Below are 134,533 nucleotides of genomic sequence, written 5' to 3' on the forward strand. Positions count from 1 at the left end.
CCAAGCTTTTACTAGAACCTGTCAATCCTTCATTTGATATTGATATCAAAATAAAACCTTTGGATCCTTTAATCCATATCAATATTAAATAAAGTATCGAAAGATTGATTTAAAGTTGGCCTGTCCAATCCCTACTTTTAACTTTTTACTTGCCTCATAATTTATGTTTTCCACCAGGCATGATCGAAGTACCTATCACACGCAAGCCCAACATACAAAAACCTTCCCAGACCGTTAGTTAGTAGAAGTACGGGTTGTGAAGTGGCTCGACACTGAGCATGGATTATGTGACGCCTATAATGTGCTAGGCAAGGCAAAGGACTCAATCCGGTTATCATCTTGTCACTCGAGATCGAACGGTCCTTTATTTTTCATTCTTGTCACACAAAACTTCTGTTTTACAATAATAATAATTAATAATATGTTTTAGGCTTTTTTGGGAATTATTAAAAAATTGATTGTTTAGTATACAAATGAGAGCTAAACCTACGTTTGTATGGAGCGCGTGACGGACACACGGACCAGGAAGCGGGCTCGTATGACACAGGCACGTCCCATCTTCTGGGAAACTAATGGTGTACCGAGATGCTGTTTACTTTGTAATGTAGACATTGCCGCTTACGGACCGGGCTACGGGATAGACGTAGGTTGAACATAGGAGTTAGGGACCTCGCGCAAGCGCCCGCGACTGACTAGTAACCGCAGCGTTTTTTAGGGTTCCGTACCTCAAAATTTCTATTAAGCCTTCATTTTTAAAAAATTCTGGGTTAGTTCTGGTAGTGTATATTTTATTTAGGTATAGTATTGCTGTGTACACCTATTTGGGGTTGTCACTTAGATTAGGATCTTTTGTTTTTATGTTTGGACCATTTTTAGTAACAACCTGTTTTGTATAAATAAATAAATAAAAGGAAAAAGGAACCCTTATAGGATCACTTAGTTGTCTGTCTGTCCGTCTGTCGTGTCTGTCAAGAAAACCTATAGAGTACTAGACTTCCCGTTTACCTAGAACCATGAAATTTGGCATAGGTCTTATAGCACAAGTAAAGGAAAAAATCCGAATACCGTGAATTTGTGGTAACATCAAAAAAAAATTAAAATGTGTTCATGAACAAATTAGTATTTTCAATTTTGAAAGTACCATAACTATACCAAGTGGTGTATCGTATGAAAGGAATTTACCTGTAAATTCTATTTATGTCCTGCAAAATGTCGAAAAAATTCCACTGATCAATCACAATTCACAGTCATAGAATATTAATATATTATATAAACTTTTCACTTGTATAGAATTGTGCAAGAAAGAGAGTCCTATGTTAGCTCGACTCCCTGAGCAAGGTCATCATCATCACCATCATTAACAACCGATAGACGTCCACAGCTGGACATGGCTCTCTTGTGGTGTGGTGGAGCAAGCGGCTCCCTGCGACTCGTTTGAAGTGGTCTTCCGTCTTAGTGGGGGATCTTCCAACGCTGTGATTTCCGGCACGAGGTCTTCATTCTAGCTCCTTGGGACCCCAACATCTATCTCTTTCGCAAACTATGTTGTTGCAACTAACTACAAGTTGCAACCTGCTATCCAAAGACTCCCTGCAACTGTTATACAATAGCAAACAACAAGGTATAGAATTAAAGTTACCTGGCTTCTGATGCCGATGCTTCTTCCCTTTACCAGCCGCCGCTGCCACCAGCAGCGCCAGCACCGCCGCACGCCACCACATTCTACACCATCACACCACTTTTCACCACTATACCTAGCTGATGTTTACGCCCAAAAACTAAGTGTGTGCTAAGTCACTGCATTTTAATACGTCTGCTCTTAGACTATGTTAAACCAACGTAATATTTAAGGGTTCCGTAACTTAATACAAAAAAGGAACCCTTTTAGGATCACTTCGTTATCCGTCTGTTCGTCTGTCTGTCTGTCGAGACTATTTCGCAGGAGTGCGTGATCAAGTTGTTATAATTATGAATTATGTATATCAAGCCTAAGTAGTAACTTCGGAGCTAAAAAAAAAAAATATATAGAACTCTTGGTGCGTGAGTCCAACTCGCACTTGGCTGGGTTTTTTAAAGTTAAAATAATAATTAACTCTGGGTCTTTAGGTACATAGGTATGCTATGTATTATAAAACAAAGCTAAAACTATCTAAGTTTTTAAGATTTTTTTACATAGAAACAACTTTGAATTTAACGAAAAGGTTATGATAGAAAACCTCCGTATTTTATAAACTAACACAGTATGTGCACTAAGATATGATAATAAATAATTATAGAGTTAACAGTCTTATTGGGATACCTGACTAAATTTACACTTGAAAATCGGTAAAATATTTAAAATTTTAACACATGAACTAAGTTAATTCGAAAAATGTCACACAAACGCAAAAGTTTATACAAAAGCTTCGCGAGTTAGAGATCGCAACGAAATATCGAAATAGTTACAGCAAGCAACGCGACTCTCTCTACAGAGAACGGGATGAAACTGACTAAAATAAAAACTTTAAAGCTTGAGATGCAAGCTCTACCGGCAAACGAGCTTTCGTTCCAAAGCTCGAGGCATTGATATTAAATAAAAAATAAATCAATTCTCAAGGAATTCTCACTGAAATAAATTGAAAATTTTCATTAAAACTTTATAAAGTTGTAAGTTCTTGGTAACACAATCATTTAACTTAAATAAAAGAAAGTTTAATTATTATTAAACTCGAGCTCTACTGGTACTATTTGAAACTACTGAAAGCTTCGAGCGTTGGGAGAGAGAGCTTTGCTTACGTGTTTGTACTACGTAGTTCTTGAGCTTTTCGCTAGATGGTGTTGTAATGAAAGTTTAAATCACAGGTTTATATGTACCGTGTACCTAAACGTTGATTGTTTTATTGTAACATCGTTTATTACTGGTACGTTTTCTTTGTATTATCATTTTTGAAAGATCGGAATTACTTCATTTTTTGCAGTACGAATAATAATAATCATCTTATCCTACAGTAAAATAAGTAATTTTCAAAATCTCCTGATTAAAATTACTAGCAATATTTATGACTTACGTTATTATTTGAAATTCTAACTTATTTTCCTTTCACACCTGCCCGATTCATATCGCTTTTTATTTATTTACTTATGATTGCGGAGTTCATAATAGCAATTTTCCGTTAAAAAAAGTACCTCCTAGTGAACGGCTAAAAATAAAATAGTCCAAGAGCTGGTCGAAGAAAGCTCAACAAAATGTTTACAGGGATATTTGGGATGTTAATAACAAGTCAATAACATACGAACAATAAGCCAAAAATGTTTAATGTCATATCGATAAATTTACATTGCGTTTATCGTTAACACCAAAATCTGGACACCCACGGCACGCGGCGTGGCGCGCCTTCGACTAAACGAGTAAAAATTCACCTAAAAAAATCTTCGCTAAAATTAAGTATTACATAAGTAATTATTACATAGAATACGTTCGGATAGACTGCTCAATTTGCGGTTGGCGGTGCGGTGCGGTATTTGATTTATTCTATCTTTTCTGCACTTCATAGGCCCTTTGGCTAATTCAATAGCACAGTCTCTAAACAAGTCTAAATTTAGTGCTATCCTTTTCTGCACGGAGCATTATGAAAGGGATATCAATACATTAAGATGTTCCATTTTAGTTTAATTTAGTTTTCGTTTTTTTTAGATGGTACACAACAAAATTAGCTACAATATCGGGTTGGATTTCAATTAGAGCTCAATAAATTTAATTATTAAAAAATTTCAGAAATTAAAGTCTTCATAAACATCAGTGACAAATGTTCTGAAAATTATGTACACAGTTCAAAATGGTACGGGCAAAGCTGTGCAATCTCGTTTGTTTTTAAAGATTTTGCGACAGTTTGGTGACCACTTGGTTTTAATTTGCCAACCCTTTATCCCAATTATATTAGTAAACCATCCAAAAATAAAAATATAATCAATATAATAGCTTTGTTATATTTATTTTACTAAACAGCATTTAGTACTGCATTAAAAATTATATTTATTAGTTAATTTCTATTAGATATCAAAACGTAAAACAATGCAATGTTTATGGAAGATAGAATATAAGGTCGAGGTCACACCGCACCGCAAAGCGCTCGGCTCGCACCGCAAGGCTCGCGTAACACCGCCGAGCTGCATGATATGTGCGTGCCCTGCAACGCTTATAGCGACTGCTCTGTCGCGTCGCGCTGTCACCGACAACAGTGGTCAAGGATATGTGAAACTGCTGTACCATGACTATATTGAAACTTAAGGGATGATTATACTAAGTTCAGGCTACGTATAGTCTTTTAATTTAAGGCCTGAGGCGTGGTGTAAAGGTAAAATGCGTAATATCCATAAAACATGAAATATTGTTGTTAGAAAGACCAAGGCTCATCGATGATACATCAATGTTAAACGACGTATTGGCTGACTTGGTAGGCATTGGTTGACTTTGGCAATTGTCCGTCCATGTTACGGCCTGCATACTGCACATTACCCATAAATCATCCAAAAACTTGCATTATTAGAAATTACTCTGTAGGTATTTTTCAATGTGAATTTAACGTCATGGTACAGCAGAAGTGAGTGACGCCTGCACGGTTAGGTGTTTATCGGAAATATCGCTTATTAACCGTAATTATTATACTCCTACAATTTTATCTTATTTATTATAAAAAGAGTGATCCAAATATACATTGAACATCAGCTTCACAATGAGATATGTATATCACTATAAAATTTATTGTTAAATTTATTGCGACAACTTAGTCATAAATAATAATACATCTTTATTTTGTTCACTACATAACAGCATATGCATAGCATGGTCCGACTACAGTTCGAAACAAATAGGTACATTCGTCACATGTGATATGATCTACAATATTTGCAGTACAGTGAATGACATGATGATAACTTTAGTTACAAAAGTTTAAATGTAATTCTATTACTTAGAATTATTTTATTAATTTTTATCAAACATTAACAGCAGTGATAAAAAAATTATAAATAAAGTATCCATACATAATATCATATAGATCATTATTAATAATATAATTTTGTTTATGGAGATAGATTTTATTAATATTTTTTGGTACTGTATAATTAGCTACACACGCTACTCGCTATCCAATGAACGTATACAAATAACATTACAAACTGGATACAATTACATCACTAGATGATTATACAATTTCATTGGATAGAACTTCTGTTAAACTATCACTCGCATAAATATACTTAGGTCTACCGAAACGCGTACATTCAAACTTGAGTAAGAAAGATCATGTCCATGTTACAATTCGTAGACGAAGCTACGTGTTACGCGTTCTAAACTTTTGTTACGCGTAACACGCGTCACGCGTACTAACCGTAACATCCACGAGCAAAACACGCAGACGACACCTTACGGGCGCGGCGCGACAGAAACTGCCATCTTAAACCTCGATTATAATAATAAAAACTGACTCTCCTCTCTATACGGTTCGACCACAAGTCAAAATAGTATCTTAGAAATGCAGCTCCACGTAGATTTTAACTTATAAGTTAAACACGATAGTTTAAAAGGAACACTCGCGGCAGAACCGATGACTTACTCTTTAAAGTTAAATGTTTCCGACAGATATGTGAAGGTTCCGTTCTTTAGACTGATCTAATAGCTGCAGAGCAAATGGTAAATTTTCAGGAGGTGCTTCATAAAAGCTTTAAGTTTGTATTGGCAATACTTGAGTATGGAAACAAAAATGTAGCTGGTTGGTTAGGTTGGTAAGCCTTATTATATTCTGCTTAAGAAGAATGGGGAAACCATCCTGTTAACTATTACACTTTAAACGATGCGTACAAATTACAAATACACTTGTTAAGTCCAGGTTATTAATTTTTAATGAATTCCTCAAAGACAAAATTACATGGAAGCAACCATTCACATCCAGCTACCCACAATATATGTGACAAGTCGTTACCTTAATAATATAACTAAACATGGTAACGTTTAGTGTTTTGAAAAGAAGTAATTACTGAATTTCTTGTCGGCTCTTCTCATTTGAATCTGCTGTCTGGATTGGTACCGGTTGGTTCATAAATACCACAGACTGGCCTACAAGATATAAAAATATTATTTCTCAATTTTCAAACTTTAGCTTTATCAAGCACCCCCCTTAAATTTGCCACGAGTTGTCAGCCTATAAATAATATAAGTAAGAGTATTATACATTATACACTCACCATTATCACTACCTATAATATTTCAAACATGCGATTAACAGGCATAGTTTGGGTGATCCCAAAGACCAAACATTATTGTACATTATAGCTCGAGAGACAGTAACGTGGACTGCTTAGTTGCTTAAACAATGCTCACGACCTTAATTTTAATCTTAACATTCTGAATTATTGTTTTATTGAAGTAGATAATATTCTCATTGTAATAGTATGACCGGTTTAAAGTTTTCTAAGTCAAAATTATCTGTCGATTAATATCCAGCTTAAACACTGATATGTAATTCTTTGAGTATCACACCGTCTAACAAATCTTTACCTTCATTCTTCATAACTTCTTTACTTTCAAAGCTTATATTATTGTAAATTCACCACGCATCAATCTACCTAGCAAATTTTGACTTAAAACATCAATAACGCTAAAGGCTGTTTTACGCCAGGAAAATACAAAGTGACGATGAAGCATGCCCGACGACCACATGCTACAATAATAATTTAAAACATAGCAAGAATCGCACTGTAGTATTTTAATTTTACATGACGATATTGTCGCGGCATAACGTATTGTCGCATGCACAAAGGCAGCAAAATTCATATTTCTATTTGTGCCTTGTCACATAGTACCGGTGTAAAACAGCCTTATGTCAACATGATTTCAATGAACATTGGAGTCACAACAACTGTACAAAATGTTCTGAGAGCTTATTCGTTATGTCATTGAAATCGTAACACACTAAAAATATTTGACTTACATCTTATCAGATCTTATAGATAGGTACATTAATATTTTTTCAAAGTTTGACGTCTCAAAATGGACTTCACACATAGTTACGTTTTTAATATCACAAAGAATCAGAACCCTCTAGTTTGATGCCAATGTTCATGATTATACAGCATCAGTCGAAAGGTCGGAGTGTAGTGGTGGAACGGTAGTGGCAGTGAGGTATTTAACTGAGCTCTATAAAGCACACTTTGACTTCACTCGGACTTAAGACAGATTTAAAACGAGACAGATTTATGTTGAAAAATAAATCTGTCCCTTTTTAACTCAGTCATAAACTTGAGCAAAGTCAAAGTAGGTACGCTTTATAGATCTCAGCCTTAGGGCCTGTTTCACAATCTCCAGATAAACTTTATCTACCAAATAAATTTAATGTTTTGACAGTTTTTGTACTGGGAATCTGTCAAAATGTCAAATTTATCCGTTAGATAAAGTTTATCTGGTGATTGTGAAATAGGCCCCTAATCAAGTACCTGGTCATAATACGTTACTGTTATAATTTCATCGACCTACATTATCTCAAAATTGTCGTTCTTATTATTCTTTTTTTTTTATTTGACAACAATCGTTCGAACAGCATTTTTGCGCGGTCAAACATTTTGTTGTTGTATAGAGGACACCTATTCGACATCAATTTGTTTGATCGCGGTTTCGTTCGAACGAAATTCGTATGAATTTGCGATGATCACGTATTCGCGTCCTATTCTTATAATTAAAATACTCGTATTAAGAGCGATGAAATCACACAGCACGTAATATAGTCACCAGCTCTTCGACTATTTGTGTCGTGTGTTAAGGGCCGGACACACTCATATGACGCTATCTCACGTTACGTCACACCCGTCGCCACATGTGTTAAGTCAAACCTAATCGTAGTATTTTGTATGATCTGATAAAAGTTTAAAATATTACACCGAATATCCGACGAACAAGTCCAAGTCAGGTCAAAGTTTAAAGTGTTTGAAGGCTTTTTTCTCACTGCCTATGTAATTAATTAACTGTACACTGAAATTATTACTAAGCCAGAGAGACATTATAAACACCTGAAAACTCCTCACGTAAGGTGTGTTGTTGATAGTGAATACTACGATTTCATTTAACAGCGTCAGCTGACACTGGAATACATAGTCAAGGTAGGGGCTTCTTGGGGACCATTCAGACGACATGATTGTGTCTTGTACAACCATAATGCTATATTAATGCGTTAAGGTTGTGTATGACATCTGGATGGGCCCCTAAAGAGCCTCTATCTTGACACATTAGTCTTCCAGTGCTAGTCGCGTGACGTCACGTAATATGGGAGGTCTGCAGAAAGTGTTGCCGGCTGTGCTGCCGCCTTAGCACAAGATTATACATCTCATGCTAAGAGCAGTGTTAGTGGTAGGTGTAGTTGGGAGCGGTAGGGGGCCGGTACGGCGCCCCCGCCCTGCGGGCCCGACCGGGCCGCCTCAGACGAACCACTCGTCCTTGTGCGGGGCGCCGCTCAGCGCTGCGCCCGCGCCCGCAGGCGGCCCGGGCGCGCCGCCCTGTACCTGCGCACAAGGAAAATTATTTTATATGGCATAAATAATTACGCATAAAAATAACCGAAACGGGAGTCGGGTCCTGCCCTTTTAGAGGTTCGTACATAATTTATGCATAACATAAGTAATTATTATTTTGGGTATAAGAAATATTTCATTTCCGAGCTTAGACATCGCAACAAACCGTGAAAGAAACCCTCAAAAAATGTTCATTTGTTTTGGTCACAGCTTACAAACTACTTTATGAATTGTTGTTTTCAGTATTTAGCCGCCGTCCGCGCCGTTGCTGCTTGCCATTTGTCGCACTGCAACACGACACAACTGACAGCATCTGTCAGTAAGTACGTACCCGCGCGGGCCCGCAGGGTGCGCCCAGTTTCCCGGCAGCCGTGTGGCGGGCGAGGCGGCGGGGTTGCCTTGCTTGCCGCCGCCGCCCGCGCCGTTGCTGCTCGCCATCTGTTGCACTGCAACACGACACAACATTATTGCAGAACATAATATTGTCTCTCACCTAATATGCTGTAGTTTTATAAACTACCTATGTTTATACAAAAGGGACAATAATTTGAATGTTGAAAAGAGCTTTTGACCCAATGGGTCGCGTCCCGAAAGTTTCGAGTTCTAGTGCTTACAGAAACTAGAAAAACGACAGACATCCTGAAAGTACATCGACTTTTGGGGCCAAATCGGATGATGGGAATAAATTGGTTAAAAAATAGGAACCCTTAGCCTTTCCCAAAGCAGCAGGCCTAGACATGAGTGTAACTTTCTTTCAGTCGGTTTTCAATTCGTATGCGCTACGTCCAGCCTAGCTGTTTCAACCTTACTAGTAGCGCACGGTCTAATAACATAACCCTCAGTTTATTTGGACTTCTAGATTATAGAAATGACTTACAATGTAGATGCGTGCGCCTGGTGGGCGCTCTGCTTCTGCAGTAGCAGCACAGCGTCAGCAGCACAACCAGCGCCAGCAGCGCCGCTGCGCCCACGACTATCGCTATCCAGGTGCTGTTGCCGCCGCTGCCTCCGCTCTCTGGAAACAGAACCATGGCATATTTGAAAACCATCATCATCATGATCAACCCACTAGCGAGCCCACTGGTGGGTTGATCGTGATGATGATTGTCAGCCCACTACTGAGTACGAGTCTCCTCTCAGAATGGGAAGGGCTTACACCATAGTCCACCACGCTAGCCCAGTGCGAATAGGTAGACATGCCACGGCTTCGAAAATATTATGGAGAACTTCCACACAACTCAGAAGAATATATCAACGTTTCGTCGATGCATAAGTATAGCTGTATTTTTCAAATCTTCATATTATTTCCTTTTTTTTACAACAGCATTCACTCCAATATTCCTCTATCTTTGCTGTTCTTTATCTGGTCCTTTATTTCTTTGTATCAACAACATGTATACGCTGTTGTTGCCTGGATGAGAAGAAAATGCCGGGAGAAAAGCCAGAGACCACGGTGCTTACACCTGAACTCTTTGCACTATGTTCTGAGAGGAACTCACCAGGGCAGAGGGCGGCGGTGTCCTCGTCAGATCCATCGGCGCAATGGTCCACGCCATCGCACGTCAGGTCCGCACTCACGCAGAACTCACGCTGCTTACATCTGAACTCTTTACATCCATGTTCTGAAATGAAACAAAAAACAGGATTTAAGAAGAAAAATTGCATAAAAACATGAGAAGACAGACGGTAGACCGAACAAAAGTCGTCCATTTACTCCGATAACTAACAAAGTGGTGCAATGTGTAAAAGAACCTACAGCTACACATGAATATAATGTTAGGTACCATCACTTCCCATCAGGTGTGATCGAGGTCAAGCCAGAGCCTACAGAGAATACTTTAAAAAAATGTTATAACTAAAAGTTCTTCTGGCGTGGTTGGTTAAAAACATTAGACTCGAAGTGCAAAAGCCTACAAAAAATTCTCACTGAAGTTTCGATGGTAGAGATTTTCAGCGACATATTTTTGAGCATTTTTTGCAGAGAACTTTTAATTCGCGCCTCTTTCAAAACGTCCGGAATGATCGACGCGCGCTGTTGGATCGTCACAATCGTTTGATGGATCGTTAGTGCGCGTCATTGTTTCGCGAAACGCCATCATGGCCGTCGTTGCGTCATACCACGTCGGCAGTTTTTACTTTAAACTAGCTGATGTACGCGACTACGTCTAGGTGTCTTCAGGTTTTTAAAGAATTCTGAGGGAACTCTTTGATTTTCCGGGACAATAAATGCCTATGTCATTCCCTGTGACAAGCAATCTCGGTACCAACTTTCGTCAAAAGTAGATGAACAGATGGGTCGTAAAAATCTAGCAGACAGATAGACAGGTATACGTACATTCATATTTCAGGATAAAAAAATCGTATTTAACTAAATAGCCTGTAAACAACTATCCTTCTGGTGTAGTTGGGTAAAAAGTAGACTTGCAACGAATAGTATATTCGGCAGTATACCGAATACCGAATATTCGGCGAGGCCCCTGACCGAATAGCCGAATATTCGGCAAAAGTATTCGGCCGGATTTTAGCGCCAAAAACTTGTACAGACGTGTTTGTTTCGCGCTCCTTTGTTTTGTTCTAGCATACTCATCGCTCTGAAGTTGGGATGGTCTACGAGAAAAAAAGAAGTTAACTACTTCCTAAAAATGCAGAAAAGTTAGTCTTTCTGCACCATAACCTTCCCCTTCTAAAGGGGTTTGGGTAACTTTGTATGGAGCAGTGGTGCCTTTTTTTTTTGTTGTGGCCACTGATGGTATTTGTGTTATTTTATAGTGCTACTTTAAACATTGTAATGATAGTAAATAAAGTTGCTCTAAGTGACATCGGGGCTGAGATATTTGAATTTGAAAAATTAAACTTGAAGCATGAAACCAGATGTCAAATGCACTTTCTAACTGAATAATATCTTTAAATATGTAGATATGACAATGCATAGGATGTATAAAGATAAAATGACCTTATTTTGAGCTAAAAAAACCCCCACTTGATGGACAAACGACATCAAACGAGCCACAGGGAGCCACTGGCTTCGGTTGGCGCAAGCCCGTAACGTGTGGAAGTCCCTACAAGAAACTTATATGAAGCAGTGACCTCTATTGGTTGATAATGATGATGATGATGATGAGAGTATGTAGTCCCTATGATCTCCAGGTTATATACCTAAACAAAGTACATTATTCTCAAGGAATGATGGGGCTGAATTCGGGACTTAAAACTTCGAGCATTTGCCCACCGTTCACTGACCGTAGGTAGACGAACCCTGCGCTGTGATTGGCTGAGTTATAAACGCGATGCGCCTCCATTTGTATTTTGGGAGAAGTTCTATGGACAGTCCTAAACCACTACACAAAAGCCTGTTGAAGATTTGGCTAGAGATCCCAGAGCCAAATTGACTCGACGCTACACCGAAGATGTCCCGGACGTCAGCCTATATGAGATTAGTATGGCTCTCAAGCAACTCAAGAACAACAAGGCACCAGGTGATGATGGAATCACAGCAGAACTCCTGAAAACAGATGGAAAACCATTACATAGGTCTTCCAGCGCTTGTATAGTCCTGCCATCCACGAGGGCATAACGCCAGAGGCATGGCACAGATGCGTAGTGGTTCTGTTCTTTAAAAAGGGAGATACTACCTTGTTAAAGAATTAAAGACCCATATCCCTGCTAAGCCATGTCTATAAGTTGTTCTCGAAAGTCATCACGAATCGTCTCGCTCGTAGGTTTCCAGCCTTCCGAACAAGCCGTATTCCGAATAGGCTTCAGTACCATAGATCACACCCACACCGTTACGGGCTAACGGCAGGTTATACAGAATACCGTAAGAGGATATCGAACCATAACTTAGAGGCATCCTGTGTTTTGGCTGGGACCCCACCATGGGAACTGGACGCTATGACTCTGGCTTGTGTGTACCAGAGTAGGGTGGATGCCCGTTGACTGGTGGAACACCCGTGCGACGGAAGTAGATGGGTCGCAGCTATTAGTGCAGATCGAGTTCCTTTTCCATTGGCAGAGGTGGCTCGAGTCACCCACAGCCGGTCACAAGACTATTGAGGCTATCCGTTCTACCCTCGAGGAGTGGATGAAGAGGAAGCACGGACCACTCACGTTTCACCTTGTACAGGTTCTTACGAGGTTTGGGTGCTTTGGGAAATACCTGGGCAAGGTGGTGTGAAGAGAGCCCAGAGAGGATTGTCACCATCGTGGTAGTGCTTCAGACACGGCACAGTATACGCTGTCTAAGTGCCCGGCGTAAGCGGAGCCGCGCCAATCGCTGGTGGAAATTATGGGGCAAGACGTCGTGGCCAAATCCATGGTGGACAGTGAGAGGGCTTGAAAACCGATGGTCTCCTACAGCGCGGAAGTAATGACACAGAAGGAGGCAGTAGAGAGGTTGAGAGTGGAAGCCAAAAACTCTCATCCCATGCACCGCAGGAGAATCGGGCGCAGGCAAGCTGTGCATGACCGTCGCTTGAATAAGATCTCTAGGTAATAGGCACGGAGAGTTTGTTACTCGTGGAAGAGTATGTCCTTGAGTTGGAAGGCAAGCCTTTGTTCCCGGCGAGCCTTAAACTGTGCGTTAGGGATCCCTTTTAGTCCCAGAGAGAGGCCTGCTTTGGCGGGTGCCGTTAGCTAGGTTGCAGTTGAATAAATTCCTTTCCCTTTGCCCAGCAACAACGGACGAGATGGAAAACCGTGGGGTTTTAGTCGATAAGCGTCCGAAATAACCACTCTTACCTCTCCAAGCGCAGTATTATCCATGAGGATTTTCCTATGTAAGAAAAGGTTATACAGAAGACTGAAGATCATAATCGACCACTTTGCTTACCATTTGCGGACTATGAGAAAGCCTTCGATTCAGTGGAAACTAAGGCTGTATTGAGGTTGCCACAGAGATGTCCGATCGGCTACTAATATATCCAAGTGCTGAAGTGTTTGCACGAATAGGCCACCATTATATCAGTTCGTATACCAGATTACGAGGCTTATCCAATTGCAACAGGGAGAAGTAATCTTCCCGAAGCTCTTTTCCGCTTCTTTGGAAGAAGTCTTTAAGCTTCTGGGTTGGAACAGGCTTGACATTGACAAAATGACATTAACGACCTCAGCAGAATTTCTCTGCTGAGGTCGTCTGAATGGTCTAAAAATAAACGGGAGGAGGACGAAAATCATGTCCAATGCTCTTGTCTCGTCCAGTAATTGTTAAGAGCTCTGCAAATTGTAGATAAGTATGTATACCTAAGACGAACAATCGCGCTATGTATATCAAGGCTGGAGAAAGAGTTTGCTAAACATGTTGTGAAGCTGAAGTGGGGGTCCCAACTTCCCAAGATGCGACCTCCGGCGTCGGAAGACCCTCTCTCCCCCCTCAACCCCGCCACTAAGTGTACAGACGACATCAAACAAGTCATAGGGAGCCTCTGGATTCGGGTGGCGCTAAACCGTGGCGCGTGGAAGTCCTAACAAGAGACCAATGTCCAGCAGTGGGCGTTTATCGGTTGATAATGATGATGATGATGATGCATTTTGGTGTGGGCATTGCTTGTGAGTTAAAAAAAAGCATTTTTTACTACTTTTAATGCGAACAATTACAAAAAGACATTGGGTGTAATCAATGGAATTAAACATATTGAAGATGGAATATCTCAGCCCCGATGTGATTTAGCCAAATGTATTATATAACATTTTTTGTTTGTTTTTTGCTGCTCTGTTATAAAATACCAGTTTTATCAGTGGCCGCAATCCTAAAAAAAGGCACCAATTTTACCCAAACCCCTTTAGATTATGAAAATAATTCAAATGGATAGAAAAATTCTTAACTTGTTTAATACAGAAAATGATTAAATTATGTACCTGTTTTATGTACCAATGACTACTTAATAAATGATTATAAAAGAAATGAGAACAGTGGCGGTCTTAGGGGGTGGCGAACGGGGCAATCGCCCGGGGCCTCGCTCTTGCAGGGGCCTCGCGCAACAACCCAAGCAAATTATAAAAAATATACATTTTTTAAACATATTTTTTAATTAAAACTTTTGATTCTGCTCTTTAATTACTTATTAAGATTATTAAATAGCGGTAAATTAAAATAAAGTTAGTTAACTAATTCATCGCTCGGGCAATCCCCGTATTTTATTTCGTTCGTCAGTTCTTGTCACCTTAGAATTATTTTGCTTGTAGTATGAGTTACAAAATTGTTACTGGTAAGGTTTTGGGGGTTCAAACTCCCAGACAAAGAAAGCTTAAAATAGACTAATTCTCGAATTCCTTCAGGCTTAAAATGTTGAATTCGTAAAATGTTGAATTTGCAAAATGTTGAATTTCGGAGTTGCTAAATGTTAAATCCCAAAATGTTGGATTCGCAAAATGTTGAATTTGAATTCCCAAAATTAAATGTTGAATCTTAAAAGTAAGCTTTTAATTCGCATATGCTTATACGTAATTCACAAAAAAAAAACCGGCCAATTGTGAGTCGGACTCGCGCACCGAGGCGAGGGTTCCATACTCGGGTATTTTTTTCTGATATTTTGCACGATAAATCAAATATTTCAACATTCACACAACAAATTCAACATTATAAGAATTCAACATTTTAGAAATTCAACATTTTGGACCTGAAGGCTCGAATTTAACTTTCTCTTATTTAAATATATCGAAAATTTTGCGCTCGCTTCGCTCGCGCTTTTGTATTGTATTAATTGATGCCCGAAACTTCGTTCCCATCGATTCGGGTTTTAAAAAACGTCGTGGAAACTCGGGATAAAGTATCTGTGCGCAACCTATCTCTGAATTATACCAAATTTTAGCTAAGAAGATGGGCCCTGAAAAGGACTTTGGCTTATATTAATATGGTTTTTTTTTGTAAATAATATATCAAAAATTTCGCGCTCGCTTCGCTCGCGCTTTTATTGTATATTATTTGATACCCGGAACTTAATCCACATGGTAAGTTTTTGAAAATCCCCCTAGGAACTCTTTGTCTTTCCGGGATAAAAAACATGAGTAAAGTAGAGTGAGGTGCTTTGAAACATAAAATTTTGTTATGGCTGAGCTCGTTTATATTTCTCTTTTTTATCTGTATTAAACAAAAAAGTTGCGCTCGCTACAAATCTTTCAATTTTATTGAATACTAGTTGACCGGCCCCAGCTTCGCACAGGGAGCCTATCTATTCCATAGACAAAATATGGGTGGTATTATGGAACAGGTAGACTCCCCGTGCGAAGCCGGGGCGGGTCAACTAGTTATGACTAAGAGTCTACTTTCTACTAAGCTATTATACTGATCGCGATCGTTATGCTGTTACCCGTTGAGGAGTTCCAGCCTCTATTTCCGAAACTGTTCAACAGATCTTCACCAACTTTACATGGTACCAACCTGACAGTACTATACCTTTGTAAACAAAAGAATTGTGAAAATCGGTTTAAATTTGACGGAGTTATTGAGTAAAATCGATAAAAAGTTTGATCCTGTATCTCGAAGAATCCTTAATTTTTTTGGAATGAAAACTACCCTATATATTAACCCGGAGCACTTTCAGTGCACCTTTCATTTAAATCCGTTGAGTAGTTTTCGCATGATGCGCGTACAGACAGATAGACAGACAGACAAAAACTCTAAAGAAAATTGTTTTGGGATCTATATCGATAATAATAATTTTCAAAATATATCAAATGTACAGAAATCGTCCAGTTACAGTTTTATTCTAAGTATCCAAGATTACGTTCTAGTATTGAGTGAGCTGGAAATGTGTAAATTAAAGTATTTGAAGTATTGAATAAGGTAAAAGTAAAAAAAACTGTGTGATACTTAAAAATTATTTCTGACTGTTTGTGCGAAACAAAACAAGATTCACGAAATGAGTTCGCGTGATCGTGATGCCGGCAGAAAAATTGAGTCAGGTAGTTCAAAAAGGAAACGAGGTATCAAAAGAAAGCAGGTAAATCTACGTGGATCTTTCGTCTTATCATTCGTTAGATTATTGCGCTTTAATTAAAGATTTTAGTCTTAGGAAAAGCCACTTATATCAATTTTAAAATTTATCATCTCTGTATTTGTTAATTTTGTAATCTTTTAATGTAAAATATTTTAAAACTCTATTTATTTGTATAACTTTAGCATTTCTCCTCAAACATGAAAAATACCTAAACAAACAAACAGACCTACTTTCGCATCACATACTTTTCACGAAGAACAAACTAGGGCCTCGCAAGACCTGCCGCCCGGAGCCTCGCAATGGCTAAGACCGCCTCTGAATGAGAACCTTACCCTTCTAAATTTTGATTACCACAATAATTCAAATACATAGAATCCTCCATTTTTCCAATTCAGAAGATGATTATGTACCTGTGTTATGCACCAATGACTACTTAAATTAATATAACAGAAATGAAAATATGGATATATACGTAATCAATCGATTTTAATTTTTCATTTTACCAATTATTTCTCTACGACAAAATATTATATTATTTAAGTATTCGGTATTCGGCCGAATAATATGTAGATATTCGGTATTCGGCCGAATATAATAAAAGCAGCCGAATAGGCCGAATACCGAATAGTAACCGAATATTCGTTGCAAGTCTAGTAAAAAGTAATAAAAACAAGACTAGGAAGTGTTAAAACCTACGAAAATTCTATTATGAATCTGATTGGTCGACTGAAGTCTGAACACGTCTCCTCTCCTCTTCGCTTGGTTGGATACCAGGCCTAATTCTCACACATTTCTATCACGCGTTCGATTCTGATGACTGATACTTATCTTGTATTTTATATGGATGACCACCAAACAGAACAGCTGTATTGAGGCGGCCATCTATCGAGGTATATTAAAGTACCAAGTACTTAGTTATAATGCCATAGACCTATGAAATTATTTCCAAAAATAGAATCTGAGGCAAACTATAAAACAATTATTTTACTTAGCTACTCTACTATTATTATTAGGTATCAATACCCATTTAAGTGGAAGCAATAACTAAAAACTAATAAAAGAGATAGGAATCCGCCTATAAAACATAAATAAACGTTCAATTATCCTTTCAATATGATTCCTTTATAATGTAACGTTAGATCATAAACCCACTGAGCTGGCACAAAGGGCTGACACTTAAATTCAATTTAATATCCTGAACCCTTTGGACCTGTTGTTGTTTTACGCTGAGACTAAAGAAGAAATATAGATAGACCCCTGGTGAACGTGTTCACTTTGAGACTGACTCTCAAACACAGTTTGACAGTCTCAAAGTGAACACTTTCACCAGATCACATCCTTCCACTATTATCTAAAATACACAGTAACGATTTTTTTGAACACCTCTTTCTTTTGACTACCTCCCTGGCGCAGTGGCAAGCGCTGTGGTCTTATTAGTGGGAGGTCCCAGGTACGGTTCCCGGCAGGGGTTCAGAGTTTTATTATTTTCAAACTGACCTGGTCTGGGGGGAGGCTTCGGCCGTAGCTAGTTACCACCCTACTGGCAAAGCCGTGCCACCAAGTGATTTAGCGTTCCGGTACGATGCCGTGTAGAAACCAAAGGGATATGGTTTTAATGAAATCTTCCATAGCCCTTCCAGGTTAGCCCGCTTCTATCTTAGACTGCATCACCACTTACCACCAGCTGAGATTGCAGTCAGGGGCTAACTTGTATCTAAATAAAATAAAAACAGCATGCATCCAGCCATTTTTTGATGTACCTAGGTATAACGGCTATATAAAACGGTTTCTCTGCGCTGATTTCACATTTGTACGTTTCGAGTTCCGACCTCTCATCTATATTTTTCCATTAGTCTGAGGTGTGCTGGTCCAATTTGCGCGGCTTTTAATAAAAATGTGTTTTGTGTTCGTTCATTTTTAATTAAAAACAGCTTTTTGTGTGCACAGGGGACTTGTTTGTTTCGAAATAATTATTATTATTAATAGACGCTAAAAACGTTACCTTCAGTTAACTTGTGAAATGAGTTTGTTTGTAGGTAATTATTATGATATTAATTTCGTCGTAGTCATCATTACGTCATCAAGTCATCGTGGTGCCATAATCCACCGAGGTGGCCAAGTGCGGATTGGCAGGCTTCAAGCATTACAGGTATCCTCAAGATGTTTTCCTTCACTATTAAAGCAAGTGAATTAACTTCTTACTTCAATCAATTAATCAGCCTGTTTTCTCCCACTGCTGGATATAGGCTTTCCCATGAGCGCGCCACCACACACGATTCTCCACTTTCCTCATCCACCCACTTTCCGCTATCTTCTTGAGGTCGTCAGTCCAGCGGGTTGAAGTCTTCCACTGCCACTTCAGCTGGCTAATTCGTTGAGCTAAGCCGGTCACTCTGGTTTTCCTACGGATTTCCTCGTTACAGGTTTTGTTCCTCAGAGAGATAACTTCTTACTTAAACCAATTAAATCGCATACAGATCCAAAGAGTTAGAGATGTGTGCCCGGAGTCAAACCTTGGACCCCCCTGAACAGGAAGCCGATGACCGTGAACCTTCGCGGTCCGTATGGTCAATTTAGGAACAGTTTAGGAATTTGTAATTTCTAAATTGGCTCAGATTTGGTCTTTTAGCAAGCTTCGACCAAAAAGTAAATGTCCTGCGGCCGTAACTAGTTGGCAACCTAGTGACAAAGCCGTACCGCCAAACGATCTAACGTTCCAGTACGATGCCGCGTAATTTAGGCGTATAAACGGTAACCTACTAGTAGTAGTAATAATGACATACGAGTAATTGGCTTTCCAACACTATTTGCATGACAAAAGGTTATCTTACACACAAATAGTCGTTCTCATCTATACTAATAAATAAAATTGGAGTGTCTGTCTGTAATTTCGAAATAACTACCTCATATTAAGCTCATATGGTTATTTGAACGATACCAACACCGAATCACACGTTTTTAAAATTTTTGTCTGTCTGTCTGTCTGTTTGAAAAGGCTAATCTTCGGAACGGCTGGACCGATTTTGACGGGGTTTTCACAGACAAGTAGAGGATTGATCAGGGAGTAAAATAGGCTACTTTTTAACCGACTTTCAAAAAGGGAGTTGTGTTTTTCTTCCTATGTACACCGAAATCTCCGAGATTTCTGAACCGATTTGCGTAATTTTTTTTTAATCGATAGAGGAACTTTGTGACAACTTTCCCACGGGATTTCAGACCCTAAATCCACGCGGGCGAAGCTGCGGGCATCAGCTAGTCTGCTATAAAATGAGCTAAGGGTGAAAAGTGTTACAAGTTGAGAGCCTGTGGTCCAAGGCGTTGATGTGCTTATAAAGACGAAATGTACCTACATTGCTCCTTATACACATGTAAGCTAAGACATTAACGATGCTCGGGTATAAATCCCGTGTAAATTTGTCTAACTAATATAAAGATAATAAAGACTGTTCGAAAACACATTTTCCATTATTTGTCATATTGTGTGTGCAATAAAGATTTCTAAATAAATAAATGGATGAAATAAAGCTTTTTCTAATAAAAAAAAGTTGAAAAACTATAACCCGACTACGGAAAAAATGAGACAACTTGAACCCGACTTGGTATAATAAGTAAAATAAACTAATAAAAAAAAGTTGAAAAAACTATAACCCGACTACGGAAAAATGAGACAACTTGAACCTGACTTGGTACAAGTAAAATAAACTAAAAAGAAAGAAACAAGATAGGTGCTTAGTGCTATCATCATCTTCATCGTCTTGAGTAAGATTCAATACGAATGCCGTGGTCGTGCGTTGTCGACAGCGTATTTCTTATCCTTGATTGACGGCATTCCCAATGATTTTATTTATCTTCCAAATTAGAATATTTTCTTTTTGCTGTCGACAACGCACGACCACGGCATTTGTATTGAATCTTACTCAAGACGATGAAGATGATGATAGCACTAAGCACCTATCTTGTTTCTTTCTTTTTAGTTTATTTTACTTGTACCAAGTCAGGTTCAAGTTGTCTCATTTTTCCGTAGTCGGGTTATAGTTTTTTCAACTTTTTTTTATTTGAAACTTTTCCGTTGTCTATGATGCGACGACTAATAACCGAGGTCTCGTGAATGGCCAATAGGTGGCGCTGTATGAGAAATAATAATTATAATAAAAAGTGGTTTCTGTCGCTTGGTATTTTTTAATAATAACTATATTTATATTTATGAACTCAGAATTTTCTCCTCTTTCGTTGGACATCTCACTCGACACAATAGCAATTAAATTTTTTTTAAGACCCTCACTTTTTTTGATGTAACATCCGTCTGGCCAATTTTTTTCGTATAAAATATAGCCTATGTCACCCGGGCCTTTACAACGAATCGATTGACACCTCATTCATCAAAATCGGCCCAGTAGTTTAGGCGCTATGGTGGAACACACAAAATCTGGATACAAACATACATACATATTTACATACATACATACATACATACATACATACATACATACATACATACATACATACATACATAGACTGCTAAAATCATAACCCTTCCTTTCGGCTTTGCCGTAGTCGGGTAAAAAGAGATTTTCGCAATACGTTTCCCATTTTTTCACAGTTCCCATTTTCCCCACGTTTCTGTACAAAACTATGTCACGTTGCACTAGCACTTTGAACATATTGCCCACCATTTCTTAGACTTTGGGTTGTGTCCTCGGGCGATTTGTCGAAATAAATAAACATTGGGGATAATTAAGGGGAGAAGAGGGTTGACGGGCCTCCGCGGAGGAATCTCGAGTTCCTCCCGACCTCTCGCTGATACCCGTTCGTGATCAAACGTGAATTAGTTCTTTTGGGAGTGACTTCAAGTCGTTGAGTACCAGTACTCGACTGTATGGAATGGAGTACCATCGATGTAACGAAATCTCGCAATCTACATATTTTAGACTTGCATTTAGACATCTTTATCTTTTCTTTATCTTTATCTTTAAATTTATTAACAGGGCTCTCTCCGTCACTCGCTTCATACAATCGCAGTTCCAATTTCATTTGAATATTAAGCAACCAAAGTCCGTGAAATTTTGCAGACATATTCTAGAAACTAATATCTGTGTCTGTGGTGTTTTAGATTTTTCTAAAAATATGTAGTTTTAAAATTACAGGGGCTCAAAGATTTGTATGTAAATTTTTAAGACCGCGTAACTTTGAAACCGAATATTTTTAACATAAATCTGGAAAACCACAGACATAGATATTAGTTTCTAGAATATGTCGGCAAAATTTCATGGACTTTGGTTGCTTAATATTTAAATGAAATAGGAACTACGTTTGTATGAAGCGAGTGACGGAGAGACCCCTCTTAAAATCAAACATTTATTCAAAAGATGCCAAAGGGCATCTCATCAAAAATTTAATTCATATTAGAATTTCAGGTTATGACCCAGACAACGCGTAATAACCAGAAGCTATAGTAACAATGTCCCGAGACCCAATTACCCGCGCACCTTAATAAACCAACAGCGCCATCTATGTGACGTACCCGGAAACAATTTCTCGCCGACAGGACGCCTCAAGGCCAACACGTCGAATTCAGGCGCGGCCTCAGCCCAGTTTAGAAAAGGGCTGAAATTAATAATCCAGCCCGGCTAGCATGGGCAGTAGATAAAAACAACAAAATGACATCATTAAAGTTATAATAAGGGAAGTAATTTATTTCTAAATAAGTGTATTCATACTTACATACATATAAGTAATATATTATAACTACTAACTAGCTGTATATTACTAGCTGATGTCCATGACATGACATCGTCCGCGTAGATTTAGGTTTATAAAAAAAAAATCAAAAAAATAAAATAAAACCGACTTCAAAAACCACAAACACTAAAAAGTAAAAAATATCGAGCGAGCATATTAAAACAAAATTAGAAATCCAAGAGTGAAGCTCGTCCGACTTCATACCTAGGTATATTACGCATGTAGCTAAACAAAACTTATTTTTTACTTTTTAGTGTTTGTGGTTTTTAAAGTCAGTTTATTTTTCTTTTGAATTTTTTTTTATAAACCTAAATCTACGCGGACAATGTCGTGGACATCAGCTAGTAATATACAGCTAGTTATATATTACTTATATGTAAGTATGAATACATTGGAACCCGTTGGCGTCCCGGTTGTCGGTCACGTACTTAGCGTGACGAAGTTGCAGCTGTACTCTGTATCTAGTATCAGGAGTGGAGGAACTCACTGGGGTCTTTAACGGCAGTGACGACGAGCTTGAACCCGTTGGCGTCGGTGCCCCAGTTGTCGGTCACGTACTTGAGCGTGACGAAGTTGCAGCTGTACTCTGTATCTAGTATCAGGAGTGGAGGAACTCACTGGGGTCTTTAACGGCAGTGATGACGAGCTTGAACCCGTTGGCGTCGGTGCCCCAGTTGTCGGTCACGTACTTGAGCGTGACGAAGTTGCAGCTGTACTCTGTATCTAGTATCAGGAGTGGAGGAACTCACTGGGGTCTTTAACGGCAGTGATGACGAGCTTGAACCCGTTGGCGTCGGTGCCCCAGTTGTCGGTCACGTACTTGAGCGTGACGAAGTTGCAGCTGTACTCTGTATCTAGTATCAGGAGTGGAGGAACTCACTGGGGTCTTTAACGGCAGTGATGACGAGCTTGAACCCGTTGGCGTCGGTGCCCCAGTTGTCGGTCACGTACTTGAGCGTGACGAAGTTGCAGCTGTACTCTGTATCTAGTATCAGGAGTGGAGGAACTCACTGGGGTCTTTAACGGCAGTGATGACGAGCTTGAACCCGTTGGCGTCGGTGCCCCAGTTGTCGGTCACGTACTTGAGCGTGACGAAGTTGCAGCTGTACTCTGTATCTAGTATCAGTAGTGGAGGAACTCACTGGGGTCTTTAACGGCAGTGATGACGAGCTTGAACCCGTTGGCGTCGGTGCCCCAGTTGTCGGTCACGTACTTGAGCGTGACGAAGTTGCAGCTGTACTCTGTATCTAGTATCAGGAGTGGAGGAACTCACTGGGGTCTTTAACGGCAGTGATGACGAGCTTGAACCCGTTGGCGTCGGTGCCCCAGTTGTCGGTCACGTACTTGAGCGTGACGAAGTTGCTGCGCGTGAACAGCGCGCCCACCTGCTGCTTCGTGTTGCGGCAGGACAGGTCCGCCTGGAACAAACAACAATATCCTATGAACAAAGATAACAAAAACAAATGTAAATTAAAAATTTATAACACCCCCGACAAGTGAAGGTTGCAGTAATTAGAAAACAGCTGATAACTTTCAAACGGCTGAACCGATTTTCTTGGATTATAGCTAAGAGCACTCTCGATCAAGAAACTTTTTAATAAAAAAAAACTAAATTAAAATGAGTTCATTAGTTTAGGAGCTACGATGCCACAGACAGATACACAGATACACGGATACACACGTCAAACTTATAACACCCCTCTTTTTGGGTCGGGGGTTAAAAATAAACAGAAAACCGTCTCTATTATGTCTCCTCAAGCTAGATCCTATAAATTCGCCGATGTAGTACAAGTTTCCCCAATACATCTAGATCAAAGAGCCGGCAGGTCTCAGGCGCCGGCAATATTTTCCCCATCGAAGGGGCTTACTGAACGAGGGGCGTCTTATATCGTGTCATATTTCAGGGAGAGCGATCGGGCCAACGTGACGGGCTCTAGGATTGAGACGGAACCTCCGTGTCGCGCCTTTTCTCCCTACACCTTACTTGCTTCCCCCGTGGGTTAGGGTTGGCACCTTGTAATTTCCAGAAAATATTTTGTTTTTATTCGCAATTTGTCTAAAAATATTAAGTTGCTACATTATGGTAAAATATTAGATTTAAATTGATTCAAAAGTTTTGTGAAAAAAGCTTAACACTTAACTATTTTTCCAAATTTTACGCACAAAATGCTCCGCCTTCATAATAAAGCACTTAGAATTTCATTTAAAAATTAATTGTAACTTTTTTTAGTGTGAAAAATTTGTAACATAATTTCGAATCGATTCTACATTAAATCTTTTTTTTACATAAAGAATTTTTGGTATAGTTTAAAATATACGAATTAAACGTAATTGATTCATTTCAGTAAGTGCATAATATTATAATGTCTTTTACTTTATGCATGACTGCATTAAACCAGAACCTTCTCAATATTCGACTAGCTTTTGCACACTACTTGCTTTGCGTCGTTATTTTACGCTTATCTATCAGTGAAAAGAATTTTAGAATACAATCTAACGAATTTTTTTATAATATTATTAGTATCTAACTATCAATACTTAACCGAATGCAGAGGCAGTTTTTATTTTACTTTCCAGTGCGTGAGTAAATAGAGTAAGAGACAAGTAACTAGAGCAAGTTTCTCTAAAGCGCTGGTGACAACCCTAGGCGTGACGCCGTACATTAAAAGCGTTAGGTACTTACTTCGGACTCTTGCACTTTTTTCCACTCTTTTATACCGGAGGAGTTTAATAAAGATTGGTCTCGGTGTTATTAAAATTCCTTTAGAAAGTTCTCTATTTAAAGTTGGGTACCGAGATTTTTGTATTTTGTCATCGATATTTTACATAGGAGTAGCTATAGAACTTACATAAGTGAAGTTCGATCATAAAATTATTCGAGAAACTTCTTTTGACACAATTTGGTACAGACTGCAACGCGTCGCTCAAAACTTTACACTTTCAACTGAATTTATTTTTAGGAAAACTCTATACTTATTAATATTAAAGCCCAGAAAGTGCATAACAAAGAATTCGCTATTTAGGTAATAATATTAATTAATGCGAAAGTATGTCTGTTTGTTGGTTTGTTATTCCTTCTTCTTCTTCTTCTTCTTTCTTAGCCTTTGTTAATCCATTGTTGGACATAGGCCTCCTCACGTGCACGCCATTCCTCTCGGTGTTGTGCGAGCCTCCTCCAAGTTTTTCCCGCCAGCTTGGTAATGTCGTCTGACCAACGGGAGGGCCATTGTTATTCCATTACAGGTCAAAGTAACTTTTTGCATATTTATTAATGAGATATAGGAAATAAAAACGTACAAGATTCAGTCACACAAGGAAAATCTAAAAATGAAAATAAAAGCAACTTTAGCTATATTATAAGCCAACAAAAATTGTCCTTTAGAAATGAGAACAAAACACCAGCACAAATTCAAAACACGGAAAAGAGCCGAAAATTTATTTATCCCGCTAAAAAGAGATGTAGGCGTTTGGAGGCACTTAAGAGCACTGAGGTAGGGTTACCAGATCGAAATAGTACGTATATGACGCTGAACATACACGATCAAGTTTACCATCAAGTTTGCAGAGGACATGAAGCAGTAAGGCGTTAATGTATAGGTACAGAATGTAACCAGAACGCTAGCAAAAACTTAGCGTTATTATTGTACTACCTTAACACAATCCAGCGTCAATAACCATTTGTCATTACTTGTAGATTTAGTGGCTTAGTATTTTCCAAACCTGCATTGTAAAGCGTGCAAAACTCGGGAAAATTCCCTACCTACAACAAGGCATTGACTTCGAATGACCCATTTACGGAACGTTCGTTGACCTCCAGCGTCAGTCAGATGTTTTATTCTTTATTTCCAATATAGTGTGAACTTTTAAAAACTACAGGATTTTTGAGTATAATTGTTTTCGTAGTTATTTTTTATGGTACCTTATCAGTAATTATTATCAATACTATCACTTATGTTCGTTTTTGCTAGCGTTACATCCTGTATATCTCACGTGGTCCAGTCGACTGATAGCCGACACCATCTGATACTGAACTGATGACCGACACCGTCAAGTGAGCATGACATCATGCGCACTGATAGCCATACACACCGTCAAGTTTACTGGACGCTGCTTCAAGTCCATTGCAGACTTGACGGGTAATCTTGTATGGCCTGCGTGAAAATCCTGTTCTCTTATAAGTAAATATTTCGAATGGTTTGCGAGGATTTTATTTGAGAATTCCTGACAGAATTCTTCATTTGTTGGAAAATTCCCTGATGTTTTGTGACGATTTTTAATCTTGACCTTTTGAAAAATTCCAAAGAAATCGAATCCCATTGTAACACGACTGCCCAAAAATGGAGAGTACAAGTAATGTTTCAGGGCTTATGTAAGTACAAGGTGATGCTCGTCGCTTCGCTGGCGTGGATTAAGGTTCTTTGCAATCCCGTGGGCACTTTTGATTTTCCGGGATAAAAAGTAGCCTACGTCCGACTGTCTGTCCCCGGAATGTAAGTAGGTAGCTGTACCAAATTTCATCAAAATTGGTTAAACTGTTGGGCCGCGAAAAACTAGCAGACAGACAGACAGACACACTTTCGCATTAATTATGATTATAATTTATGGAAGTATGATATGTTTGAGAAAGCTGAAATTTTCAACAGAGACAAAGATTAAGGCTGTATTTCACGAGAACGACGCCGCGGTATGTCTCTAGTATTTACAGAGAAATTCCTGTCACGTGGTAACCCTAGCAGTCTAGGGCCAAGACAGAGGGGCTTAAATATCCGAAGCAGTATATTCGTGAGTACAAACTACGAGCCAAAATTTAAGCACATTTAAGTGTGGATTAGGTTGGACTGCACCTACTTGATATTCAGGCCGAGTCCGTTGCAGCAACGCTCCTACATCTTGGCAACTTGTAAGAGACTTCAACGAGATAATAAGTAAGACACTTTGCGTTTGATCCCAGGATGTTCTAGTAATTATTTTGACGTACGGAACCCCAAGAAGCAAATATAAGTGTGTATTCGCTCGGACTGCGGCCGTTTGGTATTCAAATTCAAAATATTTTTATTCAATTAGACTTTTACAAGTTCTTTTTAACCCCCGACCCAAAAATAGGGGTGTTATAAGTTTGACGTGTGTATCTGTGTATCTATGTGTCTGTGTATCTGTGTATCTGTGTATCTGTCTGTGGCATCGTAGCGCCTAAACGAATGAACCGATTTTAATTTAGTTTTTTTTTGTTTGAAAGGTGGCTTGATCGAGAGTGTTCTTAGCTATAATCTAAAAAAATTGGTTCAGCCGTTTAAGAGTTATCAGCTCTTTTCTAGTTTTCTTGTAGAAAAGAAGGTTAGATAATCGTTAGGTTCATAATATTATGTCAATTGACAAATGTCAAGCTGTCAAGATGGACGCTGCCTAAATACATAATTATTTATTTGAAAATGATGTTTTGGAAAACTCTGATACTTTGGATCGTCGGGGGTGTTATAAATTTTTAATTTACACTTGTGAATTGTCAAAAGTATCTACCACTGGTTCGGAATGCCTTTCCTACCGAGAAGAACCAACAAGAAACTCGGCGGTTGCTCTTTTCAAAGATTTGATATACAATATTATGCCATGTATTAAAGTAAGTAATTGGAGCCAATTCGGGCCAAGCCTGCTGTAGACACGTCGCCTTGTAACTTCCAAGAGACTTGACTCGTTCACACTCACTACACTGAACGAAGCATGAACGAAGGCCCTATGAGTATGTACGGAACCCTAAGAACCACATTTAAGTGTGGATTAGCTTGGACTGCAGCCGTTTGATATTCAGGCCAAGTCCGCTGCAGACACATCGCCTTGTAACTTGTAAGGGACTTGTAGACACGCGCTCGCACTCACTCCACTGAACGATGACCCTATGAATATGTACTTAAGTACTCTTCAGTTCGAACATAAGGTTGCCATTCTTACACGCTTCTCCATACAAATGTATTATACGCCTATTGTTCTATTACTAGATATGGCCCACGGCTTCATCCGCGTGGATTTAGGTTTTATAAAAATCCCTTGGGAAGTCTTTACTTTTCCGGGATAAAAAGTAGCCTATGTCCGTCCCCGGGGTGTGCTTAGCTTAAGCTAAGCACTAACTGTTGGGTCGTGAAAAGCTAGCAGACAGACATACAGACAGATACACTTTCGCATTTATAATATTTGCATGGATATGGATTTTTTGTTCTGAACTGAAAACTAGGTGATCGGAAGTTATAGTCCTTTAAAAAAAAACCAAATCACGTCGCTTACGCGCGGTTCTTTAAGGTTTCTGCGATTAACTAAGGAGAAAACAATGAAACTTAGTTTGTAGGGACTAAGGGGATTCCGTATCATCATTGAAATGCAAGTTTTTTTTTAAATTTATAGACTATCGCTTGGCTGCAATCACACCTGCTAGCAAGTGATGATGCAGCCTAAGATGGAACGCGCTTGCCTAGAAGTTGCCTATTCTCTCTTGACTTGAAGGTACCCATATTAAAAGTGAAAGTGAAAACTGATGCCAGAAGAGCGTTCCATATCCTAGTGGTTGTCAGAGTTCCGCATATTGTCCGCAAGTTGCCGCTATATTCTAGCACGCAAACAGTTGCGGACGGGATAGGGTGCAGGTGGAACTTTGCCCTTTGTCTTGCTCTCGGCAATGAATCCCTACATTTCCCTGTGAGAAGGAACTTGAGTGGCTACGTTCATACACGTACCACAGATAATTCCCTTGTGATAATACGTGGTTCATACTAAATCCTAGATTTTCCCCTTTCCCCTCTAAATAAGCGAAAAGCTTGTGCTAGGAGTGGGTATGACAATAGTATAACGAGCGGGGTTTGAACCGCTGGTCTTTCAGATTGCAATCCGCTCGATAACCGTTCAGCCTTTGCAGAGCCGTTGTGCTATTGAAGAGTTCGCAGGGCTTCGAGAAGGGACTTTATATGCTTGAGCACATTGTCCGCAACTTGCCACTATATTTCAACACGCGAGTGCGCATAGTTGCGGACGGTGAAAGGGACGTCGTATCATCCCTGTAGTGCAAGTTGCCAGAGTTGCGCATATTGTCCGCAAGTTGCCGCTATATCCGCACGCATAACTGCGGACGAATAGGGGTGCAGGTGGAACTTTACCCTTTGTCTCGCTCGCGGTAATGAATCCTTTACATAGTTTCCTGTGAGTTGGAAGGATTATTTCACACTACAATCGGTTTCAAATGTGAAGACTATTTATTATTCACTAGCTGATGCCCGCGACTTCGTTCGCGTGGATGTAGGTTTTTTAAAAATCCCGTGGGAACTTTTTGATTTTCCGGGATAAAAGTAGCCTATGTGCTAATCCAAAGTATAATCTATCTCAATTCTAAATTTCAGCCCAATCCGTCCAGTAGTTTTTGCATGAAGGAGTAACAAACATACACACACACACGCACACACACACACACACACACACACACACACACACACACACACATACTTTCGCCTTTATAATATTAGTGTGACTACAATGGATTTCAAATGTGAAGCTATTTATTATTCACTTTATTAGTATGTACCATCACAAGAAGGAAAAAAAAAGAAAACACGGACAGAAGTAGGAACATAAGGCGGCCTAATCGCTTAATTAGTGATTGTTTCTTACATTTTAGGTTTTCTTTAAAGTTATAGAAAAACGTGCGATCTTTTTGCATGTGTGAACACAGCCTTGTTGAATACACTCCCGCTTTATTCTATTTAAGCTTTATTTAAGTTTCTAGTTATATTTACACCCTCATTGTTTCTTTTAGCGCTTGGTTGGTTTAAATTAAGGCTTTGTTGTGCCAGTCCATAATGTGGTCGAGAGAAACCCGCTTCATTCTTTATGGACCGAGCGTTTTAATTATGTCCACTCGGGTTTCGTTATTGCCGTGCGATTACGGAATAAAATTCTTTTACCCAGCTGTTCTGTTACCCCACATAATCCGAAAAGCGATAGAGGTTGGGTTCCCGAGGTGCTAGAAATGGTGACCTCAGTCACCGGGGAGCCCAGCAAAATCAAAATCAAATCATTTATTCAAATTAAATACCTACTTACCCTTTTTATTGTCAAAGTTTGGATTTTTTTTTCACAATTTTTAATGGCCCCACTGTATTAAAATATGAAGTAGTAGAACCTGGTAGAAAACCTACTGAGCTATTACACTGATCGCCACCAATTTACTCTTATCCATTGAGGAGTTCTTTCCCCATTTCCGAAGATATCCATCAGATCCTCACCAAATGGGACTCGGAAGTATGACCTACCAAATAAAAAAAGAATATGAAAATCGGTTCATATTTGGCGGAGTAATCGCATAACAAACATACACAAAAAAACATAGTCGAATAGAAAACCTCCTCCTGTTTTTGAAGTCGGTTAAAAATGCACATCACTCTGAAAAGTTAGAGGTGCTTGCCCGGGAGCAAACCGCGAACCTCTGAGTAGAGGCTGACGTTTTAACCACTATGTTATCATGGCTTATCTATTATTTATTGCACTGAGGAATATTAAAAAACATACTTCACACTAATTCAGTTTCGGTGCATTCACGAATTAGAATATTAAAACATCTGGAGTATTTCATGAAGGCAAAGCAAATGTTAACTTTAATGAATGCATTACTCAGAGTGCGAACAGCGCGGGAACAAAGAGCTAATTAGCATGAGAAGAACAAATAATGAGCCAGCTGTCGCTAAACCTGCTGCAGCGCCGTGCTGTGAAGCATTACGCGAACGGAGGCTTTACTAATTTACTAATGTTTCATTTAGCCTAAGTGTTAAGTTAAAGGAATTCCCAAAATCAACATCATCTTATAATATTGTACCCATAGAAGCAAAACAACATGCAGCATGCGATATGCAACGCCCACCCTCCCACTGCTAAACATGCAGGAAAAGCCAGCAATACGCACCACCACCACGCAGCACCACACAAATCCCATTCGACGCACGTTTCGCCCCGACACCGGAGCATCCTTAGGAGATGTAGACCTTACAATGCCCAATTGCCAATTCTTTGCAAATTCTTTGCAGTCCTGCACGTAAAGTCCTCCACCTACTTTAATATTAAAATTAATATACTCCTGTTACTAGCTGATGCTCGCGACCTCGTCCGCGTAGATTTAGGTTTTTAGAAGTCCCGTGGGAACTATTTCATCTTCCGAAATAAAACAGTAGCCTTTGTTCTTGCTTCCTTGAAGTTCCCAACTGATTTCCTCCAAGGATAATAAAAAAACTTAAACCACACCGATGAAATCACAAACATAAGCGACATAGGTACATAATATAAATTCAAAGAAAACTCAGAGATACAAAACCAGAAACCATAAATTTTCGTGACGATGTTGGCAATTTATCAACGGGCAACAGGCAAAGCAAAAGCAAGATGAACAATTCTGTAAAACCAAGTTACTTAAAAGACAGCTTCAAAATTCTTAGATAGATCCATAAAAATTACAAAACCGTTTCTCGGCAAGTCTACGTGACCAATAAAACTCTCCGAGCCTTATCCAATTTGGAATAACAATTACGAATCTCCATTTCCAACGGTAGCCGCAAGTAGTTGGCGAGCACGGTCGTTGAAACTTATCCAAACTTTTCTTAAAACCAAGTCTAAGGAGTGTTTTAGCTGCCAAATTAGCGTAAGTATAACAATTGTCAAGAAATTGGAGCAGCGCGGGTTCTGCTCAGTTTCAACAAATTGGACGTTGAGACATTTTATGGAAACCATTTTCGCTTTTTAAGAAAGTAGGTATTTACAAGGTACTTTTAGATAGCCTAGCTTAGTGCGTAGCGGTTAAGATGTTGACCTCCATTCGGGGGAACGGTTGGGGTGCGTGCCCAAGATTCGATCCCGGGCACGCACCTGTAAGTTTTCAGAGTTACATGCGGTTTAAGCAATTAAATATCACTTGCTTTAAAGCGGAATTTACATTAGGAAATTAGTTTCACGACATTAACTTAATTATTATCAATTACAAAACTCTAATTTCGTAATGTGAATTCCGATTAGCGGTGAAGGAAAACATTGTAAAAAAACCTGCATGCCTGGGAGTTCTCCATAATGTTTTCAAAGATGTGTGAAGTCTGGCAATCCAAGATTGGCTGGCGTGGTGGCCAAACCCTTCTCATTCTAAGAGGAGACCAATCAGTAATGAACCGGCAATGGGTTGATGATGGTGATGATAGTGTTCGTTTGCCCGCTATTTATATAAAAAAAGATCCAAACTTATGAATAAAAGGAAGCAGAATTAGACAAAGACACCACAAGCATAATAAACATTCATTTAAGCCGACTAATTAATGAGAAAGAAGTAAGAAAAAAGAAAAAATACTTTATCATTGACACATTCATGCAGCGCTCTCGCTCAACCAAACAAATCCTTCAAATTAAGGAATGATGATGAAAAATGCTCCATTTAAGTGAAGCCAGCAATTTATTTTTACGGAGACACACCGCTCCCGCTGTAGCAGAACATAAAGTATTCATACTTTAAACTTTAAACGGTGACAGCGTGTTGAATAGAAAATTAAAGTGTGGAATTTAGTGCACGTATGGGAGACTCTCTTATCTAGTCCCATAGGGCACTTTCGCACAGGAGAGAAATCACCGTGGTTTTAAGAGGGCTCTCTCCGTCACTCGTTTCATACAATCGTAGTTCCAATTTTATTTGAATATTAAGCAACCAAAGGCCATGAAATTTTGCAGACATATTCTAGAAAACTAATATCTATGTCTGTGGTTTTCCAGATTTCTGTTAAAATATTCGGTTTCAAAGTTACGCGGTCTTAAAAATTTTCATACAAATCTTTGAGCCCCTGTAATTTTAAAACTGGACTTTGGTTGCTTAATATTCAAATGAAATTGGAACTATGTTTGTATGAAACGAGTGACGGAGAGAGCCCTGTTAATTCATTTGACGCGGACGTAAAAAAAATTTATGAACTAGTTGTAAACTTATACACAAACTCTTCTTCTTCGTTTAGATAAGTCGTTCTCACAAGTCCAAGTTTATACGACTGCCCAAAAAAGGAGTATAATGTTTTCAGGCTTCATGTACCAATGTATGAATGCGACCTTCTTTATTCCACTGTAACATCTGAATGCCTGAATAGATTCGGATGTACGAGTATGAGGTTTCGTTAGAATTCCTTTATTATCTCAAGTGGCAAGTGACTATATTTGAAATCATAACCCTTCCTTTCGGCTTTGCCGTAGTCGGGTAAAAAATAAGATTTTTGGGCAGTCGTGTGTTCAATTTTCTTAATTACAATATGTATCAACTTGTTATTATTAGAACCTCCTGGCCTTTACAATAGCTTAGGTTTTATTTCGCTAGACTAACTCAATAACTAATAATTATTTTTTATTGAATATTGTTAGTGCTTAGTAAATAACCACGACCGAGAGCTTTTTTTTTTTTTGATATTTCTAGGCTATCTGCAATCAGTCATTTGTCGACTATAATCAGATTATATGAGTGAGTTACGGGTTTGGAGAAGGTCACTCCATCAAGAAACTCTTCTCATAGGGCTATCCCTGGCTTTATTGTCCACAAGACAGTTCTTCTATTGTGGCTCGTTTTAGCCTATTTACTCTGCTGCATGACCGAGAGCTTAATATTATATTCTTCGAAAGTGAGTAGCAAAATTCGGATGAGCTATGCTGTATGCTATGAATGTCAAGCTTTGCGACTTTTCTCTCCTGTGCGAATGTGCCCTCACTACCTTTCATCACAGGATTGAGGCCTGACCGCGTTTTTGAACTAAATTGTGTGTATTTAGGATAAGGAAAAATAAACAAATGGGAGACTTAAAAGAAACCCACTTAGAATTGCATCGACATTTTCCACAATAGGTAGGATTTCCCTTTGTTCGTGTCTCGCTGACCTGAACTTGGGGTATTTGAATTTAAAATTTGCGGGGGTTGTCTTCGCAGTTTCGTGTTAATTATTAAGCAGGTGCGGAGACATCTGACGACCGGTGTTGAGGATACCTCATTACCATACTACCCGTAAATAGTATATTTTCTTCAACTGCCCGATGCATATACTTAAGAGCTCTTTACGGTTCGTTTATCTTTTTGGAAACCTTCGTATTTTTCATACTTTGTAACATGAAAAACATTATCGTAATTTTCTTTACGATTATTATTATCTATCATCATTGCCATCATCCATCATCATTGCCGTCATCTATAGTCCACCTACTACTGAACTCGGGTCTCCTCTCAAAATGAGAAAGGGTTTCCAGTCAGATTAACTCTGAAACTCACGCCCTAAGTGCGGATTGGCAGACTTCACACTTGAGAACATTATGTAGAACTTTCAGACATGCAGATTTCTTCACAATGTTAGTGGCATTTAATTTTATACTTTACCAACTCCAAAGACGGAGATGGGAGCTATCTAGAAGCTGTCACAACTTTCTGATGGAAACATCATTCTGATGTAAATAAAAGTTAAAGTAAACTGAATTTAATGCCAAAATAATATTAAGTAAGTAGGTTTTTAATAGATATCCCAATTATTATTAATCACGTCAAAAGTTTCCCAGTAATCTTCTTAAAATTTCGTGGTTCAATTCTAAAAAGTGGTCCTTTGGACGAATTAGGCAAAATATTATTCAAACTTTATCATCTTATAAGATTAGAGCATCTGATTAAAACACAATTATTTATTCCGGTTACTTTTATTTTCTTTATGAAAACATTTTGAAGAGCCGAATCGATCTGTCATTTAGAGGGTCTCATTAGCATAGACGAAGCATACCGTCTTCGGCATCTTTAATAAATTAGCGACGAGATCGGAAGTGAGACGCCTGAAAGGTAGACGGGGAGGTATAGTGATGTGCCTAATCAGCTATTTAAAAAAATCGAGTCAGTAATCGAGTCGGAGGACTCGGATAGATACTCGAATACTTGTATTAGTATTCGAAAATTTAATAGAACTCGAATCTGTTTGAATAAATGTAAATAATAAAACAGCGATTATTATCGTAATCAGTTAAGGACTGATTGTTCACGTGATACCTAATCTGAGAATTCAAATTTACAAATTTCATACAAATTGACAAATGCCTCCTCAGTACCATAGCATAGTGGCATATACAGTTCACGTTTTAAATAACTGAAAAATCAAAAACTAGAGTTGTTTTTATCATATTTCTATCTTACAATTTATGTTTAAAAAAGTAACTTCATAATAAAAAATAGACTTTAGACTATGGATAGCCATTAGACTTGTTAATAAGGTGCATTTGAGCACATGACTTAGGATTCGTATACCATGAAAACTGGAACCCATATTCGAATATTATGTATCCGAATCCTATGATCTGAATACTCAAGTATGTGAGTACTTATAGGTACTAATTAGTATTCGAATCGATACTCAAGTCAGCCTGACTCGGCACATCTCTAGAGGTGTATGAATAGAATAATCGGTACGGGCGTACCTAATTGCTGCTCGCGACGTCTTGGAATTTCTCCAAATTGGAAATGATATCGATAAAACTCTCGTTACGCGATATATTAAAAGGTAGAATGATATAAAAGGTATTTTAATAGCCGCCGCTAATCCTTTTGGATATTTGAATTGGGATTTCGATTTAAATTTTTGCATCGTCAGCTGCTTTCTTGATTGGTTTATGGAATTAGATGTATAATTTAATCTACCATTTTTTGATTTTGCTTATGTGTTGAAAAGTCCTGGGAATTCTATAAACGACAGTAAAATAAAAAAACATGCTCTCTTACATGATCTTTTTGGGTAATGAGTAATTTTACCTAAAGTTTTGCTTCTATGTTGTGTTAAAAGTTCTAAGCGTAAAGAGTCAACAAACGGAATATTTATATTATGAGACCATGAAAGTTCAGCAAAGACGCTTTACCTAGGTAAAATTCAAATAATCATCGCCATCATCAGCCTGTGGCTGCCCACATTTGGACTTTTCGACTCCAACAGTCATTACCCTTGCGACAAGCCTATCCAGTGTCATGTCAGCTTGGTAATTTCTCAGACGTAATTACAAATCTAACAATTCTGACCATGAATAGGAGTAGGTACAATAGTACCTACTTTGATTAAATCAATTTTGTTTGGGACTGAGTTTAATGGTTTGGACTGTAAAGGTTATATTGGTGCTTTTGTTGATCTCCTCATTTCGGATCTCCTAATAGGATCTTTCAAAAAAGGTTTGTATTCACCTTTGGCGGTGCGGTGGCGTGCGCGCCATCGTACACGTAGAGATGATCGTTGCAGTCCAGCTGCAGCAGGTCGAAGTGCAGCATGAACCGCTGCAGGATGCTGTGCGTCTGGAACGTGACCGTGCAGTCCAGGTTGCGCTCATTGCGCGACCACAGCACGCCGCCGTCCAACTTGCGGTACTGACGCTGCAGGAAATGGTCCTTGCATAGCGAGTCCATATAATCTGTTGACAAACAAACAGACTAGATAAAAAAATATATATATGTCTTTCAAAATCTTTATCCTCAATATTTTATTGATAATCTTTATTTTTAACCCCCGACCCAAAAAGAGGGGTGTTATAAGTTTGACGTGTGTATCTGTGTATCTGTGTGTCTGTGTATCTATGTATCTGTGTATCTGTGTATCTGTGTATCTGTCTGTGGCATCGTAGCGCCTAAACGAATGAACCGATTTTAATTTAGTTTTTTTTTGTTTGAAAGGTGGCTTGATCGAGAGTGTTCTTAGCTATAATCTAAAAAAATTGGTTCAGCCGTTTAAGAGTTATCAGCTCTTTTCTAGTTTTCTTGTAGAAAAGAAGGTTAGATAACCGTTAGGTTCATAATATTACCTATGTCAATAGACAAATGTCAAGCTGTCAAGATGGACGTTGGCTAAATACATAATTATTTATTTGAAAATGATGTTTTGGAAAACTCAAATACTTGGGATCGTCGGAGGTGTTATAAATTTTTAATTTACACTTGTTAATCTTTTATTTACAACCTTTATTCTCAATCTTGAATCTCAATCTTTTACTGAGACTTTTTCTCGATCTTTTATCGAGAATCCATATTCTCAATTTTATACTAGTCGCTGGGTCTAAAAACTTGAGATTTTCCATATAGGTTTTCACTGTATCGATACCCCTTTCGATTTCCAGATCTACCCAGGGAAGGCGGAGCGATCAGGTTCAGCAGAGAGTATTGAATTTGATGCCATTGATAATAATACATCACATTTTAATATTATTATCGAAATCTTTGTAAATTTTAAAACATTCGAATTGAAAACATTCGAATTCAAAAGACTTTTAAACCAATTTAAATGAAGTATCTTATTTGTATATCGTAGTAGTTTATATTGAAATTAGCGTTTCAAGGTTGTTACAGATCAGTTAAACTGTTATCTGCAAAATTCAATTTTATGTGATAAATAATATCTGTACAGTCATTTGAAGTACCTCAATCCAGCTTGTGAAATGGGGAATCAAATAATATTTCGTATCCCGTATCTAAATCTTTCCTAACAAGTTCCCCGCATTGCAAAGATAATATAACTCGATAAGATTATCTTGTATCTGTTTATCTATCTTTAGCATCGGTTATCTTGACTCTTCCATCAGAGCCCAGTTAGCTGTGGTGCCGAATACCTATATCTGTGATTAGAATTACTTTCAGCCTGTGGGCACATATTATTAGCTATGTAAGTTTATCTTTTTTTATAGTGCACAATGTTTTCAAAGTAATCCAAGTAAGGCATGATTTATAAAAATAAATTTTATAACATATATAAATATAATAACATTATTATACTATAATTGTTGATAATAATGATCTAACTAAACTTTGTCGAGCCTCTATCTACGTGAACATCATTGGAATCATAACTATAGAAGGCTCTCCGTCACTGACTCCATACAAACGTAGTTTCATTCTCATTTGAATACTAAGCAAACCAAAGTCAATAAAATTTTGTAGACGCATTTTAGAAACTAACATCTGTGTTTTTAGTTTGCTGTTTTTTGTAAAAATATCTACTTTTAAAGTTAAACAGGTTACAGGTTAGGTTAGGATATTTGTAGATAAATGCTTGAGCCTGTGAACTTAACCACAGACACAAATATTAGCTCCTTAAACGTAGGATCTATAAAATTTCATTAAGTTCGATTGGTTAATATTCAAATGAGAGCCAAGCTACGCACTACGAATAACCCCCTCAAATCAATAAGATTTCTTTTTTTAGATTCCAATAGTTATTTATGTATAAATAAGGAATAACTTTAATTTTATCAATATTTGATTTTTATGACACGATTAATCAATCAGTAAAAAAACCATTATCCTTACGTTAATTAGATCGGGGATTCAATGATAACTTATGATATGATATAAATAAGCTGTTATTATTGATATTGAAATTGATTAATTTGTAAATCTTATCATCGGCTCTATCATTAGATTATATAGGCAAAGCAATTGCCAATAGCGCATTATTTTAAAAGCAATAGAAGATAAGAAAGTTGTTAGAAATGGTATAAACATTGTTGAATCAAATAATTGATTATACATCTATCGTTTGTGAAATCAATGTCTTCTTTGGTCACTGAAAATACATATAGATCATTGTCCTTGATTTACTGTTCATTTATTTACCTTTATCTTTCATTTAATTTTACAGCTGAATATATGATTTTGATTAAAATTTTACAGCTTTACTGCGAATAATTATTTATTTCGACTACACTGTCTTCATGCTTAAATATAATATTTAATAGAGTATGTTTTCTGAACCCTTTTGGCTGGCTATGCTTGTGTGAGTGCACACGTAGTACATTGTTATAGTGTGCGTGGCGCTCAGTTTCAATCGCGATGTGGTTTAAAGTTACGCACACATATGCGTTAACGCTTATCGTGAACTAGTCAAAGTCAAAATCATTTACTCAAAGTAGGTACAATTGTACTCTTTTGATGGTTGAAATTGTTAAATTTGTACGATATAGTGGTGATAATTAATTACGTAACTTAAAAATAAAGCTACGAGGGTTCCAAACGCGCCCAAGTCTGAGAAGAATGGAACATCTTTACTAGTTTTCTCTTATTTTTCAGGGGCGGCAGCAATATTATACCTGTCATAGCAATCTTTGTACTCTTCAGCAGTATATCATCAGCCCCTACAAGAAGGGACCTCGCTTCCATGGTGACCGGAGACACCACAGGTCTTGAAATACCTACTGAGTTCTTAGCAGGAACTGGTGACCGTATAGGTGCTTTGCAGGTTGTAGTGAATATACGGACAGACAGTCATGGCAATATTGAGGTTATTACTAACTAATACGAAACAGCACTAAAACCACTCTCATGGTTTCATTTAATAATTACTAAAGCTTTACTTCAAACTATGCGAGAGACAAAATGGTTTTGTGGATGGCATAATTATTTTGACATGGGTAAAACCATTGATGGAGGAATCTACCTAAAATCAGTGGGTAAAACAAGGCGGGTTGATTGCACCACAACTATTCAACTTGTATATAAATGGAGTATAATATCGATGATTACGGAGTTATTCTGTATACTACAGATAATACGATTATTAATGTGTATTGATAATATGACTCGAATGATATTATTGTAAAATTTATGTAAGCATGTTTAGTAAGTTTTATTTAATAAGAGTTTTAAGTTAAAGCTACTAAGAATTTTCAAATTATTGTATCTACTGATGTTGTTAAAAGTTTTATTGTAAGAATAATAATAAGTAGAGCACGCCATGTTTTGCTATTGGAGTGCTAAAATAAGGAGGTAGTTATCAGGATTGAGAAATACGTAGGTACATGAAGAAAAATATTTGTGCCTAATGAATGTGAAACTTGTGATCAATGCAAAATATGGTTTGTGATTCCCTTTTTTATATCACTGAATCTTCCATTCAAGATTTTCTTGCATGTAAAGATAAATATCTATCTACTGTACTAATAATAATAAAATGACATTATTAAACAAGATATTAAAAAAAATACCGACAAAATACCTACTATTTTTTTGTACCTGATTTTATGCGTCTGGATCTAGGTTCTACATAAAATCTTCCTACATTCAAGTTTCAGCTTACGCTGCTAGTTTTAGAAACCTGATATTTTGCATGTAAGTTCTTTACATCTATTTATAATGTAGATCACCACAAAAAAAGGTAAATTGAGGAATTCAAAACTGATCTTTTAACACCTAGATCACACAAATAAAATCAGGGCAAATCTTGAACCTACTTTATATAAATTACCTGTTTGTTGTTTTAATAATTTATATTATATTCTTTCTTTTTTTAACATTTGCTTGATTTATTAAATAATGTGTTAATGTAATTCTACTACTAGCACTGTTCTGTTCAATCTGTAAATATACCTAATTTTAATATTGATATATTGTGAACTTTTTTTGGGGCTTCTCGTCTATAATATTGTAGGTTAATCTTTTTGCTATCAAAATAAATGAAATAAAATTACACTTAGAGATACTTTGTTTGTCTGCTGAAGTCTGAAACTACACGCTATCTTTCATTAAGAGAACTTTATAAACTATCCGTGGAATCTGTTGGACTATTAGTTTGTAAGGAATGTAAACAGTTAAGCTAAGATTTTGTGCTAAGAAAACTAAATGTGCAAGAATCTTGCCGGTGTCTTCACCTTGCCTTCCAACTAATTCCAAATTCCTACCTAAATACTAACATTAAAGATAATGACGGCGGATGTTCTGCAATATTTGTTTTTTTTCTTTACCACCTTTCTAGATTTTAATTTCGTTTGATTTATGTTCGTAGTTTGTGAAGCTTTATTTAGGTTTTGTTTTTATTGAAAATACTAGAGGAAGCTCGTGACTTCATCCGCGTGGATATAGGTTTTTAAAGATCCCGTGGGAACTGTTTGATTTTCCGGATAAAAAGTTACCTATGTCAATTACAGAGACGCTAGCTACCTCGGTATCAAATTTCATACAGATCAGTTAAGCGGATGGGTTTTTACTTTTTGGGAATCCCGTGGTAACTCTTTGATTTTCCGGGATAAAAAGTAGCCTATATCCGTCCGCGGGATATAAGCTAACCCTGTACCAAATTTCGTCAGAATCAGTTAAACTATTGGGCCGTGAAAATGTAGCAGACAGACAGACAGGCAGACACACTTTCGCATTTATAATATTAGTATGGATGGATTAAGCCACAATTTTTTCTTAATACAATTCATAATTTACTATACATACGAAACGAAGGTATGTATATCTGTTTTTCTATTAGCTTTTCACGGCCCATCCATACAAACAATTTTGATGAAAGGTGTAGAGACAGCTTGCATCAATCGGTTTCCGCGTGATGTTAGGTAGCTAGGTAACGATAAGGCCGCCAAATTGTACTTACTCTGCCTATATTTTGTTTTGCTTTGTATGTGTTTTTTCTGTATTAGTGTGCTGTTCGATAAAAGTATATTCATTCATTCATTCATCTAACCAACCGTCTGAATACCTACAAGCCTTTCCCCAAGATTAATACACGAAGAGAATATGCGCGGCGCAATCCATCGCATCACGTTCCTGCGATATCGGCTTATCGTGTCGCGAACGATATGAAGCGAGCGGTGGGAGGGGACATTCCTCTGAGTGCTGACTGAGAAGTAAAGCTGTTGACAGACACGACGCGTGGCGATAGCGGTAGAACATCCCTTAGAACGCGTGTGTGTACTTTACATCTATGACTTTACCTCGGAGAGCACGTTAAGCCATCAGCCCGGTTCTTAGCACTACTACACTTACTGATAATAACTAAAAACCTAAAAGTTGAATGCTCATTCTTTTAGGCTGAGATCTATAGAGCGTACTTTGACTTTGCTCAGAATTAAGAGGGGTCTCTCCGTCACTCGCTCCATATAAACGTAGTTCCAATTTCATTTAAATATTAAGCAACCAAAGTCCATGAAATTTTGCAGACATATTCTAGAAACTAATATCTATGCCTGTGGATTTCCAGATTTCTGTTAAAATATTCGGTTTCAAAGTTACGCGGTCTTAAAAATTCACATACAAACCTTTGAGCCCCTGTAATTTTAAAACTACATATTTTTAGAAAAATCTAAAACACCAGAGGCACAGATATTAGTTTCTAGAATATGTCTGCAAAATTTCATGGACTTTGGTTGCTTAATATTCAAATGAAATTGAAACTACGATTGTATGGAGTAAGTGACGGAGAGAGCCCTGTTAAGCTTCAGTTAAAACGAGACGGTTTTATGTCAGCAGCATAGCGCTGTTTCGTTTTAAGTAAGCAAAGTCAAAGTGCGCTCTATAGATGTCACACTGACGATACACTTTAGTTCCTCGTCGCTACCGCCACGCGTTTTACCTGACCATGCCTTTAGCCCTGAGAAGTATTTATTGCGGGCACACGCTCTCGACAATTCCACGATATTAACTCTCTTTATATTGAATAGGGATCTGGGCGAGAGTGAAAATACTATAACGTCTTCGGCTAGGTAAGTAGAATACCTTGCTGAACTAAAACTAAAGAACTAAATGGAAAGGTAATACCCAAAGAGTTTATACCTATTGATCATTTTTTATTACATTCTGATTTTCTTTACTAACCAATTACAAAAGTGTGAAAGTGTGTCTGTCTTTGTCTGTCTATATGTCGGCCTATTACTTTTAATCCCGAAAAATCAAAGAATCTGCATGGGATTTGCAAAAATCGAAATTATTCTGACGGAATAGCGGGCATTATATCTAGTTTGTAATACGTAGTGATAAGTTTAAAATACAATAAAATCAAAATATTGCATCTGCCGTACTAAAAATAGTTTTGTTTTAACAGGACTCCGTCTCTCCGTCACTTGTTTCATACAATCGTAGTTCCAAATTCATTTGAATATTAAGCAACCAAAGTCCATGTTTTGCAGACATATTCTAGAAACTGATATCTGTGTCTGTAGTGTTTTAGATTTTTCTAAAAATATGTAGTTTTAAAATTACAGGGGCTCAAAGATTTGTATGTAAATTTTTAATTTGTATGTAAATTATGAAACCGAATATTTTAACAGAAATCTGGAAAACCACAGACATAGATATTAGTTTCTAGAATATGTCTGCAAAATTTCATGGACTTTGGTTGCTTGATATTCAAATGAAATTGGAACTACGTTTGTATGAAGCGAGTGACGGAGAGACCCCTCTTCAAATCAAACATTTATTCAAAAGATGCCAAAGGGCATCTCACCAAAAATTTAATTCACACTACAATTATAGGTTATGGGCCCAGTCCACGTAATAACTAGAAGCTCAGCTATAATAACAATGTCCCGAGAGCCAATGACCCGTGCAACTTAAACCAACAGCGCCATCTATGTGACGTACCCGGAAACAATTTCTTGCCGACAGGATGCCTCAAGGCCAACACGTCGAATTCAGGCGCGGCCTCAGCCCAGTTTTAGAAAAGGGCTGAAATTAATAATCCAGCAAGAACCTTTGGTTGCTTAGTATTCAAATGAAATTGGAACTACGATTGTATGAAAGGAGTGACGGAGAGAGCCCTCTTAAGGTCACGTAATTAATTTATCTTGCGAATCCAACCATTGACAGTCAAGAAGTGTATAATGCTAAGTATATAATGGTATAAATACCTATGAATTTAATGGTGTTATTTTGAATATTTAAATGCTTTGACTTTGAAAGCCTATTATTATTTAGGTTTCTCATATTCTACATACTTTGAAAATTCCGTGTGAAGCAATACGACTTTTCACGCCACTAATGAAACGGTATATTCGCGATAACAAACAATATAATAAGGCGACGAAGAAAATTGAACTGCATCTGGGAATGGCCTCGGGGCCACGCGCCGGGCGGAGGAAGCAATACCGTTACCGTCGAACTATAAATGAAGTAATATAGACGCATAGGATCCCAAGATCGCCAGACCCTATTTAATTACCTACTAATTTTTATTGAGATAAAGCTTGACAGCACTTAACCCGACTACTACCCGCGAACTGACGATAGATAGCGATAGATGTAGTATTGTTTTTCTGTCTCTCGCCGTTTTTAATCCCCGACCCAAAAAGAGGGGTGTTATAAGTTTGACGTGTGTATCTGTGTATCTGTCTGTGGCATCGTAGCTCCTAAAGTAATGAACCGATTTTAATTTACTTTTTTTTTTGTTTGAAAGGTGGCTTGATCGAGAGTGTTCTTAGCTATAATTCAAGAAAATCGGTTCATCCGTTTGAAAGTTATCAGCTCTTTTCTAGTTACTGTAACCTTCACTTGTCAGGGGTGTTATAAATTTTTAATTTACACCTGTTTAACATTGTACTATATTTATATTTATGAACTCAGAATTGTTTCCTCTTTCATTTTATATCCTAATGGCTACTCTATACAATACCAAAAAAAAATTTTTTTTGGAGACCAGATCCCCACTTTTTTGGATGTAACATCCGTCAGGTCAATGTTTTTCGTATAAAATATAGCCTATGTCACCCGGACCTTAATGACAAATCGATTGACACCTCATTCATCAAAACCAGCTCAGTAGTTTAGGCGCTAAGGTGGAACGCCCATAGATACAAACCTACATACATATATGGACTGCTAAAATGATAACCCTTCCTTTTGACTTTGCCGTAGTCGGGTAAAAAGGGGTGGTGTGATGTAGCGTATGCTGGCATCAGCAGTTTCACCGATGTGGCTTTTCTAGAAAGGAACTGGTCCACTTGAAACTTGTACCTTAACTTAGAAACAAATAATTCATTCAATTTTCTTGTGGGATCTCTTTGTTATATTTCAGCAAAATCTTGATAGAGAACACGGTGCTACCATCAAGTAAAATTGGTGATAATACCATCTCGTATACAAATTAACACTGCTCTTTCCGATACATTTCATTTCTCACAAAATAAGTAACGTCTGGTGCCACTAGGATCTTGAACCAATACAGACGCAGTAGCGACTGCGACTATCGAGTGAGCTTCATATTAACTTGGCAGAGACGTCCACGCGGTAGATTAAACGTCATGATTTTATTACGATAGAAAAATCTAATCGAACTTTCTAGATCATTCTGTATTGGTCTAAGCTCCCGCTATACAACGACGTTTACCAATGACCTCTGCTAATACAAATACGGTGGAATTGCGATTGCCGACATATTTTTGAAACAATATGATTTTCACCATTCTGCCCCTGATAACAACCTAGTTACGACAAGACAACATTGAAAAAAATATAGAAAATTCCCAGGCATGCAGGTTTCTTCTGAAAAAACCTGCATATACTTGAAGAATAAAACATCGTGAAGAAATTCTTCCGATGTTTTCCTTCACCATTCAAGCTAGTAATATTTAACTACTTAAAACGCACTTAACTCTGATAAGTTGGAGGTGTGAGTTCGCGATTGGACCCCGAAACCTCCGAATAAACTACTCTTAACCACACTCATAGCCAGTCGTAACTCTTTAGTACTAGGGTTATCACTGCTTACTAGAATTGCACACACTCAAAACACCCCCTTTTCGCTCCCTCTCCCCCCAATTTAGCAACGCTATGTCATCATAATCCCGCATATATGCTGGTATTACGTCAAAGGCCGCAAATCCCTTGCGGAAATGTCGAATTATAATAATTACTGTGCAGCAAATCCGCTTAGCAAACACTGTGAAGCAAATCAGAACTGAGGAGATCGGAAGCAGTAGCAAAGTAACCAACATAGCTCAACGGATTGCGAAACTAAAGTGGCAATGGGCAACGCACATAGTTTGGAAACCCCATAGACATTGGGGTCCCAAGTACTCTCAAGGTACAAAAATGGCGACCTCACACCGGAAAGGGCAGCGTCGGAAGACTCCCCACTAGGCAGACAGGCAACATCAAACGAGTCACAGGAAGCCGTTAGATTCAGGCGGCGCAAGACAGTGGCGTGTGGAAGTCCTAGACCTATAACCATTGTCCAGCAGTGGACGTCCATCGGTTGATAATGATGATGATGAAGCAAATGCGCTTAGCACAGTATCAACGTATTGCTATCAAACTCTGATACCATATATCTTCAAACGATATTTTCCCTTCCCGGTAATTGAACCCGAGATCTTACACGTATAGATAGATTAAGAAAAGCTGGGACGTACACAGCACTCACACAAACAAAATTTCACTGAAATGAACATATTCAAATACGAATAATATTTACTATACATATAAGAATTAGTGTGTCGCACAAAATTACAGTTATTTTTTCTATCCTTAAAAATCCTAACAAAATATCTTTAAATGTAAGCACTTAAAGTACTACTTTTAGTGTGATTAAAAGGAAATGTATCTACAGAGACAACAAGCTCTTTCTCAATTCGAAACAAACCTGAAAGTTTTAAGGAACAACTAATTTCGCTAATATCCGTGATCCGTCACTGAAACAGGAAATGAGAAGAGAGGGACAGTGAAACAGCCAATATTGCCGTCTCGCTCAGCCATTGACAATTTACGGCCATATTGCGATTTTGAAGTGGCCATAAAACAAGCAGGTCGTCAGATTTTAAATTCATTGTAGGTAAGTATTTATTTTTCGACAGTGATTAGGATTTTGATTTTGTTAGTGTATTTTATAAATCTTGGAGTTTCTCTACGTGATCAAAATAGAAATGAGGAGCTCCATAAGAGGACCACACTCTAGAGTAACAGACTTAGCGGGGTGCGAAGCTAAAGTAGCAATGGTCAAGGCACATACATACCTAGTTCAAAAAACTGATAGATGCTGCTTCCACTCCAAGATGCTAGAATGGCAACCTCGCAGTAGAAAGCGCAGAGTTAAAAGACCTTCCATTTAAGTGGACAGTCAACTCAAAAAAAGTAGCTGGGAGTAGCTGGATTTAGGCGGCGTAGGACTCTGTAGGTGAAAGTCTCTATAAGAGCAGTGGAAATCTATCGGTTGATAATGATGATGATGATGATGATAAACTTTGTAAGTAAGAATTTTAGCTAAGATAAATATCTATACAAGGCGCTGTTGGTCCAACTGAAGCACAGTGATATGATGTTTAGCCCTTACTCATCAAAAGCCGCCAGTTACAAGGCCGGGTACTGTTTAGGACATCGTTTGAATGGACTCTACAGATAAAATAAATAAGCTTACGAAAATGAATAGAGCTCGGGACGAGCGACTAAATGGACCCTGTTGGCCGTGATCTGGCCGTTGGCAGTATTAAACTTGATTGGAACATCTATTTTATGAAGAAAAGGAAAATTGTGAGGTAAGATGGATTAATTACTGATTGTGGACTTGAGTGAAAACAATCTGAGATAATTAATATAACTAGTAGTAAACAAGGAGATGATGACCATTTTGAACGGTTTTTTTTTGTAAAAAAAAACAGTCTATAAACCGAATACAAAGATAAAACTCCAGATAGGCAAAGCTCATACAATTATATTTTAATAAAAAGTCAAGACAAATTTGTACACTCTAGTGCTTGACATAGTACGAGTAGCAAAACAATAACTACAACGTGCTGCTATTAGATGGCAGTAACAGGCACTGAGTGCTGAATAAAATACACACTTACTTATCTAAAAATTTTGCCACTAGACAAAGTAGGAGTGAACCGTGACCAAGTGGTCAAAGACCCAGGAGAGATGCAAGTTCGAATCCTGCCGTTTCCGTATTTTTGATATATATTACTAGGAATATTTTCGTGATTCGATTTTCCATACCCAGAATATTGAAATATAACATAGAGCTATAAAAGATGTTTGTTAGTGCTTAATTTTTAGTTTATCGTACAGGTACGGACGCAAGGAACAAAGCATGCAAAAACAGAGAGTCTCTAACGAAAAATAACCTGGTGCCAAAGATGCTAGGTGGAGGTTTTAGACCGTATGACACTGTCGGACATGTCAATATGTTGTTGACATCATGTTGTTGTTCTGAGGATTTCCTTCTACCTAGTGGAACAAAGTTTCTCGTACAGGTAACCCTCATGTGCATAGCTATGCTCCTAGATACAGACATGGTCGTATGGCCCTATATACCAAGTAGATGACGTGCAATAGGTTCTATATTTGTGATATACCTAGGCCTAAATATAAAGCTATGTATCACTTTACGAATGGCAAGGTATATAAAATATTTGATTGATCCGTCTCTTCTTTAACGATCGACACTTAGATTTAACGGAAGGTTGCTTCAATCGTATTCTTTATGGACGATAAAAAGGGCATCTGGCAAATAAATGAATTGAATAACTGGCGTTTGCGTATAAATGAATTGATAAACGCCTCCACTCCACTCCGCTCCACCCATCGCATAATCGGCTGTAAAATTGAGCGGAACGAGATCAATTAGTATCGATATTACTTTTCATTAAACCCCTATCCTAGAAAACGTAACGATATTTTCTGAATAATTTTTGCGAGCAAGAAATTCGGTAGTTGCTCTTTTCAAATGTTCAATTTACAAGAGACTCATATACTGGCGAAATAATGAAGACTTGAAAAAAGCAAAAGTATACCCTAAAACACTTTGTAACATAAAAGTGTACAGTCCATTATTTTAACATTTAAAACCAAAGTAAATTCAATAGCGTATCGCAATACAGGAATACAAAACTGCTAAAGAGCTCGAACATTTAACTCCCCCTCTTTTTATTTCCATTAAAGAACTCGTTCACTCAAATTAAAATGTTATAATGTGAAAGTATATCAAGTGTCTCTCGCAGAATCGCTCATCTCCCTTTTCGTGGCCCGACGGGAGTACTCCGCCCACTTGAGAGTAAATTATACAGTGTGCTTAGTATGAGATTTTACATTTTTTTTGTTCACTATAGGCACACGCTTGACCACAATCACACCTGATGGAAAGTGATGACCGAATATGGGACGTTTCAATTGAATTCAATTAACTTTATTGCGAATTTGGATTAGTACCTATACAGATTTTAACACTATTGTTAGTGTTCTGCCAAATTCTACCTTACGGCATGCAATAATACATTAACACAGTCTTGAATACGATCTTGTCATTCGAGACTCAATAGATGATAACAATAAAGTAAAATAGACTTAAAACTCCTTGATTTAAAGTAAAAAGTTCAGTGTCATCAATTTTAATTCCGCAGCGTTTTCGCTTGGAGCGCTGGCTGTAAATGTGTGGATAAACTTGGGATTTAAAGCAAGGATGTTAAAGGTCATTTTACTTTAACCTGACGTGTTTCAACGCTCAATACTATCAACGTTTGTGAGATGTAAAATCTTATACTAATAGAATAGAATAGAATAGATTTTTATTCAAATAAACTTTTACAAGTGCTTTTGAATCGTCAAATAATTTACCACTGTAATATAATTATGGATGTGGTTAATTCTGTTAATAATAATCTCTAAAGTGACAGGTATATAATGTATTGCTGTCTCTTTCTTAACGCTCCTTACGGAAAAGGATAGAGCTTCATTTACACCTGTCATTTTATTTTAGTTTAGAGGTTATGTACAGCAAAATTAGCCTGAATAACACTTCCAGTTTCTTTAGAGTAAGTTCATAAAAATTGTTTTCAACAATATTACAACGAATTTTATGTAAGTATCACTCTAGAATTTTCCTAAATGTACTAGAAGAAAGTTAATGTAAAGTGCATCTAGCAGCCTCTCATTTCGTGGCCCACAAGCACTCCGCCCACTTAAGGGCAGATTATACAAAATGACGTTACGGCCTTTAAGTTTGCTGTAGACGCCGCGCTACGAATTTCATAGTATTAAATAATAAAGTGCATAATTCTACTAACGTTAAGCTTTCAGCCACTACATATTTAGTACTATCTGCTACCCGCGACTTCGATCGCCTGGATTGAGGTTGTTCACTCCAGCCAGCCAAATATGATGTTCACAATCATCTACGGAACCTTAAAAGAACGAGGCCCGACTCACACTTGACCGGTTTTTTAGTTGATAGGCTAGCGCTTGACTGCAATCTGACTTGCTAGCAAGTGATGATGCAGTCTAAGATGGAGCGCGCTTGTCGGAAGGGCGTTCCATATCCTAGCGGTTCGGATACTCCCATTCACTGATAAGACCATAGACAGCGCTTACCATTGCATCAGGGAGGTCACCTAACCCCTTTTCATTCTGAGAGGAGACCCATGCTCAGTAGTGGGCCGGTGATGGGTTGATCATGATGATGATGATGATGATAACTGTGAAAAAGGGCTTTTATCGTACTAAAAATAAAATTATTGATCAATTTTTACCCGACGTCAGACTTTAGACGGAAGCTCTATTCTCAAAGCTTTGTCAGAACGCTTTGGGCACGACATTACATACTGGTATACTAATATATAAAGTATTTGTAAAATGAGCCTTTGAGCGCCCCATTGAAAATACTGGGATGTATGTTATCCTGAATTTTACCGTAGATACCTGCTCTGTAGTCCAAGAGGTATTTTTACCTTGGATAAAAGAATTTTTGAATGCTTTTAATACGTTTAATCGGTATGGTATTCAAAAGACAGTGATGAATGATGAAGGAATTAAAAAGTTATGCTATTTTTGAAAAATCGTCGCGCGTTTGGAACCCTCGTAGCTTTATTATTAAGTTTACGTAATTAATTATTACCATTACATCATCAACTTTATTTTGTTTGTCTTTGTCATATTTTCTATGGAATTACACATTGATTTTGAAAGTGCCACCCCTACATTACATAACAGACTTCTCTCAGTGGATACTGGATACAGTGTAGAAGATTTTTTATAATGTAATTATGTTTCATATACCTATTATTTAAGTACTTGTATGTATCTATTATATCTGTTAAGTCTGTTGTAATATAAAGTTTACCTGTTATACTATATAAATGTTGTGGACGCTAGTTATTGATATACATATCGGTCATGTAATAGTTTGTAAGTTAGTATATATAAAATGTTAAATATGTATATTGTTAGCGTTCCTTGATAAATAAAATAAAATAAATAAATAAGATGATGTATGGCATGTCAAACTTATAGTGAACATAACCATTATTGTCTAACGTCTCCAACAAACTAGGTATTAAACTTTAGGTGTTCCCTAGAGTCAGGAAATTACACAATCTAACTCTCTACAACTAAACCAGGCTATGATGCGAAATGGGTATGTCGCATAAATTATACTCCGGGAACTGGCAGCAATCAAGGATGTCATCGACTTTACATATTAAAAAAAAAAGAAACAATTTCATCACTTTTTAAAACAAAAAAAAAAACAACAATTTAGTTTATAATTTGTATATTTAACTAGCTTGTGCCCGCGACTTGTCCGTGTGGACTACACAAATTTTAACACCCTATTTTACCCCCTTATAGGGGCTGAATTTTCAAAAATCCTTTCTCATCGGATGTCTAGGTCATAATAGCTACATTCTAGCAAAGAAAACATCGTATGACGAAACCTGTAGAAGCCGGTGCGGTGATGGGTTGAAAATGATGATGATTCCACAAGAAATAGCAAGGAATAACAACAAGAATTCTTGTATATTATAAAAACATAATCTTCTTTCGAAAGGATAAAAAAATAATACCCTGTTAAGGAATTTTTCAGGCCATGGAGAAGCCCGGCCTACAGCAGGTAACAATTGCAGAGGGAAATATGCAGGCATTTTTCAGAAAATATGTCCTCCTTATCTCCACTCTTTAATGGCACTCGCGTAATTTGCTCAGCCGTAATGCTGTTCCGACGCGAGCCTAAATAAAAGCATTAGGCTGCGACCACACGAGCGACCCGGTTCCATTCCGGTTATAATCAAAGTCAAATCATTTATTCAAAATAGGTGATATTTTAATCTTTTTGATGGTCAGAATTGTTAGATTTGTAAGATGATAATATTATAATGGTGATAATTAATTACGTAAGCTTAAAACTAATGCTACCGTTTGGCTCTATACTGCTATATTAACGACCGAAATTGATTATCAAAATCAATATTCATACTAGTCTATAGTCTACAGATAGCTTGCATCCCGAGAATGGACCTAGGTGATTAGGATTTAGGATTAGGATTTGAAAGACCCATCCGTTAAATCAATTTTGGAAAAATTCGATAGAGATAGCTTGCATTCCCAGGAACGAATATGGATTACTTTTATCTCGACAAATCAAAGAGTTTGAATGGGTTTTAAAATTGATCTGAAATTCACGCAGACGAAGCCGTGCAGACATCATCTAGTTACTTAATAAATAATAATCCTGTAATCTGTCGATAAGTTACTTGACAATTGTTTAATTGACAATGTTGTTATTTGTCAAAAAATTTATGTTTTTGACATAACAACGTTGCTTTGCTAAGTTATTCATAGACAATGTCAAATGCTAGTGTCAAGTGAAACCAACTATAACTAAATATCGTTCTTGGGACCTCTTAAAAATGCCCAGTACAGTCCGGTCTCATACATTTTAACCACGGAAACGAAAAACAAGTTCAAACAGATCCGGAATGGAACCGACTTCACGCATTCCAAGCCTTATTGTAATTCAAATATAGGACAATAAGGGTCATAATCGCGTGCGCCTGCCAGCCGTCTCCTTCACTGAAATATGTGGAGAGATACGCGGTCAGCGCGACACGCCCTCGGCACGCCGCGGGAATTACGCCCCTAACGACATATTACCCACGGTGTTGAAGCTTCGTTTGCGTTATGGGGTCCTAAACTAATAGTTGACCTTCTAACTCTTCTGACTTCTGACATAATATACCTTTCCTATTTTCTCTTCCTATCATGAATATTATGTAAGCTGGGTGCCGAAAATGTGATTTTAACTCGCTTGGTTCATCTTACTACAATCATCACCAGCTCACTACAGAGTATGGATCTCCTCTCAGGATAAAAAAAAGGTGTACCGTGTAGGCCACATTCAACCACGCTGGCTAAATGCGGGCTGGTAAACCCAAAAACATTATGGAGAACACTGAAACATGCATCCTCACGATGTTTTCCTTTAACACTAAGCGTAACGAATTTAGTGTCATGAAATTGGTTTCATGAATTTAATTTCACAAGCAATTTCACGTGTAAACGTCTAATTTTGGCGAATTGAAATTAGTTGCGTGACATTAATCTCATCATGCATGAAAGTAATTTCGTAATGTAAATTTAATTTCTTAAAACGCACATATTATAGCTCCGAAAAGTGAAGAAATAAGTAAATAATAATAATTATACTTTAGGCTCCACAGGCGACCACATGCCCCATAAAGCATTTTGAAGTTTTATTTGCAAAGTTCCGACTTCCATCCTAGTTCCATCGGATAAAATGTTGGAACAATCCCGAATGATTTCAAAAATATAAAATTTCCTTCTGGGACGGCCGGCGGTGCCGCGTCGCGGCTCAAATCCGATATTTTAAAATTCACAACACTCTCCGCCGCGGAGAAAATCTGCCACCTTCTGTTCGAACTGTTTCATTTTTGGATTGGATTTCATTTTAAAATATTTGAATTTTGAATACTCATAATAAAACTGTATCTAGACAATTTCTATCCATACTAATATTATAAATGTGAAAGTGTGTCTGTCTGTCTGTCTGTTACCTTTTCACGGCTCAACAGTTTAACCGATTCTGACGAAATTTGGTACAGAGTTAGCTTATATCCCGGGGACGGACATAGGCTACTTTTTATCCCGGAAAATCAAACAGTTCCCACGGGATCTTTAAAAACCTAAATCCATGCGGACGAGTCGCGGGCATCCTCTAGTTAAATATGTTTTTAAAATTATAATCGGAGTAAACATTATCATCGATATAGACTAGAAAACATTTTTTTAGAATTTTTGTGTCTGTACAGAAGAAAAGAATACAGAACGGAATTAAATGAAACTTGGTACAGTGGTAGCTGATACTTTGGGTTAATATATTATAGGGTAGCTTTTATCCCGAAATAAATTAGGGATTCTTCGGGATACGGGACCAAATTTTTTATCGATTGTACTCCATAACTCCATCAAATTAGAACCAATTTTCACAATTTATTTTTGTTTACAAAAGTTGTACTTACTGTCAGGTTGATACCATGTAAGTTTGGTGAAGATTTGATAAACAGTTTCGGAAATAAATGATGGGCCCTAACTAAGCCAACAATCGACTTGATTTTTGGCATAAAGATAGTTAAAAGTAACATGGGCTACTTTTTATCAAATCAAAGAGTCCCCACGGGATTCTAAACCCTTAAATCAACGCATACGAAGTCACGGGTTGCCGCCATTTGATAAGATAGAATTTTATAGTGACATTTTTTTACATTGGCACGATGACACACTCACCGGAATTTACGGTTAAAATATTCCGGACAAAACTTTATGCAAATTAGCGCCGTCCGGAGTATTCCGGGCGGAAATTCCGGCATCAATGTCATCGTACTTAGACGATCACCTGAAACATTACTAACACCCATCTAACACCAGAATTCATAGTCAAAATTAAGGGCTTCTTTAGAGGATATTCAGATGACATTTGTCATACACAACCTTAGCATTGCATAAAGGTTGAATATGAGATATGACGTTTGAATCGTCCTCTAAATAAGCCTCTATTTGAATTCCAGTGTTAGTGTCTTTTTTAAAATTAAATAGCGAAGAAACGAGCAGGTGGGTCACCTGATGTTAAGTGATTACCATCGCCCATGAACATTTGCAGGTACGCGATGCGTTGCCGGCCTTTCAGCAATTTGTTGGTCCGCCCCTTAAATAACCCCATGCAATGCATTCTAAGAATAAGTTATACATTCTAAAATTGCCGGATAATTTGTCTGGTTGTCATCTTTTCATACCCTAACCAAACCGAACTTTAGCCCAAAAACTCTATGTTTCACGGGTAAACAGAAAGTTTTCCGAACACAATTCCAGACTATGTTGCGGGTAACAGAACGCTAAATACAGTTTTAAAAATAAACATTTCAATTGCTACACCATTGAACACGATTTATAAGCCCGCTATATCAAGAGGAATGGAGTTAAAGCGCCGTGTGACAGTTTTGGCGGACACCCCACAACCTGTCTGCGATGCGTTCTTGGAATAGAAACACAATTTCTATTCTACATTTACCACGGATGTAGACTGAATTGCCTTATATCTATTCTCCCCTTTTCTATTGTCGATCTTGGCAAATAACCACAAGTTTTATTACATTAATACCCGAATGCCCGGCTAAGTTAGTTGTGAACTTTCCTCAGACCTGGGCGTACTTGGAACTCTCATAGCTTTTGTTATTAGGTGAAATAAATAGTTTTCCTCACACCTCATCTTCATTGAACTATTGTTATTCAAAAGTGTACCTACCTTATCTTATTTTTTGAAATAAACACTTCAATCCTCATCACAACCATTGGTCACAACCCATCACCGGTTCAGAATCAGAATCAGAAATGTTTATTTCCTAGAATATGGTAAAATATACATTGTTCTTAAATATTAGGTAGAATTGCATGTTCAATACTAAGTACTTCTTCCTTAGGATGAGAATAGTTTAGATTCTAGTCAACAACGCTTGCCATATTGTTCGTAGGTAGGCTTCTCACACACATACACACACAAGTATGCACACGTATGAGAATACTATGGAGAACTTTCAAGGTTACAGATTTGTTCACAATATTTATCAAAATATGATATTGAATTCTTAACAATGAATAATAAAACTCCTAAAAGTCAGAAATGCGTTTCTAGGATCGAACTCCGTCAACCAATTGAATTCATTTAGCATGTGTAGCAAACTGATGAAATTGGAAAACACAAATATGACTTAACTAGATGACGCCCGCGACTTCGTCCACGTGGATTTAGGTTTTTCGAAATCGCGTGGGAACTCTTTGATTTTCCGGGATAAAAAGTAGCCTATGTGCTAATCCTGGATATTATCTATCTCCATTCCAAAAATTTAGCCATATCCGTCCAGTAGTTTTTGCGTGAAAGAGTAACAAACATACACACACACACATACACACAAACTTTCGCCTTTATAATATTAGTGTGATACTGGAGTTAATAAATCTTATTAAGAGGAAAACCATTGCGAATGACATAGACGATTTCACCTTCAAACTAGCAATTTTGACATGTCATGACCCTCTATTGACAATTAATCAAGCAGACATTTCAATCTGCGAAATTTACGCGGACTTTTAGTATTTTGACGTAGGAGGGTAAAAGATCCAGTACATGAACGAATAAGGACTACCCTGACATTGACCTAAAATTAAGGTATATGAGAATCGTTCTATAACTAATTTTTATATTTTGTGTGTCTGTACACAGTAGGTAAACACTCTTAAATTATTTAAATATCAAAAAATCAAATAAAATGCGTGGTATTAATTATTATAAATTATTTTATTTAAGAAAAGGATAAATTGCCAGAAAATGAACTGGGAATTTCAGTGAATGAACGAACTCTATCTAGTGCATAAACTCTCGATTCCTATTAATAAATAAATTCTTAAATATATTTTCGGCTTGGAATTCAAAAAAAATTGACAGATTTTCACAGTTTTTGACTTATTGTATATTTTTTCTACATTTTGCGCGATAAATCAAACACTATTTTACATAATAATAATAAATAAAACCTGTTTTAGAATGTATAATAGAGCCCTTTCATATGATATTATCCCCTTTGGTATAGTTATCTTAGGTTGAAAGTCACCTAAATTTTCTGGAAAACAGTCTAAATGATTACAGAGAAAATGAAACTTAATGCCCATGTTGCACCCAAGTCGCTGGAAGTGCAACATCAGCTGCTGAATGTTTTGAGAGTAGTGAGAACAATATACCGTAACACATGTTATCAGATTTGTTCCTTTGAGCCGAGAAGCCACATGTTCTGATGCTTTTTAGACAATCTAAGATCTCTCATTAAGTGGTCCAAATCATTTTGATTGAATAGTCTAAGTTGAGATGTAAAACATCGTCACTACCTTCTGAAAGTTCTTGAAGTAGATTGGAGGTACTGGGTTGGGGCTGAGGTACAGATTTATCACCAGAAGTCAGAATCGTTCTAATTGTAGACTGCAAGTTCCAATAGAGTCGCTTGGAACAATTTTTTTGCTGTTTCTTCTGGTTATATTCACAATGCAGAAATAATAATCATCATGGTATTTAGATGGTTCGCGCCAAATTATAAGACTATTTTTAGTAAAAGTAGGGTCTATTCTTATTTGCTCATAAACGCACATATAAAAATTTGGAGTCCAGGCCTTGCTGTTAGCTGCTAATGGGTTCTCAAAGTAGCCCGAGTATGCTTGTTTTACAAAGTTAGACACACTTGCACGACATTCTTTAATACATACTCGCCACCAAATGGTACAAAAATGATTGGAATAACTTGCAGATGTTCTTCTTGATGTTCACCTCGATAAATTTTGGAAATTACTTGTGTGACCTTAATAAAGTGTGAACATACAAAGTGTGAGTATAGTGCAAAATATGGGGGTACCTGTATCTCAAAAACTAGAGCTGCTGTGTAAAAAATTAAAGTAGATCTGAAATCAGCGACGTCAAATTAGTAAGAAACAGTTTCAAAACCTAATAAAACAAAAAAGTTGAATTTTGTATGCCAGTGAAATGATTCGGAATCGGAAGCCACTTTATATATCGCGAAATTTGGAAATGTGGTCAAATTTTCGAAATCCATATTTATCAATGAAAAGCGACATAATTTTGTAAGTAGTACCTACTTACTTCAGTTTACTATTTTTGAACAGTTTCGCAGAGGTACAACAATCGGCCTCATTCAATCAGCCGCCATATTTATAGTAACAGGCAAATAAATACAATTAAGTATTGGAACTACAATACCTATGCTCCTAAATGTATCTTAAAAAACAAGTCTCATTCAGCGTTACAAGTGCAGAAGAGGAAGTAGACAGACGGATTAACATCAGTTCGAACAAGTACTGGGCACAAAAGGAAAGAATGAAAGGAGCTTACGCAGTACATCTTAAAAGATCCGTTACAGATACATGCATCCTGCCATGCCTCACCTATGCCAGCCAAACATGGGTCCAGACAAAGAATATAAAAAGAAATAGTGACTTGCTAAAGGGCGATGGCAAGGAGCATAACTTAAGGAAAAAATATTCAAAGTGAGAATTGAAGACATAAGAAAAAAGACAAAGCCTACAGACACCTTGAGACATGCCCTAAAACTGAAATGCAAATGGTCATATTGTATCGATTTTTACAGATGAAAGAAGGACAGGAAAAATCTCCCCTTGGCCAGGTCCAGCAGGTAAAAGAAAAATAGGTAGACCGAAGACGCGTTGGTCTAATGCTATTGTGCAAATCGCGAGAGAAAATTAGCTTGATAGTACCAAAGACAGAGAGAAATGGGGATACCCAAAAGGGATCCTTATCCAAGAAAGAAGAATACCAGAATAAATATTTAAAAAAAATCTAAAGAAAAATTAAACCGACTTCAAAAACCACAAACACTAAAAAGTAAAAATAATTTTAGTGATTGTGGTTTTTGAAGTCGGTTTTATTTTTCTTTTGAAAATTTTTTATTTCACAATTTTTAGTGGCCCCACTGTACTATAATATGCCATACCCAGTTAAAACCCTACTGTTTACTAAGATATTACACTGATCGCGAGCAATTTGCTCTTATCCATTGAGGAGTTCCGTTCTCCATCTCGGAAGATATTCATCAGATCTTCATCGAATTTATATGGGACCACCTGCGAAGTATACCCTATCAAACAAAAAAAAATCCAAATCGGTCCAGGCGTCTTTGAGTAATCGGAGAACATACATTAAAAAAAAAAGTTACCGAGGAATTCAGAACCTCTTCCTTTTTTTGAAGTCGGTTAAAAATATACTAAGATTTACTAACATGGTGTTATACCACAGAGTAGCGAACAGAGGCAAAGCTTCTAAGAAGCGAACAAAATTTATAACTATTTTGGTAGGGTTGGCACAGAAGGATACAATTTAATAAACAATAGGTATTTGTTCAACAAGATGGCAAAGTTTGTTTTTTGTTGTGATTGCTTAGTTTAAATATCGATCGATAGATCTAAATATCGATTTTGAACGAAATCAGTCACTTTACAAAGAATTATAAATGGTGCCAACTTTTTAAATTTTGGTAACAGTTTCCTATTTTGATCCCAGGGAGCTCTAAATATCGATTTTGAACGAAATCGGTCAATTAACAAAGAATTTCAAAATGGCGTCGACTTTTTTAAATTTTGGTAACAGTTTCCTTTTTTGTGATCCCAGGGAGCTTTAAATATCGATTTTGAACGAAATCGGTCAATTAACAAAGAATTTCAAAATGGCGTCGACTTTTTTAAATTTTGGTAACAGTTTCTTATTTTGTGATCCCAGGGAGCTCTAAATATCGATTTTATACGAAATCGGTCAATTAACAAAGAATTTCAAAATGGCGTCGACTTTTTTAAATTTTGGTAACAGTTTCTTATTTTGTGATCCCAGGGAGCTCTAAATATCAATTTTGAACAAAATCGGTCAATTAACAAAGAATTTCAAAATGGCGTCGACTTTTTTAAATTTTGGTAACAGTTTCCTTTTTTGTGATGCCAGGGAGCTCTAAATATCGATTTTGAACGAAATCGGTCAATTAACAAAGAATTTCAAAATGGCGTCGACTTTTTTAAATTTTGGTAACAGTTTCTTATTTTGTGATCCCAGGGAGCTCTAAATATCGATTTTATACGAAATCGGTCAATTAACAAAGAATTTCAAAATGGCGTCGACTTTTTTAAATTTTGGTAACAGTTTCTTATTTTGTGATCCCAGGGAGCTCTAAATATCAATTTTGAACAAAATCGGTCAATTAACAAAGAATTTCAAAATGGCGTCGACTTTTTTAAATTTTGGTAACAGTTTCCTTTTTTGTGATGCCAGGGAGCTCTAAATATCGATTTTGAACGAAATCGGTCAATTAACAAAGAATTTCAAAATGGCGTCGACTTTTTTAAATTTTGGTAACAGTTTCCTTTTTTGTGATCCCAGGGAGCTCTAAATATAGATTTTGAATCAAATCGGTCAATTAACAAAGAATTTCAAAATGGCGTCGACTTTTTTAAATTTTGGTAACAGTTTCCTTTTTTGTGATGCCAGGGAGCTCTAAATATTGATTTTGAACGAAATCGGTCAATTAACAAAGAATTTCAAAATGGCGTCGACTTTTTTAAATTTTGGTAACAGTTTCCTTTTTTGTGATCCCAGGGAGCTTTAAATATCGATTTTGAACGAAATCGGTCAATTAACAAAGAATTTCAAAATGGCGTCGACTTTTTTAAATTTTGGTAACAGTTTCTTATTTTGTGATGCCAGGGAGCTCTAAATATCGATTTTGTACGAAATCGGTCAATTAACAAAGAATTTCAAAATGGCGTCGACTTTTTTAAATTTTGGTAACAGTTTCTTATTTTGTGATCCCAAGGAGCTCTAAATATCGATTTTGAACGAAATTGGTCAATTAACAAAGAATTTCAAAATGGCGTCGACTTTTTTAAATTTTGGTAACAGTTTCTTATTTTGTGATCCCAGGGAGCTCTAAATATCGATTTTGAACGAAATCGGTCAATTAACAAAGAATTTCAAAATGGCGTCGACTTTTTTAAATTTTGATAACAGTTTCCTGTTTTGTGATCCCAGGGAGCTCTAAATATCGATTTTGAACGAAATCGGTGAATTGACAAAGAATTACAAAATGGCGTCAACTTTTTTAAATTTTGGTAACAGTTTCTTATTTTGTGATCCCAGGGAGCTCTAAATATCGATTTTGAACGAAATCGGTCAATTAACAAAGAATTTCAAAATGGCGTCGACTTTTTAAATTTTGGTAACAGTTTCTTATTTTGTGATCCCAGGGAGCTCTAAATATCGATTTTGAACGGAATCGGTCAATTAACAAAGAATTTCAAAATGGCGCCAACTGTTTTAAATTTTGGTAACAATTTCCTGTTTTGTGATCCTAGGGATCCTCAGATATTGATTTTGAACAAAATCTATGACAGTTCAAAAAAATAGATTTTAAACACTATTTAAATTATTATCATTAACATTAAATTAAATGAAAACACGACGCGCGACGTGTACTGCAGCCCCTGAGCTTGAGCACAGGCCGAGCCGGTATAAACCGATTTCTCTCCGTACGCGACGTAGCGCCTGTGCTCACGCACACACGCGCCTCAAGCTTGTAGTAGTGTACCTATCGTAGCGCGCTTGTATGAAGCTTTGACTCTGTTCGCTACTCATGTGGTTATACAACGCAATACCACACTCACAAACACTCGTACAAACATACAGACAAGTATATACTCACACACACTCACACACACACACACACACATGGACGCACACGCACTTTTGAACGGTTTGAACGGAACACGGTTTTGAAATTGAAATTGAAAACAGTGTAAGAATTTGTAAGAAAATATTTAAAAAAGGTATATCAGCCGGTTTTTTATTCCAGCTCTTAATACATGTAAAAACGTCCAATCTGTTCATTTACTCGAGCCTTTACCCTAGTACCTAATTATATCGACCGCCCCATATCAAAACAAAGTAAATGTCATTTTTCCGAAAATCGTTTTATGTCATAAGCCTAACTTTCATAGTATGTCCCGTTGTATTGTAAGGACACCCACATTAAAGTAAAATTAAAAGCTAGTAAGTCGCTTTGACCTCTGTCTTTCTGTCCGTCTGTCCGTCTGTCGTGTCTGTCAAGAAAACCTATAGGGTATTTCCCGTTAACCTAGAATTATGGGCAGGTAGATAGGTCTCAACTCTCATAGCCCAAGTAAAGGAATAAATCTGAAAACAAATTTCGTGATTCTAGATCAACGGGAAGTACTGTATAGGTTTTCTTTACGGACGGACGGACAAACGGACAGACAACAAAGTGATCCTTTAAGAGCTCCGTTTTTCATTTTGAGGTACGGAACCCTAAAAAAGAAAATGATGCAATGTAATGAATAAATGTGTAGGCAAGTCTTCACACTAAAATATTTAAACCCCTTTAATTTAAAAACTGTCATAGCCTAGTGGTTAGAACGTCCGCCTCCTAATCGAAGGTCGGGGGTTCGATCCTGGAATCACGTTCTACTAACTTTTCAGTTATGTGCGTTTTAAGCAATTTAATATCACTTGCTTTAACGGCGAAGGAAAACATCGTGAGGAAACCTGCATACCTGCAAGTTTTCCATGTTCTCAAAGGTGTGTGAAGTATGCCATTCCGCATTGGACCAGCGTTGTAGACTATTCTATTCTTTTGAATTTAAGCCGCTTACTAGGTTTTGATTTGAGAAAGCTGGAATGCCAGATTTGACATTAATTGACAAAATTGAGAGACCTAAGCTTGTATAAGAACACAGAAGTGTCATAATTCGTGTTCACTTTGCCTAACGTCTCTCAGAGAGCAGAGAGAGATTTAAACTGTTTCTTATAATCATTGGCCATATTTCAAATGCGAAAGTGTGTTTGTTGGTTTAATATTTAATCACACTGCAACGGAGCAACCAGTCGACGTGGTTTTTTGCATGGATACATTTAAAGACCTAGAGACTGACATCTCTCTCCGCATCGTATTCTTTATTGCTGAGGGTTGTGACCTCTTACCATTATTCCTACATCTAATGGTAGGTTTTCTTGGGATAATAATGTGGTGGATTCAAAGAGCCTACGGAACTCGACTAGAAAAACGAGATTTTGACTCTTAGGTTTAACGGTTATGAATTATTATCAGTGATATAATTTATTAGCGCTGCCAGGTAAAATGACATTTATCTCAGAAAATCAAAGAGTTTCCACGAGATTTTTTCCAAGGTTGCGCTACTAAGTACATATATTATGAAGAGGAAAGGTTTGTTTATTTGTTATCGATAAACTCTGAAACTACTGAACTACTTGCACTAAAGACATAATCATCAACATCAACCGACAGACGTCCACAGTGAATATAGGTCTTTAATAGGGTCTTCCACATGCTACGGGTTTGCGCCGCCTGAATCTTTGCGCTTGCGCTTAACGACAATCATGCTTTAAAGAAAGTAGTGATGAGGTCCAAGTAGGAGCACGCTTACCTAGAAGATGCCTATTCACTCTTGGCTTTCAGGTATCTAAGGTATATATGGCAGGAAACACGGCCCCCGAAATGGCGTTCCAACCTTTAGGCTCTCCCCATTGCCCGCAGCATGAATCTGAGCTTTCTTATGAGACCCATGGTTATATTATGTACATATAATATCTCATAAGAAAGCTCTAACACACAATCCAGCTAAGTAAGTCCAATTTCGAAAAAAGCTAGCTAGCCGACAAATCTAACTCAGGCAGCCTTCGGGAATCTTCGAGATGTCTCTCGTCCAAAATTCCTCAATGCTTGAAGACCAGTCTTTGAATAGTGCATATTGTCAGTGATGAAATATGGATCCGAAATATAGGTCTTTTTTTTGTACACAGGAAATGCCTGACGCATACCCCTCCGTCATGTGGGGCTTGCACCAAACTTGCACTACTACGAAATCCATTTCGGAACACGGCACCCGGGACGAGGCGCGCTATCTCCTAGAAAACATAGGTATAATACCTATTTAGAACACTTACTATCTGTCATCATAATCTATGACAACCTCCGAGTATTTACCTGGTAAAACCGTAACTTTAGAATCAAATTTAGTATATAAGCAGGCTTCATTTAGAAATGAAAAAATCCCTATTTTATTTTTCAACGATTATAAACACAACTTTCATTCAAAAATAATAAGCTTAAATTCATTTTAAATAATATTTTGCGACGAAATGACGCGCGCAGTCCGCCCGTCATGAGAGTCCAGTGGACACTGAATTCCATAGAGCGCCTGCAAGAAAATAAATAGCACAGGAAGTTTTTTGGTTAGTTTTAAATTATTTAAGAAATGAAAAACATTTAGTATAAAACTAACAATTAAAATTGATTGCTAAACCTAAACATATCATTTTCTGGAGGTTGGCTTCAAAGTGTCAAGATGTTAAAGAAAATTTTTACAGAACAAGTTGCGAACAGCAATGTTTTCAACTTGTTTTTTTTTATTTATTGGGATAATGTATACAAAATTAAAAGAAGTACTTATAATCTTCACAAACTGAAGTTTTTAATTGCATGTATTTAATAGCTGTTAATGCTTTAGAAAAATAAACAATTCACTTCAAAGTACAGCATTTTTGCGATTTGTCAAATAGCCATAGTCTTAAGTAGATACTATTTAATAGTAGAAATCCTGTTCTACCAATGGACAATCTATCACACTTTTATAATAGTAGAGATTTATCAATACTAAGTTGATTACACCTTAATAACACTAATTACAGTTATTAGACCCACTTTACACCTCATAATATCTCCTCGTATATCAAATGAATGATATAACCACCACATGAACTAAGTTTTAAGTCTCTTTTAAGAATACCACCCCTCCGGCCTACGTGGTGCGGGGTGTTAAGGGGGGGTTGCAGTGGGACGTAGGGAAGGGGGGGGGGGAGGTTATCGACCGCTCCATTATACGGCCGGGCCGTTCACCCGCCCGCTACGTCGTAGTAGCGTCGTAACCGAAAACAACGTAACCGCGTAGCTCGTAGCTATAGGCTCTACGTAGCCCAGGCCAATCTTTAATTGAACTTTTTTCTTAGCCACAGTAAGAAAAGGAGGAAAAATAATGAAAAAGAGAGTAACTATTTCTAATGTATCTCGTAACAAGAGATTATATAATAAATGTATGTAAGGTTCATGTATGTATGTGAGATTTTTATTCCCCCATAACTCCTTAATACCTGAACAGATTTGGATGTATGAAATATCATTAGAATCCCTACATTGACTCAAGTGACACTGGCTATAATTTTTTTGAGATAAATTCAATATAGCGGCTGTAGGACGCAATTTTTAAATGTAAACGTTTTTACTTTTTAATGCGTAACAGGGCGTCTCGTTTTAAATTTTTTAAAACGAGAGTTGTTCTGGAATTAATTTTTATAAGTCCAAGCACAAATCCAGCGGCTAAACGGCTCGACATACACCACTAGCTTACGTAAAATTAAATATTATAATGACTAGCTGATGCCCGCGACTTCGTTCATGTGTATATAAGTTTTGATTAATCCCGTGGGAACTCATTTATTTTCTGGGAGAAAAGTAGCCTATGGGGTATAGGGTATAATCTATCTCCTTTCCCAGCCAAATCATTTCGGTCTTTTTTGCTTGAAAGAGTAACAAACATTCATACATCCATACATATACAAACTTTCGCGTTTATATTATTAGTAGGATGTACCTAAGGCGAAGGCCACGAGACCCCATTAAGGTAATTTGAGAAGTTATATCAAACAGTAAGTTCTGTACCATCATACAAGAAATAACACTTTTTTTGTGATGTACCTAACCACAAATTCACGATTTTCGGATTTTCCCTTTCCTTCTACCTACTAAATCTCATGATTCTAGGTCAACGGGAAGTACCTATAGAGTTTGATTCCCTTAACGGGTCTTGACAGACAGACAGGCGCGGGCGACTACAGAAGCTCACGAGGCAAAGGAAGGCAAGAGTTAGAGGTGCGTGCCCAGGATCTAACCCCCGACTCCCCAATAGAGTGCATTTTAACCACAAAGCTATCACTGCGATATTTTTTAATTTCTACACTAGCGCTTGGCTGCAATCAGACGTGCTGGCAAGTGATGATGCAGCCTAAGAAATATAATAGAAATCACATAAATTCGTAATCACTTTTAATACCTGCTTCGTAGCCCCAGATTGGGCGATAATGATTCCACTATACAAAATATGATAAAAATGATATAATATTTGTAAGGCTGCTAATCGCCGCCTTGGAATTATGTAGGAAGGCGCTGAAAGCCGCGGCGAGAGGTCGACCGGCGCTGAAACCTCACCTTTATCCCTGCATAATACACGAGGGTTTATCATCTCGCTGTTATCTTTTAATTTGCTACAATTTACAACCCCTCTGGCGCACTGCTAAATTATTTGATAACCCCTTGGTGCAATGGTGAGCGCTGTGTTCTTGTAAGTGAGGGGTGCCAGCTTCACTTCTCGGCAGGGACAGTTTGAAGATTTATAATTTACCAGCTTATGCCCGCGACTTTGTACGCGTGACTACATAAATTTCGAACCACTAATGTATTGTTAGGGGATGAATTTTCAAAAGTACTTTCTTAGCGGATGTCTACGTCATAATAGCTATCTGCATGCCAAAACTTCAGATCGTTAATTTGTTGAGATATGACCTTGGATACTTGACTTGGATGAGAGCTTTCATCGAAAATGCGGTCTTCAGTCAAAGTCAAAGTCAAATCATTTATTCAAAGTAGGTACAATTGTACTCCTTTTGATGTTCGAAATTGTTAAATTTGCATGATATAATGGTGATAATTAATTACGTAACTTAAAACTAAAGCTACGAGGGTTCCAAACGCGCGTTTATTCTTTTGAAATAGCAAAATAACCACACTGACATTACACTTGCGCGAAGCCGCGGCGGGTCGCTAGTATTTGATAAAGCAGTGGTAACTGCTAGGCACAATTGATACTTTCCAGCGCGCGAAGCATTCTCTCTCACACAATAGCCCGCGAGGACGAACAGAACTCACTGAACATTCATATTGGACGCTTTTTACCCGAGGTTTTATTATCATGGACGATTATTTACTTTTTAAACTGTCTCTAAACATATGACGAAAACGTACAGCTCAAAATAATCTAGAAAAAGGATTTTTTACATTTAACTTATTTAATAAAGCAATCATGGAAGCCACAATTGATACTTTCCAACGCGCGAAGCATTGTCCCTCACACAATAGCCCACGAGGACGAACGGATCTCACTGAACATTCATATTGGACGCTTTTTACCCGAGGTTTTTTATCATGGACGATTATTTACTTTTTAAACTGTCTCTAAACATATGTTATGACGATAAAATACAGCTCAAAATAATCTAGAAAAATTATTTTTTACATTTAACTTATTTAATAAAGCAATGCTAGCCACAATTGATACTTTCCAGCGTGCGAAGCATTGCCCCTCACACAATAGCCCGTGAGGACGAACGGATCTCACTGAACATTTATATTGGACTATTTTTGGACGGTTTTATTATCATGGACGATTATTTACTTTTTTTTAAACTGCCTCTATAATATGTAAGTTACGACGAAAACGTAATAATAATCTAGAAAATATTATTTTGCATGAATTATCTCTCGTTTGCTCTATTCTGTAGTGGGCGTAGTGGAGTAAGTTTTTTAAAAATCCCGTGGAAACTTTTTGAGTCTTCGCGATGCAAGCTACCTCTGTACCAAACATTAAAATTGGTTAAACGGATCCGTGGGAACTCTTTGATTTTCCGAGATTAAAACGTAGCCTATGTCCGTCCCCGGGATATAAGCTAATAAGGCACTGTTAAAACGAGACAGCGTTATACTGCTGGCACAAATTATCTGTCCCGTTTTAACTGAAACTTTAGTCTAAGTAAAGTCAAAGTGCGCTCTATAAATTTCAACCTTGGGTACTCTGTACTAATTTAAAAGGTAGGGTACCATAAGGGTGTAAAATAGGGTTACAGGTGCAGGATCGACCTCTCGATTATAAATGTGACGATTACCCTGTGAGAGGTCACAGGGGTTGCAGGGGTCCCGAGGGGAGCAGGAATTGATTAGCTTTGTTTTTTCGCGACTCACATTAATCACGGAGGTTAATTAATCACCCCTGTCGATAGCACGCTGACCGCGACCCCGATACTGCAAACCCTGGCCTAAGCATTTAGGGTTGACACTTTATAATATTTTTAAATAGAAACAGTAAGTTTTTCTTTCTCTCTACTAAACTTTTACAAGTGCCAAGTTCCAATAAAAAATTATAGTGAAAAACTAAATGCAAAATTCAAACTTCTTGGATTATAGTAATAACATGATGTGAAGATTATATTGCGGTATTTTATGGGGATAGAATTCATTATTAAAGAAAATAAATTTAAAAATTATATTTTTCGAAATTTTTAGTATAATTAATTATTATTAACGTCAGGGTGTAAAACGGTTAAAATGGTTAACAAACTTATAACTAGCAGCAAATGTGGATTTTATGAATTTTAGAAGATCCTCTATTTAATAATTTAAATTTATATAAATAAAAATTTTAAGTAATAATTTATTTTTGACCGAGGCATCATCCCTATTATATATTATATGTATATACCACAGGGTCAGATTGTAAGATAACCCAGGATTCAGCAGTTACTCTATGGATAAATATTGTTTTTTTCTGGACCTTGATTTCCCCAAGGACCCAGAAGATTGTGTGTGACAGCCCTATAAGGGGTGGTTTCGACATTGATGCTCAGCCCTATAAGCTATTAAGAAAGAAATTAGGCAATACCCCTGATCCCGGGTAGCGACGTGATGCGTTTACGCGATCACACTAATAGAGAGAGAGCCAACGAGGGCCAGACCTTCGTTATTTTATAAAAACTGAAAGTCTCTCTGGGTATTGTCCCCAACATAGTGAGGAGCGATCAGCGACTATGAAATTCGGATTAGGTGGATTTGAAAGTTAACAAGTAACAAAGGTATAAAAATTCTTACGTCAAAGTATAACCTCTATTTTTTTTTTCTTAGGAATAGTATTAGAAATCACGTCATGCATTGCCAGACACTTACTGTCATGGCAACCTCTCAGAGATTAATAAATTCTGGCATCACGATACTCAGTGTGTGGCAATGCATGATGTGATTTCTAATAAAATTCCGAAGAAAATATTTAAAAAAAATGAGACTTTATCTAACGTAAGATTTTTACAATTTCATTACTTGTTTTCTCCCAAAGCCACCATGATCCAAACTAATACACTGAGAAACTTACAGCTTTTATAAAATAACGAAGGTCTGGCACGTGCTGGCTCTTAGTCCATAACATCCCCTGCTTATTGCCACAGTTATACCCCGAGCGTACGAACTAACATAATAATACCTACTTACTAAAAGAAAGTAGGTACCTATTGACCTGATTTAAGTGACCCTTACAGAATAGAATTGAAATATTTTTATTCAAATAAACCCTTACAAGTACTTTTAAATCGTCAAATGCATCTACCACAGGTTAAGAACGCCTTTCCTACCGAGAATAACCATCAAGAAACTCAGCTTTCAATGCAATTTCTTTACAATTACATTCTTTACTATTTTGCAATTACTTTTCAAAGAAAAGTAATTGCAGTCCCGCGCATTGCTGAAGCGGGCTGTAGGTCAAATCCACGGTCTTCTATCATTTAAATAATCTTCGTATATTTTTTCCGCATTTACCTATAATATACCCATATTATACTGGACTGGTGATAATGATTTTTACGCACTTGTGTGGGAATCTCAACCTTTTTTTTTTTGAAGGTGCTCGATAAGATAACAATCTTACTGAATAATTACTAAAATATTATGATGATTTTATCTATTTAATAGTGATAACATAATGATAACATTATGTACCTACATGAAGACCTGTAGCGGAAATGTGATAAGTTAATCGAATTTTATTTGTAGTTAGTACCTATGTATATTTTGCGATATCCCCTCGCATCATACCCCGACATGGCAATCACGGTATGAGGCGGGGGGACACCCCGATTGCCATGTCGACCTGTCGCGAAATATAAGAACTAAATTTAAGAGAGCAGTGATAACCTAGTGGTTAAGGCGTCCTCCTATTTTAGGTTCGATCCCAGGAACGTACCTCTAAAGCCGAGTTTACATTACGAATTTAGTGGCATGAAATTAGTTTCATGACATTAATTTCATAGGCAATTCCACGTGTAAACATCTAATTTTTCGCGTATTGAAATTAGTTGCGTGACATTTATCTCAACATGCATGAAGGTAATTTCTTAATGTAAATTCCGCTTAAATAATTCAACTTATGTTTTTAAGTAATTAAATATCACTTGCTTTAACGGTGAAGGAAAAATCGTGGGAAAACTTGCATGCCTCAATGTTCTCCACAAAGATCTTTAAAATGTGTGATGTCTGCCAATCCGCCAACCAGCGTAGTGGATTATGGTCGAACCCTTCTCATTCTAAGAAGAGACCTGTGCTTAGTAGTGAGCCGGGTTACGGGTTAATCATGATGATGACGAAGAGTTTATTCTTTATACTGACCTCAGCTTCGAGTTTAGTTATCCAATTGATGCAATAACTGCAGTTGAAGTAGTTGGATAAATGAACAAGACTTGAAAAATGACACGCTCTGTAGGTGGACTTCCTCAACTCTGACGTAAGCCATACTAGTCCATAATATTGATAAAAGTCTGTATGTCTGTCTGTTAGCTTTTCACAGCCCCGTACGTTAAAACGATATTGAGGTATAGTTGTATATAACTTGCAACCCGGAGATGGACTAGAATGATTAATAACAACCCTGAGTCTGAGTTTGTTGTGGAATGTTCTTAAACCTGGGTGCATTTGGAACCCTCGTAGCTTTAATTTACTTAGGTTATAGGTTTAGGTTATAGATTTCTGTATTAGGTTATAGGTTATAGGTTTCTGTATCATCAATTGACAATCGAAAGGTGTACAATAGAAATATAATTTGAATAAGTGACAACTTTTTGTCCCGGAAAATCAAAGATCGCACAGGATTGTCAAAAACCTATATCCACGCGGACAAAGTCGCGAGCATCAGCTAATCACGAATATGATATCTGCAGGCAAAAAAATTTACTGCTTATAATCTGGAAAGATACAATCGTGCTAAATGATAATACTCTAAGAGCTGAAGCGCGCAATGTGCAAAGCAGTTATACAATGTCAAAGTGATTTATTTAAAATAGCTATCTACCATTGTACACACTTTGATCATCAATTTGAAAGAAAGAAAGAAATTTAGTTTGATTTAGAGCTTATGCAGTACAACAGAATAAGATCGATATTTCAACCCAGTTAGCAGTGCCATCAAATGACGTCAAAAACTTATCTGTTCACAAGATGGAGAAGGTTTCCAACGAGAAGAAAAATAAATATGAAGAAAATAAATATAGTATTATTCACAACTTCGTCCGCGTGGATTTAAGTTTAAAAAACCCGTGGGGACCCTATGATTTTCCAGGATAAAAAATAACCTAACAGACTGATAGACACACATCACTACCTATATTATAAATGCGAAGGTGTGTTTGTTTTGTTGGTTTATTAGCTTGTTCGTCTGTCCTTTAATAACGTCACAAAAGAGCAAAGTATTAGCGTGATTTTTTACCTGGTATAGTTAAAGACCTGGATTACGACATAATATGCTACTTTGACCCCGGAAATCAAAGAGTTCCCACGGGGTTTTTAAAAACCTAAATCCATATGGACACAGTCACATAGTGTATCAGCTATTTTATATTATTAATGTGGATGCTTTGATGTATTGCACGCTATTTAAAACCAACCACCTGTTCTGAGACTATAATCCTAGATAAGCGAGGACCATGTAAATTGCGCACGCGCTCGCGGTAAAAACCGCGAGGGCATTGATTGTGGGGCAGTCGCCGTGGGGTATTCATTGTGGACCATCCTTTGGACCATTTTTTGGACCGTTCTTTGGGCCATCCTTTGTGGAGCACTTATGCCATGCTGCACTCTATGAAAGCGTTTGGCATTACCGCCATCGTGGTGCTTGGACTTGGTCTTATAGCAGGTAATGTTCACTTGAATCTCATACCTTCTTTTAGCGCACTCTAAAGATAGAAAAATAAACGTTAGATACATTAGTTATTATTAATTAGAAAGTTCTACACAATTTCTAAGCTAAACAAAAATGAAAAGTCTAAATACTATTCCTTTCTTAATGTGCCCTGCAGAAAAGGGTATCATTTTTACACCTATCTATCAGTTTAGTTTGGTTTAGAGCGTGTGTAGTGCAACAGAATTAGATACAGTGCCGAAATCAATCCAGCTAGCATTGTCATCAAATGACGTCCTAGTCTAATAGTTCCTGACGTCGGTCAGCTACTATTAAGGGGTCCGGGATTCGATCCCGGGTATAGGGCATAGAATAGCGAGGAATTAATTATTACTAATTTAATACTTATTTTCACTCAGGTGCTATCACCTGGGCAGTGCTCGCAACGAGAGACCGTGGCCCTCCCGCGCCGAGCCCTCCGGATCTGATAGATCTGGACTGGTGGCAGCACTGCGTCCTCTACCAGATCTACCCTCGCTCGTTCAAGGACAGCGACGGGGATGGCATTGGCGATTTGAAAGGTAAATCTTTGGACTATGATCTCTACGCACTAGAGATGCGCATGTGTGTGTGTTTGTGGGAGTGTGTTTGTGTGTGTGTGTGTGTGTTTGTTACTCTTTCACGCAAAAACTAATGTATAGATTTGACTGAAAGGAATGGAGATAGATCATACCCTGGATTAACACAAAGACTACTTTTTATCGCAGAAAATTAATGAGGTCCTACGGGATATTCAAACCTAAATCCATGCGAAGTCGCGGGCATCAGCTAGTAATACAATATCGTATATTTATGTTGATCTGTTTGTATAGCGACAGGAAACCATTACGAAATTCCGGTCACAGTTTACCACTTTTGTACTGAATCGTAAACAGTCTATACAGCAGTTGTAATGCCTACCGGAATATAATAACTGAATCGATTTAACGTTTGTTGTTATTGCGGCTATTGTCATGATTTGGTTGTTAGCCTAAAGCCGTGTTGATGGTAGCTATATCCAAACAACTAAGGTATTTATTGGTTTTTTAAGGGCTCTATGATAAATTAGGGATATAGGTTTTTTAAAAATTCCGTGGGACCTCTTTGAGTAAATTAGTTTGATGAAACTCCATCCATACCCTTCCCAAGTTAGCCCGGTTCTATATTAAACTGCATCATCACTTACCTCCAGGAGGCTAACTTGTATCATAATAAAACGAATTCCGGTAAAATGCCGGTAACGCATTGGCGGTTCCTCTGGTACTGCAAATGTTCATGGGCGGCGGTAATCACTTAACATCAGGTGATCCACCTGCTCGTTTGCTCAATACTTTTGTTTAAAAAAATAACTTGACGAAATAATTTGCCGTTTCAGGTATCACGGAACAGTTGGAGCATTTCGTAGAAGCGGGAGTAGACGCGGTATGGATGAGCCCCATATTTGAGTCGCCCATGGTGGACTTTGGTTACGATATCAGCAACTTCTACGAAATACACTACGAGTATGGCACTATGGAGGACTTTGAGAATCTTCTGGAGAAAGCACATGAACTAGGTATTTTTCCATTATATTTTTTTAAAGAATATTAGCCATGCTAATCATGTCTACTACTCCTCTTTCACCTCCAGTTAGGCGTAAAGCTTGTACCAGGAGTGGGTACGACAATAGTGCAACGGGTGGGGTTTGATTGAACCGCCGACCTTTCGGAATTCAGTCCGCTCCTTAACCGTTGAGCTATCGAGGCTCTATTATTTTATCGTAATCATCTTACTTGCTGATTTTACTTAATACACGTAGGTACTTACTGATTTTTAGATCTCGTGGCAGTCAATAATTCTTGCTATCTCTTTCCAAATAACTCTACAATGAATAAACCTATCCTTCTCACATTTTTTCTTGGTTCCTACCTCTTAATTATATCGTTTTTTAGGTATATTGACATTGATACAGAGATAGACATTGTTGATTATGATAAAGATAATGAAATAATACGTTCACATAAATTCTTTCACTATCTGTACGCAGAATAGGTAAGTTATATAAATGTGATTTGCAAAAACATATCTAGTTTTAGTGGTCTTATTCAGATGAGATTAAAATATTATTTGAACAGCGACTATCACTTAAGATACAACTATCTTTTTTCATTATAGTATTGGAACTACGTCATTATTATCAGAAAACTAATCGCGCCACCTGAATCATCGGATCCCTGCGACTTATTTGATGTCGTCCCCCAAAACGAATCAGCGCTATACTGCTGGCATAAGTCTGTCTCGTTTTAACTGGAATTTAAGTCTAAACAAAGTCTAAGTGCGCTCTATAGATTTCGACCTAAGTTTTCTTATGAAGTGAAGTGACCATAGAGAGGAGAGATTACAGAGGAGGATATGTAGATATCTAGGTATATGGATGGACTTATTTTCTTTTTGATATTCAGGTCTAAAGGTTCTGCTGGACTTCGTGCCGAATCACGCCAGCAACATGTCTGAGTACTTTATCAAGTCCGAAGCCAAGGAGCCGGGCTACGAAGACTTCTTCGTGTGGGCTGACGCTTTGCCGGATCCAGATAACGCCACTAACAGACTTCCACCATCAAACTGGGTAAATGGAATCTCACTAATAGCTTCATGAAATCTATTCTCTATCTGTTCCCTGAAATTGTCGGGTAGATGTATCTTGCCAAAGAATCATCATGATCAACGTATCTCCAGCTCACTACTGAGCACGGGTCTCTTCTCAGTTTGAGGAGTTTGGTCATAATCTACCATCCTGGTCGTCCGCCTCTCCGTCCGTCAGTCTGTATGTCAGCCGGCTGTATCTCATGAACCATAATAGATTTTTTTGAGAATTTCCATAGAATATGTATTTCTATTGCCGCTATAATAACAAATGATATAAAATTCAAAATAGCCATCTTGAAAATTAAAAAAATTAAATTGTTTCTTGTAAGATGGTGCGGAACCTTTGTCCGACTGGTACTTGATCAGTTTTTTTGGTCCAGATCAGTCAGTTCGCTGGTTCTGCCTGGGAGTGGAGTGACAAGCGTCAGCAGTACTACCTTCACCAGTTCGCCATCGAGCAACCCGACTTCAACTTCAGAAATCCAGACGTGCAGAAAGAAATGATTAACATCATGAAATTCTGGCTTGATAAGGGTACACGCACCAAATAATTTGATTTAGGAAAGAAAAAAAACATTTATTCTTTGAAAGTTGTGCCTCACATCACCAGTTGTACCTACCTACACCTGAGGGTTTGCTTAGGTATATTACTAAGACTCCGCTGTTCGTCTATCCGTCTGTCTGACATTGGGCTGTATTTCGTAAACCGTAATAGGTAGAGAGTTGAAATTTGTACAGAATGTCTATTACAACAAATAAAAAAAAAAAACAAAATTACCGACACAAAAATCAAAAAAAAATTAAAAAGTGTTCTTGTACACGATGGTACGGAACCCATATGTGAGTCCGACTCGAATTTGACCGGTTCTTGTATATTTAAAGGTGCGGATGGGTTCAGAGTAGATGCCCTCCCCTATCTGATGGAAGCAGACCCCGCGGACCACGACGGTCGCTACCCCGACGACCCCTTGAGTGGCCGCGCAGAGTTCCAACCCGGTCAACTGGGCTACAACATTCCCCTGTACACGAAGGATCTTCTCGAGCTCTACGATCGCGTACATGAATGGCGAGGCTTCGTGGACAGTTACTTGGAAGCCAACGGTGGAGACACTCGGTACGTCGGTTTTTTAAGAGGCTTCGGTCGTGGCTAGTTATCACCCTACCAGCTAAGCCGTGCTGCCAAGCGATTTAGCGTTACGGTACGATGCCGTGGAGTAACCAAAGGGGTATGGGTTTAATAAATACTGCCATACCCCTTCCAGGTTAGCCCGCTTCCATCTAAGACATGCATCATCACTTACCAACAGGTGAGATTGCAGTCAAGAGCTAACTTGTATCTGAATAATAATAAAAAGTGAGTTTTATCCCCAATATTATTCAAATAAAAGGCCGTTTCCCTTCTGTAATAATGTATGAACAAGTTTGTTATAAAGATAGAACAGGCAATGATGAAACTTTTAATAAGGATCTTATAACTCGGGCGCGCTATATAGGATCTTATTACTCAAGAGGCAAGATACACTTTCAAGTGAGGCTAGGTTTCATGAGTCAAACTTTCCAAGTAGGTAGGTATACGACTTTTATAATCTACTAGCTTAAGCCCGTGACTTCGTCCGCGTGGTCTAAATACACGAATTTCAAACCCCTTAAGGGGTTGAATTTTCAAAAATCCTTGCAGCTGATATCTACGTCATAATAATAGCTATCTGCGTGCCAAACAGCTTGATCCGCCCAGTAGTTTGAGCTGTACGTTGATAGATCAGTCAGTCAGTCAGTCACCTTTTCCTATTATTGAATTAGATAAGTATTTAGGTACTTATAGGTGATATTATAAATGCAAAAGTGTGTGTGTCTATCTATCTGTGTGTCTACTAGATTTTTACGGCCCGTCCGATTAAGTGGTTTCGATGACAGACTACTTTTTGTCCCGGAAAATCAGAGTTCCCGCGTAATTTTTAAAAACCTGTATCCAAGGGGATTGCTTCGCGGGCATCACCATCTAGTCTATAATATTGCACGATGGTACGGAACCCTCCGTGTGCGAGTCCGAACGCACTTGACCGGTATTTTTATTTGTTTATAGTGTGATATTCTCTGAAGGCTACGCGAATATTTCCATGACAATGCTGTACTACGGAAACGAGGATGGAGACATTGGCGCACACTTCCCCTTTAACTTCGACTTCATCAGTGAGCTGTCCAACACGTCCACGGCCAGGGACTTCGGTTACACCATCCTGAAGTGGCTGACTTATATGCCTTATGGAGCTATTCCTAACTGGCAAGTATGTACCTCGACATGGATTGACTGTTGGTATTATACAGTTCATGCTGAGATATAGCCTGCTGACAGACAGACAGACAGAAAGACGGACGGGTGGATGGAAACAGACAGCGAAGGCTTTAATAGAGTCCTGTTAGCACCCTTTGGATATACGGAACACTAACTTTTAGGTTTTAAGCCCTTTTAATGTTATTATTTCGCAGACTGGTAACCACGACAACAACAGGGCGCCGTCGCGTTTCCGCGTGAACATGGTGGACGGCCTCACCAGCCTCAATATGCTGCTGCCGGGGGTCGCTGTCACATACCAGGGCGAAGAAATCGGTAAGACATAATCATTATTATCAACCAATGACGCCCACTCCACTTGTTAAACGCCACGTTCCTCTTGCAAAAATCCTCTATCCACTGTCTTGTCCTACGGGCAGTGCCGGGCCATTGTTTCGACAGACTTCTCAGACTTGGGCGCATTTGGAACCCTCGTAGCTTTATTTTTAAGTTAACATAATTAATCATCACCACTACATCATTGTTTGACAATCAGAAAGTCTCCAATAGTACCCAATTAGAATAAATGACTTTTCATAAGTTAGGTATGCGTCAATGAAACGCAGGTACTTCCTGTATGTCCCTTTACTTACTTCTTTAGATTAGGCCTCTACTCATATAATTAGGTAATGCCACCACAAAACCCTGTTTTCACTCCCAGTAATTAGAATCAGTTTCACTTCCTCTCTCCACTCTGCAACTCTCAGAGTTGCCAACATTTCGGTGTCATTCCCTCAGTGTTTCCATTATACATGTGATCATAAGTCTCTTGTAGAGACTTTCACACGCACAAATTTGAACAGCCTCCATCCAGCGGCACCTTGCGACTCGTTTGATGTTACCTGTCCACCTATTCAGAGGTTTTCCAACAGCTAGTTTACAGTATGGGTATGTACTGATCTTGGACGAATAGTGGTTAATTCGTCCCAGGTACTGATATGGGTAGTGAAGTGATGATTATGCAACCCTGTCAGGTATGAGAGACGGTTTCGTCAGCTGGGAAGACACGAAGGACGTTGAGGCGTTGCGACGCGGAGACAACGAGACCTACTTGCTGTACTCCAGGGACCCTTGCAGGACTCCGTACCACTGGGATAGTTCAACCAACGCCGGGTTTTCCACTGGAAACAAAACGTGGTTGCCTGTCGCTGGGGATTATATGGAGATTAATCTTGCTAAACAGAAGGAGGATGCCCGCAGTCATTTCAAGGTAAATTAATTAATATTGTAATGATTTTGGGCTTAACTCATACCCGCCCGCCCGGGTAGCTTATTACAATTATCGTAAGAATGTCTAATTCAAAAAAATACATGTATACTTTGCTTTTTACTGGTGAAAGAATTTTCTAAATCGGTTCAGAAGTTCCTGAGATTACTGTTTACAAACGAACTACAAATTTTACGCCTTTATAAAATTAAGTATTACATACATATAGATAAAACAGAACACTATGCAGAACTCTCCGGCATGCAAGTTTCTTCACGATGTTTTGTTATATTTAATTGCTTCAAACACGTTCAAATAAAACTTAGATGTGCGGGCCAGGGTTTGAACCCCCGACCTTCTAGATCGAAGGCGGGTACGTCTTCACCACTAGGCTATCATGATGAGGTTATCAATATGAAGGTTAATATAGCTTAAACTCCACAGGTTTATCAAGCACTAGTAAAACTGCGGAAGGAAAAGACTTTATCACATGGCGAGTACTCAGTGAGAGCACTCTCCAACAGAACATTGTACCTCGTGCGGTATCTAAGGACATTCGACACAATAGTGTTGCTGTTCAACGTGTCAGAGATGCCTGACACAATCATACTGAGCAGGGTCCTACATCTAGAACTGCCAGCTACAATTGTAGTCTCCAGTATACACTCTGCAAGGGTTGCAGGGTAAGGTTCTCATATTGATTATTTCTCATAATAATTATTTACTCAGAAAGGCTTTTTTTTTCGAAATCTGCCTGGATTTTTTTTTACCGCTAAATGGCTAGCTTGGAAAAGTCATTCGAATTTCGAACGTGACAAACTGTCTACGGATGATATACCTAACTTTTTTAGGGTTCCGTACCTCAAAAGGGAAGATGGAACCCTTATAAGATCACTTCGTTGTCTGTCTGTCGTGTCTGTCAAGAAAACCTATAGACTACTTCCCGTTGACCTAGAATCATGAAATTTGGCAGGTAGGAAAGGAAAAAATCCAAAAATCGTGAATTTGTGGTAATATCACAGAAAAATTGTAAAATGTGTTCACGGAAAAAAATGACAGGTGGGTCTTATAGCGTAAGTAAAGGTAAAAATCCAAAAACCGTGAATTTGTGGTAATATCACAAAAAAAAAAATTAAGTAAAATGTGTTCACGAAAAAATTATTCTTTAAACCACCCTTAACTTGCAGCGTTCTGTAGATATACACAAAAAACTCCTTTAACTTTAGATTTTCGGCCAATAAAATTGATCATTTTACTTTTCAGTGACCTAATTGAAGGAGAGAACTTGACTCTTGCGCCAGGAGAAGCTATCATACTGAGAGCCAAACCAGTTTCATGACATACTAACTTTTTAATTTAAACTAGTTTTAAAATATTTCAAGTAGTTGTGTGAAGTGTAAATTATTGTACATAGTACTATTGATAATAACATTATTAGTTAGTTAAGTATTTAATTAAAATTATTTTTGTAAAGAAAATTAAGTTTACTAGCATATGAGTTTTGATACATTCGTCAAAATAAAAATTGTAAAAATAATATTCATTAAGTGTTTCGTTATTTTGTCTATTTATAATGGCAAAGTATACACAACTAGGAACCCCACGTCTTAACCAATAGGCTATCACCGCTATTAAAATAAAAAGTACTTACAAAATTATGTGTAGTGAAAAAGTAATTTAACTTGTAGTACGCAACGCAAACATCCAAAATTAAAGTTTTCTTTCTGGTTATTAAACCACAAATGATATTCCTTTTTTAACTTGAAATTTGAATTCCCTGCTTAAAACAGACAATGCAATAAGCATTTCAAGAATAGCACGGTTCCTTTGAGGAAGTAACTACCCGGCATTATAACCTGAATGTTTACTATATTATATCGTTCACATAGTTCAAAATGGCCGGCACAAAGCAAAACTTTACCAAGCAGGACTGAGAACATATTTTGTAAAGTTACTTCGGATCGGATCACGTCAAACTACTTACCCATATAGCTGTGGTCACAGGCCACAGCTTAGCTACCATACAGATCAGAATCTATAGCCGTAGCAACAGAAGCACCACGTATTTGACAAGATCAACTGGTCGATTAAGGAAAAACTGTATCAATCACTATTAAATATGCTCATTTGTTGTGATTGGCTGCATTTATGGTATTCTTGCTGCAACAGTGCATTTCAGCTAATAGTGAAAGTGTTTCGGTCAATGAGAGGTGATTGTTAGGATCATACAAATTATTGTTGTCAAACTACGCCGGTAGGCCTTGCGTAGTTATCTGACAGAAAATGATGTCGTCTTATATGGCAGCGGGCTAACTTTAGGGATAGGTGTGAATTTTTTACTGATCCATACTTACTCCTTATTAATTACTACACGGTAACTCAAAATCGGGTAAATCACTTGGCGGCTTTGCTGGTAGGATGATAACTAACCACGGCCGAAGCCTCCCAGTCCAGACCAGAGGCATTTTAGAAATTACTTATGAATTTCTAATGCCACTGCCGCGAACAAAACCCGGGATCTCCCACTTATGAGACCATAGCGCTCACCGTTAAGGTGACGCATTCTGGTGCTTTCTTCATACAAACGTATGAGGGTGATTACTACATTATTTGATATTATACGGTAAAGATTAAGTATTATATTGATTTTTCTCGTCATTATCTAGGTATATTGATACCAGGGAGGTTATCAATGCTCAACTCCCACTTATAAGCCAAAAAGGTCGTCAAAACATGTGAAGCAGTTCCCGAACTGTAAGATTGCTAAGCTTTGACTTGTTTCAGCGGGAAGTTACCTCAAACGCTAGGTGTATAGTTGCGGCAGACCGCAGGCTTCGCTCCTGCAGCGTTTCGTTTGATTCTACCTACTTCAAAGGATGCCCGCCTTACTCTATTACTTCAACATATTAGACGCAAAGAAATCTAGCCATATCTAAAACAAGTCGTAATAAAAAAAAATTAACCAGAGTGAGGGAATACTAGGTTTGATGCTGAATCAAGGGATGACGATTGTGGCTTGAAACATTGTGGTTCATTAGTTTAGGCGCTACGGTGCCACAGACAGATACACAGATACACACGTCAAACTTATAACATCCCTCTTTTTGGGTCGGGGGTCAAAAATAAGAAAATAAATTATTTGATTTGGTTTGACGATGCAAGCGGTCTTCTATGCATAAGCTACATCATCACTTTATCAGCAAAATATTTTTATATCGGATGAGTAGTTTTGGAGACCTATACATTATACATACTTACAAATTTTATCTCTTTAATAAATAATGGGTATGTATAATTCATATGATATTATTATCAATTAGTATTACGTAGTACATATAACATAACTACCCCCCGTTATCATTTGTAGAAATTATTATATCACCTAAATGGTTGATAAAATAACTTATACAACTGATATTCACTTTTACAATCGGATTTACATCGATCATAATCATTATTAGATAAAACTATCTGAACATAATAAAAACCGGTCAAGTGCGAAAGCACTATAAACTTTTTAATTTTTTTATATGAATGGCGGCCATTTTGAAATTTTTATCATTCGTTGTAACATCAACGGCAAATAAAATATTCTGAAAATTTCTACCAATCTCTTCCTATTACGGTTCATCAGATTGAGCCCGCTGACAGACAGACAGACAAACGAACGGAGGCTTAGTAATAGGCTTAGTGCATGTTGGCACCTTTCGGGTACGGAACCCTAAAAAGCTTTATCTTAATTAAGTACATCAATAAAGTACAAAACTTCTCTTATGTTTCGCGTCATTCAAGATGGTATCGTTCTGGAAAGTGGTAGGAATTACGGTGGGTGCGATCCTGGTGGTAGGGGCGGTGGTGGGGAGTTTAACATGGGGGTTTTTGGCCAACCGGGGCCCACCACCACCGGAGCTGGTGCCTTTGGACTGGTGGGAACATACGGTCATATACCAGATCTATCCTCGATCCTTCAAAGACAGTGATGGTGACGGGATTGGTGATTTGAAAGGTAAGTTAGTCGAAAATACTTCATGCAAATTCAAAAGACAACGTGGCTAATTCCGTTGTTTCAACGCATCGCGGACCCTCCACTGAGCATGGATTTCTTATCTGAGTGAGAAGAGTTTAGACAATAGTCTGCCACGCTGATCCAGTACGGATTGACAAACTTTACACACCTTTGAGAACATTATGGAGAACTATTAGGCATGCAGGCTCCCTAACGATGTTTTCCTTCACCGTTAAGGCAAGTGATATTTAATTGCTTAAAACGCACATAGCTCCGAAAATTTTGACGTGCGTGCCCAGGATCACCTCCAATCTCCTGAATAGGAGGCAACTAGACTAAAACTGTGGGTAATATTACTATCTATTATTACAGGTATAACAACGCAGTTAGATCACCTTGTGGACATCGGCATAGGTGCAATATGGATGTCACCTATCTTTGTGTCACCCATGGTGGACTTCGGATACGATATCAGCGACTTCTACAACATTCACGAAGAATATGGAACCATGGCGGATTTCGAGGAGCTCGTGCACAAAGCACATAACCTTGGTAACTTAAAAACTTTTTCTTGGAACTGGATCATTAGATGTTGTGATAGCAATCACGCTCGAATTAAATAATTTATTTTGCCGTTCGTTTTTAGGGTTCCAAAAGGAAAAACGAAACCCTTATAGGATCACTTTGTTGTCAGTCTGTCTGTCCGTCGTGTCTGTCAAGAAACCTATAGGGTACTTCCCGTTGACCTAGAATCATGAAATTTGGCAGGTAGGTAGCTCTTATAGCACAAGTACAGGAATAAATTTGAAAACCGCGAATTTGTGGTTACATAGTTTATTTTTATGTATAATAGTTTTTGATTTATCGTGCAAAATGTTGGAAAAAACTCGAGTACGGAACCCTCAGTGCGCGAGTCTGACTCGCACTTGGCCGGTTTTTTTAGATTAAAATTCTCGGATGTCCTCTACGCGTTGGACCTGTGTTTTTCACGAAGGTTTTGTGAGGATATTCCATTCGATAAAAATATTTAAATTTTACTTAAAAGTACATGTTTTTTTTTCTGACTGGCGCTTATATTATAACCTAACATTATTTCCCAGGACTTAAAATTCTATTAGATTACGTGCCAAATCACGCGAGCGATCAATCGGAATACTTCAAGCGATCCCTGGCGAGGGAGCCGGGGTATGAAAACTTTTTCGTTTGGGCGGACCCTAAACTCAACCCCAACAACATCTCTGAACGGCTCGTGCCTTCCAACTGGGTAAACCTTACTTACTTTTATGCTAAAAGCCTTTTAATTAAAGAACTTGTATTTTATCTGAATCTAGCTACTAGCTTATGCCCGCGAATTCGTCCGCGTGGACTAAACTTTCAAACCCCTATTTTACCCCTTTAGGGATTGGATTTTCAAAAATCCTTTCTGAATAGATGTCTACACCATAATAGCTATCTGCATGCGCAGCCCGATACGTAGTTTGAGCTGTGTGCTGATAGATCAGTCAGTCAGTCCGCCAGTCAGTTAGCTTTTTGAACCGCCACGGCTTCGCACGGGGAATCCACCTATTCCATAGACAAATAAGTAGGTATGAATGTGTTAAATATTAGAATCTACTTATAAACCTTTATCGTAAAATATTTTGAATGACAATGGAATCCGTATTGAATTGCACTGAGAAGTTTGGATACCAATTTTTTTTTTACCGAAATTTTGATCCCATATCCAAGTACTTAGCCCCAATGTTTTTCGGGTTAAAAACTTTCCTAAGTAAGTATATGTTAACTCGGAATATTATATCTCTAAGTAAGCCAAGTTAAGTTCAAATTCGTTCAGTAGTACATTATTCCAAAATAATTGTTTTGGGGTGTACAAATAATAATGTTTCCTCTGATTAAGATTTTCAGAAATGAATCGTCTAGTTACAGTTCAATCATGGATGTTTTCAGATAAGTGAATTTGGCGGTTCAGTTTGGGAATGGAGTGAAACGCGACAACAGTACTACTTACACCAATTTGCGAAGGAACAGGTCGATTTCAACTTCAGAGACCCAGCTGTCAGGGCAGAGATGCTCAACATAATGGAGTACTGGTTCAACAAAGGAGCAGATGGGTACAGAGTGGATGCTGTGGCGCATCTCTTCGAAGCGGACCCTAACGACCACGGTGGGGTCTATCCAGATGAACCTTTGAGTGGAAACATGTTTTTGAGACCGAATGAAACCGGTTACACCACGCAGGAGTACACGAGGCATTTGATTGAACTGTATGACGTCATTTACGAATGGAGAAATTTTTCTGACAGTTACAAAGAGCAAAACAAAAGTGATACGAAGTAAGTTTCTTTTAATCTTTTATTTACAGGGTTTTTACATACGAAGTTATGATGGCAAACTTTTGGTTACCGAAAACAATGTACATCTAAATATGTAAAAGGAAAATATGACTGACTGACTGATTAACTGATTGATTATTTCATTGAATACAATGAAGTCATATGAATAGACAAGTAAGTCTACCATGGAAATAAAATTCAATTACGAAAACATGTAAAATTTATTTATAACAAAGCTTACAAACAGTCACAACATACTTTCTTTTAGTAGATTTTTTAAACTTGTGTGAAGGCAAATCTCAAATTGCCTGCGGGATTCGATATGAATAATATGGACCTACCTATTGATATCATTAAAACTTTTCACAGAATTCTGTTAGCAGAAGCCTACGCCAATATAACCATGACCATGTTATATTATGGCGACGAAGCAGGCCGGGACGGGGCTCATTTCCCATTCAATTTCGAGCTGATCAATAGCTTGTCTGGCAAATCCAGCGCGCGGGATTTCGTCTACGTTATCAAACGCTGGCTCACCTACATGCCAGCTGGGAGGATTGCGAATTGGGTGGTAAGTATATATTATTTCTTTTTTACATACGAAATTTCTATCTTTGATTAATAGCTTCGTCTGGTGATATAAGAGCTGGTTAATTTTTTGCGCAACGGATCAGCCTGGCTGGCCAACGCGGAAATGCAGCAAGTATTCTTGGCACCATTCCACGCGGGCATGATTTGTATAGTAATTAGATAAGGCTAGCTTTGAGTTTTATTGTAACATAAAAAAAAACCGGCCAAGTGCGAGTTGGACTCGCGCACCGAGTGCGTGGGAAAAACTAGTAATTTATGTTTTTTCTCCAATGAAACGACTATGATATTATTTCCTAATATTATGTTAAATTATATACCTATACCTAAATTTGAATTGCCTGTCTTCTAGTTTGGTAATCACGACCAGATGAGGATGCCGACAAGATTCAGGGTCAATATGGTTGACGGGATGAACTCTCTAAGTATGCTGCTGCCCGGAGTGGCCATCACGTACCAGGGGGAAGAGATCGGCATGAGGGACGGCTACGTCAGCTGGGAGGACACCGTGGATGTTGCTGCTTGCAACCAGGGTACTAATAGTATAATAATGTCGTGCCGACTGATGAATTTCGACCACGGCGAACAATCTCCAAAGAAATCCTGTCGTCGATGGTCGTTGTTGCGTCAGAACGGTTCGCATACCGTATCTAAGCGTCAGTGTGGCGTAATCGACGCGAGGTGCAAACTTAAGGCTGATTCACACCAATGCGTATGCAGCAAGTACACGTGACACGTGCGTAGAGAGGCGCTTGAATCCATAGACGTAACTGCACGCATTACGTCTACGTGAACGTTCACGCCACGCAAGCGGTATGCCATGTTTCATACCGTTCCATACATTACAACGCAATGGTACGCGCTACGTTTACGCTTACGCAACGCTTACGCAGCCTGTGTGAACGAGCTCTTAGCTTGACAGAGTAGTCCGTTTAGCGTCAGGTTTTCGCAGAGGAGTGGACTGATGACTTCTTTGCCATAATGCGGAAGAAGTCATCATAACTGCTGACAAGACTGCCCTCAAGTACCAATCGCATCCTGAACATATTTGCGAATAGAATGGACTCACCAATGCTTGAACACATAGTTCAACTGTTGGTGAGGCCACAATAATTGTAAATTTAAATTTTTAACTACTTCTTGTTATTACTAACATCCCCACAAAGTTAAGAATTAAAACTGTCCACTAACGAATTGAGCCCTAGTCGCTCTAAATAAAATTTTTTTTTATTTATTTTAGAGGATGCCCGCGGCTTCGCCTGCGTGGATTTCGGTTTTTTTAAATCCCGTAGGAACTCTTCAATTTACCGGGATGAAAAGTAGCCTATGTCCTTCCCCGGGAGGTATCCCAAGTCTGTACCAAATTTCATTAAAATCGGTTTAGTGGTTGCGGCGTGAAAACGTAGCAGACAGACAGACAGACAGACAGAAAGACAGATAGACAGATACACTTTCGCATTTATAATATTAAATAAGGATAAATAAGGATTAATCGTTCAGGTAACCCGGACAACTACATGCAGTACTCCAGAGACCCAGCACGAACACCGTTCCATTGGGACAACACCACGAGCGCTGGGTTCTCCACTAACGCCACTACCTGGTTGCCGATAGCGCAGGATTACATGGAAATTAATTTACGAAAGCAACAAGAGACGGAACGGAGTCATTACAAGGTATGACGGAGCATATCCTATTGTAAATATTTTTTGGAGGTATAATATTATAGTAGATAAATCAAGTATTGTAATCTGTAGTTATCTAGGTTTTAGAAAATCTATCAGATTTGGTGTTCTGTAGAACAAAATCATACCTAGTGGTTTTCAGATCTGGCAATTTGGATTTCATCCTTGCATTTTGGATTGTTTTTGTCAGTGTATTTGTAACAAATTGTAATTTTAAAAAAACACGGCTACTAAAAAAGAACAAAAAAGTAAAAAAAAACACATTTGAGTATCTCGCCATACAATCCATGCCTTCAAGTGCATGGATGTATGAAGTAAATAATTCTTTGTACTAGATATTTATTCTTTCATAGCATAGGTACCTGCAAATCTGTTTTGATATATTTTAGAAGATAATGGTGGAACAAATAAACTTACATACAGATCTAGGTATACATGAATCCTGAGTCATGTCTAAATCCGTTCTATATTGTCATCATTATATTATTAATTTCATAGTGAACCTCCTACTAAAATCCCTAAATTATATCATCTGTATAACATACATATATGACGTTTTTCTCTACCTTCTTTGTTTAGTTGTCTCTATTTTTTTTTGGAATTCCAGGTGTACAAATCACTGGTGAACCTACGCAAGGAACCCGCGCTATCCCATGGCAGCTACCACCTCCAAGCCTTGACTGAAAGCACCTTCATTCTGATCCGTCACATCATCACTTACGACACCTACGCGTTACTGTTCAATGTTGGTGACGTAGAGGACACGGTGGACTTGTCCACAATCGCACTCTTGAGGGACCCGTTGACTGTCCATGTTTCTAGTATCCATTCCAGCAGAGTTAATGGGTAAGTTATATTTTTGAACGACTTCAAAAAAAGTCACAAAGTTCAAAAAATTTGGACTGCAACTTGCAGAGACTCATTGGTCCCGTATCAGGGAGGCAACATGAAGACTGGGGGAGCTGCAACAGAAATTGCTGAGATCGGTAAACGGCGCAAGTATGCCTCTAGCATCAAGAGTTACATATTTGTTGTATAGGAGCCGGCATTACTTTGCGAAGGTACATGATATAGAAGGAACCAAAAGCTTAATTTGCTATAATCCGCTGAAACAGACAAATCTGTATGGTGCAACATGCAGCATACAGACTTGCCTGTTGTAAGTTATATTTTTGAAAGACTTTAAAATGCGGTATGTTTTAATTTGAGCTGAATTTTCAGGCGACTATATTGTATCCATCTATTCTGGAAGCGCCTTGATTGTATCCATACTATCCATGCTAATCTAAAAAAAAAAAGAAAAAAAGGTGACTGACTGAGTTTGAGAATAAAGAGTTCTATTTTCAAAAACCTTATACACAACACGAGGCATACATACATCAATCTCCTTTGTAAAAACATTACATACGTGAGGTAACAAATGCAGGAAAACAAACAACACGCACCGCCGCCGCCGCCACGCAACACCATTCAAAGTCTAAACAATAGTTAATGCAGGGTTCCCTTTGCTACTCGGAAGCATAAGAAGCATACTCATAGATTCTATAGGAAATAGAGTCTTTAATGTTATTATCATCCTTCTTCTATTGTATTTTGTTTTATGTAAATCTTGTTTAAAGCAAGCTGGTCTTTCCTACATAGACAAGCTACCTATTGGCTTGGCGGAAGTCTTCAGACAGCACGTTGAACGCCACCACGTAGCGGGTTGGGTCTTCTCCAAGGATTTCTGTGCTTTTCTCTCAGTAACTATTGCAGCAACACACCTTATAAGCTCGGTAAGGGGGGAGGGGGGTATTCCAACGATATTCGAACCCCCCAACGTCTATCGTTTTTTCGAATATTCACCCTGCCTAAATTGCTACTTCATCTTCGCTATCTATTGAACTATGTCGGCTCATCTGGTTCTTCTATGAATCTCCTCATTTCTGATTTTATCACGCAGAGAAACATCAAGCATAATAGCTCTCTTCTTCGCCCGCTGAGTGACTCTAAGGATTCTTATGAGGCCTATAGTTAGCGACCATGTCTTGACTCCATACGTCATCACTGGCAACACACACTGTTCGAAGACCTTGGTCTTCAAGCTTCTAGCGACATCAGGGTATTATTTCTTTTTTTGTTAGTTGGATTTCCCATTTCCATGGGAAAAACAGGGCATTGTTTTAAAATTTGGACCACGTGTCCATCGGATTTTTTCTGAATGCAAATGCGTACCAGCAATTAAATAGTTATCCAACGCAGTTCAGTCGATTGCGAAAACAGCGCTATGCATATTTTCCACCAGCACAGCGCAAAAACATGAAGTTGTATATTCCACATCGGATATTTTTATGGCAATGAGGATTTTTGTAGTCGTTTTGTTCTCGATTGTGTAATCAGCAGATATTATTGGAGTGTAGGGTTATTGGAATGCTTCTGAGTATAATACTTCTAGGATTTGAACAATTTTGATTTTGGGGTGGTGTAATCGATGCAAATTTGAAATTGAAATACAATGCAGACTAAACTGAATGATGTGGTTCTATTTTAAACCACTTTGATATGAGTATTTATTACTAAGATTTACGTCTTCAAAACGCATTGCGATATTTTGCGACGCGGGAACAACCTCAATCTCTCCAAATAGTATAACCTAACTCAATTACAATCCGGGTTCGGATTTCCCACGGGATTTTTAAAAATTCAGACGAAATCGCGGGCATCAGCTAGGCCATCCTAAATATTATAAACGTAATTTAAGGCTAATTATTAAGAAATTCATCAATAGTGAATCGACAATAATAATATCTCGATCTCTCAATAGTTATAACCATAGAAATTCTTCCAAAATCAATGAGTATAACCACACAGTTTCAATTCGCGTAAGATATAGGGATATATTAAACAAAGGGAATTAAAAAACACGGGATTTAAAAACACCTAAATCCACGCAAATGAACTCAGCTTCAAACTCAAATCATTAATTCAAAATAGGTACTATTTTTAACCCCCGACCCAAAAAGAGGGGTGTTATAAGTTTGACGTGTGTATCTGTGTATCGGTGTATCTGTGTATCTGTCTGTGGCACCGTAGCGCTTAAACTAATGAACCGATTTTAATTTAGTTTTTTTGTTTGAAAGGTGGCTTGATCGAGAGTGTTCTTAGCTATAATCCAAGAAATTCGGTTCAGCCGTTTGAAAGTTATCAGCTCTTTTCTAGTTACTGTAACCTTCACTTGTCGGGGGTGTTATAAATTTTAAATTTACACTTGTTAAATATATTGTTCTCCTTTTGATGGTCAGAATTGTTCGATTTGTAATATGATAAATATAGTGGTGATAATTAATTACGTAAACTTTTAAAACTAAAGCTACGAGGGTTCCAAACGCGCCCAGATCTAAGAAGACTAGTTATTACTAGTTGTTCCCCGCAATTTCAGCTAATACCCGGCTGAAATTGCGGGGAACAACTAGTAATAAATAATGGAGCTGAAGCTTCGACGTTTTGGGGATAAAAGCCCGTCATTATCATTGTTATACTTCTTTAAATACAGCTTATAGACCGCAAACTACGTGAGAGGTTTACAATGAATGGTTTTTTCCAGTGACACAGTTTCCCGAGGGGGCGCGACCCTGCGGGCGGGTGAGGCGCTGGTGCTGCGCGCTCCGCCGACGTAGTTTCTAGTTATTGCGTGTAGTTATTACCTACTTGTAGACGTAGTTATTATTGTTTGTGTTACGTCATTATAAGCTGATAATAAAAATACTACTACGACCTGGTTAAGTGTTCCTTTCTTATTTCATTTTCAATACCTTTCTTTACAAATGAAACTTTCTGGCTACCTCCATCTTTTTAGCCACTAAGCTACGATGCTCTGAACCGCTGCAGTATTGATGACTTTTTTCTATTTATTTTTAGGGAGCTATGCCCAAAAAAAAGGGAAAACAGAACCTTCATAGGGTCACTTTGTTGTCTGTCTGTCTGTCCCTCTGTCGTGTGTGTAAAGAAAACCTATAGGGTATTTCCCGTTGACCTAGAATCATAAAATTTGGCAGGTATAGGTAGGTCTTATAGCACAAAATCCGAAAACCGTAAAGTGGTTACATCAAACAAACAAAAATTAAAATGAGTACATGAACAAATAATTAGTAGGTATTTTCAATTTTCAAAGCAAGATAACTATACCAAGTGGGGTATCATATCATGAAAGGGATGTGGGATGGATGACAAAGCTTCTCTTCCCACTCGACGAAGAATTTTCTGAGCAAAATAACTACTACTGACTAACTAATTGTTAGTTAAATACGTTCAAATTAGCTAGGCAACATAATCACAGATCACAACATACGTTTATCCGTACACAATAGGCACTTGTCCGGCAATTTGCTCCGTGACGGAATTACGGTTTCCGCCTGGAAGTGATAGAGATGGCCACCAGACAGCCACGATATATGTAGGGCTTTATGAGACACTGATTAACATGCATATTGCTCAGTGGCTGCGAATTACATAATCATGATCAAACCATTGCCGGTTCACTACTGAGCACGGGTTTAATCTCAGATTGAGAAGGGTCCATAGTCGACCACGCTAGGTCATGCGGATTGGCAGACTTCATTAATACACCTTTGAAAACATTATGGAGAACTCCCAGGCATACATTTTTTATAGTTTTTAAAGTTAGAGGTGCAAATTCTTGACAGATTTACTACTTTTTTGGACTCGAACATAGAACCTCATGATTCGTAGCCAAAATAAGCTATCCACTAGACCAATAAAGCAATGTAGTTCATTTAATACCATCAATATATTTTTTAACATGAACAGATCTCCTCACTAGTCCAAGGTCGTTCTATTGAATGGTGGCCATTAATCCGGTGCAGTATGTGGTTGGTCGCGGTCGTGTTGCTGGTGTTCAACAGTCTGTTGGCGGAACAGCTGCCCTGGTGGAGCAACGCGGTCTACTACAGGATTCTCGTGGACTCCTTCAAGGACTCCGATGGAGATGGCCTGGGCGATGTCCAAGGTACTCATCCTTTAACTTCTCCTCCACTTCTGACGTGGGTGGTCTGCTTGGAATCTGCATTGAACTTGGCTGGCTGGAGTGATCCAGCTGGAAAGTATATCTCAGATACAATGCACGAACCAACACTTATAAAATCACTTGTAAATGTTTCTCTACTTAAATACTTTTATCGGACTAAGTACGGAAAAAATACCTGGGCTGAAAGAGAACAAGAAGTTTCTCTCTAAGTTTTATTGCAACTGTGCATTTAGACTAAGAGATGATGATTGTCTTTGAGATTTGTCTACACAGATCCACAAGGCTCTCTAGTTTTTTTTCTTTTAGGGGGAGTTGTCACTGTCTTTCGGAAAATGAATCAAAGAAATCATCGTATAAAATAATAATTGTAAATAATTCTACCGGGAACCGAATCCAGAACCTCTTTTGCAAAACGTCCTTTGTCGTTTTCAGTAATTCAATCGCCAAAATAAAATTCCAGCGATATTTACGCTATATTGTCATGCAGAGAGCGAAAACCACTTGTAAAAGTGACGCGAATAAAAACAACCCTTCAATCGGGTGTAAACTAGGGGTAAATGTGGAGTAACAGGGGTAAAGTGGGGTAAATTTGACAATCACCCGGCGCCGCATTGTAGGCTTACAGGTTGATGTTGATTTATTGTCCGGGCGTGTTGTAAGTGCGACTCCATTCAATCGCGGTACAAATTACAAATATTGATTTGCTTTATATATGGAAAGCTTATGATACATTTTTTAGGGTTCCATAGTAAAATAAATAGGGACGGTGACTACCTACTAGTCAAATCAGCGATTTTTATCAAACGTCACAACGCTCGTTTAGTAAGGGAGCTTGCTTGAAATTCGCCAATATTGACCAAAATACCTACCAATTGTGCCTCTCCTTGCACGGTGAACTTTACTGACATCGATGCGAGATACGGAACCCTCAAACTAAAATATCTTCATTCATGAACAGGAGCAATCAAACAGCTAAGTTATGTGCGTGCGTTGGGCGCTGATGCAGTCGTACTGTCGCCAATATTCGCCAAGAGTACCGACTGTGCCTCTCCTGGCACGGTGGACTTTACTGACATCGATGCGAGATACGGAACCCTCAAACTAAAATATCTTCATTCATGAACAGGAGCAATCAAACAGCTAAGTTATGTGCGTGCGTTGGGCGCTGATGCAGTCGTACTGTCGCCAATATTCGCCAAGAGTACCGACTGTGCCTCTCCTGGCACGGTGGACTTTACTGACATCGATGCGAGATACGGAACCCTCAGCCAGTTCAATAAGCTGGTGGAGAAAGCTAAGAAGCTGGGTAAGTATTTTTCATTCATTTTAGATAGCTTGTAGATTTTTTATCGTAAAAACTATTGAAAACCAGCTGATGCCCGCGACTTCATCCGCGTGGATTTAGGTTTTTCAAAATCCCGTGGGAACTCTTTGATTTTCCGGGATAAAAAGTAGCGTATGTGATCCAGGGTATAATCTAATTCCATTCTGAATTTCAGCCAAATCTTTTAAGTAGTTTTTGTATGAAAGAGTAACAAACATACACACAAACTTTCACCTTTATAATATTAGTGTGAAGTGTGATTGATGCTGGGGTGAAGTAGGAGTTACGGAAAAAAACTGTTTTCCTGACTCTAGGGGACTTTTGTTTAAAGTTGAAACTTCTTTTCAAAACTCTGTGCTATAGTTACCTACCTATATTGTTATAACTAACAACAATGTACCTAACAATGCACAATGTAATAAATCAATATTCCTACCCAATATTGCGGGCAGCCTAAAGCATATAGCCAAAGTTAGAGCATTATCTAGTCTGATCCCTTTGATCACAATAACTAGTGGAATGGATATTATACCTACTCATTGTTCGAAAAAATAAACAGATGAACGTATAATTGAATGAATATTTTATTAATCAAAGCTTGCCTAAAAGTAATATTTTAGGGTTTCTCAAAGGTTACCTCAAAAAGAAAAAAGTCTGTCTGTCCGTCGACACCCGTCAAAGAAATCAAAACCTAAAGGTTAAAGGGTACCTAATTCGCGGTGTCCTAGAATCCTAAAAGACAGGTAGCAAGGTCTCAAGGGAAAATTCCGAAAACCGGTTTCATCACAAAAAAAGTGTTATTTGTTGTATGATGGTACGGAACCCTTAGTGTAATACTCAGACTCACACTTGACCGGTTTTTTCAAATTCAGAGGAGAAATTCAAATTAGGAGAAAGATTTTGGTCAATATGCCGAAGGCGAAAATTAAAATGTGTTTCAATTTTCAAAGTAAGATACTAAAAAAAAGTAACTATACCAAGTGGGGTATCATATGAAAGGACATTACGTATACATTCTAAAACAAATTTTTATTTATTTTTATGTATGATGGTTTTTGATTTATCGTGCAAAATGTTGGAAAAAATATCCGAGTACGGAACCCTCAGTGCGCGAGTCTGACTCGCACTTGGCCGGTTTTTTGTAGATAACGAGTACATACCATGATTAATTTGGTGTTTTTGCCGATATTTCGACTCAGTTGCATGAGTCGTGGTGACGACAGAACTGCAGGGCTGCGAGGAATGAAGTTAGAGCTGTTATGGGCAGCACCGATCTAGCCTGTTTCGTTATAAAGATTTAGATTAGAGGAGGATTTAGATCAAAGAATATCTTTCTGTCCACAGATCTCAAGCTTCTTATAACGCTGCCTCTACAGACTATCAGTTCAAGTTCCGAGCTGTTCAATTTTAGCGCTGAGCGTAGACCTGGATACGAAGATAAGCTTGTTTGGAGAGATGGGAAGGAGGACAAGCCACCGGCGGTAAGGGATATGACTTCCAGCTAAAACCACATATAAACCGAGGTATTTACGTGGTTTGGACTGGAGTCATTCAGATTTTTTGCCTTAAAATATATATATTGAAGAAATCTTAAGTAAATAACAGGAGAAGATTGATTGACTGACTGACTGATTCGAGTAGTTTGAACACACAGTTCAAACTACTCGAATAACGCGGGCATAAGCTAGGTTTGAATTATAAAAATTGTCCTGTTTTATTCAGCCTTTTTTTATTATTCAGATACAAGCTAGCCCTTGACTGCAATCTCAGCTGGCGGTAAGTGATGATGATGCAGTCTAAGATGGTTAATGATTAGGTGAACCTTTGGTTTCTACACGGCATCGTACCGGAACGCTAAATCGCTTGACTGCACGGCTTTGCCGGTAGGGTGGTAACTAGCCACGGTCGAGCCTCCAGACCAGACCAGAAATTTAGAAATTATAAAATTTTGAGCCTCTGTCGGGAATCGAACCCGGTACCTCCCACTTATAATACCACTGCGCCAGGGAGGTTGTCAAAAATAGTAAGCCAAGCTATAATAATAGTAACTAGTAAAAAAATGAAATATAAATACAAAATAATGATCACCATGATAAATTTTATGTCTGTAATTTGGGATTTACAATTTACGTAAAAGCACCAAGATATAAATAGAACAGAATATAATATTTTTTACAAATTGATTCCAATCATTAATCGATACTCCAATTACTCGCACGAAATGCTTCGAGTCTTCAATGTTTATACGTTTAACTAGAGTTTGGTATGCTTTCCCAAGTTCTGAGTTTCCCTTGAGTTTTCTGCAACTTACAAAACGGGTATCTTCAAAAAATAGAGTCCTATAGCCTACAATCTACATACATCCTTACTTTCTGCCGTAGGAAAATAACTTCTGCAAAAAAGCACAAATTCCAAGCGGTCAAACAGCTAGTAGGTAATTTTTAGGGTTCCGTACCTTAAAAGGAAAAACGGAACCCTTATAGGATCACTTTGTTGTCTGTCTGTCTGTCTGTGCGTCCGTCCGTCCGTCCGTCCGTCGTGTCTGTCACGAAAACCTATAGGGCACTTCCCGTTGACCTAGAATCATGAAATTTGGCAGGTAGGTGGGTCTCATAGCACAAGTAAAGCAAAAAATCCGAAAACCGTGAATTTGTGGTTACATTATTTAAAAAAAAATTTAAATGTGTTTAAATTTTCAAAGTAAGATAACTATACCAAATGGGGTATCATATGAAAGGGCTCTACCTGCACATTCTAAAACAGATTTTTATTTATTTTTGTACATGACGGTTTTTGATTTATCGTGCAAAATGTCGGAAAAACTAACCGAGTAGGCACGGAACCCTCGGTGCGCGAGTCTGACTCGCACTTGACCGGGTTTTTTAAAATCCTATATTACTTTTTCAAGGCTGAAGAAGGAGTAGACCAATGGATTTGGCATGAAGAAAGGGCTGCTTACTTCGGTATTACCACCAACAATGAGGCACTGTTAAACCTATGTTCCGATGCCTTAATCGCCATGTTCTCAGATGTCCAATGCTCTTGGTTGAAGCGAGGGTTGGCAGGAGTGGTCCTGAACCCTGACTTCGTGTTAGACTATAACTGTGGTGTGCAGTTAGTCAAGAAACTGACCACTGCAGCTGTGGGCTGTGCTCGAAATGCTAATATGGATCCGCCGTAAGTTTGTGTTCATATTTTCAAAATTTTAAAGACTGGTATAATTATTATTTGAAAAACGCTCATGTGATCAATTCTATAAACTTACACCTCTAGTCTAGAAATAATATCAGACATAAAAATTGGCGCCTGTAAAATATAGCCAAGCAATACATTACTAAAACATCTACCTATCTTTCTTTTCAGGATAATACTAGTTGAGACCGCGCTGGGACCGGACATCGGTGCTAAATACTACGGGGAAGGAAGTCCAGGAGCCAATAACGTGATAAGTTATGCTCTCGCCGCGACACAGAGGCGAGCGGCGCCGAACTTAGGACTAGACTTGCACGCTTCGATGTTGTACCCACCGCAAGATATGGCCCCTACTTGGACCGTAAGTCCACTGCTAATGTTACTGCTATGAAAATAAGCATTAGACGGCGCGGCGCAGAACTTGGGGCTTGGCTACCATGTTCAGGGAGTCGAGCTAACATAGGGCGCTCTCTTTTGCGCAATTCTATAAAAGTGAAAAGGACGCACTATAACTAGGGTCTTGATTATTCAGTGGGTGTGATTTGTCGAAATAACAGTTATAAGACACTTGCTGTAAATTTTGTCTGTTGTCTACGCTGTGCTGAGCAAACAAGAAAGAAGCAAAACTATATAGCTGAAGATCATAATATTATGGATACATTCTATAAAAATTTCAACGAACGATGATCCTACCTTATATTTTATCGCCTATCCATATCATCTTGTTGTTGCAACAATTTTTGTGCAGAGAATGTCAGGTTTGCAGTGAATGACTCTAGCATTCATGCTTTTAAACATTTCTTTGGCTACTATTCCGATACTGACCTCTAAACCGCAACAGTGTATATCGACAAGCAAAAGGTGTACAGACGCTTGGCGCTAAGACCAGTATACAAAAGATACACAAGAGATTGCCGCCAAGTTTGGCGCTCAACCTGCGAGCTTTAGCACCCCGCCGCAAGATATGACCCCCACTTGGCTCGAGAGTCCACCCTAAATACCGAACATGCTGCTGTCCAAATAAATCTGCCGTAAGCCGTGCAGGGTCTTGCTTTTGGATATTAGTTTTGATATACGGTGCTATTTCACACATGGTTTTGTTTTAGTTCGTCGTATGTGCTTCCTAAACGCTCCAAATTGCTTGACAAGGCGTTGGAAACATAACAAGCACGCTTGTTAGGAAGCTGTCCTTTCTCCCTTTTACTGAAATTGCCACTAAAATTCCTTACTTCTACACTCTGCTACCTGATGCCTGTGATTTTATCCGCCTGCCTTGAGGTTCATAAAAACCCAGTGGGAACTCTTTCATTTTCTGGGATAATAATAACCTATGTTACCTATTTAACTATATCCATGCAAAAAATAACGTCGGTCCATTGCTCCGTTGAAACCGAACTGAAGGACAAACAAATACATTTTCGAATTTAGAATATGAATGTAGATGGATAGTTCTATTGGTTCTATCAAACAAGTGTAAATTAAAAATTTATAACACCCCCGGACAAGTGAAGGTTACAGTAACTGGAAAAAAGCTGATAACTTTCAAACGGTTGAACCGATTTTCTTGGATGATAGCTAAGAACACTCTCGATCAAGCCACCTTTCAAACAAAAAAAACTAAATTAAAACCGGTTCATTCGTTTAGGCGCTACGATGCCACAGACAGATACACAGATACACACGTCAAACTTATAACACCCCTCTTTTTGGGTCGGAGGTTAATAAAAATAATGCCGTTACTAAGCTATCAAAATATATTTTTTTAAATATTTTGTGAACTTCCTCGTATTTATTGACTCTGTATAAAAGACCGCCTCTTCACCACATCATCTTAATTATTATAGAGAAAAACCAATATGTTGCTGATTTCTGTATCAGACCTACTTAGTCGAAAGATGATGATTACAGCATCTTATGGTCTTAACTCTTAGGTTCAGCTATAAGGACGTAGCTAAAGAAACATTAACTGTCAACTCGAATTATAACGTGATCTTGGTAGGACCTAAACCTTGTTTTTTTTCAGACCAGTATAACCAACCAAAGTCGTATAGCAACACGTTATGGCAACGAAATGGTGGACGCAATACTTCTGCTAGCCCTAACCCTGCCCGGGGCTGCTCTGATCCAACAAGGAGACGAGTTAGGGGCAGCAGACACCATCTTGGAATGGGCAGATAGTACCCAATGTTGGCCCACACAACGCCACGCATCAGCCGCTCCGTTTCCTTGGGACGACACTCCTACAGCCAGTTTCACGTCAGGGAAACCTTGGTTACCATTGGCTACGAACTACAGATATGCCAATGCAAAGACGGAGTATGCCAATGATTTGAGCCATGTTGGTGTGATGAGGGTCGCGGCTGCCATGAGGAAGTCTCCAGCTATGGGACCACATGTTGAGGTACCTAATAAAAATATTTTTTCTCCTATTAAACTTTTATAATTACCTACTTTTGAATCGTCAAATTCTGACCACTGATTCGGATTGCTTTTCCTAGCAAGAAGAACCAGCAAGAAACTCGGCGGTTGCTCTTTTTTTAAAGATTTGACATACAATATTACCTATGCCCTTTATAAAAGTACCTAGGTAATTGAAGTCCCGCTGGGGAGTTCCATGCTCTTTTATTATTTACATAATCTTCGATTTTATAATATTTATAATTATATATAATTTTTTCTGGAGCATAATTTTAATAGTTTTCTTATTCGTCGAAATAACAGCATCTATACATATTATTTAGAATAGAGCAAAATCGATTTTATAAACCGCCAAAAACCTAAAATTTTGATCGTGAATTCTTATCGCAAGTCAACCTACAATCGGAATAATATGGATGATAGATTGTATGGGTGATTTATTTATAGTCAACTGTAACAATGGTCGATGGAACCGACATTCAATCTTTTCTAATTCTGACTGATCATATTGTGTATCTACAGTTGCTGCCATAATGCAGCCATAATTTGATTTGTATGCCAATCTAGCATTCAATATTTAGATTCCGTAATCAGCATAATTTGGGTGCAAATATGTACCTACTTACAGTAGGAATAGTAAAGCGCGTAAATACCGCTTATGAGCCATTCATTCTACCTAAACACAATCCAATATCAATAACCATTTGCCTTATAGTTGTAGTTTTAGTGATTCAGTATTTTTCAAACCCGTATTGCATAGCAAGCAAAACTCGGAGTCAACGCCACGCCTACGACACGGCACCTATCTACGCAACGTTCGTTGACCTCTAGCGTTACTCAGATGTTTTATTTGACAATACACTGCAAATTTTTAAAAATAAACAGGATTTTTTAATTATTTTTTTCGCGTTTTTTGTGGTATAATCATCGGTACTATCACCTGTCTTCGTGTTTCCTAGCGTTATAATTACACCCCGTATTTCCTTATTCTAAGTACAAATACAATAATTCCAGATAAATCGTTTTGGCGACGCATTATCAGTTTTGAGGTGGGGTGGAGCGGGAACTTTATTGGTGGTTACAAACTTGGGCCCTGGACAAACTGAAGTTTATCTATCAAGGATCCCAGGGCTACCCCAAGAGATGACAGTAGCTGCCAGTTCTGGAGGATCCAGTCTATCTCCTGAATCCCATGTCAATTTGGACAAACCCCTGAAGTTAGCAGCTGGAGAATCCGCCCTTTTAGCTGGACCTTCTAGACATTGTGGTGGACCGGGTCCGGTGGACAAAATAACTAACAAGCTGTCAGAAGGATGGCAGAAGATTAACAAGTATTTTGGCAACTTGTAGAATGTAAATCTAATTTTTTTCAATAAATAAAATTGAAGACGTGTCTGTATTTTCGAAATATTATACCTCATAATATGATGTCACTTTTCAATCGATAAAGAAACTTTGCGACATTGTTCCAAAAAAATTTGGATTCCGACTCCTCAATCCTGATGATGCAGGGGATCTGACCACCAAATCTGATGGGATTTCGAAACTGTCGGTTATAAATTGATATTGAAGGTATCATGCCAAATAAAGACTTTGTTGTTGATCTCGAGGAGCCAACTCCTCAACCTTGACGCTGTAAGAAATTGCATTCCTAAATCCTGGTGATTCCACGGGATTTTTAAAGGATCCGTTTAAATGTTTTTACGAAAGGTACTGAAATACCTTGCAACCCGAGGACAGGCTATTATTATACTACTTTTGCCCTGGAAAATCAAAAGTTCCCACGGGATTTTTAAGAACCTAAATCCTCGCGGGCGAAGCTAAGAGCATCATGTAGTAGTGGTTAGGAGTATACAGTATATAATACTCGAAATACCTACTATAGAATGAAGATATTGAATTAAGTACAACAGTAGAGAACTTAATACAATTCATGACGTAAATTAAAATATAACCTCTCTGCCTTATAGAGAACATAATTTCACTTAAGTAGGCACCTATGTAAATGATATGGGGTTCATAAGACTCGGATGAAAATAGGTCATACAGAAAATACAAAGGGGATGAAATGCACAATGCGATGTGGGGTGACTTCCGGGCGACGTCGATCGCGGCGTGGTGGCTTCTATTCTGTATGGACCAAGAGCCCACGAGGACCTTCGTTATTTTATAAAAGCTGAAAGTTTCTCTGCGTATTGTCCCCAACACAGGAAGGTAGGAAGGAACGACCAGCGAACATGAAGTTTGGATCATGATGGCTTTGGGAGATTACAGGTAACAAAGGTGTAAAAATCTTACGTCAAAGTATAAAGTCAATTTTTTTAATATTTTCTTTGGAATAGTATTAGAGGTCATGTCATGCATTGCCAGACACTTAGTATCGTGGCAACGCACTGCAAGATATCATTAGCTTTAACAGTTTAAGTGCATCTGGCAGGAGGTTGCCACTTTTAACTTTAACTTCAAAACTTTAAAAAATTCTTGTTTCATTAAGTTAGTTTATTTAGTCAGGTTGAAATAAATTCATTTTTAAATTAAGTATTTAATTAATTGTACTCATTTCAAATTCCATTTCCTTTTACTTTGATGCCAAGTTAACATCTTCATTATCTAATTAATCAAATACAGAACGAGAATTCAATTAATTTTCAAATTAATCAAAAACCCAACAAACTTAGGTCTGTATACTACAGTTATAATCCTTTCAAACAGATTTTATCGATCAATTTTATATGTACATAATTAATTGACCGACCGAAGCGGTTTATTGTGAAGTTATGTTTAAATATACTGACGCCCATTAAAAATGAAATGTTTTTATGTTTGAATTGATAAAATATCTAATTATAGTATTTGTTGTTCAAGTACAGGATATAACTGAAATTATACACAAGTTTCAGTTTCTAATAGTAGCCGTTTATGACATAGATAAAGCGTCGAATTCAAACACCACTTTAAAGCCCCCATTTCGTATGAGAGCCCCGCTGAGATAAAGCTTTTATATTTTTTATTCAATATTCGACTAAGACCATCATTTTATGTATTATGTTTATACTAGCTGTGCCCGCGACTTCGTTCGCGTGGAATAGTGCCTTTTCGGGCAGCATATACTCTGTACGTTAAAAATGTTCGCCGTGATTCTTTAAATTGACATAACATTTTTATTTATGAACCGATTGACATTAAATAAGCACTAAATATTAAGTGAAGCTTACTACAATATATTAATGAAAACCGTATCTAAATCGAATAAGCCGTTTCTGATATTAGCGTGCACAAACACACAGACAAACAGACAAACAGACAAAAAAAAATTAATTACAATTTTGGGTTCGGCATCGATATATAACAACCCCTGCTACTTTTTTTATATATTTCCATTGTACAGACACCACTTTTCTACAATTTTATTATATGTATAATTGTATAGATTAGAAGTAAGTACATAATTATGTTCAGTAATGTAGAAGTAATCAAACAACTGCCCAAATCTGATTATGGCCGGACTGCGGGCCGATCGCAGATGGTCATATTGGAAACGAAAAAAAAAATTTAGAAGTAATGAGGCTGTGACAGACGGACTTACAGACGGACAAGTGCAATTTCACTCAAGTAGACCAGGAGACCTCGTTTCGCTCGGTCAACTAAGAGTCGAAATCTCGGAGTGGTAATAATTGCGAGCAGAATATACTTAGTTATCAAACGTTATATTAGTAACGAGATAACAAGCACAGTGGCTATTCATTGAATTATATACAAGTAATTATTATTATTATTGAATCACGGCATGACCTGAAAATATAAGATTAAACACAAAAAAGTATAATATTACAGATGTGAAGTGTGTAAACTTTAACCGTAATTAGAATTAGGAAAGTTTTGATAATGTTATCCTTCCAAAATGGATTCATTAAATACCCGAAAACCGTAAACTCTTCAGTGATTTCTTAAATAACTACCTACAATCCGTCAGAAAGCGTAAAAATCCCTTTAGATGTGTAAAACCACTATGTGTATAGAACAGACTTCAGATTGGATTTCTGCGTGGTTTTTCGTCTTTTCGTCTTTCGTCCGATTTTCATGGTTTAAAGTAGAGAAAGGGGTATATACAGAACTTGCTACTTCTCCACACGTACGATGGAGGCGGCTAATATAGACACTAGAATTGAGAAATAATAGTGTAGTTTGTAGAAATAATTGTAAATAATAGAAGCGCAGAATAGGAGCAACACATTAAACTAGCGGTTTTTGTAGCCACAAGCTCACAACTCCATAATGAACTTCGTGACTCATTCCTTGCGATTTTATGTAGTTTATAACTGAATAGTAGTCCAAGTACTACTAGTAGTAGTACACTGAAGTGTATACGCCCTCTACCGGGGGTTTTCCATTGACAGATATCTTAGATATGTCCTAGTTCGCGGTTTTTACATTTGTAAGTCTAAAATGGATTTCAAATCGCATTTTTCGTACTTGGTGTATCACGATTATTTCTTCTCTTATTGTAGTTTACAGTAGGAAAGAGTATATACCGGCATTTCCACGCCCTCTATTGACACATTTCAGTGAGAAAACTCAGAGGTTTCCACGGTTAACTCCATGATGGTTTTTCGTCAATTATTGTCCGATTTTTGTCGTTCAAAGTAGAGAAAGGGGTACGTACAGAACTTGCTCTTCTCCGCATGTGCGATGGAGGCGGCTAGGCAGGCGGTGAGCGCAGTGAGCACGGCTCGCGCCCTCATGGCCGCGGCACGGGCTCGCGGGGGCCCGGCGCGGCGCGGACTGCTGGGCCCGCTATCGACCACACGCCGCCGTGGCGACAGTGGACATGCGCACTGCTCGCGATCCTTGGGGGTTGCTAGCTACGAACTATAGATTAAATAAATACGTGTTTGCCATTTGAAAAAATGTGGAAATTACAAAACGCAGAAGACTAAAGATATTGGGGTTTACTTAATACGGTTAAAATCATTATAAATGCGAAAAGACGTGGCTGTGTGTCTGTTTGCTAGCTTTTCACAGCCCATCTGTTTAACGGATTTTGATGAAATTCAGAGTGGGTAGGTACATACAGAGCTATCAGGAGGAGCCCAATGGGTGTCGCGCGAGAGAGGCACCGGCGCACGTTCTTCAGAGTTCCCCGAGCTTCTCAGTATGTGCTGAAAAGGGCCACTGAAGGGATTTTAGTGGATAGAAATCCCATATAACCTGAGCTGGTATCTAGAAGATTTCTCCCTCGAAAAAAAAAAGACAGATAATTTGCAACCCGGGATCGGACATGTCATGATCAACCCATTTCCGCCCCACTACTGAGTACGGGTCTCCTCTCAGAATGAGAAGGGTTTAGGCCATAGTCTGCCACGCTGGCCCAGTGCGGATTGGCAGACTTCACACACCTTTGAGAACATGGAGAACTCTCAGACATGCAGGTTTCCTCACGATGTTTTCCTTCACCGTTAAAGCAAGTGATATTTAATTGCTTAAAACGCACATAACTGAAAAGTTAGTGGTGCGTGCCCGGGATCGAACCTCCGACCTCCGATTCGGAGGCGGACGTTCTAACCACTAGGCTATCACAGCTTTTTATCGGATCGGACATACTCGTAGGCTATTTTTTATACCGGAAAATCAAAGAGTTCCCACGGGACTTTTAAAGACCTATCTGGATGTTAAACCAATTTTGAGAAAATCTGGTAAGTAGATAACTTGCTCTTAGACATGAACATCGGCTATACGTTTTATTCCGAAAAATACAAAGGAAAATATTATTGTGTCGCGCATATAGGGATATTCGCTCTTGTATACTGCTCCTGTACATTCATACTCGGAATTGATTAGATAGTGGCATGACTCGAACTATTACCACAGCTATTAGGTACCTATTTAAAAGTATACATTTGAGTCAAACGGCAAGCCTCTTCCAAGTTATTGCGTTTTCGTCCAGACTGCTTGAAAATTATCCATGATGCGCTCTAATCCTCACTTCGTCAGCGTGATGATGTTTCAAATTGTCATTCTGAAAGAAGGCCACATTAGTTGGTGTTTGGATAGAGAAGCCTGAAAATAAAATCCATTTCATAATTTTTATGATAGTTTTTACCTACACTTCAAAACCTAAGTCTTCTGGGTTCGCGCCCGACGCTCTGTAAGCGGAACCGTGGCTTAGCGTTCAGAGCGTTGGGCGCAAGTTCAAATCCTGCCGGTTCCGCAATTATTTATATTGTATTTAAAATTATTTTAAGAAACTCCAGCCAAAGATGCCCCGAAAATACAAGTAAATGAAGAAAATTACACAAAAAATAAATAAATCTATGACCTAGATAAGAGAGCTGAACCCCGTAAAGACGGAGTCAGTCTCGAACCACGCTTCACCAGGCCCTGGCGACCGACACCGACTCCTCAAGTTGACGACAATAAGCTTCTCTTGCTAACTACGACGAGTGCTCACCCCCCACCGCGCGGCGCCTTCCCCGCTCCACTCCAAACCACTCCTCACTCCAAGAGGCCCTCGAGCATCACAAGGGCTCTCAAGACATAAAGGTATCTTTTTGACAGTACTAGAGTACGGCGCGGGCGGCGGGATTACTTTGAAGTACCTCGAGGTGTTGTAATGTGTTGGATTCTTGGATTCCCCTTTTTTCCTTTCCATTTCATAAGAGATTGCTTTTCAATACATTTGCTTGTAAAGTATGTCTTACTCCACATTTGTCGCACATTTATTTGATAAAATAGTTGTTACTATAGTCCGCTTTTCCTTCATTACGATCAGCCCATCGCTGGCTCACTAGCACTACTGAGCACAAGTCTCCTCTCAGAATTAGAAGGTTTTGGCGCGGCTACCATGCTGGTTAATTGTGGATTGGCAGACCGTTTTTCCTTAGTTTACTTAAAAGAAAAACCAGCGTGGCGGCAAAGCTGTGCCGCTAAGCGATTTTAGCGTTTCGGTACGATGCCGCATAGAAGTCGATCAGAGTATTATGGGTTTAATGAAACTTCCATAACTCTATCAAGTTAGCGAATTTCCATCTTAGTTATCATTCCATCATCACTTACCACCAGGTGAGATCCTAGTCAAAGGGTAACTTATACAAGTTCTGATACCAGAATAAATAAATAAAATCTTCGCGCGTAAAAGTTTCTGTAAAACCTGCAGAATTTCGGTCAGTTAGTACCTACAAACACAGATAGGTAGGTAGGTATGTAGAAATGTGAAAACGAGGCGGAAAACGTGTCTCGAAAGCAGTTTATTCACGCCATTAAAATATAGTTAATTACTTAGCCTCCGATGATAATATCTTAAAAGATAGTCGAAGAAACTGCGGTCCTCTCTGCCAACTTGGAAGATATTATTTAGAGATATGCTCTACAAGTTTAGTCTACAGTCATTAGTACTGCGAATACTTTATGCCTAATAAATGAACCCATTAGTACATAATATAGCACCCTAAATAGTATAATTATTCTAGTATCTGGTCAACGATTCTCAGAATGCATTCCGAAACAGTGGTAGAGTCTATGTTCCTTAATCTAAGGGTAGAGTCACCGTCTATACATACAGAGATTTCAGCGTAGATACAGAACAAAAGTTTCTTCTTAAGTATACAGATTCTTCTTCTTCAGCCGCTATCATCTATAACTATTTATCACACCATTGGTCTATATTCATAGTTAGTACCTTTGAATTGTAAAAATAATCAACATCTCATGTTCGGAATGCTATTCCTACCGAAAAGAACCAAGAAAAAACCTGGCGCATACAGTGCGCGGTTGCCCTTGCAAGTACCTACCTAGTTCTGTCACCAATAGAGGAATTAAACTAAACCAAAAGACACTAAGCATAGGTACTATACCAAAGCCACAAGCTTGCGCTTGACTACAAATTATTAAGTATGCTTGATGGATAGCATCTAGAAGATACTTGCTTATACATTCTTGATTTGACACCGTACTAGATGGTATCAGAAACATTGGTCGAATGCAATGAACGCAAGAAAATCAAAAATATCTATTTTGTTATAGGCAAACTTGTGAATCTTCTAATTAGACAAGACACACGCTAGGTCGCAAAGCTAATACTAAAAGAGACTATAGCAAACTAAGCATTAGTTACCATTCCTCTTTTCCACTAACTTCTCTGAAACTTACTCGAAAGTAAAAACAACAACACAACAAAAATAGCACCCGTTCAACTAATCGCCGAACAATCGATTAATTACACAAATCAATCAAGATAGACAAAAAAAATTAAGATAAAAAACTTCAGGGTCCAGGATCAGCAGAGGTCTCGAATACCTTTCAGCCCGGCAAAGGGTCGAGCGGCTGCCGTCGGTACCCCAGACCACCGCTGATGATAGCGAACCGCCGAAATTACGGACGTACTCTACCTATCAGCATTGTTTGGGCTGTTATCACCTGCTATCAGATAATGTGCTGCGCCTGATAACCGTGATTGTAATGCGAATGATTACGTATCTGTGACGTGCAGGTGTAAATAATTAGAAGGGTCGGTAGCCAATTTTATTGTCGACAGTAATACACGATTGTACTATCAAACTCAAAGCCAAACTGATTAGGAATAGAAACCTGGATAAAGAATTGTGAAAAACTCTACCCAGAAAACAAGGGGTGACTATAGTTACCACCCTAATGGAAAAGCCATGCCGCCAATCGGTTAGGTTCTGGTATGGTGCCGCGTAGAAACCGATCAGGCGTAGGTATGAGTTTAATGAAAATGCCATACCATAACCCTTCCAAGTTAGCCCACTCCCATCTTGACTGCATCATCACTTACCACCAGATGATATCGCAGTCAAGGGCTAACAAAAGGGATGAAGGAGTTTTATTCTTCCGTAGGACATAAAAGGTTAGGCTTGTTTCTCATGATCTTTGGCTGCTTCCTTTAAATGGTTCTCCATCAAAATCACTCTTTTCAGAGACAACATCTGAAAAGATACCGCATGTTTCAGATCCAGACGCCCTCTGGATATCTTGGACGTCATCTGAAAAATCAAGTTCATACTGATTAAAGTGACTAATGCGATGAAAATTTCACAGATCAGTGACGTACTTCAATCCAATCTCACACATCAATCTTCAATGAAGATTTCTTTGAAGAAGAATTCTTTGAAGCTGTGGCTTCAATCACACACATGTGACTTGAAGCCACAGCGGCACCCAGCGACTCGTTTGATGCCGTCTATCCACCTAGTGGGAGTTTACCAACGCTGCACTTTCTGGTGCGAGGTCGTCATTCCAGTACCTTGGGACCCCAACGCCTATCAGTTTTTCGAACACGCGCCCTGTCCATTTCTACTTCAGCTTCGCAACCCGCTGAGCTATGTCGGTTATTCTAGTTCTATGGATCTCCCTCATTCATTTGATCTCGTACAGAAACTCCGAATGTAGCTCTCTCCATCGTCCGCTGAGTGACTCTGAGCATACTTATGAGACCCATATTTAGCGATCATATCTCATATCCATATGTAATCACTATCAACACTATTCCAAGACTTTGGACTTCAATCACTGAGAAATTTTGGATAAGAAGACATCTCGAAGCTTCCTGAACTGCCTAGCCGAGTTGGATTCGGCGGTTAAGCTTTTTCTCGAAATTGGACCTACCTAGTTGGTACCCATACAAAATGAATATGGTATATATATTATTATGATATTGCGTCCGTGTGTACGTAATCCCCAGGCACTGATCCACACGTACGTCAATACCAGAGCACGTCTCATCTAAATGCAAATCATTTGCAGCTGAGCTACTTTACCTACAGAAAAAAGCTTATTTTAAGCTTGTATGTATTTATGTACGCATATATTTACTATTTGTTTGTTTTTATGTGTCCATTTCTTTTTTCATCTTTAATTTGCATTAATCTTTTTGTACACGACTCAAAAAATGGTAATTTTTGAGAAAAAAAACAATATGGCGGCTTTATTATGCCATTTTCAAATGTTTTTTTGCTTTATTCCTTAATCTAAGGTTTCTTTGGTAGAGCAGTTATTTTAATTTTAAAGGGTTCCGTATTTTAATACTAACAACTTGTTAACTTGTATTAATCATCTCGTAATTTGAAAAATTGCAGCAAAAGTTTATAATCTGTTGGTCAGCAGGATCGACACAGTGACACACTTTTGATGAGAATCCAAAACCCCTTTCCGAGAATATAATGATTATATTTTCGCAAAAGATTTAACTTTTCGAGAATATAATGATCTGCAATTACATATCTAGTTGAAAGATAAACATTGCTAGTTATATAAGTATAGGTAGGTTTATTTATTAGCGATTAAATTAATCCTTAATAAATTTGACCTAGGCAAATAAAAAATTTGCCTAGGTCAAAAATGTGACATTTAAAAGTTGGGTGAGCGATATTTATATATTATATTATATTTCCGTAGTTGGAAATCACTCACCGCCCGTACAACACTTTCTCACACTTACTGGACATCAAGTTGTAGCAAGAACTAGTAGGTAGGTATAACAGCCATTGAAATTCCTCAAAGGTATCAGCTCGCAGACATTTTTGTTCATAATGCTTATTTTACTACCTCGAAAGAGGCATTATGAAATGCTGCCGGGCATTATAGCTAGTAGGTGATAATATCAGTGGTGTCTTATTAATTGTACCTAATGTGGTGAAGCAAGGAATTCCGGTTACAACGGCTGCCGGGTGGTCTGCGGTCGGCTAAACCTAATTAATAGATGTAATATAAGTACCTATTCATACTAGTTATTTGTAATATAGGTACCTACCTATTTATACTACCTAATTGCACGAATACAACCACTTATTTTATTTATAGAAATATGTTGGTTGAAAAATTAAAGATTCACACGTATGGATAGTTTTTTAGGCTTCTCAAAAGGAAAAAAGGAGTCCTTATAGGATCACTTTGTGTGTCTGTCTGTCTGTCGTGTCTATGAAGAAACCTATAGGGTACTTCCTGTTGACCTAGAATCATGAAATTTTGCAGGTAGGTCTTATAGCACAAAGGAAAACGGAAGGGAAAAATCGAAAAATCGTGAATTTGTGGTTACATCACAAAAAAATACTTAAAAAGTGTCATCGATGGTACGGAACCCTTTGTGTGCGAGTCCGACTCGCTCTTGTCCGGTTTATTTTATTACAGGGTAGGCTTCCGCTTAACAGGGCTGTCTCCGTCACTTACTCCATACAATCGTAGTTCCCATTTCATTTGAATATTAAGCAACCAAAGTCCATGAAATTTTGCAGACATAGTCTAGAAACTAATATCTGTGTCTGTGGTGTTTTAGATTTTTCTAAAAATATGTAGTTTTAAAATTACAGGGGCTCAAAGATTTGTATTTTTCTTTAAAAAAAGGCCCAACTTTGTGCTCGTTTTTCTAGACAACGAAGCAATTTAATGAAATTTGGAAAAACCACAGACCTAGAAAATTTAATGAATATTATGTAGTAAAAAAATTATCGTTATATATTTTATATTGTTATAATTATGTGGGAACTACGAAAACCAGAAATTACACCCAAAAATCTTGAAAATTTCGTGCTGTCTCGATTTGTGCAAGCGGGGTGGTGAAGTGCGGGGGACGACACGTGAAACTGACAGAAACTGACAGTCTAAACACACGGGCCACATTTAGACTGCACCCAACTCCAAACTTGTCAATAGGTCTAACTAAATACACTGGTACATTTCAACTTGCGTTAGACGTATGCGTTACCTACTCAGACGTTGCCTGTAGATAAAAATATGTCTCATGTTTGCTGGCAATAGCGCATGCATCAAACCCTGCAAGTTGCAACTCTCTTGCAACCTATTCCTCACGCAATACGCACAGCTTTAATATTATAATTTTTGACAATGTATACTATATGTAATGCCATATCACAGGTCACTCTCTGATTTATTGCTAACAATTTACTTCCAAATGCAAAGAAATGTAAGTGTGTTGAATTCACACTGCCCAATACCAGGACCTTAAATGACATAAATTCATTGATAAATAATCATATGTTGAAAATAAAGGAGAACCCCGTGTTTCTCGGTATAATGTTAGATGCAAAGCTTCTATGGAACACCCACATATCAACACTTGATGGTAAACTCAGCTCTGCTGCTTACACTGTTAAAAAATCGACAGGTACTGACGTGGAAACTGCAAAAATTGTATATTTTGCCTATTTTCACTGTATTATGTCTTACGGACTCTTGCTATGAGATAAAGCGGTAGATATTGAGAAAAAAATGTATTACAGAAAAGGACAGGACGTGCAATTTATAATTTAAAACCGCGCGCTGCCATACAATAAAAATATAAGGAAATAAGTACCTTATCTATTATCTTATAGTAGCTTCTAAATATATTTACAACTAGCTAATGCCCGCAGCTTCGCTCGCGTGGATTTAGGTTTTTAAAAATCCCGATCCTTTCATTTCCCAGAACAAAAGTTGCCTCTCCGTAATAGCCCGTCCCCGGGATGCAACTTGTTTCTGTATCACGTAAGAATATTTAAACGGATGATCCTTTTCAAATCCCGAGGGATCACCAGGATTTAGGAATGCAATTTCTTACAGCATCAGGGTTGAGATCAACGACAAAGTGTTTACTTGGTATAGATACCTTCAATATTAATTAATAATCGACACTTTTTAAATCCCATTAGCTTTAGTAGTCAGGTCCCCTGCAACATCAGGGTTGAGGAGTTGGAATCCAAATTTTTTATTGAACAATGTCGCAAACTTTCTTTATCGATTAAAAAAACTACCCAAAATTACGCAGTTAGGTTACCTGCCAAATTTCATGGTTTTGAGTCAACGGGAAGTACCCTAGAGGTTTTCTTGACACACACGACAGACAGAGAGATAGACAACAAAGTGATCCTATAAGAGTTCCGTTTTTCATTTTGAGGTACGAAACCCTAGAAAACGTAGGAACGGCATTCCGAACCAGTGGTAAATTTTTCTGACCATCCAAAAACACTTTGAAGTTTACCTAAAAGTTTACAGGAATAAAAATTTATCATTGTATTCGATTCCATTTCATTCTATTCCATTCTGTTCAAAGATAAATAGATAATAAAAATATTTGTCACCGAAACAATAATTTACGATACATCGACCAATATCAATTTTACTGATGACAATCTGACTATTACCAAAGTGAACGACTACTATAATATCTATTATATACGACTAACATAATATGTATTATAAATTGTGTGCCGTTTGCATTCTCACTAGGTTCTCATTAAGTTTGTTTTATTTGGTTAAACTTTCTGGCATTTATATTGTTATGACGTTTAATTGGCAAACAGTCTGTTTATTGGCTGAAACTCAAAAATTCAGCCAATCACAACAAAGAAAATATTGTAATAATGATTGATGCAGCTTTCTGTAATTGAAAACAAAATATTTGACATTAACTTGAATGTGACAGTGTTTTCCGAATAGGGTTGCCAGAGGCCCCGTATTTTACTGTTTACCCCGTATTTCAGGATACAGAAACCTGTAATTATGAAATTAAAATACGGGGCAAATAAAACTAAATATTTTTAGGGTTCCGTAACTCAAAAGCAAAAAAGAACTCTTATAGGATCACTTCGTTGTCTGTCATTCTCTCAGTCTTTCCGTCTGTCCGTCTGTCCATCTATCCTTCTATCCGTCTGTCATGTGTTCATGAACAAATATTAGTATTTTCAATTTTCAAAGTAAGATAACTACATATATCAAGTGGGTTATCATATGAAAGGGCTTTACCTGTTCATTCTAAAACAGATTTTTATTTATTTTTATGCATATTTTTTTAATGCATAACAGTTTTTGATTTCTCGAGTAAAATGTCGGAAAAAATACCCGAATACGGAACCCTCGGTGCGTGGGTCTGACTCGCACTTGGCCGGTTTTTTACAAATTCAGCAGGAGCTGGCTGGCGAAATAAAACACTGACGTTATGTCCAGTAGAAAGAATATTTTCCTTTTGCGGCAATGCGTAGCCGAAACCCACTCGATATTGATCATGGTCGTAGCCAAGGCGGCGGGGCTTGGTTTGAGGATGTAAGCCTTTTTTTATACAAGTTAGCCCGTGACTTTAATCTTTTCTAGTGGTAAGTGATGATGCAGTCTTCTTGGCCGTTAGGGCCATACTAACCATATAACTAGCCATGACCGAAGCCTCCCACCAGACCAGAAATTTTGAAATGGCGACTGCGCCTGAGAAGCCGTCAAAAACCTAAGCCTAAAATAATACTTACACTATTTCTTGCATTTGCTTACCAATTTTTTTTTGGAAATATATCAAACATTTCGCGCTCACTTCACTCGCGCTTTGAATTTCTATTACTTGGTGTAAACCCCGCAATTTCGTTTGCATGAATTTAGATTTTTAAAAATTCCGTGGGGGATTTTCCGGGCTAAAAAGCCGCCTAAAAAAAATGTCTGGGATGCAAGTTACCTCTGAATAGTAAGTACCAAAATTTTGGTAAAGAAGATGGGCCGTGAAAGGGTAACAAATAGATAGGCAATAGATATACTGTCGTATTCGTAACATTAGTATGGATAGGAAGCTTTAAAAATAAAATCTTGCTATGGCTAAACTCGTTTCCTTTTCACTTTAATTTTTTCTGTATTGAACCAAAAACACTTACGCTCACTGCGCTCGCGCTTTTTTATTGTTGTATTTTATATCACTGTCAAATTGAAAGGCGAAATTCCACTAACCAGGTAATTAGCCCATAAAGTTGAGCGAATGTTTTTTTCCTCATGACAGGATTCAGTTCTGGCCCTAATAAAACCTCTCCCGCAATCGATTCCTGGCTACGGCCATAGTATTGATACTGTGAAAGTGGAATTACAAATTAAATGTAATTTTAAGTTGAAATGAAAATATTGTATGCATGAAATGTATAACATTTTGCTTTACAACACTAAGAGTTTTTAAAAGCTATTTAAATAAATAAATCTTTTATTTAAAACCACATTGCAAACACAGTTCACCAATCAAGACACGGCAACATACAGAGAAAAATACAAAACTTACAAATAAACTGAAATATCTGAATAGGCTTTCCATGCATTTCAGAGAGAACCACCGCCTATTTCTTCAAATACTTCAAATTTTCAAATTTCTTCAAATCTAAACCCCGTATTTTTGATGGTGGTAGCTTGTAAATCAAAAAGAGGCAGGTGGCAACCCTACTTCCTAGACAGAATGAAAAATTAATTGTTTTCATTACTCGGCAGGCCTACTGCCAAAGTTTGACAGAAAGTGTGGCGGTAGTTGTGACCTCTGATTGGCCGACTCTCTTTCACTATTTGCTAAAATTGATGATTGCAACAACAATTTTTCTTTTTTGTAATCGAAAACAGAACACGGACGTCAAACAGGTTGACTAATTGCAATCATTTCTGACCGGCTAACATTGTTCCGCTAGTGGCTCAAACTCACTGTCGCAGCAAGAACATGGTAAATTCAGCCAATCACAGCAATTTGAAATTTGGTTATCACAAATGTACCGATCTAGGAACCGAGAATGCACGAACCAGGGCAGATAGAGATAAGAACAATAATATCATACGTAGGAAATCGACGGGGGATCGTTGACAACGATAGCCTTAACGTTTAAGTTGGCACTCTATTCCACTCCATCTGTTTACATTGGCCTTTGTAGGTAAGACGAGACGTAAACACGAAGTAGGTAAATCAAGCAGTAGCTATGTACTGAGGTGTTAGAATGATTTCCATATTTATTTACACTGTGGTACATGACCACATATGGCAATGACTGGGGTTGTCGAGCATTTATAAAAATATGCTAGGTATGTATAATTATACCTATAAATATACAAATTATTCCTGGTTGGTTAAAATTTTAAACTTTTGGTTTGGCAAACTTCATATTACGGAAAACATTATGGAGAAAAGGGTTCTTGATTTAATACGGAACCCTAAAAGGCTTACCAAATAAAATTTATAATAAAAAATCACAGCCAATTTATTATTAATCTCACATTTGAACACGGTACTGTAGTAGAGTGTAAATAAAGCAGCAATATAACTGTCGAATGGAAAAGTAAAACGGGCCAGAATCCAATAAACAGGCAAGTATCGCGAACGGGGACCACAGACTAAAATAAAAAGATAGATCCATGACAGACAATAAACGAAATGGACCCGAAGAAGCCGATTATAATTATATAGAATATAGAAAATAAATTAATGTTATTAATGAATTAATCCGAGTGAATATCAAATATTACCTAAGTTAATGGTAAGTAGGTATGTTTTTTAATTCTATTATAAGTTAGCCCTTGATCGCGATTTCCTTCTTCCAAAAGTTCGATACTTACTGTACTGTACTTCTACCTATGACTGGGAATGTTTATGGTATGTTATCGTCACTTCCATTATAAACCGATAGACGACCACAGCTGGATATAGGTATCTTGTAGGGATTCCCACGTTGGGGGGCAAGGTGCTAGAATGGCCACGTTGCCCAGCCACCGCAAAGCGCAACGTTGGACCACCTCCCACTAGGTGTACAGACGACACCAAGTATCAAGTTGCAGGGAGCCGCTGTATTCAGGCGGTGCAAGACCGTGGTGTGTGTAGGTCTTTGCAAGAGACCTATTGGACATAGGATGTAAATGCAAATTCCTGAAAGACCGGCAAGGCATCGGCGGTACCTCTGGTGCTGAAAATATTCAAGGCGGCGGGCGGTAGTCATTTAACATCAAGTGACCCGCCTGCTCGTTCGCACTCTATTTTTTTAATATTTAAAAAACTTGCTTCTCTAATTATGAACGTCTGTTCTCCATCTATCTCATACTGTAGTCTGTGGCGAGCACATGAAGCGGAAAGTTAGTTAGCTAACAACAAATGCATTTGGGTTAAACAAAAGTGAAACACCGCCGATGCGCCTCGCGCTGCTCTTGGAACTGGTGCGACCGGAACGAGTATCTAGTAATAATAGCTAGGTAGGTAGGTATCTTGAGAGATGCGCTAATTATACTTTATCCACCGAGAGAAGTTAGTACAAGGTAAGTAAGGCTCTCTCTGTTACATGATCCCATACAAATTACAAATTACGTTCCTTTACGAGGTATCTGGCCTTTAAATACTCAGTAGTGAGCCGGCGCGCTCATAATGTACTAGAGATTAAGTATATACATACCTATTAGCGCTGATGGGTTCGAAGAAAGTGGACAAATAGTTACTTACATTAAATAGTCCTTTTCTTTTCTATTTAGATAAGCACAGCTTTAATTACTAAAACGTCTTATTTTAACGCGGCAAACGGAATAACAGCCACATTAATAGTAACTTAATCGCAAAATTAAGTGCATAAAATGTGATAACATTGTTGTGACTATACCTTCCAAGTAATGACTTACATTCTGTGAATGAAAATACCCATCGAGTTGTAGACCATAGAGATGCAATCCTCATACATAAGGCGACAAATACTCCATGGTTAATTATTTATATTTAGAAACAAAATTAAGTTAAGTTTATAAATATTTTAAAAGAAATATAAGTAGTTATACTAGACATGCCCGCGACGTCGTCCGCGTGTATTTAGGTTTAAAAAAAATCTGTGAGAACTTTTTGATTTTCTGGGATAAAACGTAGATATGTTCGTCTCCGAGATGGAAGCTACGAATATCTGTGTACCCATTTTTGCAGAAATTGGCTAAACAGATGAATGTTTTAAAATTCCTGTAGGTTACACACATACTTATTTAAAAATAAAAGTTTGAAAAAAAGAAAAAACCTTCACTCATAAGATATACGTCAAGACTGTTTGGTTAACGTTGTTTATTTTTTTATGTTGTTGTGAGAAAAAATTAAAACTAAATTTTACGAAGGAACTCGTGTCGTTTAATTATTTTTATCATCGACGCACGGAGGATCCCTTTACTGGTGACCTCTATATACGAACATGAGTAAAGACGTACAAGGCACGTCGGCATCATCGCCGCCCGGCGATAGCGACGGGAACGAGTCGACAAATCACAACGATGTTTTTCAAGTTGGAGTACGGGTCCCTAGCTCACTCATCAGCGACCTCACTAAGGGAATAGCTGAGCTACGGAAGCAGGTTCAACAAATGGCGATGCAGAAGAACAGTAGATCACGTTCTCGCACTTCCCAAGGCAAGCGTGATTCCTCAGGGCAACGAACACAATCCAACTACAGGAAGTTTCCGCTGTGTTGGTATCATAGCAAGTATGGAGATAAAGCCCGCACATGCGTTCGCCCCTGTGACTTCAAGCCGGAAAACTCGATGGACGGTCGGTAACGGCGACAAACGATCGTCCTTCAACAACTACTGGTCGCCTGTTCGTCACTGATCGATCGTCGAAGACGCAATTTCTGATCGACACCGGTAGCGATCTGTGTGTTTTCCCCCGATCTTCGCTACGTGACCGTCGTACTCGGACTGAATATACTTTGAGTGCAGCTAACGGTTCTGTGATAGCTACTTACGGTTTTGTGAATTTAGCTTTAGATTTCGGACTTCGTAGGACTTTTCTGTGGCGTTTCGTTGTAGCAGATGTTACAAAACCAATAATAGGCGTAGATTTTCTAAATTATTACAACCTTGTAGTAGATTGTCGCAACAAGCGTTTATTAGATAATCTCACTTCTATAGCAACTACGGCTACATTGGCTAACTGTAAGAATATATCTACTTCTGATATGCTTGTAACAAGTGTGAAGGTTCCAACCGGCGGCAACAGCAGATATCACAACATTTTATCTGAATTTCCGGATATCACTCGCCCCGCCGGTACACCAGGTATAGTGAAACACACCACACAACACCATATCCGCACTACACCAGGACCTCCAGTGTCGTGTTCACCCCGAAGGCTGGCTCCAGATAAACTGAAAATCGCCAGACAGGAGTTTGACGCGATGCTGGCTAATGGCACCGCTCGTCCTTCCGACAGTCCGTGGTCATCACCTCTCCACCTTGCGACCAAAAAAGATAATGGCTGGCGTCCTTGTGGTGATTACAGGTTACTCAACGCAAGGACGATACCAGACAAATACCCAATACGTCACATACATGACTTTTCCCACAGCTTAACTGGTTGTAAGTACTTTTCAGTTATAGATTTGGTCAAGGCTTATAACCAAATCCCTGTTGCTGAGGAAGACATTCCGAAGACTGCCATTACAACTCCCTTCGGATTATACGAATTTCCTTTTATGACGTTCGGATTGCGGAACGCAGGGCAGACTTTTCAGAGATTCGTGGATGAGCTGACACGTGGATTTGACTTTTGCTACACGTACCTCGATGACTTTTTGGTATTTTCCAGGACTCAGGAACAGCACGAAGAACATTTGCGCCAACTCTTCACACGTATGCAAGAATACGGCGTACTCGTGAACACGGCCAAATGCGTCTTTGGCGCACCTGAAGTAACATTCCTGGGTTACCAAATTTCTGAAAAAGGTACGAAACCCTTAGATAGCAAAGTCAAGGCTATCGCGGATATCCCTGCTCCCAAAACTGTCAGAGAGCTGAGGCGATTCTTGGGCGTGATAAATTTTTACAGACGATTTTTGCCCAACGCTGCCCAAATCCAGGCCCCGCTGAATGCTCTGCTAACCGGATCTGTAAAAGCTTCCCATCCGGTCGTTATAGAAGGAAGATCACTGCAAGCTTTCGAGAACTGCAAGGAAAGTCTGTGCAATGCAGCCCTACTGGCGCATCCTCATCCCGACGCTAAGCTAGGTCTCGTCACGGACGCTTCAGACAAAGCCATCGCAGCAGCTCTACAACAATATGTGGATGGAGCTTGGCAGCCCCTAGCATTCTTCTCGCGTAAGTTGAGCCCATCGCAGGTTAAATACTCGCCATACGATCGTGAGCTCCTTGCAATATACGAAGGAATTAAATACTTTCGCCACATGCTAGAGGCCAACCACTTCACTGTCTATACTGACCACAAACCGCTATGTTACGCTTTCCATGAGCGGAAAAGTAACTGTTCGCCACGGCAGTATAGACACTTGGACTTCATCTCACAGTTTACGACAGACATCCAACATATCGCGGGCAAAGACAATGTCGTGGCCGACACTCTTTCCCGCATATACGAACTACAGATGCCAGTCGATCTAGAAGTCCTTGCCAAGTCTCAAACCACAGACTCCGAGCTTGCAAACTACCTTAAAGGTGAAACATCTCTTCGCCTCACCAAAATGACAATCCCTGGCAGTCGTACCGAATTGTACTGCGACGTCAGTACCCCGACTCCCAGACCTTTCGTCCCCGAGAGCTGTCGTAGGCAAATCTTCAACTGCCTCCACTCTCTTAGCCATCCTGGTCCTAACGCTACAGCTAAGCTCGTTGCACAACGTTTTGTTTGGCCTCTCATGCGCAAAAACTGCCGTGAATGGGCTAAGGCATGTTTGGACTGTCAGCGCACTAAGGTAAGCCGACACGTGTCGTCACCTTTGGGTACGCTTCCTTTACCTTCAGCGCGATTCAAACATGTCCACATAGACCTGGTCGGCCCACTACCATATTCAAACGGTTTTCGGTATTGCTTGACAGCCGTCGATCGCTTCACGCGATGGCCGGAAGCTGTCCCAATCACCGACATAACCGCCGAGACGGTTGCCAAAGCCTTTGTTTCCTGTTGGGTGTCGCGCTACGGAAGTCTAGTGGATGTCATAACGGATCGGGGAATGCAGTTTCAATCGGCACTTTTCCAGCAGTTGGCCAAATCCATTGGATTTCAGCACCGCAGCACAACCGCTTACCACCCACAGTGCAACGGTTTAGTCGAGCGCTTTCATCGACAGCTGAAAGCAGCTATAACTTGTCACGCCGACGAGAATTGGACCGAGTCACTACCACTTGTACTTCTTGGCATAAGAAGCGCAATAAAAGAGGATCTTAACGCCTCATCAGCCGAGCTGGTGTACGGTGAACCACTTCGCTTACCTGGCGAATTTTTTGGCCAAAATATCGCAAGCTACACCACCGACATCACCGACTTCTCAGCTCGCTTGAGATCCTTTGCCGAGAAGCTACAACCAGTACCAACTCAGCACCACTCTAAACCTAAAACCTTCGTATTTAAAGAGCTGAGCACCTGCAGCCACGTATTCCTTAGGGAAGACACGCTACATGGTGCCTTGCAGCCAGCTTATACAGGGCCATACGAGGTTTTAAAGAGAGGCGCTAAAACCTTTAGATTAAAAGTTAAGGGCCGAGACGTGACTGTATCAATTGACCGACTTAAACCAGCCTACATATCGTCCGACGATACTCTCTTTCCCAAACCACCTAATCCTCCCCAACACAAACCTCCAGATGTTCCCCAGCAACAAGCTGGAGACAATATCGGATTGCGAACCACGCGTTCCGGTAGACGAGTACGGTTTCCGGATTATTATCGTCCGTAGACACGGCCTCTGGAGGGGAGTGATGTAGGTTACACACATACTTATTTAAAAATAAAAGTTTGAAAAAAAGAAAAAACCTTCACTCATAAGATATACGTCAAGACTGTTTGGTTAACGTTGTTTATTTTTTTATGTTGTTGTGAGAAAAAATTAAAACTAAATTTTACGAAGGAACTCGTGTCGTTTAATTATTTTTATCATCGACGCACGGAGGATCCCTTTAATTCCCATTTCATCTCTTTGATTTTCCGGGATTTTACGGGTTACCGGCTATTTTTGTACCAAATTTTGTCCAAGTCGGTTAATCGGATGGGCTGTTAAATGCTAGCAAACAGACAGACACACTTTCGCATTTAAGATATTATTAGTTAAATTAGTAATTAGTAAGCATTAGGAATAATTATTGCTAACCATTAATTACTGCTGATTAGTAATTAGTATGGAAGTACGGATTTATCTTTTTTACTCCTGCTTCGCTACCATAAGAATTTCATCATAATAATTTGTTATACCTACTATAACAGAGTAAAAGCAGTTTTAGGACCAATTTTCCAATCAAATAACATTTATTTAAGAAAGAAATTTGACGTTTTGATAGATTTCCTATACGACAACAATTTACTGTCAAAACCTCAAACTTAGTCCTCAGATAAAAGTTATTTGACGATTGCTAAATCAGCCCTTAGTGTCAATTTATTGAATGATACAAAACACGACTGGTAAACTAGTTTAGTAGAGCACATTTTGCGGGGCATTGCTGCTCTAGTTGGTAAAATGACAGCTCCCAGGTACGAGTGGTCACTCTGCGAACGTAAATAGCTTTTAAATTGAATTATCTATATGCAGCTCTGATGCAGTTCCGATGGGACGGCGACGACGCGCTGTCCGTCTATTCGCCGTTGTCGGCACTCGAGGCGTCGCGTTAAGGACGCTCGCGCGCGGTCTACGAATACTCGGAAGTTGCTTAAAATAATGGTTAATATCGTGTGTGGACTACATATCGTAGAGATACATGCAATCTAAAAAAAGGTATAGAATGGAATGTGCCATCTTCCAACTCTAACGTAAGTCTGCAGCTGCAAAACCTAATGTGGCAAGTCTCTCCATTCCAGTTGCCAACTTAAGTACCTACCTAATTCCTACACCGTCTCAAGGGTGGATGCATTAGTAAATTATAATACTTACGTCAATGTCCGCTGGCATAATTGTTATGAAATAGTACCTAATAAACGTGTCCGCAACTAACCTGTTGGAATCGTTGGTATCTGGCACGTCTGTACTCTGTAGCCATTACCAGTTTGTCCGTCAAAAATCAAGTTTCTGACTACGGTGAAGCAAATTAAAATTTGTTTAATAAATGTTATCGTGCGTGCGCGTGCCGCTTTCATGGAGTGAATTTATACGTTAGTGAGTCAGTCAGTGCGCGAGCGCGCGTCGGTCGACCGCGACATGAGCGCGTGTGGCCGCGCGCAGGCTCCCGCCGAGAACGCGCCGGTGGCATCCGCCGCGCCGAACATCTTCGACGAGACCGTGCCCCAAACCATCCCGAACGAATCGTTCGAGGGCATCAGACTCCGCAACTACCGATTCATAAACGAAAACATCCGCGAGTATGTTCCCTCCATTAAAAACTCTAGTGATATTCACGCTTCAGTGGTCAAAGGAAAGTTGGTGTCGAAATTGGATGTGCTCACGATTTCACCGCCGCGCGCGAGGATTCTAGAACTGTTACGCCCCGAGGACCCGGGGAACGACGCTCTCGAGGCGATCGTGAGGCCCACGCCGAGGCGAGGACTCGTCAGACCCTACGACGAAGACACGAGGAGATTCCTCCAACGAGCTCTCTTCAACGCTCCCAATGGCTACTCTACACCTGAACAAAATTCGAGATTATCCGCAAATCTCGAAGATAGCGAGGAAGAATCGGAGCAGAAGCACAATTCCGTAGTTAGTAACTCTAGTTCTAGTAAAGAAAGGTCGTTAGCTGATGAATTGAGAGAGGCAGAGGAAGATGAGCTTTCTGGAGACAGTCTCCGTCGAGAGTTGTTGATGGAATTTCGGAAAAGAGGCGGAGGGATCCGAGAGGCTATGGAGAGGGATAGGTTAGCGAAGCTCGCTCTCGCTGTGGAGGACGACGAGGATTTTGAGGACTGTGGGCTGACTGCTGCGGCTCGGAAGCTGGATGCTTTGCTGGTGGAGTCCCGGAGTCTCCACGAGGAGTTGGCGGGCATCCACGAGGACATCCAGGTGCTGGCTCGGCGCGTTTCCCGCCGCGACCTCTGACGTTGGTACCCACTGACGACTGCCACCACATTACCACTGTTATTGCACCATATTTCAAAACGCTTTTGCAAAATTCACGCACTTTTCAATGTAACTAGTTTACCTGTAGAAAATAATTACTGAGCAAGAAAATTCTTACAACTCGTTAAAGTACAATACTCGTTGAAGCGTTTTTTTAATAGATGCACATACGTAGTTATTACATTTTTTTCATGTACATAGCAACTTTTCTAGTGCTACGGTTCGATTAATCGCCTCGCATTTTGTTAGGTCCGGGTTTGGTAGAATGGGCTCAAATCGAGGCAGACACAAAAATTAGGTACCTATTAGGAATTCAGGGTTTGCTATGAGCAAAGTAAAACCAACTTCTTATTTTGTGGAAGGACTAGGTAGGTACCACTGTTGTTTCGAAGTCACGCAGTGTGTATAGACTTTTATCTCGAGCAGAATTCTGAAGAGTGCTAGTTTTATCTAGACGAAGTGATGGCTAAAATTGAAGGTGATTACCGTCTCCTGGAGATACCATAAAAGAACCGCGCCACTCACTGTACCACATGGTGTAAATAATACTTGGTAAATTCTGGTGCAAATTCTTTACAACTGACTCTACTGCTCTGACTTTTACAGAATTACAAAATAAAACACGATAAACAAATAATTAAACACGAGAAATCATTACACGATATACTTGCCTAATTACTTGTCTCACAAAGCCAATGATAAAATTCATAATACTAATTAATATTACAAATGCTAAAATGTGTGTAACAACAATAAAAGACTTAAAAAAAATTAACATTGTTTTATCGTATCAGGTTTATTAAATCATGAAATCAATATAATTCAATCGGTCAGCGTAATCCGTTAATGAACCGAATGGATTTAGGTAAAACAAGCATGCATTTAATGGTCCAATAACAATCCCTAATTAATCTTTGTTTACCGGCGATGGTGCGGTGGTGCGGTGGTGCGGTGGTGCGGTGGTGCGGTGGTGCGGTGGTGCGGTGGTGCGGTGGTGCGGTGGAACGATGGCGCGGTGGTGGCTTAAATATGTGTGTTTATTATTTTATCGTTTGGTCACACACATTCGTTTCCCTGCTTACATGCGTATACCTGTAGAGACACCATGCGTTGGTATATTAATATCGGATAGAATACACTAATTTTATCCATTCTAATATCACAGATTTCTGTGACTAAGTAATATTATAAAATGCAGAAAACTGAGTGTCTAGATATGTCTAGATCTGCATACTGCTCCTTTTTCAAAACTCAAAATTCATTATCTGCCAATGAAATCAGTGAAATAAAAATTGCACCATCAAAAACTCCGCTTAGCTGTAAGATCAAATTAAGATATACCTGTCGAAATAAACTACAAAATATGACGTCAATGCAATATATTCAACCTTAGAATGTGTGCGCATAGTATTTTAATTATTATAATCAGTCTACAAATCATTATTATCATTTGATATTTATCGAAAAATCGTAGACGTTAATTATGCTGGGAAAAAGATCGAATAAGTGATCGTGCCTACATGATTATTGAAGTTAAAACTATTGCCCCATTAAATTAATTGAAAATTTTCTGTTGCGAAAAAAACTTAACAAGTGTAGGTAAATTAAAAATTTATAACACCCCCGACAAGTGAAGGTTACAGTAACTAGATAAGAGCTGATAACTTTCAAACGGCTGAACGGATTTTCTTGGTATATAGCCAAGAACACTCTCGATCAAGCGACCTTTCAAACAAAAAAAAAACTAAATTAAAATCGGTTCATTAGTTTAGGAGCTACGATGCCACAGACAGATACACAGATACGTCAAACTTATAACACCCCTCTTTTTGGGTCGGGGGTAAATAAATACCATAAACTAAGTGTCCATAATTAAATAGCAACCCTACATAATAAGGACGGCGCGTAGTAAACGGACATGTTTGGTTACGCCGCTGATTTTTCCTTTGAACTGGAGGCTCCCCGGGAATGTCGGGATCTCTCTCCATCCAACCAATTTAATGATTAATCTCTAGTTAAAATTGAACCGAGCTTTCTATTACCAAGTGAATGTGTTCTCCTAAACGTTTGTAGAATTTGTAAACACTTTATACTGTACTAGAGATGCCCGCGACTTCGTCCGCGTGGATTTAGATTTTTATGGATCCCGTGGGAACTGTTTGATTTTCTGGGATAAAAAGTAGCCTATGTCCGTCCCCGGGATATAACCTAACCCTATACCAAATTTCGTCAGAATCGGTTACGCTGTTGGGCCGTGAAAAGGTAGCAGACAGACAGATAGACAGACAGACAGACACACTTTCTCATTTATAATATTAGTATGGGCTAGCGATCTCCGGCTTCGCATGGGTGCCATATCGTGAAATAACATAGTTCAAGTCCACGGCTTACAGATTTTACTTTAGTATTTTTAGTTATCAGTCAAAGTTTCATTATTGAGTATCTGTAATCGCGGGTTTTTTTGAGACTTTCTAAGAGTAGTAATTCCATCTTCCATTGTTTTATTGTAACTGTAACTATTCACGCAGCGCGCGACAAGGAAATTCTCAGATGAGACGATTTTCTCCGATTTAACCACACTATAACAATTTTCTTAGCGATCTCTATTTTTTTGGAAATAAAATATAGCCTATGTTATTCGCTGATAATGTAGCTTTCTACAGGTAGGAAAATTTTTAAAATCGGTTCAGTAGTTTTTGAGTTTATCCATTACAAACAAACAAATCTTTCCTCTTTATAAAATTAGTTTTGATAGCTTGTGTCCTTGGTTTCGCCCACGTGTTCAGATCAATCTCAAATACCTACATCGGGTCTGGTAGGTAGGCTGATTTAGATCAAGCGTGATTTTTAAAACCAAGACAGGTTTAATGACTTTATACATCTAATTATCCTATTATGTCTATACTATAACATAATTCATACCTAATTCTGTACTTACATTACTAGGAAAGATTTGGATGTTTGCTTGTAATCGATAAACTCTGAAACTCCCAACATAAAACGTCGCAATTTCAACAAAGTCGATTTGGTAAATACCTACTACGCGACCGAACCCAAGGGCAAAAACTAGTTAGGTATAATTATAACTATACAGACATGCATTAATCCTGCATAATTTATTAAGTTGATGTTGTTTAAAATTTAAATGTAAATTACACGTTTTTGTTCCGCCTTCCTAAAATAATAATAAACTAATTACTACCTACAGCTCTACTTAAAATAACAGTCACATTATAACAACGATTTAATAATTATTTTTTTTGAGAAAATTTCGAATCCGCTGCATGCAGCAATCTAGAAACATTCCTTTCAAAATTTGTTATTTTTCAATGTTAAAAATAAATGGGATCATTGGCCTCATTGAATACGCGATCAAACCGGTTATGTTTTAGAATTAATAAGCAATTAATAATGTACTTGACTGACTTGTACTGAGAAATTCAAAATCCAAAAAGTTATGGGGATTAAAAAATCAACTTTGCCATGATTTTAAAGCTGTCGGGTGCTTGATACCAAGAATTATCTAAAGTTAGAAATTGATTTTAACCAGATTGTTTTGGACTGGTCGGATTTAGATTATCTGGTTCAGATTAGTTAACATAATATTATAGCCAGATTGTGTTATATCCGATCTTTTCCAATTGGGGTCTTTTATTAGGGGTTTTGGGTTCAATTAGGTCAGATTGGGTCTGAAATTTCGGTTCTTTTGTGTATACAAACCGACTGATATCTAGTCTAAGCACCTATAAGGAATAGTGCCCATATTATTTTATTAATATACTTTATTAATTATGGTACGTGACAGTTCGAGATGGCAATCGAGTTTGAGTTCGCGAAATGTTCACAAAATAGCCTATAACCTTCGCGAATAATCCTTCTTTCTATTGGTGAAAACCGTACGAAAATCTGTGCAGTAGTTTTTGACAGTAGCCCGAATAAACACGAACTCAGCGCGGCGGGGAATTTTTATAATTTCTAAATTATTTTGATTGCATTATTTAATTGTGCTGTGGTGATGGTGGCAGTTGTTTGTGTGGTCAGAATCCAGATGCACGCTATACTTACGCAGATTTACGAGATCAATAATTACGAGTTGCACCTGTATATGTGATTCTAATGTGGTCGATGTGGCAGGTGCAGAGCGCGCGCGCCGGGCGCTGCGCGGCGGCGGCGCGCGCGCTGGCGGCGGAGTCGCGCTCGCTGCGCTACTTGGACGACGTGGTGGCGCTGCTGCGCGGAGACGTGGTCGCCGCGCGCCGCACGCGCCTGTGGCCCTTCGCCTTCGGACGCCGCCAGCCCGGCAGGAACTACATCGTGTGATCCAGGTGCATTTCCGATCCAATCCAATCCCTGCGTTCGTCCACTGGGAACATGGCCCGTATCGAGAGCGCCCCACTAAACACTCCTCCGATTTTCTCTTCGCCTTCGCTTCATTCGATTCGATGGTCCGATGAACTTTTTGCAATGGTAAGAATGCAATACGTATCCTACACAAAAGCGGGTATGTGGGACTCTCTGGCAATGCTACAGCATACTCACTAAAAACCCAGCGGTACCGTCCGCGTCAAGTATGAAGCGTCTTAGGATCCGTTTCGTATGTGACTGAGACGTCCCGGCACAGGTTTAAACACCAATTTTCTAGTGCAGGAGAAGGTGAGCATAATGTCTCCTTCTTCACCCCTGTCTTCGTTTGCGGAGCGGATGTGCGCCAGCGTCCAGCTCTCGCTCTCGCTCCACCTCCTTCTCATTCTGAGAGGAGACCCGTTCTCAGTAGTTGGCTGGCGATGGGTTTATTATGATGACGATGATGAATCAGCTTCGTACTCAAGTGACCACAAGGTGCGCTAATAACGAATGCAATTTCGACTAGGGTGGTCGATGTACGTAGGTACCTACTAACCCTAACAATAACTAATAAATAGCTACTTGTCTATGAACATAAAGCTCAACAAACACGCACGATGCAGCAATAGCTCGGTGGAGTAATTCAATCCGAGCACGGCGCGGACAAGCCAAACGAGCTAATAGAGAGTGAGCTATGGACGCTGTTACACACTACCGGTTACCACCCTTGTTAAGCTGTCTAAAGGGCGATTTAGTTTAGACCGGCCCGTGCCGCACGCACGCGCCGGAATTCTCCGGAGTTCAAACGTTTTCAGGAAGGAAAACATCATTAAGAAACCTGCATATCTGAGAATTCTCCATGCATTAAAAGTCTGCTAATATGTATTTGGCCAGCATCTAGTTGTTAAGCCGTCTAAAGGTCGATTTAGTTTCGACCGAACCATGCATGGTCGATGCTGCACGGGCACGGACATGCGCACGGGCATGAAGGAAAAGAGAAAGAAGTGGATTTATTTATTTCATGTACAATACCTCTAATATCTATAGCTATGTTCTGCACCATTTTGGTTGTCTAAAAGACATCGCTAAGCCCGCCAAATTGTACCTGCCTATATTTTTATCTTGCTTTGTTTGTGTTTATTCTGTATTAATTTTGTGGCGTACAGTATAAATATATTCATTAATACATAGCCTGTGTCATCTGTAATATTATATCAAGTTTAAGACTCTACCATCGTTTCCGAAAGCAATTTCTATTGAAAAGAGGCGTCATGAAACTCAGATATAAATATGACTAAAATCTTAAATGACATCATATTTGCATGACTTGTCTACAATTTTAACCTAGTTCGTATCTAATTTTATCAAAATCATACTATAGCATTAACTTTGCATTTATCAATTGCTTACAAGCAAGGCAGTTTTGGCACGGTAAATTATCGTGGAAACGATTCGCTGGTACCTACAGCGATTACTTACAATACACGATACGATACTTTATAAAATTCTATAATTTATGTTACGAGTAGTTCAGATTCAAGAAAGAAATTCTACAAATGCTTATTATTAATAGAAAACGATATTTCATTTTCAATATTTCTAATTTTACTAGTCAAAGAATCTATATTAAAATCTCATCTGACGTTTCTAATAGGCATTGAAACAAAACATGAAAGTTGTGATTAAGAATATTAATTGCTATTGCTACGATCCCAAATTGACTGAATATATTGAGAACTAGCTAATGCCCGTGACTCTATCCGCGTGGATTTAGGGTTCAAAAATCCCGTGAGAATCCTTTGATTTTTCAAGATAAAAGGTAGCTGATGTTACTATCCAGCTCTTTGACTATGTCCTTGCAAAAAAATTCTTGCTCCATTGGCGACATTATTGAAGGATATAAACCAATAAACCAAGAAATAAACACTTTCGTATTTATAATGATTTGTTTTATAGTGATGTCGGCCATGAGAGGAGATAGCGATCGTGACACTGTAACTGTCAAACTTATGTACTACTAGCTGATGCCCACGACTTCGTCCGCGTGGATTTAGGTTTTTACAATCCTGTAGAAACTCTTTGATTATCCGGTATAAAAACCTATGTCACTCTTCAGTTCCTTGACAAAATCCGTGCAAAAAATTACGCCATTTTGTTGTTCTGTTGTGGCGTGATTGAAGGACAAATCAACAAACAAACACACTTACGCATTTACAATGTGTGTGAGGTGTGGTGACAAGTTCTGTCATAGCAGCTGTAAGCCACAGCTTCTCAATATCGCATCGTAATATCGTAGCCCTTCAATATCGCATCGTCAACTTGTCGCTGTGTCGTAAGGGAACCTCATTACGTTAGTTGGTACCAGCGCGGGCTGCTCACCGTAACGGTGGACACGAAAATTACTTGATCGGCAACTCTACCTACTCATGTTGCGATTTTACTAATTGTATGCCTATCAATAGATTTGTTATAAGCATCGGTTATAAATAGATGAGTACCTACTTGCCATGCAAGGAAACATGGCTGACTATTTCTGACTCAATCAATCAATCAGCCTGTTTGCGTCTACACCTGAACATGGCTTTCGTAAGAGCGCACCACCACATGGTCCTCCGCCTTATCATTCATCCACTTCTCACTATGGTCGTCCTTAAGGTCGCCTTACCTTCTTAAGGTCGTCAGTCCAGCAGGTTGGAGGTCGTCCCACACTGCGCTTGTTGGTACGCGGTCTCCATTCCAGATCACTCAAAAAAATTGTATTTCTGACTCAACAATGCACAAATGGCAAAGACTCTTTGCAAGATTTGAAGGATTTTTTAAATTCTATTACAAGTTAGGCCTTGACTGCAATCTTACCAGGATGATGCAGTCTAAGATGGAAGCGGGCTAACTTGGAAGGGGTAAGTATGACAGTGTTATATCCATAGATAATTTCTTTCTTATCTATGGTTATATCGATTTCTACACGGTACATTTAACCACTCGGTAGCACGGCTTTGCCGGTAGTACGGTAACAAGCCATAGGTTTAACTTGCCACCAGAGCAGACCATAGGTAATCTAGAAATCATGAATTCCCAAACTGTCCTTATCGGGAATCGAACCTGGGACCTCCCACTTATATTATCACAGCGCTCACCACTGCGCCATAGAAGTCGCCAAAGTAGCAATCCTTGTTTTTCGTTGTATAGAGATAGTTTACAATTTGTATTTCATCACAATTGGTTCAATTTCAGTGATTACTTGGTCAAGGTTAAACTTATCAATTTATTTACTTACTTACATTTTATTTAAAGATCGACGAATGTCGAGCACGTTTTGATCATAATATTTACACTGAAACTCTCTCCTTGTTCCAGTGACGAGATAAGAAGAGGTCCGTGGCCCTGCGATGCAAAGCGTCATTTATCTGCTATGTTTATATTATTATAATAGTTTATGTGCCCTATCCCATTAGGACACCAGTGGTGGCGTAACCAGGCTGGATGATTCGCTAACTGAGAGATCATAACTAAATGAAAGCTATTGAACTCATTTGACATTGGTTGGTTCTACATTGCTGCTTCACTGAGCGATATGAAAAAATGTTCCCGTAGAAATCTTTCAATAGATTTAAAAGTAAATGTCAAATTATCTTGATGGCTTTCATTCAATGATAATTACTGAGCAAATCATCCCACAGGTTGCGCTACCAAAAAAATGTGTGCAGCTCTATTGGCTATGCAACCAAACGGACACCAGGTGAGGTACCCTCCATAGAACTTTTGCATTTTGGTCGGTAGCGCAACCTGGTAGCGCTACCACTGGTGTCCTAGTGAATTAGCGCCTTAACTGCCTAGATATAATAACTATACATGCATTATCTCTGCCCCGTCATCGTTTCAACCGAGCGTCCACAGCTGGACACTGGAATTCATAGTCAGATAGGGGCTTCTTTAGAGAACGATTCAAACGACATGTGTAACCACCCTTTATGCAACCCCTATGTTTTTAAATCCAACCTATAGATTGTACATATAACACAATTGTTGTCTGAATCGTCCTCTATCCTCGTATCTTCAATGCTAATATTAAACAAGTAGGCATAAGTTGTAGTTAGTTTATGTAATATTTGGTCAACTCTGCAGGTGTAAGCATGTTGCCCCTAACCTAAAGCAATCATAAAATTACTAACATGCGAAACATAATAATAATGATGATTTAACTAACTAAATAACTAGGAGGGAACCAGTTCGCATAGTATAAAAAATCAGTCAAGCGCGGGTCAGACTCGCACACAAAGGGTTCTGTACAATCGTACAAGACATTATTGTACTTTTTAAACTTTTTAAATTTACTTGGCGGCTATATTGAAATTCACCATCTTGGTTTTCCATTATTTGTTGTTACAGCGGCAATAGAAATACACACTCTGTTTTCATCTCCTATTACGGTTCATGGGATGGGACCGCCTGCTGACAGACAGACGGACGGACGGACAGCGGAGGCTTAGTAATAGGATCCCGTTGGCATCCTTCGAATACGGAACCCTAATAAACGGATATTTTATAAGCAGGTGGATAATAACTACCTACAGTATACATCCTATGTGAATTCCTGCAGCTATTTTAACATTAAATAGCAATTTAGTTTTTGTTTCGTCTACATTATTCTTATTTAATAATCTCATTGTATAGTTACCTACCTAGTCTTATGTAATTCATTTTTTGTCATAATATAGACTAAAGAAAAAAGATAGACGGGACGTAAAAACAAAATTAAATATGCCGAAGCTGCCCAGCGGCTCCAAATGATTGTTTGTGTCATCTGTTCATAGGGGGTCTGCCAATGCTGCGGTTTCAGGGGCGAGGTCGCCATTACAACATATTGAAACCCCCACGTCTTAATTGGTTCTTCTATCATAAATTCAGCTCCCAACCCGTTGAGCTGTGTCGGTTACTCTGATTCTTCTACAGGCCTTCTCATTTCTGATTTGATCACGTAGAATAACTCTGAACTTAGCTGTCTCCATCGCCCTGAGTGACTCTAAGCTTTAGACTTACGCTTATAGTTAGCAGCCATGTCTCTCAATACTTATCTAACCGTCCATCCTTTTTCCTTAGCACTGATGCTTATATTTATTCTGTAACTCTGAGAATAATATAAATAACCTAGTCTTTATGTTTTATACTTAATAATTTTCATCTATGCATAGGAACTCTAAGACTGAAAAGTAAATGGTTAGTGATTTGTATGTTCTTCGATAATAATTAAGTTACGATTTACTATGTAGTGCTAAGATTTATGTTAGTTGATGATAAAGAGCTCCAACGTTCGGAATTTAAATTATTAAGAACTTACTTTACAGATAATATAAATCATAAGTATTTTTTTCTTTTTTAGTTTTTTTACCAATAGACCTTGGGCCTTTGCTGTGCTTTGAAAATGACGTTAGCTCTATAGCTAGTCATTTTACGCCCATCCAATCAAAATTTTTTCATTCTTTTAAATTGTAAGGTTGAAATCACATCTGTAGAGATCATTTCACATTAAATAAAAATATTATCTATTGCATTTTCAATGAATAAATAAGTCCGAATCGATGATAACTGTGTGACTTCAACCCTTTTATTCTTGTTTAATTCTAATAATATTTAATCAAATTCAGTATATTCTTTTTCACGGCAAAGTCAATGCGATAATTTTATTAACGAAAATTATGAGTTTATTGAAAGCATGCTGTAAACCCGAAAGTTCTTTTTCTTTCAAATTGAAGCAGTTTATACTGATAAGATATTTTTTTTTCAATTTTATAAAACTGCCATTCTTTTATTTGTGGAATTCCGAACGGGCGTAGGTAGATGTATGAAAATAATTATGCATAAGTTTTGTTAAGTATTCATAATAATATTTATTATGCTACATACCTATGCATGCATGCGATTGTGATCAAAGCTATGAAAAATCTTAATAAAAAATGATAATATGACATCACTCTACATCGTGTTTTAATAAACTCCTTCCGCACCGAGCCCGTTGCGTTTTCTGTTTATTGATCAATATTATTTTTTTTTATGTATTTTGCAAGCCATGGTATATGGCCACAATTTCAACATCGTAAAACTGTGGTATGGCAGATTGTGGCTCGAAACAAAAAAAATCTGTACTTAACAACTAATTTATGTACCTACCTACCTACAATCAGCAAATAAATGATTCGATTTTGATAGCTAGGTAAGTATTATAGCAAATAAAGATTGATGAGGTTACCTAGCTATTATAATATTATCATAAAAAACCAGTCAAGTACCGGGCCTACTTTATCAGCCAGCTAATGTCAAATTGATATACTTAACCTTGAACTCATTACGGATATGGTTTGTAAATAACATAAGCTGGTGCGCTCACATTAGCAATTTTTGAGCAATTGTTGCTCAGCAACATACCTATGGATTAATCTGGAACAATAAGTGGAGCAATCTCGAGTAATCATTTTGCATAACATTGCTGAAATCTTCAGGTATTGCTTGATGTGATCGTGACGTCATAATTGACTAAACTGCCTGGAATTGAGGAAATTCAATTGCCCGTGTAAGCATACTGAGACAATTGCTAGATTGTCGACCTCCCTGGCTCAGTGGTGAGCGCTGCGCTGCGTTTATACAATAAATATGGGACTATAGGTCCTGGGTTCGATGCATAGCAGGAGCTATTAGGTAATTTAGATATATTTCCCGCGGGATTAAAAGTCCTAGGATCCACGCGGATGAAGTCGTTGGCATCATTTACATAATTTAGTGTTAGATCTCTTATATCTACAGTTTTTATAACACTTGCCGCACGTCTTAATTGTATCTAATTCTGAGTTTGTTGACCTAATAAGTACCAATGTGTAAAGTCCTTGATTATTGTTAGTTAATTTGGTTTGTTTATAAGCTGTAGGTAGGTATACTTATATTATCATCATCATCATCATTATCAGTCTGTGGACTTCCCTGTTGGACATAGCCCTTCCCCATAGAGCGGTACCACACCCGGTCCTCAGCCTTCCTCATCTAGCCTCTTCCCGCCAGCCGCTTTATATCGCCGGTCCATCGTGCGGACTTATATATTATTATAGTGGATTATTTTCGGTTGGTTATATTCAAGTTAGAGCAGTCTTTAAGTTAAATAGAGATACGGAACCCTAAGAATTACAGGGTGAGCAATGATTGAGTTGAGACTTGGGAGTGTTCGAAGAGAATTTCGCCATAACAAATGCGTTAATTACGACGGACGATTCGGCGATTCCTGCCCGTCGTCCGTCGCCTGTCCGCTTCTGAAATCCGGGCGCATACAACCTGACAATCGAATCAGTCAGCAGTCCCGCGCACGTATTACGGCGCTTGTGCTACAAACAACGATAAAACTTTTTGATTGTTGTCACTCTTAGTGCATTTAGGTCTTGGTGCATAACGCCATATTTGATTGATGCATTATTGACGATTAATTAATCATAGTACTTGCTTTAAGTTACTAACAACCGGTTTTTTGGAAAATGTGCTGTGCCTATCTAAACCAAATCAAAACTAATCGTTTAGGTACTTAATTGTTTTTCAAGTTAAAGTTTACTTTGAGTAAATAATTACTAAAACTTAACTTTAACTTGAAAATGGATAGGAAAAACACTGTGTTTTACATAATCTTCATATAAAACCATCCTACAACATTTACGCTCAGTTTGTGTAAACTTGAAATGTATAAAACCATAACACTTTAAGTACTCACGGACAGATATCAACAAATCGCTTTGTTAAG

General features: G+C 38.4%; 5 protein-coding genes and 2 long non-coding RNA genes across 7 annotated transcripts; 5 read left to right on the forward strand and 2 right to left on the reverse strand.

The window, feature by feature from the left end:
- Window positions 1-3,278: 3,278 nt before the first annotated feature.
- Window positions 3,279-103,608, reverse strand: LOC123864847. Its single transcript, XM_045905549.1, has 7 exons — window positions 103,351-103,608; window positions 36,441-36,664; window positions 23,485-23,629; window positions 10,038-10,160; window positions 9,416-9,553; window positions 8,870-8,984; window positions 3,279-8,529 (listed from the first exon to the last, which is right to left on the reverse strand). The coding sequence occupies exons 1-7, from the start codon at window positions 103,427-103,429 to the stop codon at window positions 8,481-8,483; spliced, it is 873 nt and encodes a 290-aa protein (XP_045761505.1). The 5' UTR covers window positions 103,430-103,608; the 3' UTR covers window positions 3,279-8,480.
- On the forward strand, window positions 37,817-40,960 carry LOC123865055. The gene is made up of 2 exons (XR_006795887.1): window positions 37,817-37,905; window positions 39,309-40,960. It is a non-coding gene; the product is annotated as an uncharacterized LOC123865055 (long non-coding RNA).
- On the reverse strand, window positions 66,326-76,344 carry LOC123865064. The gene is made up of 3 exons (XR_006795889.1): window positions 76,299-76,344; window positions 70,512-70,514; window positions 66,326-66,463 (listed from the first exon to the last, which is right to left on the reverse strand). It is a non-coding gene; the product is annotated as an uncharacterized LOC123865064 (long non-coding RNA).
- LOC123864641 (maltase 1-like) lies at window positions 71,731-79,661 on the forward strand. The gene is made up of 11 exons (XM_045905248.1): window positions 71,731-71,930; window positions 72,335-72,496; window positions 73,330-73,509; window positions 74,396-74,559; window positions 74,960-75,113; window positions 75,462-75,693; window positions 76,663-76,864; window positions 77,067-77,187; window positions 77,886-78,121; window positions 78,563-78,801; window positions 79,382-79,661. Exons 1-11 carry the CDS (start codon window positions 71,864-71,866, stop codon window positions 79,455-79,457), a joined length of 1,833 nt encoding a protein of 610 aa, XP_045761204.1. The 5' UTR covers window positions 71,731-71,863; the 3' UTR covers window positions 79,458-79,661.
- Window positions 81,911-90,393, forward strand: LOC123864649 (maltase 2-like). The gene is made up of 9 exons (XM_045905260.1): window positions 81,911-82,124; window positions 82,497-82,676; window positions 83,225-83,388; window positions 84,072-84,457; window positions 84,827-85,028; window positions 85,398-85,578; window positions 86,546-86,721; window positions 87,338-87,576; window positions 90,314-90,393. The coding sequence occupies exons 1-9, from the start codon at window positions 81,911-81,913 to the stop codon at window positions 90,384-90,386; spliced, it is 1,815 nt and encodes a 604-aa protein (XP_045761216.1). The 3' UTR covers window positions 90,387-90,393.
- Window positions 91,562-100,082, forward strand: LOC123865023 (maltase A3-like). The gene is made up of 7 exons (XM_045905843.1): window positions 91,562-91,735; window positions 92,880-93,059; window positions 94,422-94,558; window positions 95,986-96,254; window positions 96,441-96,630; window positions 98,293-98,670; window positions 99,702-100,082. The coding sequence occupies exons 1-7, from the start codon at window positions 91,594-91,596 to the stop codon at window positions 100,035-100,037; spliced, it is 1,632 nt and encodes a 543-aa protein (XP_045761799.1). The 5' UTR covers window positions 91,562-91,593; the 3' UTR covers window positions 100,038-100,082.
- Window positions 103,609-120,987: 17,379 nt separating the features above from the next.
- LOC123864762 lies at window positions 120,988-132,735 on the forward strand. Its single transcript, XM_045905425.1, has 4 exons — window positions 120,988-122,358; window positions 126,550-126,740; window positions 130,117-132,170; window positions 132,204-132,735. Exons 1-2 carry the CDS (start codon window positions 121,561-121,563, stop codon window positions 126,733-126,735), a joined length of 984 nt encoding a protein of 327 aa, XP_045761381.1. The 5' UTR covers window positions 120,988-121,560; the 3' UTR covers window positions 126,736-126,740; window positions 130,117-132,170; window positions 132,204-132,735.
- The last annotated feature ends 1,798 nt before the right edge of the window (window positions 132,736-134,533 follow it).

The sequence above is a fragment of the Maniola jurtina genome, chromosome 1, assembly GCF_905333055.1.
Source record: "Maniola jurtina chromosome 1, ilManJurt1.1, whole genome shotgun sequence".
NCBI lineage: Eukaryota > Metazoa > Arthropoda > Insecta > Lepidoptera > Nymphalidae > Maniola > Maniola jurtina.

What these genes read in the sequence shown, in the direction of transcription:
- LOC123865023 (XM_045905843.1), top strand. Translation starts at nt 91,594, where the DNA reads ATGTGGTTGGTCGCGGTCGTGTTGCTGGTGTTCAACAGTCTGTTGGCG. An exon ending in AATGCTAATATGGATCCGCC is followed by an intron (nt 96,255 to 96,440) that starts GTAAGTTTGTGT and finishes CTTTCTTTTCAG; the next exon opens with GATAATACTAGTTGAGACCG. An exon ending in ATATGGCCCCTACTTGGACC is followed by an intron (nt 96,631 to 98,292) that starts GTAAGTCCACTG and finishes GTTTTTTTTCAG; the next exon opens with ACCAGTATAACCAACCAAAG.
- LOC123864641 (XM_045905248.1), top strand. Translation starts at nt 71,864, where the DNA reads ATGCTGCACTCTATGAAAGCGTTTGGCATTACCGCCATCGTGGTGCTT. An exon ending in GAGCTATTCCTAACTGGCAA is followed by an intron (nt 76,865 to 77,066) that starts GTATGTACCTCG and finishes ATTATTTCGCAG; the next exon opens with ACTGGTAACCACGACAACAA. An exon ending in ATGCCCGCAGTCATTTCAAG is followed by an intron (nt 78,122 to 78,562) that starts GTAAATTAATTA and finishes TAAACTCCACAG; the next exon opens with GTTTATCAAGCACTAGTAAA.
- LOC123864847 (XM_045905549.1), bottom strand. Translation starts at nt 103,429, where the DNA reads ATGAGGGCGCGAGCCGTGCTCACTGCGCTCACCGCCTGCCTAGCCGCC. An exon ending in TGCGGAGAAGAGCAAGTTCT is followed by an intron (nt 36,665 to 103,350) that starts GTACGTACCCCT and finishes GTTTGTCAACAG; the next exon opens with ATTATATGGACTCGCTATGC. An exon ending in CACTGCCGTTAAAGACCCCA is followed by an intron (nt 10,161 to 23,484) that starts GTGAGTTCCTCC and finishes GTTTCATTTCAG; the next exon opens with AACATGGATGTAAAGAGTTC.
- LOC123864762 (XM_045905425.1), top strand. Translation starts at nt 121,561, where the DNA reads ATGAGCGCGTGTGGCCGCGCGCAGGCTCCCGCCGAGAACGCGCCGGTG. An exon ending in GCATCCACGAGGACATCCAG is followed by an intron (nt 122,359 to 126,549) that starts GTGCTGGCTCGG and finishes TCGATGTGGCAG; the next exon opens with GTGCAGAGCGCGCGCGCCGG.
- LOC123864649 (XM_045905260.1), top strand. Translation starts at nt 81,911, where the DNA reads ATGGTATCGTTCTGGAAAGTGGTAGGAATTACGGTGGGTGCGATCCTG. An exon ending in CGGGATTGGTGATTTGAAAG is followed by an intron (nt 82,125 to 82,496) that starts GTAAGTTAGTCG and finishes CTATTATTACAG; the next exon opens with GTATAACAACGCAGTTAGAT. An exon ending in GCACAAAGCACATAACCTTG is followed by an intron (nt 82,677 to 83,224) that starts GTAACTTAAAAA and finishes ATTATTTCCCAG; the next exon opens with GACTTAAAATTCTATTAGAT.